Source organism: Amia ocellicauda, chromosome 15 (genome assembly GCF_036373705.1).
Source record: "Amia ocellicauda isolate fAmiCal2 chromosome 15, fAmiCal2.hap1, whole genome shotgun sequence".
NCBI classification, from domain to species: Eukaryota; Metazoa; Chordata; class Actinopteri; order Amiiformes; family Amiidae; genus Amia; species Amia ocellicauda.
This window is the reverse complement of record NC_089864.1, coordinates 7,699,130-7,824,409: the sequence shown is the minus strand read 5'-3', so window position 1 is coordinate 7,824,409 and position 125,280 is coordinate 7,699,130. Positions and strand designations below refer to the sequence as shown.

Here is a 125,280-nt window from a genome sequence, read left to right as displayed (position 1 = left end):
ACTTCACTGAAATACATCAAATACACACATTTGTATTGTTCACATATCAGTAAACAACCTACGACTGCATTTAAATAGACCCATAACAGCACACACACAATTCAAGGCACAGGCTAGTCTGTTATTTCCATTCTGACCCACAGCTATATGTAACAGTTTTGATGGTTATATTTGTATGCAGGGAGGCGGTAAGGCTCAGACACACATCTGGACTAGTGGCTGGTTCTTTTCAAGTGTTTCTAATATGTACTACAATCAATTAAAATTAAATTACCGCTCGGCGAAATGCAACAGAGCTAACATCATGAGTACATGTTTCACTTGAGCACCACAGAAACACAGATGTGGCGGGAAGGTGGCCTTTGTTAAGCAGCTCATGGTGAGAGTTGCATACTGTAGATCACCGAGAAAAACAGCGTTTACTTGTTGTCTCACAGAAAGCCACAGGGAATCCAAACATTCATATTTAACTGCGAACATAAGGAACTGTGCTGTCTTGGACGTCTCAGACATTTAGTCGGGGCTGCCCATGCCTTTATCGGTATACATTCGGAATGAGGACTTTCTAATTGAACTTTAATATGGCTCTTTGTTCCTCTCCACTGTTCATGACTGTTATGATTTCTACATGAGGGATTCAAGGCAATGGCTTTCAAATGCATATATTTATTTATTTAGTATTGTCTAAACTTTAAAGGTAAATTAACAAAGGCTCCTTCATGTATTGCCAGGGAAACACACAGCAGGGGAAGTCAAATGCACCATTGTCCCCAGATAGTTATTTCATTTTGTTATTAAAATGACTAAACTGTGCAGAGAAAAGGTGAATGACTCCATGAATACACCATTAGCATATACTATTATCTGACTTGCAAAATTGGATCTCCTTCAACTGTGGATGATTAAAAGCCCTCCGTGTCACCGGTGCAGACTGAAGCTGGAACCAACGGTCTTGTTTCTGAAAGATGACGAGTCATTTTCAAGCAAATATTTCTCATTCCTTCCCCGCTATCTGTTAAATGCTTTACTTGCTAATCCTTTTTTAAATCCCCGTCCTGCATCACATCCCCATGTGATCCAAACTCTGTTTCTCCCAGATTCTATATATATATATAATTTAAATCAGTCATCGCTAAAAGGATACATTTCTCTTGTATCTAACACATGAGCAAATTGTAGTATAAGAGACATTTTAAACACTAACATATCTAATATTTCTTAAATATATGAATTAATAAAAGTGCATTTCTTTACAGGTTTGAGAGTTACAGTTTTGTTTCTCCCACATTTCATTGATTCTGAAGAGGAGAAGCTTAATGCCATTTTAATGCCAAATCTTGGCTCCATGAAAGTAGTAAATCGAAACTTCCACTTTTGATGAAGGTACTTAATGACTGCTAGTCACCTACAGAGACACCTTGTGGCTGAAGGACTAAGTAACAGGGAATCAAAAATCGCAGTTCTCTTATTTGCTGAAAACGTGTCAGACGCCGGTGCTGGCACCCCTGTTGACTGACTCATATATTAAACATTTTCTGTTTGCAATAAAAGTCTTTGATCACAGAATATTGGCTACCACTTCATTGCTGTCACTTCATATCTCATTTTCTTTCCATCGATGTTGATATTATGAAGCAGCTATTTGGTATCTTTTAATAGCCTTCACAACCCACGGACTTCCACACAATGCAGTGTTTAACCCTGGGTATATGTTAGGACCTTTCAGAGAACAAAGATGAACATGTTGCCATTTTGGCTTTGCACAAATGTTTTGCAGGGTTCTTGTCAGTAGTTAGTAATCTCCCAGATACGAGTCCTTCGAAAGTCAGTGGTTTCTGTTCTCAAAGGTGAAGCTTACTGGATTCTGTTGTCGAGAGGATGAATGATGTTTTAGTGCTTATTCAGTAAATCGGTGACATTGCTCTGCCCCATGTCTGCCTCTACTTTGACTTTCTTCACTGTTGCAATCATTGGCAGTGCTTGTTCTAAAAATCTCAGGTCAGCACAGCTAAATTATAACACATCGCCTTGACGGCTCAACGTAGAACCGTTTTTCTCTCCAGTTGTCGGGTTCAGATGCAGAACTTTAGCTTTTGATTATGAGTGCGAGCATTTTGTCTCATCACATGTTCAAAAGATCAATACATACATGTTATAATTACTTTGAAAATAAATACATTTAAGTAATAACAATGTTTAAGTATTATTTGATTCCCTCACTACATGTAACTAAATGTAAGACTATACATGAATCAATCAATACATAAAATAGTTCCTGTCGAATGATGGGTTGAATATTTATAGGGAACATATTTTTGGTAGATTGAAAGGATCTTAATGCGGCAGGAAACCACATTTTTTATGCATGTTCTCTGCATGCATTTGTATATTTCCTTTTATACAGTGGTTTCTGTCATTAGAAATATCATGACATGTATTATTTTGATTTTATTTAAAAAAATCCAGACCCAACACCAGAGAAACAGTATGCTCTCTTTGGCTTTTCGACCATAAACTCACAGCCTCTTCAATGTGAGTATTTGTGCGTAAACAGACTTGCACAGAAGAATAAATCTATTTCTTTAAGCATTTACAGAACCCGCGATGGTTTATTACTTTCAGTCAGAATGCTAAGTTGATGGATTTGAGCCAAGACAATTTATTAAATCTGATTTAAAGGGAGGCATCAGCAGAAGGCTTCATTACATTTATCTCATGCATATGGATCAATCAAAGGATTTGATGGCAGGCAAAAAAATAAATGCAGTAATCACCTTTCTATTATTCTAAATGATGTAAATCCAAATATTGCACCATGCTACGACTGTGATGCGCTTCAATACATCTCTGAGGGAACCTTGTGCAGCAGAAGAACTTTTTTTAAATCAATATTGCTGTATTAAGTTTGAACTGAAAATAATGTAAAACAACAAAAAACAAAACAATGTCTTATTTGTTATTTTAAAATAATTAGAATATATATACATTTTAAGGACTCTTAATGCAAAAGACAAAGAGCCAGTGAAACATTATAGCTCATGCATCATTATACATAAAAAATGATCAATTCAAAAACTTTATATTTTATTGAAGATACAGTACTGTATAAAAAGATGCAAAAGGCTTATACTTGACAATGATTATTGACTTAATTTATAATATTGTAGTACTTACCACAAATCAAGTGGTTTAATTTTCTCCAGATGAAGCAAAATCTGCCTCTGTGATATTGACATTACAAAACAAAAGCTCAATCAATGCAACACTTTATTTATTTATGTATTTATTTATGTATGTATGTATGTATTTATTTAAGCACAGTCTAATACATTTACTACAGGCAAAAATAAAATCGACCTAAAGAAATCTAAAAACTCAAATCCTGCCGTTTCAATATAAACATACATTTTCCAATCAAAGTAAACACTCACCGCACAAAGTGACCTCCAATCTGCTTCAGAAAACAGATGTGTTCAGGCAGAGGGTAGATAGTACATAAAATATTAGCACATATAAATAAATAAATACAAATCTAATTATTTAATGTTGGTGCAAATTGAATGGTAGAATGAAAGACGCAGTATAAAGTAGCTGACATATTAATTAATTTCATTAATGTCAGTCTCTGGTTCTGTTCTGATGCCTGAGTATAAAGTTGAAGAAGTCAAACAATACTTTAATCATGCAAGTCGTTTCTTATAATATGTTTTTCATTAAATCTGGTGCGAATGAGATGCATTTGAATACACTTATCAGTCAGGCTCTCTCCTCGCTGTCAGCCATCCATTGACGTGAGAATGCGAGGCCTGAATCGCGTTTGGAGAAATGGTTTTCTTTGGTTCCACCGGGCCTTTGCGAAAGATGAAGCTTGTGATCGTCCGGTATCAGAAGGTCAGAGAAACAATTTCAGGAGAACAGCAGGAAATGTCATGATACCTGAGGAAATTATCAGGGAACGCAAAGGCCATCAAAAGCTCCGCTGCAAACCTGACTTGAGAGTGTCTGAGCAGCTGAAAGGAAAACGTCTTGTGGAGTGGATTGGAAATAGATTTTTCATTTGAATTTCCCCTCCTTTATCTTTGCCAGCTGTAATTACTGGTCCTGGAGGCGTGTGAGGTCGCGAGTGCACCTTTTTAATTGTGACACGCCTGCTTGTGTTGCTCTCATCGCCTGATGGACGTTTACATGAGTCACCTTGGCATCGGCACAATAAATAAACCTATACCTGAATAAATCATCTGTAACCTAATCAGATCAACTGGTTATTAAACTTCATAAGGATCGATGTTAAAGCCACATTCTTGTCAGACATTTGTAGTAAGCTGAAATCAGAAACATTGACCTGTTCTTTCTAAATGTACAATATAGCTTGAATTGAAAGAGAAAAAAGGGAGGCAGGGAACAGGAAAGTAAATAGAAAACGTATTCTGGCGCACATCCAGAAATTGCACTTTTTATAGGGAGAACTCTTAGGTCTTAGACATTCAGTTCAGTACATAAAGGCACACCAACACATCGGCCTCACCCAGCATCCCAGCACACACACACACACACACACGCACACACGCACACGCACACAAGCACACAAGCACACAAATGTAAAACACAAATAAGTGAGGAAGCAATGAGCTGTGAAAATGAACTTATTTCTATAATGACCAGATGGCTTCAGATCCCATTACTGTCAGCAGAGCCCTACTGCTGAGACTGAGGTCTGGAAGTTGGGAAATGGAGATATCATGTGTCGGGGCACGCACAGTCCGTCAGAGCAGCGATCACGTACCTTTTGACAAACATGATTTGTTGTCATTTAGTGCACTGTTTACGTGCTTATTGTGTTGATGCTGCAAAGCTGACACACAAGTGCAAAGGTCCATGGCAGCAGATGACAGAATCACCCCATACCTGCGAATGACCGCCATTTTGTATTGGGGGAAATGAATACTCAAAACAATGAATGGAGCACAATGAGTTTAAAGTCAAATGTCATGTACTCATTCCTTTAATCTATACATTGGGTTTTGTTTTTAATTGAGCTATGCTTTCCTACCTTTACAACCACCAGAGCTAGATAGAAAACCCTCAGTCTAGCCTCTTCACTTCATATGTAATAGATTGGGAATGGGGGCTTGAGGGACATCTGGGACAACTTTAACAGTGTCTAAACGTGCAGCCAAAAAAATTGTTCCAGGTCTTTATTCTAACCTTCCCTGTGGGCTGCACAGTAGGTGTACTGCTTTCGAGAAATGCCTGCTGCTGGACTCCTGAACCGAGATGTTTTTCAACAAGTAGAAAATATGAACATAGAGGACCTTTGCTGCCATGATTGAAAAAAAGAAATACAATTACAAACACATTTAAACAGTATCTACACTGGTGCATTGGTCACCTGGCACTAGAATATGCTGCAGCATATTAGGGAATAAATGAGCATGAATATAAAATGAGTTGATAAAGTACATTTTTAAATGGGAGTTATCCAGTTTTTGCGTTTTACGTCTGTATTACCGTTTCTTTATCGCTTGCTGTCCCATACTTTATTGACAGTACTTTATCAGGCTTTATCATTTCTGCGGGTCCCGTGGGACTTTTGTGGAAGCGGAATCGCTGGAACCGTTGAAGAGGCAGCTGATTTGATTGAAACACTCGGATCAATACGCTGGCAGCAACATAACAAGCAACATGGGCAGAAAGGGCTCATACCTTTATGTAACCTTATGTTTTTATTGTATTGCAGGAAGGTTGTTTGAATCCCAGGAACTTAGTCATATCATGGCAGACAAAGGTACTCTTTATTTGACCCTTAGGCTTCACGTTAAGCTCTTTGGTGGGGAATAACTGAATACAGCAAAACCCCCACGTTCCAAGCTTTATATGAAATTAATTAAGAATTGGTGCCCATGATTCTAAAGTGTGGACTATTTCTCATTGTCTGCTTTTTTTAAGAGATTTTTTTTTATTGAATTCACTGCTGTCTGACTGGTAAATTGACTTCTCAGAAATTCAGGTCACATTTTGTACTATAATTATAATTGTAGTCCTATCTTGAAAATGTCTGATGGATTTTAGACTTTCACTTTCCATTTATTTTCTTTTTGTATGCTTTATTGTCAGGAAAAGTATTTATCCTCATTACAGTAATCACTTAAGGAATACACTGATATACGTTTGTATACTTTGGCATATTTCTTTCTATTCTGATATGTTTTTCTGTTGTAGACAAAGAGAATGAGATTGTATACATTTGAATTTTAATTAATCCGTGCATCCTTTTGTTTTTACTTGAAATGAAGATCAGTACAGTAAACCTATTTTTAAAATATTTTGTCACAGAAATGTTTTGTATCTTTAAGTTGAAATTCATACAGAGTTGTACTCTTATGTGATTGACTGAGAAGGAGTTTGTTACTTTTGTCTGTATTCCAGTCCAGCATTTATAACAAGGATATTTACAAGCAATGCAACCCCAGTGTTAAATACAAAAGCTAGTCAAACTGCACTGAATTCAATACTTCTGTATCCAGAGTATACAGGACTTTGTGATGCTGAAGACAGAGTTGGGGTGATGAAACTGACTGCAGAATAACATTTCTTAAACCGGCCTGACAACACAACACATCCCTACTTTAATGTTAGTATGCCGGTGGTTTAGGAGCAGTGTATGGAGATTGACTGTTACTAACACAGCGGGTATCTCTGCGAATCCAGGGGGAGCCATGTCTGAATGTTCTTAAAAGCTGTGAGAAAGGCTTCACAGAGCCCACAAATCTACTGAAGTTGCATTGAACCATTTCCCCTGGTGTTGATGATCAAAATATCCTGTTTTCCTCCCCATCTATTAATTAAGTCAGTAGACTGCAGAGCATTCGATATAATTGAGTTTGTTTTGATAGTAAAAAGCAAAATACTTAAGAAAATTACCACATATTTGTGTCAGCCGCCCTTGGCCTCAACCATTTACAGTCTCACTCGCCTGTGGTCATTGATTGGGGGATTTCATGTGTGCATGCTAAACTGGCTTTGTAAAAGGTGTACTTAACATACGGTCATTATGACCTTGATTCGCCGCTTTTGTCAATCGTCAAGAACTGGAATCTAAATCGACTGCTAGGATTTAACTAATAAGATGAGGGGAATCATTAATAGAAAGCGAATGTTGCCCTTGTGATGCAGACTCGGTAATGAAAGCGCTCCGGCGAAGACGAGGGTCAACAGGAAGAGCAACGTGTGCTTTGTTGTGTCAGTGACAATGGAAAAGTCTTAACACCTTGCTGACTACATGAATAGTCAGTGTGCCGCCATGGTATTGGATAGGACTGCCATGATGCTAATGCAGCTCTGTCTCCATTGTTCATCGAGTTCATCGAGTCCCAGGCAGACGCGACTTTCTGCCCATCACCATGGCCACGCGGTCAAGTCAACAGCGATGGATGAAGAGGCGGCTTAATTTCTCTCCTCTACAGTTGTGCATTGGCTAACTGGCAAAAAAATACTGAGACGCTTCCTAACACTTGCGGTTCCTCATCAGCTGGGTGTATGTATTGTCATTACTGCCATTTGAAACAGGTTTTGTACTCGTCTCTCACCTGTCCACACGGACGATCTTCCAGATTCCAAAGTCACATAAAAAGTGTGGCGTAGTGTATCAGATCGTGCCTGGTGTGCACAACCAATACAAACCCACTCCCAGCTCAGTCGACACCAAAAAAACGTTTTGACTAATTGATTGAGGACATTTCAATCTGAACACCGCTGATAGAAAGGATATTTTCACCACAAGAAGCCCGTCCTTGTGAACGATTGTCCTCAATTTGCTTGATATTTGCCCAAAGCTTACTATGATACAACTCTGCCAGCGATCTCGTGCCTTGCTTTGGGAATATGATTGAGATGTTTTTCTTTCTCTGCGACTCTTTAGTGTGGTTCATACATACTAATGAGTGAATTGCAATGAGTCTTGAAACAGTTGCTGCTGGCTTTCGTTCTTTTTTTAAATTGGAAATAAATATTCAGTAACAGGCATTGTGCTGAAAGGTGAATTTCCCATTCTTATCATGGTGAATACTTTATCCTATTAAATAAAAAAGCTATACAGCGTGGAAAATAAAATGACTTTGTGGTCATTTTTCTAAAGGAATACCAGCACTTTACAAACATTGTGTTTTCAATTAGCTTTATTTTATTTTTTTAACACCATGCATTACAGTTGAAATATAGAGAAAAGCTATTTCCATGAGGGATATATTATGATATTTATGAATACATTGAACATGTATTCGTTCAGTAAAAGCTGTGTTAACATTTTGATGGAGTCTGAATTATGGGGAAAAGGCACAAAGGACAAAAGGAGGACAACATATAACGGTCAATAAGAAATTGAAATACCCGATATGCATCTTTTCAACAGAATTTTCCAGCGTGGTAATTTCATTAGAAATTGCTCCAGTGAAACACACACTTGGAACATCCTTTCTAAGGTGACTTTGACCCTTAGGCGTTTTATTGAACAGTTGCAGGAATGATTCCCCTGACAGGACAAAAAAACTTGTCCCAGCTATCCTAGTCAACTCTGTCATTGTGGTAAAATAAAATACAAAATAATATCATCAGGCACTGAAGAACTAGATTAACCATCAACAACTGACCCGTAGATTTAAGTGATTTTCATGTAAATTTAATTTTCTAATTGTGTGAAGTCTTAAGACTCGGAGCGACACATAACAGTAGTAATGTGCTATAAATCAACAATTTTGCATGATAGTGTGCAAACGAAAAAAAGGCAAGCAATTTACTGTGCATGATTTAGAATAACTTGAAGAAGTTTGGTCTGTCTGTGTGCGTACTTGTGTTGCCATGTGGCATCATTTTGTGACAAACTGTGACAAATCCATTACCCGTGTACATGCGTCAGATTCCCCTTTGCTGTATAATGCCAAATTAAAACAAATATAACCCCAGTTTTGAACAACGGATCCAAAATTCAAAGCACACACATAGCTACACAACTGCGACGGTTCACGCAGATTGCTTTAAAACTGTAGACGAAACCGTTTAAAGAATCGGAGTAGATCAGAATCTACAACAAGAACCCAGACTTAATAAATATCTTTCCAGAGAACAAGACGCTGCATGTCCTCGCATGCAGACTAAAAACAAACAATGACTTCACAGTAATTGGATTTACTGTAGGCTTATTTATTGATAGGGATCCTGGAAGCCGTCCACTACGGTCTTGTGTAATCATGATGCCAACTGAGATTTACTGTCATGTTGTTTTAATGGCTAAAGGTCTTCCACAAAGCCTCATGCAAGAACAGTGTTGAGCAGGAGGGCATCTCTGAAGTATTCACTGGTACTTGGCTGTTTGACCATCAGTGCCAGCTCTCGCTAGAGTCCCCGACTGTGGTGTAATCTGCCATCAAGAACTGAACTGCAAAGCCAACGCACATTGCAGAACTCATGGCTTATACTCCCTCTTGGCTATCACTGCCACAGTCAGGTCTGGTCTCATAAGCAGGTGACTACAAATTTGTTAATCCTCTGTATTCTTCAGAATAGATTATTGTGTCTGCATTTTGTCTGTTGTGTTATGATTTCCTACATTTGGTTGACCGTGGTTTTACTTTGAACCATTTTGTTTCCTGTAATCTCGGTCATCTAGGAAGAAAAAATGTCCTATTATACATGTATTAGACATAGTTCAAGACAAATCTTGAATCCTGACAAGAAAACTACAACAGTTCTCATAAACGACACTTATTGATAGGTGGGGGTTCAGTCACTCAAGCGATAAACAAGTTTATATACACCACTCACACAACCACTCCCTCAAAATATTTGCTTAACGTTCATCTATCTATATAGCACTTCTTGCCTGCTTTAACGATTCACCTGCCATCTGTTCCAGCCTGCGGTTCTGGTTGTTCGTGCCAAGATAGCTGACGGTGGTGGAGAAAAACAAATAAACAAACACACAGACAAACACAATAAACCATCTCTGGTAAGACTGCAACAATTTGTCACTGCATGATGCTCTGTAGTTTCCCGGCCCTATTCTGTAGTGTTTGGCAAAGAGTGTGAATGTATATAGTGATAGACCATCGCCATTCGCCGGCATGTCAGAAACGCTGTGACCGCTCTAAAACTAAACATACAACAACAAAATGACTACTTGAACATCACATACTGTTACAATGACAACTAAGCTAAAGGATAAGTTTATAAAAAGATAATGCTGTCTTTAAATTACAGATATGTGTACGTCTTAGACTTCAAGTCTGTATTTTCTTATTTTGCAAGCTCCAGATCCAGTGTTTACCGACACAAAATCTTGCGCAAAAATATCCAATAATATCGTTCAACATTTTCTATTTTCTGTTCCTGTACCGTTGAACAAGAAAAATGAAATAAAACGGCTGAGATTCAGTCTGAAGCGGGAAAGCTCTTTACTGTTGATAAGAGGAGGATGAAAGTAATTCAGCTCATCCTCCTCTGGCAGTGGTGTGCTTCCAATTTAGACTACAAGACAACGTGTCACCAAGCCATGCAACCGAGACCATTCGAATGGCTTCAAGTCAATCTCTGCCTCCCCCTTAAAATATGCATTATCATCATCATCACCATCATCTCCCCATCACAGTGCCAGTCTGCTGATTCAGAATTAAAACTCTGAAAGATGGTGCCGGGTGTCAAATGATCCTCATTTCTGGGGCTACAAACAGTCAGGAAATCTAAAATGTAAAGGATGGGTTTAGTCACCAGCTCTTTAGATGGGCACCCAACCGGATATTGCGGAGATCAGAGCAGAGCAAAGGGTGCTACCAACAATAAAAGACATGTGGGCTCAGATACACTGATGGCACAAATGTTTCTACAATTAGTAACTGTTCTTAGCTCCAAATTTAAGAGAAATAAACTGCGCATTTCAGCATATACACCCATCAGCCATAACATTATGACCACCTGCCTAATATTGTGTAGGTCCCCATTTTGCCGCTAAAACAGCCCTGACCTGAAGGTGTGCTGTGGTATGGTGTGCTGTGGTATCTGGCACCAAGACGTTAGCAGCAGATCCTTTAAGTCCTGTATGTTGCGAGGTGGGGCCTCCATGGATCGGACTTGTTTGTCCAGCACATCCCACAGATGCTCGATTGGATTGAGATCTGGGGAATTTGGAGGCCAAGTCAACACCTGGAACTCATGATTCATCAGACCAGACCACCTTCTTCCATTGCTCCGTGGTCCAGTTCTGATGCTCACGGGCCCATTGTAGGTGCTTTCGGCAGTGAACAGGGGTCAGCATGGGCACCCTGACTGGTCTGTGTACGCAGTCCCATACGCAACAAACTGCGATGCACTGTGTGTTCTGACACCTTTCTATCAGAACCAGCATTCACTTTTTCAGCAATTTGAGCTACAGTAGCTCCTCTGTTGGATCAGACCACACGGTCCAGCCTTCGCTCCCCACGTGCATCAATGAGCCTTGGCCGCCCATGACCCTGTCGCCGGTTCACCGCTTTTCCTTCCTTGGACCACTTTTGATAGGTACTGACCACTGCAGACCGGGAACACCCCACTAGAGCTGCAGTTTTGGAGATGCTCTGACCCAGTCGTCTAGCCATCACAATTTGGCCCTTGTCAAAGTCGCTCAGATCCTTACGCTTGCCCATTTTTCCTGCTTCTAACACATCAACATCGAGATTATCAGTGTTATTCACTTCACCTGTCAGTGGTCATAATGTTATGGCTGATCGGTGTATGCTACAAACACCAAAGTCCATTGCAAATATCAAGATTTTGCTTCTTCATTAAGAACCTAAGAAGAACATAAGAAAGTGTCCAATCGAGAGGAGGCCATTCACCCCATCGTGCTCATTTGGTGTCCATTAATAACTAAGTGATCCAAGGATCCTATCCAGTCTGTTTTTAAATGTTCCCAAATTGTCTCTTCAGCCACATCGCTGGGGAGTTTGTTCAGATTGTGACGCCTCTCTGTGTAAAGAAGTGTCTCCTGTTTTCTGTCTTGAATGCCTTGAAGCCTAATTTCCATTTGTGTCCCCGGGTCCGTGTGTCCCTGCTGATCTGGAAAAGCTCCTCTGGTTTGATGTGGTCGATGCCTTTCATGATTTTGAAGACTTGAATCAAGTCCCCACGTAGTCTCCTCTGTTCCAGGGTGAAAAGGTTCAGGTCCTCAGTCTCTCAGTAGGACATTCCCTTCAGACCTGGAATAAGTCTGATATTATTAAATATCAGTGCAGTGGAGGCCAGTCGAGGACCTCATTGAAGACGCCATCAGTTCTATGAATTGCCAACTGCTGCTGTCTCATATCTGCAGGCAAAAATGCATCCTGAATAAAGGAAACAGAATGATGCACACACAGTGGGAGGCAATGGACTGTGAAAAAGATTACTTTCTTTCTCTTAAGTTGTATTGCACTGCTGCGAAAGCCTCGTGACGACCGCACAGAGGAGATCGAGGTGTCTCTTCAGAAACACTCATTGCCTTCGGGAGTCTGAGCACTAGTTTCAGGGGCAGTGGGAGAGCTTCCCAGTTCGGTCATGATTATTTACATATTTATGAAGCGCCCAGATTGGAGCTTCAGGAGGTCACAAGGTACATGAGGACTGCAAATATGTTTTGTACGAATACAAAGACAAAGCACATGTTATACAACAAAATTCAAGATAGTCCTTGAATTCTATTAATTAAAAGCCTCAATTAAAACAGTCTCTGAGATTTTTTCTCAAGATGTTTACACTCCGTTTACAAATATATCATCTGCTTCCATTGTTGTGCGGCGCATTGTTCAAGCGCTGTAGCTCACAGATCTGTGAAACCGATACGTGAAGTGAATAAATCATTCATCACGACTGAAACGTGCATGTCGAGAAAGCTGTTTAACAACGTGTACACAAAGTCGCAAAACAGCCTGAAAGCAAAGTCTGATTTGCAATGTTTGGAGAGGAGACGCCTTCCACCGATCATCATCACAGACACACAAATATGAAGCCCAGAAAATGACAATACCACACTCACAGGGTGGAGCAACTTGCAGGTTAACACACACACAAACACACACACACTCTGTATTTAAAATTGCCGAGAGTCACTTGTCATCTCCTGCTGTAAAAAGCCATAGGCCATGATGTCTCTGTGCTGCTTGGCCCAGTAACCCACAGTGAATCAAATTATAGTCTCACACTGTTTACATTTTGCTTCTGCTTCACAGCGAGCAGAAAAGCATTTAGGAATGTAAACAGCTTCCACACATAAAGATGCAATAAACCCTATTAATTAATTGAATGTCCTGTATTGTCCTGAGTCATACCGTCCACAAACAGCACCCCAGGCTTGGGCTACATCCTCTTTCTGACATCCTGCACCGTGTTGTTTGTGTTGAAATCAAAAGACCAAATCGACAAATAAATCTTCCGCATGATTTTTTGAAGGCTGTGTCTGTATTTAATATCTATATGGCTTAAGATTGCGAATATTGAACGGAAAGCGTCTCTCGGCGGCTGCTTAATCAAGACTTATTGGGGAGCCATTGGTTTTCCAGCTCAGGAGTCTGGAGAAATATTTTTAGTGCCGGCCGAGGCTGAAAACACACTGCCAGGGAAGAACGCACCTGGCATGCAAAGGTTTCCATCGCCTCCCTCCATGTGGGATAATCAGCACTAATTCAAACACCTGCTCTTCAATTGCTTCAGCTGAAATGGTAAATTAACTCAATTAATGCCAATTATACTCCAGTGGTCAGAGTTTTAATGTGCGGCATGCAAAAGAATCTGTTACACAAGTCGCTCACGGAATAAACAATATCTACACCCCCTCCCCTGCTCCCCGATCTTCACGCAGATATAACAATAACAAATCTGCTCCGATGGATGTGTTGCTTTGAATCCTGCAATGGTTATCTGAGCACAAAGCCACATTAACCATCTTCCTATTGCCTACCTGCTTAATGGGCCTTTCTGCGCAGTGTCTGGGCGTAGGCGTGCAGGGAGCAGGTCGATGGTTCAGGTCCCCCTCACAGCCAGGCGCTGTGGTTGAGGGCGGGACAGATCCTCCTGTTCACTCCAGGTCGCAGGAGGGGGGGATCATATGTGCTTGCTCTACCTCATTGGGCCGAGAAGACACCTGCTGATTGGACATCTGTCGTGTCCAGGTGGAAACGAGGCACCCTCAGATTCACAGACTTGGATTGAGACGAAAGGAGCCATGGGGGGTGGAGAAGTGGAGGAAGGAAGCTACACCCAGACATTGTTTCTTTTTATTGTATTCTTTATTATTGGTTTGTATTTCCCCGCCACCCCCATGCTATTATCTCTCCTGCAGACTGCCATTTTGTGGTTTTCTTCCTCAAGAGTACAGCCTTCATATAAATCTGGGCACCAGAAAGCTACTGTGCTCCCAAATCCTCCGATGTCAAGGGTAATGCACACACCTCAGCTGTAGCGCGGCTCCGACTCCCGAAAGTGTGAACCCATTCCTCACTGTCAGCAGGCTGCAGCGCAGAGGAGATGTTTTATTTTGCTACACTGCATTTTTGTAAGAAAAATGGTGACAAGTAATAATGTGAGGCCGAGCCACTGAGAAGCGTTCGTATCGTTGCACCGATCGCCGGCCCTAAAGAAATTGCCAAAGCAAGTTCTGCATCTAGTGCTTAAATATGTTTGAGACATTGACTCAACACTGATCTCAACAACTCGACTAATATTATATGATACTAAAAGCGTCAATTTTACTATATTGGAGGGTCGATTACACGTGTTCTTTGTGTGACTTTTTGGCATTTCAGCATGCTGTTGATGTTTGTCTCGGTTGAGTCAGTATTTGTGTTATTTGAAGGCCTCTTTAACTGGTGTTAGTACATGCTAGGGTTTGTGTATGTGCGTTTATTCATGAAACAGGTTGGTGTCTCTTTAAGTTGTTATAAAAAAGGTGGGTTTTTTCCCTATGAGTGCCATCTGTTTGCTTAAGAAGGGAGCTAATAAAAGAAGCTTTTAATGCCTCGGAAACAAAAGTATGAGAACTGAACTGAAAGCTACAGTTACACCGAAGGGGTGATTAAAGTATTCTTTGAACATGCTTAAAATAAAAACGCTGTCATTAAAAGCATGATGACAATGTGAATTTGCTAATGTTAAGTTCTTCAGCAGCATGATTTAGTTCAATTCAGTGTAAATTAAACATTGTGAAAGCGTTAATGACTTACATTATTGCTTTACTAGTTTGCATCGGCAGTGAGGAATTAACAGCCATGGTAGAAGTAAAATAAAAGTGTTTTGTGTTTGTGTGATGTCTTCAACAATAAGATGAGATCAGGATTTTGTATATGCACATAATGACAATGCAAACACAACCACTCTTGCAGTTGTGAGGTATTTGAAAGTGACTTCTGTAAATCTGTAATTAACAACAAAGGCCAGTTTAGATACACAGCGTTCAAAGCTACACTGTGCACAAATACATCAATCTATTGTAAACTTGCACATCGACAGAGAAATCTTAGAGCAAACTAACAAAAATTTGTTTTCCGTTGTTCTCGAAATTGGCCAGTTTGCTATTTTGTGTGCATGTTCAAACCCATTCACCTTGATATATTTGAAAAGCCTCAGCATTGTCTGGCCATGAAAGTTATTCACATTGTGATGTTATTGAATGTTACACTTCAAAGGAGACAGTCACCTTTCATCTAGATTTTAATCTTTCAAATGTATTCTACAAAACTTTCCAAAAGAGAAACACAAATCACGGTATTAATATTTATATGTCTCTTAATAGATACAATATTGCCGGGCCTCTTACGTGCAGAGTATACAGTGTGCTCGGCTAATTAGTAAATAAGAAAGCGGCTCCTGCAATTAAAGTGGGATATGCAAATGATATGGAAATGAGAGTCAGTGGCATCCATTGTTCCATTCCCAAAGAACTAACAAACTATCCACCTAACTCAAAATGTAAATTAATCAATTGGTATTTGTTTCCGAAAACTAATTTAGCATTTTCACAGCAGCTACTCCGGTACACATATAAGCAAAGCCTATTCAAACAGCGCTACATTCAAGCAAGGGATGAACTAATTCCCCTACGCACGAGGAAATACATTCAAATATTAAAATGAATAGTAATAGTAATAATATATGTAACACAAAACTGAGGGTCTGAAATTAAACCTGAAACTCAGCTGCAAGGATTGATATTTACATAATGATCACAATAAGAATTTGGATTATAGTTTTCCACTGCCTTGGGGGGCAGCGTTTGGGTTTGACAGAAGAGGCACTGGGTTCCAGATTCCTCAACTCTTCGCCCCGCAGGTCCCCAGCTTAATCGGTGCTTAAATTCAGTGGCTGCTTTTGGAAATCTGAAGAATTTGAAAATGTGTCGGCTTTAGGCATTATGCCAGTTCCATGCCCAATGAGGCCACTTACCATTAAATCTTTTCCGTACATGGGCAAGTTCACAGATTACACATTTAAGCACCAAAACAATGTCTAAACTACTTTGGTCTGGTTTCAGCTGTACTTTTGCAGTTGCTATGATGGAATTTTTCATATTTTACAATCTATAGGCAATACTTATCAACTTTTCTACAGAATCGTACACCTTAATGGGACATAGACATAAAAGTAAACATGTATTTATATATATACCACTGAGTTTATTCCCTGCATGGAAGAAAGCCACACCTGTGGAATAAATAAATTTCTGCTTCGGGCTCAGCAGGTCCTGAGCGCTGCTGTGTTTGTGTCTTGAGTTTTAAGGGAGAGGGCTGTGGCCTCGAATGCCCTAGAGACTTCCTTATAAATCCTGCAGAGCTCCTTCAGGGAGGCTGTGGGGAAAATGAAGGATTACTGCATCCTTACGGGCATCAGTGCGGATTTGAACCTCACACTCCTGCCGTGGTTCTCAATGACTTTAGTGTCTTTTGCAGAGATGTGGCTGTGTGGGAGGACTGACCTGAACTCTATCTCCATGCCATTAAATATGTCCAGACCACGGAGGGGAGCCATGAGGCGGGCTGCCCTACGTGAGGATCGGTCGTGACGGTTCAGAGTGATAACAACAGTGTGAAGCCAAATTAGCGAGATGAAGACTGCACAGACACAGACCCTGGACTGGAAAGGTTGCTGTGGGAGAGATAGACTAGCCTAGTACTGCCATCGATCACAATGTGGGAGAGAGCATCCCGTATAGGACTGCAGCCGTGACTGAGGCCAAGAGTCAGACTCCGTGCACTGAACAGACTGCCTTTTGCTGTGCTGTCTTTTGCCCCAATACTTTTGCTAATAGCCAGTGCTTATATCTGTAACAGTAATAAGACATCTAGGCACTCCTAGGAGAGTGGAATGAGACGTCTCACACTGGTTGAGGTTTAAACGAGTTCCTTAGCAAAGTCAAAAGCTAACAAGGGCATCTTTGACAAATGCAGCTGCTATCTTTGCATTGGAGATAAAAACCGTTAAGATTTTATTTTCATAGTTTACTGCCATCTAGTGGATAATGTGAGCCACTTTCCCTGCAATACGATTACTTGATACAAATACAATCATGCAAATTATTAAATGATGTTATTATGGTTATTATTATTGGTGTTGTTGTTATTATTAAGCTCAATAGGAAGTGGGGTTCCTGCAGCCAAAAGCATATTACTCAATATCAATATCATACCCAATCTGCTTCCTGGAATGAAAAATCATTTAATCAAATATTAAATTCATATGTTACTGTTTTCATTAGGTTTTCTGTCAGGTAGTCATGCTAAAGATGAGTTTTAAATGCATTACAATCGAATATTAAGTCTAATACTCATTTTCTGATATATCATAAATAATATATTTATATGCTAGACGGTTTATTTGTATGCTGATACTGTCTTGTGTTTCTCTGTCCTACCATATTAGATTTATCTTACTAGGAAAGCAGTGTTAAAAATATGACTGGGTCCATCATTGTACTAAATTATTTAACACATCTGCCACTTGAAATATATGCCATGGTCATATTTGGGTAAATTCCTGCCTCATTTCTCTACACCCCAGCTCTCTTCTTGAGATCTCTTAAAATCCTTTACCTATTGATACAAGCATATGTCATAGCGACTGTTTTGTATTTGTATTGTCTTGTTATAACAACATTCACCTCCAGTATTTTACCGTATATGTTTTATTGATTACCATGCACCTGTAACAGACTTGAACAGGTATATGAATGAGATCCGTGAATGGAGGTGCACAATGATTTCTCAACAGATGGATACTCAGTAACAACAGAGGAGATGTATTGATGTTTTGCACAGTCATTTCCGATGCGGCCCCCAAACAGGAACAATGATTGGAGGATTACGTGTAAAGGATACAGACTGTGTTCTTAAATTATTGATTTATTGATTGAAAGATGTCCACCCGACTAGTAAACATTACATTAATAAATGGCATATATGTCATTCTCGACGTTAGATGAATCCTCCCTCATCTGGAACTAAACCGCGTTCGATATTGTTTACCGAGTTCTAAAAGACGTTCTAAATTCTAAAGCAAACAGCAGACGAATAGTTTTTGTCGAGAACAAGAAAACTGCTAAAAGTATTATGAGAGCCAGAACTGTGTACAGTGAGTTGCCTCTGTAATCTCAAAATGATTCGGCCATCTGGACGTGGGGGAGATGAATACATTGAACTGGTTATTAACTTGCCTGACACTGGAATCCCACTCCAGTTAGACGGGCAATTTCAGCGCATCCCTCTCATTGTGAAGCAATCAACACACAGACACTATAAGACTTCACTCTCAGATTTGTGTTGCTTTACTGCACAGAATAGGATTATTTTTATCCTCTTTACAGACTCAGGATTAACATCTTTTATATGTGGAAATGGAATTTGGGAAAAATATGATCGATTTGTTTAATCAGAAATATTGAGCGTGCCCTTGGTTAGAATTTCCTTTACAAGACAGTTAGTGTCTATTCATAGAACAGGCGTCTCAGGTCTGGGATATAAATGCTATATATAGTCAAATCCAGCGTCATTCGTCATTGTAACAGTCTGTGTATTGGCTACTTTTTTATATGTAACGCAGAACAAACACACGTGTGCTTTCCCGATCCCTGCTGCCGTGTTAATTCCCTTGTCTTGTCTTGACTGATGTCCCTCTCTGTGCTCAGGGAGCCGGCAGTGCTGTAACAGACCCCCACACACTCTCACTGTAGCTCCTGATCTCCACATAACAGATTTCAAATGTCACAATCCTGGGATACTTGATCTTGTGATTTTGACATTACCTATGTTTGTGTGTGTGTGTGTGTGTGTGTGTTTGTTTCATTGAGCGGCAGATGAGGATGTTGCAGCTCAATTGCTATTCTTTCTTCATCTTGCATGAATGTGTGTGTATATTTATAGATTTAGATACATTATCATCTTCATGTCAAAACAATATTCACACATGGGTTTTAAATAGTAAGTTGGAAAGGATTTTATAAAAATAACTTTTGCTAATTACTGGGACTCTAAATCTGAATGACACCTAATCTGAATACCATTGCTAATTTCAATTTCTTTTACTGGCACTGCGGGGTCAGTATTAACCGAAACACATTTTAAACCACTTTACAAAAACATGTGTTTGGGAAAAGGGTACTCCCAGGCAGTGAAGGGCAGTGATGATAAAAATATGCTCCGGGGAAGCTAGATCAGAGCAGAGGTCTCTGTTTCTACAGACACTGCTCAAAGCATGGGGCGAGAAAAGGAATGTAATGATAAAACATTAATAATTCAAATCAAATGTTGTTCCACAGAGGGATTTTAGCGGTACGGAAATCAATCAAATTATTGTTAAAGAAGAATAAAGTATCTCAGCACCTGGTATCTCATAAGGCACAACGTGTCTCCACTTGGCCCACAAGATTTATGGGAGGCCCGGTGCAGGCCGGACAGATCGCTAAACGGTTTGATCAGCACATCCTAGCTCCCGGAGCAGGGAGTCCCTTCACAGCACAGGTCTGTGGAAGACACCATCTTTACATCTCGCCTTTTGAGTGGTTTTCAATCATGAACTCCCCATTAGGCGGCTACTGAAAACGAGTGCATGAGAAAGGCAGATTCAGAAATATATGTGAAACACAAAAAAAGGTCCACGCCAAAGCTTTAATGCACAAAACCAGGTGAACGGTAGTGTGTAGACGATTGTATTTGTGAGTGGAAAAGGAATTAAACAGTTAGCAATCTGCCTCCTATACAGAAATGTTAAATGATATAGAAAATGCAATTCAGGCCTATCTTTATTCTAAGTCCATGCATCTACAATACAAATCCCACTAATAACTTTTGGTCATATGAAAGATTGCTGAGGACTCATGTTTTCATTATTTACACCCTGAGTTCCTCCTCAGGTCCAGCATATTTGAAGTTGGTTAAATGCCAACAAACCAAAATACTTCTTTCACATCCCTGCAATTAACACTTGTGTACTCAGACAGAAAATGTAGTAACAAAACAAAACAAACAAACAAATCAAACATCTGTGATTCCTGGTGGAGCTGATCTTGATAAATAAGACAATTGCCCTTATTAGTTAAAACAAGTGGAATCAGCATTTTGTCCTCAGTATTTGAGAATAATAATGTTATGGTTATATATTATTATAGCCTAATATAGTTATGGTTATGGTTATGGTTAGGGTTAGTAATCCCGACTCTCTCAATTTGTTTTACTGAGTCGGCGAATCCAAGCAGCAAGAGGCCTAAATTGCTGCAATATGTAAGAGCTGTTTTTACAATCAAATGTACATATTGATACATATTTACACAAGTTATTTATGTAGTTCATTATGCAATATAACCGGAGGTACATGACTCAACACATTTATTAAGTTCAGATGGAAGAACTCAGAGTTATAATTGCCAATTGACAGTGTCCACTGGGAAATAAAGTCGCAGACAGATCTTACACACTGAAGGCGTGCTGTGAATTCAGAGCGGCTTCAGTGATGGACAGTGGGAGGCGTTACAGTGAACTCTAGTGGTTGCACATAGATTAAGACAGGCAATTGACATGTAACTTGAAATAGGTTCAAAGATCTCCAGATACATTCTTGCTGGATATCTTGATTATATATTAAAATATCTAATAACAGTTTAGATGGATTTAAATCTGTAGAAATAATGTATCTCATAAGAGATCTAAATATATATGAATAAACACATGCATTTGGAGCAAACATGCTTTGGATATGAATGCTTGTAGCCTGAAAACCAAACTTACACTAATCATATAGTCTCAACGCCTTGTTAACGTGTCCGACTCCTGTGCTGTGTAAAGAGGACCTTTCCCCAACAAGCAAAGCTCAAAATGACTAATTTTATTGGGGACAACTAAAGTGTTTGTAACAAGCTGGTGTTATTTGCACTTCCATGTGTGTTAGGTTTCTCTCATGTTAAATGTTTTAAAACACACTTTTTTTTATGATGGAGGTGATGGTTATTCTTCTTTTTGACATTTACATCCCTAAAACATATATTGATCTTGTGTTTGCTGCTGTTCATTTGGAAATACAAACCAGATCTTCTTAAAGTCCGCTAAATCTGCATCACAGCCGAAGTAGGAGGCTTGTGCACTGGTAATGCCATAGGTTTTTAATTCAAAATGAAGAAACAGAAGTCAGAACCCATTTGCCCAGTTCCTACTCTGTGCATCTACTACGCCAATATGTTTTCATTCAGGATAAATAGTCAGCTGTTATTCTGCACGGCTGCTGCCAGTATTAACTATACTCTGTTAGAGAGGTGCAACAGCACTGGTCATGGGAGTTTGGCCAACAGTGAGCAGCTCTGAGATAATGCAGTGAACTGTTAAAGTTCAAGAGTGCAGCACATGTGTGGTCTTTTCTTTGTGCCTTACAGCAGTTTACATTTCTCCAGAAAATCAGAATTGAAATGGTAATTTTGTATGCGATGCAGAATGTATTTCATTAAAGTGCTTTTTAGTGCAATTAATGGCTAATAGACTCTTTCTTGGAATCAGTAAACACTATTAACGATTATTAAGGGCTAGACTAAAAGCAAGTTGGAAGATGTGGGGAGTTTGCATCACAGAATAGATGTGGGACATTTTTATGCATAGTGTGCGCCTTCTGAAATAACTGCTGCATGAATACATTTACTCATGGATATCAATTTCTTAACCAAGTAATGAGGCTGTAAACTTTGTTGTCGAGTGAAACAGGTCTTTATTCAAAATGCAGCAGCAATTACCCTTCTTTTGTGTCGGTGTCTCGGTGATGTGCATGAGATATAATTACAGAAGAACAAGGCTGTGCCACCTCCACTACAATACAGGCTCTTCCTGGAGTTTGATGCAGATGGATGTGGTGAAAAGAGAGCTCAATGGGGCGGCTTTGTGTTTCACACCACTAGATGGCAATGTGGATTAGATGTTTCCACCATAAAGGGAACGCTAATAAGGGCTTTCTTCAGTAAAGGGTATGTGGAAAAGCATCCTAATAAAGCAGAATACAAAATAGTTTCTCTTCCCTGTAAATAATGTAAAACAAGGGCTTTTCAATAAGTTAGCAGTTCACAAACACTTTCAGAGATTGTATTTAATTATTGAAATCTGCTTAACAAATATCAATGTATATGGTTAATATTTTATGAGTGTTACCACACCTATTCTGCATAATGTAAATAGAAAAAAAAGCATTAGACAGTTAGGAGCCAGTGCTTTTACAGTTGTGTATTGATTTTGTGGAAACAGGAAGCTTTAAATTGCTTTAAGTAATATTTCAAAAGCTTTAAAGATGAAGCATTAGGTTATAATTAAAAACAAACCAGCTCTATACTTGCATGCACTTAAGTTTTATTTATGTATGTCTAGTGCATTGAAGAGCATTTATGTATGCAGCTTGCTTCACTGAATAGTAAGCAGTCTCATTTCAATGTTATCGCAAATCGGTATCTTGCGACTTAATATGTATAACACAGCGGTAGTGACAAGCAGAGATGCAGAATTAATGAATAGATAGAAAGGAAAACGAACAATAGGCACAAGTATTGCACACAGTGGGGAGACGAAGAGTTTAAATGTAAGATTCACAGTTTCAGAGATCAGGATTAACCTATAAAAAACACAGGCATTGCATTAAAATGGGCATCTGAAGTGCTGGTTTGGGGTGTTGACCTCAGGGACCTGTTGCTGTTAAAATGCCTCTTTGGAAAAGCTTAGTGGCTTCATGTTTGAGTCAATAACTCAGGGCCCGTTTCCTGTTCTGAAGTGTATTATTATTATTCTCCTCAGAGATCTCAGGTTTGGCTCTGGCCTCTTCTGCTCAAACACAGAAACAGTTTGCCACTTCACAGCAGCATTGTCATCGTTCAGAAAACCCTTTGTTTGTTCCAGACTTCATAATAGAGGCACATACATTTTAAATAAACATCATTATACATCAATTCCTTCCAGACACAACCTTATTTATTATAAGAAAGTTGTTTTTTATGTATTAACTTCTTGGTCTTGCAACAATAGCTTGAATTGTTTTAAGAGATAGATCAAAGGCTCAGGTATTTTTAGTTGCAGTTTTAACTTTGGTGTATTAAAAACAGATACCGGCAGTCCTGCCATATAAAGATCAAATGCAGTATCTGTCAAGCTAAGAAGGTAATGCATTTCTCCATTACAGACCAGTGCTTCTAACACACCACCAAATCCAAACCACTCGATATGATCTGAAAAGGTGCGTCTCATAATTCTGCTGAGCCTTGTGTGCAGTTATGAATATTGCATGATTGTCCGCATGAAGTACAGACCTTATTGATAAAAAACTACTTTTGTTCGACTAATTTATTCTCAAAATGTGCGGAAAGAAAGATTTACTATTTTCAAGTGCATATACCTCAGTTCCACTTACAATTACAAATGATTCACAGTAAACACATATGCAAATACTGGTTGAAGGCACAACATGTAAATCCGGTCCGTTTACACTTCATGCTAACTTTTTGTTTTTGTTTTCTGTTGCAGGATTTGTTTTCAGATATACCACATCATTAGTTTGACAGCACATTTGCTTGGACACACTTTAAAACAACCCAACGACAACATCAGCAACAAATGATATAATTAAGGCTTAAGGCGGCTCAGGTCAGCCGTGCGATTTCCAAAAGAGGCCAAATAAGAAGTCGAAGCAAAGTTGAATCAGTCAGACTTTAAAAATCACTTCACAACCCACTATTTTAAACACTTTATATTAGCTCTTTGGATGCCCTTCAAATAGCCTTCTTCCGTCAGAGACTGTTTGCATAATTCAGGCAGAATTTGACTTAAGGGGAACCTTTCATTGTATTGAGGTTTGTCAGGTGTTGGCAGGAGTTCAGGTCATTAACCCATGAGGCTGGTTATATTGTTACAGGACTTAGGGAGACTGCTACAGTATAAACAGTGGATTAATCTAGTATAATAGCTAGCTACAGTTATTCTGGACTTGGAAGACAAAGCTAGTTAAACTTTATTAATTAAACTTTCATTCATGTATTTTCTTTTCTTTATTTTCAAGTTCGTTGTGAGGTGAATAGATTTGTTAGTCACTACCCTACATTTGTATCCATAGATTAAACGATTGACCTTCAGCTCTGCCAGTTCTCTATTTAAAGCCCATCAATAAGTCTATTAAGCTTCTGTTCCTTATATTAAATCTTAGATCATGTGATTTTCACACTTAGGAGTGGCTTACCTCATTCATATTATTTAAATAGTTAACATGAATGTCATTCTGCAAGCCGGATGCGATGCTTGTTTATGCATAATGAGAGGGTAAAATTCAGCTTGCATTTTGACAACCACTGCCTATTTTGCATTGCAAAGCAGGGTATTGTAAGAGATTTGTTTAGCAAATATGTACTTTAAGGGAGAGTTTCCCTTGCTTTTGCTTTTCTGATGTCATGTCTTCAGTTCAATTAAAGAAGTTGTTTCTGCTTTGAAAACAAGTGACCGAGACAGAACAAATCTGCCCACTCCATCATGACGCTGACATCATAAAGAAGCCATTACTGTAAACGAATTCTAGACTCGCCTGCAATTATTTCTAAACAAATGGTTTGCAATTCATCCAGCTGTAGCCTGCAATGTCTAATCTAGCTTCACATCACACCTAAGACCTGATCTAATTTCAGTATATATATATATATATATATATATATATATATATACACTCACCTAAAGGATTATTAGGAACACCATACTAATACTGTGTTTGACCCCCTTTCGCCTTCAGAACTGCCTTAATTCTACGTGGCATTGATTCAACAAGGTGCTGAAAGCATTCTTTAGAAATGTTGGCCCATATTGATAGGATAGCATCTTGCAGTTGATGGAGATTTGTGGGATGCACATCCAGGGCACGAAGCTCCCATTCCACCACATCCCAAAGATACTCTATTGGGTTGAGATCTGGAGACTGTGGGGGCCAGTTTAGTACAGTGAACTCATTGTCATGTTCAAGAAACCAATTTGAAATGATTCGACCTTTGTGACATGGTGCATTATCCTGCTGGAAGTAGCCATCCGAGGATGGGTACATGGTGGTCATAAAGGGATAGACATGGTCAGAAACAATGCAAAACATCCCCCACACCATTACACCACCACCACCAGCCTGCACAGTGGTAACAAGGCATGATGGATCCATGTTCTCATTCTGTTTACGCCAAATTCTGACTCTACCATCTGAATGTCTCAACAGAAATCGAGACTCATCAGACCAGGCAACATTTTTCCAGTCTTCAACTGTCCAATTTTGGTGAGCTTGTGCAAATTGTAGCCTCTTTTTCCTATTTGTAGTGGAGATGAGTGGTACCCGGTGGGGTCTTCTGCTGTTGTAGCCCATCCGCCTCAAGGTTGTACGTGTTGTGGCTTCACAAATGCTTTGCTGCATACCTCGGTTGTAACGAGTGGTTATTTCAGTCAAAGTTGCTCTTCTATCAGCTTGAATCAGTCGGCCCATTCTCCTCTGACCTCTAGCATCAACAAGGCATTTTCGCCCACAGGACTGCCGCATACTGGATGTTTTTCCCTTTTCACACCATTCTTTGTAAACCCTAGAAATGGTTGTGCGTGAAAATCCCAGTAACTGAGCAGATTGTGAAATACTCAGACCGGCCCGTCTGGCACCAACAACCATGCCACGCTCAAAATTGCTTAAATCACCTTTCTTTCCCATTCAGACATTCAGTTTGGAGTTCAGGAGATTGTCTTGACCAGGACCACACCCCTAAATGCATTGAAGAAACTGCCATGTGATTGGTTGGTTAGATAATTGCATTAATGGGAAATTGAACAGGTGTTCCTAATAATCCTTTAGGTGAGTGTATATATATATATATATATATATATATATATATATATATATATATATATATATATATATATCATGAGCTACACATGAAACAATATGAGCTGGAAGATGGGCATTGATACGTTAGTGTTCAGCTAGAATTCCCCACATATTTTAATAACGTGAGGGAGACAATTTCCTCATTCTGAACTAAACAATTCTACTGATCGAGAAACGTAAATCATGCTGACCACAACATCCTCGAGTGAAAGCATTTGTGAGTTTCCAATAAATACAAACATAAATACATTGGTAAACTGCACAAAAAACAAATATTCCCATAGCTACATGAATGCAAATAAGCAGATTTATTAACTTTAATATGATATTCAACATCAAATATAACAAAACACCCTGGCAACTTTTGTTAAAATTATATATTATATATATATATATATATATATATATATATATATATATATATAAATAAATAATTTTACTTTGAATTCCCTAAAACAGAACTGTTACTTTTAAACTATGGTAATTTCAAGCTCCTGTGTGGTCCAGAGTTAGTCAATATTGCTTTAGTTTCATATTATCCATTATTAAAGCAGTAATTGAGTGGGAGGCAGGGTTGGTGCCCAGAGATGGGGGCTGTTATATTCTTAGACAGTCGGATATGAGAACTGTGTCAAAGGCAAAACTTCCTAAAAGCTGCTCTTGCCTGCAAGGCTGGAATGGTTTACAGAAGCCAGCGTGCGCACTGAGAAATCAAAGGCTGGACAGATTAAAATGCAGAGCCCTCTGGAGCTGTGCTGATGACCATCTGGAGCAGACTCGATTTCCAGCAGAAAGACAGAGAGGGGCCTAAAATTGAACCAGAGGGGATAGTAATGAAAGTCTAGACTCCCCTGAGAACAATAACTAAATTTGAATGCAAGATCAGAGATATCCTTCACGGGGAAAGGCAGTTTGTGTTGCGTGGAAAGTTAGGCCGATAGAATACTTTCATATACATAATCAAAACCTTTTTAGAAAGTATAGGCTACATATAAAGTGCATGTGTATTCTGCAAAGGCACTATAAACAAGTGTGTAGTTTTAACCCATTATAAATGCACTAGTAGCTAAATATAACCTTCAGTCAAAGACATCATGAGGGAATTGTGCGACACAGACCTCCAGGGAATATGGCGAGAGAAATCAGGCAGAAGAACATACTTATTGTGATGGATGTGCTTCAGCCCGTTAGACTTCAGGCAGAAGACCATGCTTGTGGGAACAAAACAATAGCAAACTGTATGGGGGACTATTTACCCGTCTAAAATATATCCACATCATGTATTCTGTGCCTCCGTTACAAATCGTTCATATATCAAAGTGTACATTGTCCATAACTTGAAGTCTGAATCATAGCTGGCATATTTACTGAACAGTGGGAGATAAGAAATCACTTCTATTTGAGCAAATATTGCATCAGTTAATGTGTGGAATACGTTGGGAAGTATTATTGCTTTAAAGAGATATTGTAAACTACATATCCACACATTAATCGCCTTCCTCAGAAGCGCAGGGACTATTAGCTCTGGGCTCTTCCTTACCACCGAAAGCAGGTCTCTGGGGCGGACGTAAGGAGGAGTTTCCAAGGATTAAATACCTCTCTCACTGCAGGTGGTATTCATGGTCTAGTTCAAGTGTGGGTAACAATCTCTCCAGAGACGACACAGCCCATCTTCCAGCCACTGCGTCGAAGGAATGCATCACACATGCCAACAATACTGTGCATAAAAATGCTAAAAGCGCTGCCACTAAAAAGCACCTGACACAATTCAGCGCAACACAACGGCACTTGCTATGCACAGACAACCACCTTGAGGCCGAGATCCTGATCTCCTCCTCAGAATAGTAAAAACCTTTTCCAGGAAGAACCACTACTGGAGGTTTCTTTTCTCGGTTCCCTTCAGTGGGAATTGATTAATGCAGTGTTGTGAAGTGATGCATTGCTCAGACATACTGAATATCTATATCTGCTGACAGAGAACCATCTCCAGGAAGATAAAGCCTTCTCTATGCATAATTCACAAGCTTGCCGTCTTACTAATTTCACTTCCCTGGTTTGAGTAATTCAGGACAGGAGACATTTTCTATATGTTCCCACTAAGAAGAAACCTAGGAATCTCATGAAATAATGTCATATTTACTAGTGCTAGTTATCTAGGATATCACAGGTTGTGCTAAAAATACTATTTTATTGTATTTAGTATTTTACATTTACATAAAAACAATTCAATTTTTTAATACTTATGATTAAAATCTTTAAAAATCAATTCTTAAAATCACTTAAAAAAATTTAAAATCTTTGTGATTTTAACGAAAAACAAAACAAAACAATTAACTTAAAATAAACATGTGCACAAAACACCAAAACAAACGTGATTAAAGCAAAACTGCTCACCAACATAAAAGTCAAATACATTGAATATAACTGAAAATGCATTGGACAAAATAAAAAAACAATTAAAAAGGTAAAAATAAAAAACAAACAAAAAAGGTCCAATGCATTTAAAATTAAATCCAAGACGGACAATGTATTTGACAAAAGAATATAACAAAACAAAACCAAAAAACCCCTAAAACAATTAGTGATTTAAAAACAACTAAATCTTTAAAAACAATTAAGATTCATTTTTAAAATCGTTTTAAAAACAATCATCCATAAAATAATTAAAAGATCTTGGACTCGGGCTCCAGCAGGGGGAACTGACCGTCCCCGGAGGTGGGTCCCATCATGGGATCCTGAGCTCCCCCAGATCTTGTATGTACCAGTTCTTATAGGCTTCCTCCTTGCCCCTCTTTTAGGTTGTGCTAAAAAGGCGTCGGTTGTATGATTTTAACAAAGTATCATATCTATTATCAACAGCAGCGTCCTGTATAGAGCCACAGCCGAACGAAGGCCTTCCCTAGAGGTTTCCACTTGCTTCGATCCATAGATTTCCTTTTCCATCGCAAGCCTGTAGAGTTTATTATTCAGTACATTGGATACTGAACCTCCTGCACTCCTGGCATCCGTGTGATCAGCGCTGCGGGGCTGTACATTGCCCTGACTGCTGTAAACCTGTACTTAAGGGACGAGATGCTTAATTTCCCAGCTGGCCTTAATTCACAAGCAGTAATTCATGCGCGATACCAACAACAGCCTTAGAAACATGCACTGCAGTCTTCTCAGTCTTTGCTTTGTGAAGGGGTGCACACCATACATCTAATAAACTAATAAAGACATTTGATTATTTAAATAGGGGGATGTATATATACTGCATAGGCCTAGTATAATTAAAATGCTACGAGCCACAGCTTTTATTGTAGCAAGTAATTACTCCTGCTTTGACAACACGGCTCAGTGGTGTAGTTTCCTTCATTTCTACAGACTTGGGTTAAATGTCAATTCACTGAACACCCCCAAGAGCTGGCATGGTAATTTTGACTCATTCTGACAGATAGTTCGTTAATGTCATTACCATACTTTACAGGGTACGGAAACTAACCTACTTACCCACGAGGGGTACAGATAATGAACTCGTAGAGAAGTTCTGTCATTTTAAATAGCAAATCAAATGTATAAAGAGAGACGACTGATTTGGTGCATAGTTTACAATGCCTTTCATGGGGATGCTAGAATAGTTACTCTTAAGACAGTCATTATGAAAAAGCAATCACTGCACAGGATTTCTGAGCACAGAATCGAGGCTCTTTGGGGCTGAGCTCGAGTCACTGCTGCAAAGAAGAGATTGAGTAGCCTATTACTCGAACACAACTGTTCATTTAGCAGGATATAATGAACGACGGAAGAATGCATGACAACTGAGCTGATGGTGCCTATTAAAAGTTATGTTGCTGCTCCTTTGGGGTGTTTATTCTGGCGACATACAAGAGTGCTTTGATTGAGCAGCAACGTAGATACAGATCCACTAATAGCAGAGTCAGTACAAGGCATCTGTAATTAAAGAGGCATAACTGAAGCATCCATGCCAACAGTAGGAGACAAACAGATGTATGTTTACAGAGGAAAAAACAACAAGTTTTAGAAGTAACACTTTGAGTGGATTCAATATGAGCAACATAAAATGTGATGGTGCTACTATGTGCTTTCCTTCCACTTATTTCTCCAGCTAGAAGCTTTCAGTCTTGTGCAAAACTGTTCTGGAACGCAGTGAGATTGGAGGGATCTGGAGCTAGGAAACCATTATTTTTGACTAATTAGGCCTCCAGACATCGGTCTTCCTGGGAAATTTCATGCTATCCATTCATGAAGCATCACCGTCACAGGAATATCTTGCCAACTTCACCGAACAAAATACACACTTGCCATTATGAAGGACAATCACAGATCTGCATCTAGAGCTTTGTAACATTGAACCTTTCCTTAGCTGTACTTTTCCCGTCATTTATTACTTAAGCCAAAAGACCAAGTAGTCGCCAAAGTGATGAGATAAAAAGGAATTAAATTACTTTCACTGATCAAAGACCGGCCCTCATTAGTTTACCCTATATGTGAGCAGACCCCTTCAAAACTATTACTGTCATCATAAAGTAGTGGTTTATGTGGGATTGCAATGAGGTGGATATGACCCTGTAAACCTAATTCAATGTATACAGGCACACTACACAGGCATCGTGAACAACACGGACTCTGGGCGCAATCATTGATTATTGAGGTTCGGATTATACGACATACATTACAGAGACTTACCCCTAAAATAGAATAAATTTTAGTGGTTTGCAAAGCAGTTTATTTGAGGTTTAGAGTATCAGATTGGCTTGAATCCACCTCCTGCACTTACAGTGGTATTTGTGGGAGTGTTTACTTACTTTTTGGGTTTGAGTGGGTTTGTCCCTCCATCGCAGCGTTTGGAGCCGAGCTGCAGGTCACGCAGGTGATCGCCAGTCGGCCACAAGTGCTGCAGGCCCAACTCACACTTACCCCCCGGGCGCTTCCCGCATTCGCTTCCTTTTCCGGCAGCACAACCACTGACCGGCCCTTGCGTTTCATCACCGTCAACACTTGAGAAACAGACTCCTCTCATTAATACCACATCCTCTGCACACACACAAAACAGCTGCCGGGGCTTCTTGCACAACTGCATTACTTCAGTTCCTCTTTCTAGATGCCGTATTATCAGCTCTTTAAAAATTAGCCCAAAAAAGGTTGGATTTTCAAAAAGGAAAAAAGGCTCTTGCTTTGCCCTTTGTTTCTTAATATGACTCTACAGCTCAGACGACCTAAACCTGGATGGAAAAAGGTGCTTGTGGCAGCAGCTGAGCCCAGGGAAGAGGGATTGCCACAGAAACAGGCTTCCCCATTTAACGGTTTCATGTCCGAGATAATCGTTAGCGAGGGGAAGCCCAGCTGTTGCTCCAGAACGCACAGCTGCAACGTCTTCACTGATGACACGACGGAGATATTTCGTTGAGCACAAACCGTGAATGGACAGACTGTGCATTAATTATATTAGCAGGAGGCAGTGGTATACGCTGCATGTATTATAATTCACAGGTTACACTCAAACTGGAACAAGGAATAATCGTACAAAAATGTATTTCCCTTGGAAATCGGGTGAATGGTTTGGAGAGACAAGTGGCTTACAAATTGAAGGAACTGAGCAGAGGAGTGTAGTTCAAATGTTTTAATTGACCACCTGGGGAAAAATAAATGTAACTCCATCAAAAGGAATCCCTCAAAGCGACGCCTGAGTATCTGGGACCGTTTGGCTCAGCCAGTCTGGACAGTGCAGATAGAAACGGGAGCCATCACCAACCTTTTTGGCCGGTGGGGTTGATTTGTGGCTTCTTCACCAGTTAGAGTCCTTAAAGGGGAGTCCCAACGTTTGAATAAGGAGAAGGAAGACAGACCCATTCAGAAGTACACACCTCTCTCGAGTTAAATCTGCTGGAATCCACTTCACTAGACTTGAACATTCTTCACAGCCTCTGAATAGATCTTATTGAAGTACACACTCACCTAAAGGATTATTAGGAACACCATACTAATACTATGTTTGACCCCCTTTCGCCTTCAGAACTGCCTTAATTCTACGTGGCATTGATTCAACAAGGTGCTGAAAGCATTCTTTAGAAATGTTGGCCCATATTGATAGGATAGCATCTTGCAGTTGATGGAGATTTGTGGGATGCACATCCAGGGCACGAAGCTCCCGTTCCACCACATCCCAAAGATGCTCTATTGGGTTGAGATCTTGTGACTGTGGGGGCCAGTTTAGTACAGTGAACTCATTGTCATGTTCAAGAAACCAATTTGAAATGATTCGACCTTTGTGACATGGTGCATTATCCTGCTGGAAGTAGACATCAGAGGATGGGTACATGGTGGTCATAAAGGGATGGACATGGTCAGAAACAATGCTCAGGTAGGCCGTGGCATTTAAACGATGCCCAATTGGCACTAAGGGGCCTAAAGTGTGCCAAGAAAACATCCCCCACACCATTACACCACCACCACCAGCCTGCACAGTGGTAACAAGGCATGATGGATCCATGTTCTCATTCTGTTTACGCCAAATTCTGACTCTACCATCTGAATGTCTCAACAGAAATCGAGACTCATCAGACCAGGCAACATTTTTCCAGTCTTCAACTGTCCAATTTTGGTGAGCTTGTGCAAATTGTAGCCTCTTTTTCCTATTTGTAGTGGAGATGAGTGGTACCCGGTGGGGTCTTCTGATGTTGTTGCCCATCCGCCTCAAGGTTGTACGTGTTGTGGCTTCACAAATGCTTTGCTGCATACCTCGGTTGTAACGAGTGGTTATTTCAGTCAAAGTTGCTCTTCTATCAGCTTGAATCAGTCGGCCCATTCTCCTCTGACCTCTAGCATCAACAAGGCATTTTCGCCCACAGGACTGCCGCATACTGGATGTTTTTCCCTTTTCACACCATTCTTTGTAAACCCTAGAAATGGTTGTGCGTGAAAATCCCAGTAACTGAGCAGATTGTGAAATACTCAGAGCGGCCCGTCTGGCACCAACAACCATGCCACGCTCAAAATTGCTTAAATCACCTTTCTTTCCCATTCAGACATTCAGTTTGGAGTTCAGGAGATTGTCTTGACCAGGACCACACCCCTAAATGCATTGAAGCAACTGCCATGTGATTGGTTGGTTAGATAATTGCATTAATGAGAAATTGAATAGGTGTTCCTAATAATCCTTTAGGTGAGTGTAGTTTAAATTACTAATAAAACTAAATCAGGCACTATAATTCTTTTGACTACTACTATACATATTTTCTATAGTTGGTTTTTCCAGTGGCATGCCATTTCCCACAGCTCATATAAATATTAATGTCACTTCATACCTTTACACACACACACATTCCAGCCTAGAGATGTCCAGCAGACGCAATGGAAATCCCCGTTCAGTGTTTTTGTGCCGGGCATTGTTCTATTTGTGGTGACAACTCCAAAGTACCGTCATATCCCGCTCATGCGTGGAAAATTCATCAAACTATCACCCGGCAAGATGACGACTATGAAAAGAGAAAGGAAAAAAATAACACCCATTGACTTAATTTGGAAATAATGTCCTTGGTAAGCATGACGGGTGGAAACGTGCTGTGGGAGTTTTGACTCGAGTCAGCTGCCCAGCGTCTCTAATCTCCTCCATAATGAAAGGAAGCGATAAAAATAAAAGACATTTCTATTTTCACCAAGACTAAGATTGAATCGCTACACCTTTGACATCTACACTAGGACATCTGTTCATCGCACTTCTAGCTCAGGCTGTCGTAGAGCAGTCGGGAGATGCAGAGAATATCCACTTCTGTACTGCCAGGAGTGGGGGGTGACTTGTGGCTGGAACAAATGGTCATCATTCCCACCCACCCCCGATATAATCAATGGTGAAACCACAGAACAGAATGGTACAGATTATAAATTGACAATGTATGCAACACAGAGAAGAAAAACAACTCATCCTTTGACATAATTCAAAGAAAAAGAAAGTGAATGGCATTTGGAAAGCTCTAAAACCCCACAGCTTTCACTGTCACCGGAAGCTCTAAAACCTAAAGGATTTATGAAGGATGACATTATAGGTTAAGAGTGTCAAAAGACATGATGACATGAAAAGCAGGATTTCAGGATTTTTATTAACTTGCTCAGGGTTATCTAGAAGTACAGGTTAAATCGAGAACCCCCTGCTGATTGGGGGAGTTTTCCTCGGTGTAGTTCAATCTATACACATTTTAAAATCCGTCACACAGGGCTGGCCGCCGACACCGCCACTCCATCCCAAAAAACCGACCAACAAGGCTGTGAAACATTCCTTTATGATCATTTGTAAGTTCAAAAAAGAAAATTAAAATATTCCACAAGCAAAGGCACATATAGAATCTGTGATTTTGTAAATAAACATTGCGTTTTATCGGATCGTACAACCATTTCTGGAGTAAAAATGAAATTAGAGTAGATCATAAAGCTAATTAAAATCATGCACATTAACAGTACATTACATCTCATCGACAAAACATTGTCTTTAAAATCCAATACGCCACAGCACTGTGCTAACTGACGTGTGGTAGGATACCACAGTTTCACCAGACAGATGGGTCTCTTACTCTTCTCCTGTACAAAACATGGAATGTGTTTCTCATCAGAATGGATGACATTTGTGGCTGTTTTTCTTTTTAAAACAAGGTCACAAATACCTTTATTTAAATGATGCCTTCCACGAGGGCATGGTTTAGGTATACACAAGATGGACGCAGGCTCCATCGTCAACCAAGAAGAAATGACCACTAGATTCTTTAAAATAAAAATACAATTTTATATTCAAATTTGAGTCACTTGCCAACCAGTTAAAAATCGCCCACATTGTCAATGTCTTTACCGTTTCTGTAGTTTTAAAAGCCTCTAAAACAGGATCACAAACCTGTGCACGGAGACGTTTTGAGGCCTCGCTGAATATACTGGAGTTTTAAAAGTGAGTCAACACGAAATCTCAAAACATAATCAATTCAGTCAAACTGAGCCATAGGGAGATCGGGGGAAATGCTGGGAAGGAATGTGAAAACAAAGTCATATTAAACATGAAACTTTACACTTGTGTGGGAACAGCTGAGCAGGCAAACAAAAGCATTTAACAGGGACAGTAAAAGGCATGCGAAGGCACAGAAGCCTAAAAACTGGATACCACTCGAACCCTTTTTCGACGACTGGGGGAAACTTTTTTCCACAAAAGGAAAGCCTTCTTTGACAAGAGGCAAAAAAGCAAAAAAAAAAAAAAAAATTCAAATATCCTTCAAAAAAAATGACCTTTTTGTGAAAAACAGTTGCTGCAACAGTTACAATTATACATACAATCTAGACAAATGTTTCCTAAATTCTATTTTAAAATATTCCAAGACAAAAACATAAATAAAGCTCTTAAAACTGGCAAATAGTACAGTACTGGTCCATCATTGAAATTTTCCACATTTTGGGCCTATTCTCCGCCACAAATGCGTGTGTTGAGCCGGGTCATTATCTTCCAATCTGCACAAAACAAAACACACATTTCTGTCAAATACACGCCGTAAAAAGTTATCTAAATCCAAAATATGCAATTATAATTTCAAATAAGCAGCGATTAAAATCACCAGCACAGGACATTAACAAACAGCACAGCATCACACAATTTCTCATGCTAGATCAAGACATTAAATACACAAACAGCTTTATCTTTTCATCGTATAAGCCCGGTGCAGTCAAACCTTGCATGAGGGCAACACATGCCTTCTACAGACCAAAGAGCACCAAGACCTTTCCACAGTGGCTCGGAGATAACTTTGGTGAACTGGAATTAGTGGCTTTTGGGAAAACGGACAAGAACTAAAGTGCCTCGGACATGAAATAGTACCAGAGCGTGTAACCAGCGCTGGTCAACTCCGAGACAAAAAATAAAAGTGCCGAGGCATGCACGGACAATACAGCAAGACCCGACACGTGCATCCTAAAATCACACGTCATACGCTTCTGAATATACTACGGAGGGAGGGCAGTGTATTGCGAATTAAACAGAACATTTATATTGCATCTAATCACTTCTGACCTACTGTTCGGTACACTGTGCAGCGGCCGACTATTTTCTCCATCTGTACTAATAAGCGTGGATAGAAAATCACCACAACTTCTCTTTTCTCTGCAGAGCAATTTAGATTTAGATTATCATTTCGTCACAACGGCAGTGAACGATGACCCCACTGCGAAAATGGGAATCAAAACAAACCGATCTGAAACTAAAATCAAGTTTACAGCCTTCATGTGTCGGGATGCACTGTAACCGAGTCGTCAACTATAAAAACTAAGCCTGAAACACGCGAGGAACGCCTCACGCACCACAAAGCAAAGCTGGGACTGAAAAGGAGAAAGCGCTCCCAGATGAATGGAAATTACTTCAGTGCTAATAATTGCGGTGAACGCAGTTGCCTCATGCAGTGGGAGACTTGTTTCAACTGGCCTGTGCTGGTGAACAGATTTCCATCAGAGCATATTGTTCTCTCCACGCAGGGCCGCGGTTCCAGCCCGCAGGTTTTAAAACTAATATAAAGACAAGGCTACATCTCGGCAGCATTATCTTCTGAACCGAATGCGTTAGAGGCGTAATCCATCACCGATTTTTAGATTACTTATTTTAAACTGTGAATAACACATACGCCTGCATCTGTAGAATTAAATTATAATTAAATTACGCTATCCGATAAGGAGAGGAGGGGAAAGCTGTCAGATAAAAGCTGCTCTGTTGAAGGAAACTGTGGTTTCTGTCCCCATCATCCTGTTTCAAGTCCGGCGAGATAAATGCCGTCTTCAAATTTACTCACCAAGGTCCGGGAGCTTTAAAATAGGCCGCAGTCCTTCAGGTTGTTCTTGATGATGACATCCGTGACGGCATCGAAGACGAACTGTACATTCTTGGTGTCCGTGGCACAGGTGAAGTGGGTGTAGATCTCCTTGGTGTCTTTCCGTTTGTTCAGGTCCTCAAACTGACACTGGATGTAGGCGGCCGCTTCCTCGTACGTGTTGGATCCTTCGGGAGGGAGAGAGAGAGAGATGCTTTCTAAGGTGGGGGAGGAGGGACTTTACTGGGAATGAAGAACAGTTTATCGATGTCTAGTTTGTTTTCTTCATAAATATTACGATTTACTATGATATATATATTACTTCTATATATTGAAATGTACCTAATCATACTAGTTTCAATGATTATCTTTATTTATTAATCATTTTAAATGTTTAATTGATGGATTTATTTTTGTTAATGTTTTGTTTTACATTATTTTCTATAAATCTTTATTTTCCTGTTTATATGCATCAATCACATGCTTTGGCAATACTTGTATACAAATGTCATGCCAATAAAGCTTACAATGAATTGAAAGAGAAGAGAGAGTTGTAGGATAATTAAAATTACTTAAGACACACAGCCTTGTAGGTCTTTGTAATTGAATCATTCATGGTTAGAAATGTAGAATAAGACTCCCTAAATTTCCATTCATAGGATTCATCTGGCTCTAGTGCTTCTCCCATTAATCTCTACACGACAAAACAAATATTTGCCATTAACCATGGAGGCTGACACTGTGTATCCGGGAAACAACTCTCCTTCCTTCAGGACGGCTGCCAGCGTTATCAAGCTCACAGCTTCACCACAACACGCAGCCTTTGTTATCAACGGTTTAGTTAAGCGAACTTAGAAAGACTGTTCTGCTTCAGCCTGGCGATGAAGAAACAAACCGCAGAGAAGCACCTAACCTTGTCTCACGAGTTCAAGAGTCACGTGATCATTACCAAACTCGATCGGACGGAAGGTTTACCTGCATACTCAGGGTAGCAGATGGTCAGAGGGCTCTTTTTAATCTTCTCCTCGAACAGATCCTTCTTGTTGAGGAAGAGGATGATGGAGGTGTCAGTGAACCACTTGTTATTGCAGATACTGTCGAACAGTTTCATGCTTTCGTGCATCCGGTTCTGAAAAATAAAACACTGGGTTGCTGAAGGAACAAACCCGCAACGGGAGAGTAAAATCAGGTCTTTACACAAACACAGGGGATGTCCCTATCTGGGAATCAAATCAAACGCAAATGCTTGGTAACTCTGTAAGATGATCTTAGGAATTATGCAGAACACAAAAAAACAAAAACATTACATTGAAATTAGAGGACTACGGCTCTGGAGTTTTGCCTTTTGGATTTGGGATCCTAATCTTAATTTAAGCAAATACTCTAGTTTAAACTCAACGCAGAGGAAGAAATCCGGGATTTGACAGCTACACCATTCCCCGTCTGACCCACTTAATACAATTTGCATTCAGGTTTCCTCACGTTTAGCAAAATAAAAACGGGCTAAACCAGGAAGAACTCCAGCAATCGCCAACAGCACTGCCCTGTCGGACGCCGGTGCGCGAGTGTGACATCAAATACAAACACGCCGACTGACACGGAAAAAAACCCGTTAAACACTCGAGCACACTCCGACGTCACTTACCATTTCCTCATCTTCAGCCAAGACAAGGTCATAATCACTGAGGGCCACACAGAAGATGATGGCCGTGACTCCCTCGAAGCAGTGGATCCACTTCTTTCTCTCCGATCTCTGACCGCCCACGTCAAACATCCTGAAAGACACAAAGACCAACACAGATCCAGCCAGTGCATTTCGCAGGAGAGCGCAAGTAACGCGGTGGGCAGATACAAGTATTAATAGGGCGACATGTTGCTACAGAGTAAATCTATTACTACATACATCTACAATATTCTGGAATCTTTCTACTGTTAAATGCATAATAATAATAATAATAAATCATAAACTCCGAGGTGCTAGGGCACAGCTCTACACAGCTGGGTAGACAACCCGGCCTTTGCAATTCTTTGTTTACTCTATTCATACCGAGTCAAGGTCATAAGAAAGTCAAATTAAGTCGCCGTTTAAAAGCACATTTATTTTCCGGTTTGCTCCACCACACAGGAAAAGTGGTCAAGCTGGGGTGATGCCACAAGAAGCTGACATTTTGCGGAAATCCCCACATATATCTGTGAGGTCCACTTGCTTGGCCTGACATTTCTACGGATAATCGGATCGCCTGCACTATTGATTTGACTAGCAAATGCGAAGGAAAATACAAGTCAGACAAATGAAGTTAATTACAGAAACATACACAAATGTGTCCTCTGAAAAACTAGAGGAGCATAGAACACAAAATAGACATTTGGCATAACGTAAATAAAATACAAATAAATGGAATAGATACAAAAGCTACTTGAAGACAATTAAGAACAAAAACATCTACTTGTTTTGTTAATCAGATACTAGCTATTTGAACTAATAGGATTAAATTCACAATTTAAACAATTGCATAACCTCGGTTACAAGAACGGTGAGAAAAGTTCAGTTCGTGGCCGACATACCCAAAGCTGGCCTGCTCTATTGACAGCTACACCCAGGCGGGTGGTAAAAAACAGGATGTGGGCAGTTTATAAGGCTTAAAGATGGCGCACGGCCAGGCGGCGTTCTCCGTGAAGAGAGCACATCTGCACTCACTTGAAATGCAGGTCCTTGAATGTGAAATGCGTCTCCACGATTCCAGTCGTCTTAACTCGGGTGCGGAGGACGTCCTGCTGGGTGGGGATGTAGGTGTTCTGTGCTATCCTGTCCAAGTCATTCAGGTAGCTGCAAGAGACAGGGCGTCAAAGTTTATAATGGCATAAACTCAAAAACCAAGACCAAACAAACAGATCGATACACTTTTTTCTGTATGCAAATCTTCGTTTAGAAAGCATTATCCGCTTGAATATGGATTATGTACATGCATTTTTACTACAAAAATGTGTCCGTTCAGAAAATGCCCTCGGGGATGCTTTACAACACCATGAATGGTGGTAATGTTTTCCCACAAAAACACTCAAAAGAATAGACAGACATTGAGGGTGATATCTCGAGCGGAGATTAGATACTGAGATTTGCAGGAAAAAAGGTCAATAGGAATCCCTGTTCTCATTAAAGTACTTTACTGTTCTAAGAAGGAACATTTTCTTCATCTACCATGAGAATATTTAATCATGGAGGGCTGGACGAAGATTGGAGAATACCAGAGTATCAGCCACCGGCTCCATCTCTGCACTTCCTCTTGCTTAAGACCGTACAACACAAAAAGGGTCTTGCATAACCATTTTCTTACAGTAAATTAAAAATATTCTTCACCTCAGTCACATTTTTCCATCTCCTCCCAGTAACATGTCCATACCAGCACTTGTACCGACACCTCTGTGGGAAAAGCCCCCCATTCAGACTAAAGGTCACTATCATCCAGGAGTAATTTGGCGATTTGAAACTCAGGAGGTTTCTATGAACGTGTGACATGTCTATGTACCAGAGAACGGTTCCTATGTAGGCCTTCACTTCCAGCTTTAAACCGTAAATGAAGAATCATGGTGACATTTGTCATTTTACCACAAAACACTGAAATTAACACAGTTGAAACCACTGGTTACAGACAGAAAAATGACCATTACTGTAGCACAGCCCCGCAGACACCCAGCAAGCACAGACCTGCATGGCGTACAAACAGGAGTTTCGCATGGTGGTCTAAACCCTTTCAGACATCCTTGGGATTCAGAGCACGAAATTTAAGTTGTACTGCGACAGTTTTTACTAAACGATGCTCTTCGTATTAATCGCACGTCAGAGATGTACAAAAGAACGGGTTAAATGCTAAACGCACATGGCAGGAAATACAAAAACATTCATTAATATTTAACGGACAACCTCCGTTAGTAATTCTTTCCATCCTATGAATAAACAGAAGAAGCTTTGCATATTTTGCTATAAATCCAGTGTGTAAATCTTTGCTATAAAAAGCAAACAAGATTTACACAACCATAAAATGGCAATGCAGTACAAGGCAAATACACAAATTACTTTCCAAACTTCGACACATCTGTGGCAGGAAAACTACATTTATTGACAAACATTGCAAGCTATTCAGGGTAACAACGCAACTTAATACGCCGCAGGTCCACTTTGTTACAGGCATACAGGTTGTGTGAAACATCAGATCATATCAAAGCCGCTTTATTCCGATACGATTCTGTGGTTTGGTGTGGTGTTTTCTTCGGTTTGATTAATTTAAATTACTCGATAACTACTAAATCTCCGTAAACTCTGCAAATCACACATTGTAGGCACCTGCTGAGTTTAAAGATAATCTGGTCTCTGCACAGAGCAGCTGGGCCCATGGCCTGGGCACCCGGCCAAGCGGCCAGCGATGACAGGTCCCAAACACATAAAACAAACAAGAGGTAGGACTGGAAGGTTAAATAAAATGCAAAGAATACAAATACTCAAATCACGACTGGAAGACTTTCAATCAAATGCAAGTATAGAGTATAGATTGTAGCAAAATGGTGTCATTAATTAAACAATCAGGAGAACCAGCCACATTCAAAAGGCATAAATTAGTCAGTTGATGCAGTATTTGAGAGAAGAAAAGCCATTCAATTGAATAGAAATTAAACTTAAGCTGCTTACTATGCAGCAGAGTCGTTCAGCTGGTATTCTCTGGAGCGGTTGAAGCAGGCCTGGACGCCGCCATCTTTCCACAATCTCTTGATGACCCCAGCGAGCTCCGAGGTCATGAAGCCCTCTTCTGCAGACCCTGCCAGTACGAACAGCTGACGTGCATCATCCTACAGGGGACGGCATTAAACAATGTAACAGGACCTCAAAAACCAGGGTTAGACATGCAAAGTACGCAACAAATCCAACAAAAAAAGGCAGGTTTACTTCTAAGAAAACTACAATCAAAATGCGTCAACAGAACCCCAGAAATGGAAACAAAGTTATGGGTTTATATTGTAGTGAAGACTCCTCCCAATACTATTCAAGCCAAAATTATCATTTACATACGACGAACATCAACATGCTCACTTTCAGTTTGAGAATCCTGTAATTAACTCTGAGAGCAAGTAGCATCGCATACATCGGCCAGAGCTGCTTTGTAATTACCATTTAAAATTGAAAGCAGTGCGAAGGGAATGCGGAGAGCGTTACCCGGACAGGAATTAACGGAACACAAATGCATTCTTCATTAGGGCCGAACTTGCAATGGGAAATTATTCATTCCAAGTGGTGTTTCTGCTTAAAATAGAGTTCTCTTTGAACACCAAATCCCGAGGCATTTATCAGTGTTCTCTCGGCGCTTGTGTAATCCGAAGGAAGAGAGAATTATGTAAAAGGATTGCACTGATAATTGCTTGAGTCGCATTTTGTAAAGCACTGTTTTACCTCCATACAATACAGCACAAAAAAGCAAATTAAAAAGAGGATTCTTGTAAAGTATTGGTAATCCCTGGCCCCTGTTTCAGTAGAAACTGTTAATCATGTTGGATTAAAGAAAATCCTTTATAGAAACTATGGTCACTGACTGCAAGATTGCTTTTCAAGCCTTAAGCATCGTCTTCAGAAGAAAAGCGAAGCTAGGTGTGCAAGGAAACGCCACATAAGGGGAACTGGTGAGTCAAACACAGATGTCAGGTACTCTATGGGTCGTCTATGCTTTATACATGGTTAAACTGTATTTACAAAGTAAGCCTAGTTTTAGATTGTTTTTGTTTGGAAAATAAGGTACATTATTTGTTTCAAGATTGTTCAGAAATGATCCTGCAAAAAAAGGTGAAACGTAACTACTGTGGTCTGCGTTATGAAGTTATTTTTAGACAATTTGTGTGTGTGTTCTAAAACCACAATCTAGAACGGTGTTCCAGACTCCAGTGTTCTACACCAAAGCACTCCGTTCTATTCTTAGTTGAAGGAAAACTCACCGCTCTGGCTGAGTCACCGAAGTCTATCTTCAATCTCCCCATGGCTCTGATGATCGCAATTATAGACTGAATGGTGTTGCTGTAAACAACAGCTTTGTATTGTTTACATTCCTCTTCTGAATAGCCAGCTTCGTGGATGATTCTAAACGAGGAGAATATTAATTATGTAGAAAACCACGGTAAAAAACACTTGTTGCATCAGATGACTGAATTCTCCAAAAAGGGAAAAGCAGTCGCCTACTTACTTCATCTGTTTCACAATCGTGCTTTTCCCCGACTCCCCAGCACCTACAAAATAAGAAAAATAAATCAGAGTAGCAAAAAAAGAACACCAATTTTTATTGTATTGTTTATTATTTTTTATTTTATTTTTTTAAGACAACACATAGTTAACATTTGCTGCTGGTAAATTGGTTTTTCTGATTTAATCAAAATACACAAAGAAAACCAGCTCTCTCTCTAGAACTTAATTCTGAAGGAGACTGAAATTGGGAGTTCTAGAAACATCTGAAATACAACACTGACCGCAGGTGTTATATGTGTTGGTTTAATGGCAGGATATCTGGTCAAAATCACCTTCCACATAAAAACATTTACAAAGGTGAGACATACGGATAAAATGCGTCACCTTGGTATTATTACTATTCAGGCAACAATCAATCATAATATAACGAACCTGATAGGAGGAATCGCACTCTTACCACACTCAAGTCTGACCCATCTTTGGTTTAACAAGCTACAGGGTACCAAGCCAGTAAGCAAACTGCTCGATATTTTAGTACCACATGTATGTCTTTGGAAATGAAAGCAAAATAAGGGAACACAAAACACTGTACTCCTACAACAGCCCATATCTTGCAAAGCCTGGAACAGCAGACCACATTTACACAATGGGATCCTTGTTTCCAGCGCCGAGTTACTGATGCAATGTCTAATGATGGTGAAGTGCCGGAGCTTTAATTTCAACACGACTGCAGCGATTTCATCAGTCTGGATGGATTTAGCATTTTCTGTTCGTGGCCGATCCCCATCCACACGGGACGATCGACTGTATTTTGACGCAATTAAATTTGTCTTGCGAAATATACCTATTCGATTACAGATTATATACAGTCGTTGATGTGTAACATATTCGGTGCATCCATTATACTGAACACAATACTACCAATGGCAAAAACACTCAGACGAACCACCACCGAAATCGAGCCTGCTACAGAAAGTGGCCGTGCTGTCACAGTTCATTGCTCATTTCATAATGGTTTTGGTTACCATGTCTGCTCTCTTGGTACTTCTCATGCACCGGATGGAGCCACTGTCAATTTGCATACAATTCCAGGACTTAAAGACCCGACTGTGGAGCAGGGCTTTCTAGTACAGAACTGTCTGCTCATTTGCAAACGGGGCAAAAAAACAACAAAACTGCATCCCTACACATATAAATATACAGAAGAACAAGTCCCATACAAACATACTAGGCTACAGCAAGAACAAGATTTTAAATTACGTATTCGAGAGAAGATTCGGCTATTGATGCATTAAAAAAATACAAGTCACATTAATTACAAGCAAGGAAATCAGGGATTATGGCACAAAAATATGGTATCATCTGGTTTTGCAATTGACAGCAACCTGGGATTAATATATTCATCTGTGTATTCATCATATATTCTCCAATGTAGCTTATTCCAAGAAGGAAGTGGAATGCAGTCTGAGTGGATTGTGTGTGAAATATCAATGTCGTTATAAACCTGGCCTATTCCTATGCCTGCACATGTCTGAGATTCTAGGGAAATCCTCACGTGCATTTATTTCTGCTCCACGTTAAATGGAGAGATTATTAGAACAGTGCAGCTGGTGGTCTTGGACTGAACAAGAACAGAAAATATGTATATATGCACAGCTTTCATGACAAGTAAAGATGATGTAATGATGGCTAATCCAAGTCAACATTTAACAATGTTCTGATCTGCTTTAATAACATGGATGAGAAGCATTGCTTGGGTCTGATAACAAGACTCATTATTTCCTGCAATTTTAGCTAACTTCTTTTGGAAGAAAAGTAGGATATTATAGTAAGAATACTAATATTAAATTCAACCTCCATATCAATGCATTATTCAGAACAGGTTGCAGAACTAATTTGTACTCATTAAGCATTACATCCAAGTGCGGCACAGAGACAGATCATTAGAAAAACGTCTATAGGTTGACAACATAGGTGAAACATGTTAAACAGTGCCTTAATTCCCTAAAGAGGGCATGGCAGGTTATTAGGGAACCACTGTTGTTAAGGAGGAGCATATATTGCACAGGACTTGACAGACAAATGTTTAGGGCTCTGCTCAATGGTGTAAAGATCTGGATGCATTTGTGAGAAGGTAGCTCTGAACTTTGTTTTGCTTTTTGGAATCCACTCAAAAACGGATATTGCCAACCATAAAACTGCTCTTGCCTACTAAGCGACTTAAAATCAATGTAAGTTTAGCTCTCATCTATATAAACTGAAAATAATAATAAAAAAAGCAGCAGACATTAAAACGTCAATAAAAGTCTCACAGGTTTGTTTTGTTTATTATGTCTGACACATTGGCTATTTATAACCAATTCATGTTTTGTATATGAACATAAGCCGGATTAAAAGTTACCCAGCCTCATGCACAAAGGCCACCCTGATAATCACCAGCTCAGTGTCACCCTCCACCCTTCCCCCGGAAACAGGCTCATTTTTTTTCACGGTGCACAGCCTTCGTACATCGGTCGAGTCTGTCTGGGGAGGCTGCCACAATGCTGCCGGAGCCCTGGGTTTGTTTGCTATAAATACCAAGCCGAGGAAACCAAAACAAAATGCGTCAAACCTAAAAATATCAGTCGTCTGCCATCTTGTAACCTGGACTTTGGAGAGACGTGCACTAGAGAACATTACAAAACAAGAAGAAACCACACTGCTTTGTGAAGGTTTTGTATACGATGTTTACTGTACATCACAGTGAATCCCATGTACCCAGAGGGATGCATGCCAGACAAACTGACAGCAGGGCTCAAGCCAAACTATCCCAGATCCAATCGGTCTTTGAGATAAGCTCATTACAGGCACTGACTGCGGCCGCAATACAAAACCTGCGTGAGATTTGATTTTAATGCTGCAAAGCCGTGTGGGTGCCACTGCTTTAGTGCGAGCCGCAGCCTCCAAGATCAAAGATGTGTAGGGATGACTGTTCAACACTTGACTGAAGAATGCAGATACAATGCAAAGGCACAATGCTGCTCCAGTAGGTTACATTTGCCTAGCCCTGAAGTCTGCACGTGCAATGAAAAAATACAGTAAGAGAGTCCGGTAATAACCAACACAAGTGCCTAACCTTAGAAAAGGATTGTGCTATGCAAGTTTCAGTTTCCATCAAGAAAGTAAAAATGTACACAAATATTTGACACTGCTGTTGAGCCAAATTGCTTGAATAAAGAAGCTATACGTTATGATTTCTTCAGAGTATTGCTACACAACGCCACTTGTCTTCTCTGACCTCCAGCGTAATTGAAATGCAGCACGATCTGAAATGAATGAGTGGCCTGGCATTTCGGAGCGAACAGAACAGACCCGGGCCCTATAGCTCCGCTCGGTGAGAGAGACAGCTTTTACTGAGGCAGCCGACCAATCAGAACCAAAGTCAACACTCTTGACCCAGATCAAAACAGAGATCTGTGGGATGTAGGGGATAAGAAATAAATTAATTCTGCAAGAACACCGCGGGCATTATTGGTGCATCTGGCGTAGTAGTGTAGTGCATCTATTATACTACAGCAATAAAACTATTATTTTCAAGGTTAAAACTCAACTGTGATGAGAGATGAAAGCAGCTGCTTGAATGCAGACGGGGCACACAGATCATGCAGGTTTCCTAATGCCGAAAAACTGGTGGCAGTGCATATTTTAAGTTGAGGCACAAATATGACTCTTGGGAGTCTTGGAGAAGCCAAGATAGAAGGCATTAACTTACTGGCACATTTGTCCACATACAATAACAGCATACAATAAAATGTATACAAGCACACAGGTGAGAATTTAAGAAGGAACAACATGCTTTGGAAATAATGTTGAATCTTCAAGAGAAGATGATTTTAAAGCAAACTATTAAAACATCCATTACTATTCCATCTTAAAGGCTCTTCTTTTCAGGACTCACAAACAGTGTCAGCTTTCTGAAGGATTTTAGAATCGCCTAACGAAAAATAAAGCCTTTTTGACGGATCTGACTTCAATTAAGATGAATGAAATCCAGAAACGCACCGGGCCCTCCAGAACCGCAGGTGCTCAACACTGGTCAAAGCAGCACTCATATCTAGACCGCTTTTGGAGAACATTTGAATCCCATGTCAAAGCTATCTGTGCTCATTAAAGGTACTGCAGGACGTTTCAGGCATTCTGGCCCAATTCCCAATTGGATCCTCTTGGTCTGGCCTGGTACGGGTCGAGCTATAGTTCACAGGTGAAGTCATTTCTCAGGTCTGATGTCTTGCAGTTTCTTGTATTGTACACGTCACTGCAACTTTCTATAACCTTTGAAGCAAACAGATTCACTGACAGGCGATGGTTGGCAGGTTTCATAAAGGGAGCAATCTAGGAGGACTATGCAATATCAAGTTGATGTAAGATCTGATCTTATGATGCTGGTTGGAGGGGTTAGAAGTCACCTCGGCAAACGCCAGCGGAGGTGCATTTCCTGCCGAACAGCTCATAGTCCGTTTCCTCTGTGACGGGCTGCCCTCCTCGATAAAAGAGGAAGCAACGGGCTTCCTGTTGAGGAGAGGCAAAGAGGAGTGCCAGAGAGATGGGCGTTTTTCATGTGTCTGTATTGGTTATTTGTGTGGAGAGGGACCCGTTTAAATGTGTAGTTAGGCTCGAGATGAGTGAGGGTTTTGTTTTGGTTCAGGATGTCTGTTTGTTTTGATCACCCACACACTGTATTTATATAATAAATCATTCCATTGCACCACAACACGTGCCTGTTGCTTCCTGAGCAACACCTTTTGAGACCCAGATGCCGTGTGCAACTCCACACGGGGTCACATCTCCACAGTGATGTTAGGTTGTGCGTTTCTATCCTAGAGCGCTGACTTTGTGTGCAGAGCGGAATTAACTCATCTTTTAATTCCAATGCCTATCTGGCTCACCTCTTGGGACACCATTCAATTCAATTCCCATTAATTTCAAGGTATCACTGCAACACCACACACTATGAAGACCAGCTTTTAAATCAAGTCTGAAAGAAAGTTCTGGAAAAGCACCAGTCAGAGTTGGCCTATAAAGAAATATCCCAAATATCCGGAGCAGTTAAGAGCAGTAAAAAAAAAAAAAAAAACTGAGAGCAGGTTGTCCATCGAAACTGAGCGATCGGGGAAGGAGGTCAGTGGTCAGAGAAGCAACCAAGATGTCAATATTAACTGTTAACAATATTAACAATATAAGGAGAAACTGTCCATGTGTAATTTCTGTCACTATTATCCAGGTGCTCCATAAAGCTCAGCTATATGGAAGCGTGGCACGGAAAACACCATTACTGACACAAATCTGTCCTGTTTGGATTTTGCCATTGAGCACCTGGAAGACACAATCAAGATGTGGAAAAGGTTCCCTGGTCAGACGAGACCAGAATTGAACTCTTTGGCCTAAATGAAAAACATAGCTGTGCAAGACAAAAGCCCAAACCGTTCAGCTCGCGGAGAGCCCTAACCCCACGGTACAGCATGGCGGTGGCAGCATCATGTTATGGGGATGTTTTTCCATCTGCAGGACTGAGGGCAAGATGGATGGAGCCAAATCTAGGAAAAGCCAAGAGGAAAACCTGCTTCAGTCGGCAAGAGCCCTTGGACTGTGTTCACCTCACCTCAGCCTAAACTACAGGTGTTGTGCATGTGGTTTTAATCAAAGGGAAAAAAATCCCAATTTAATCAATTTCCATTTCAGATTGTTACAATCTTTGTTACAATTTGTTACAAAGTCTGGCAGATGAATACTTATGCAATCCACTTTATACTTTATATTAGCTTTATAATTCCAATGTGTTTACATTTTAATCATGACCTACGCTTCTCCTTCAGTGTCATACTTTGATGTACAGCAGATGTTATCGTTCAGCTCTACACACGTTCTTGAAGATGAGTCGGGAAATAAAAGGAAGCTCATAAGAGCACACACTTCGCTCCTGGTAGTTAGCCTATGCCCACCAGCGTGGTACGAGAACGCTCTTCTGCTTTTCAAAAGTCTGGAAACCGATCAAGCGGCGCAGGTGGGGGGGGGGCAGTGATTCACTGGATGCATCGCGTCCCCAGTAAGGGCTGACGGCTGTTGTGCGAGCGTGTACGTCAGGCTGCCATGGCTACCATCAATGTTACTTGGAAGATGTCTCCTCTAGGTCTTTTGGTGCTAAATGAGCTGGAGAAAGCTTCAGCACAGCGAATGTCAGACAAACATACAAAAAGTGTGTGTGTGTGTGTGTGTGTGTGTGTGTGTGTGTGTGTGTGTGGGGGGGGGGGGGGTGGGGGGGGTTACACCTGCCTTCTTTGAGAGCAGTTAATCCCTTGCATTTTCCTGACCAGGTAAGGTAATGTTTCTCTTCAAATCCAGTAAACTATTTGTAGAAACAGATGCAGAGCTGGGAGTAGTGTGTGGCTCTCTTCTGCAATACACTCTTCATACTCAATACAATCTGAGGTCATCGTTTTCTTGCACAAACAAAAAAAAAAAGTTATGGTTTACAGCTGTCATTATGTAGCAAGTACAAAACTTAATACCAAATGGATTATACATTTTAGGAGTCAAATGTTACTTCTAGAAATTATGCATTAATTTATCTAAAAATACTTTAAGAAATGTATTGTATGACATTTTTGAATGCATTCCAACAGCTCTATTAGACCGTTACAGTTTGGGAAGGCATCATTATGGCCAATACTTAATGTTTTCCATAGCTTTCTTGTGAGATAGCGATTAGGCAGTAAGCATCCCCACTTAACACTTTAATGCAATCAGTCTGGCTCCTGTGCACCACAGATTTAATGATTCTTTAAAGGGATCATTCGAGTTTCCCTGAAGGCATTTCTTCGTGTCAAACCTCCACCCACAGCCCAAAAGCAAATTGCACAAAACACTGAAGTCACCGGAAGAACAGACAGGAAGAACACGTAAGTCAGCCTTGGTGAACATCTTGCACTTAATTCTCACCACACACCGTCTGTTTGGGTAGCTCTGAAACTGTACCAGTAAACTCAGTTACTATCAAAATCAGATCATTAAAGGCCCTGGTTTGCAATCCAACCGAGGCGCTACAAAGAACGGTTTGTAGGGCAAAGTGCTTAATCAGGATTCTACACAGCCAGGCAGCTTAGACTGCGAAATCCGCTGACAATCCTTTTATTTACCGCACACACCGTCAGCCCCAACTCTGACATGCCCCCACACAATCCTCAGTGAAGTATAATGGCCCTCACACTCAGTTGCCATGTGTCTGCGTGTTTGTTCAACAGGCAAAAATGTTTTTTTTTTTTAGGCGATGGTAATGACCTACAAATGCAAAATACATGGAAAACAATCAGGCCCGGCCTTCGGGTTTCCCTTGTTGAAGCCCTGATCTGACAAGGCTTTGCAGAACAGTTAGGGACAAAACAGATTAATTCAAATGGGGAATGTGGAGTATTTTAGCACAGATTTGCTAAAAGCACATGTAAACCTAATCAACTCCTTTAAAAACACTGAATGTTTCCACGACAGGTGCTCTATTTGTGTAGGAGAGAAAATTTCGTATTTGCTTCAATGCCAAAAATGACATACTGTAGTTCAGACTACTTTAAGAAAAGGCAAATTAATTCTGATTCACAAGCAAATGCCCCACAGTGCTCTTTCCTTTTTACCTACAATAAAATACATCTACCTAACACTAGTGTGCCACAAACTCAAACATTGCTTTAGATTCAACACATTGACAATTTTGTATGTTTTTAAGGGGGAATTGGCATATCACTGTCAGTCCTATATGTGCTGATCTGTTGATACCCCTGTCTTCCATGGAAATCTGTTAATTGTTTAAGCTAACTTCATTAAAAGATACCGCTTAAGAAGATTGCACCGCTCACACCATGATAGGATTACGGCTGCAGTTGGAATTAAACCAGCATATGGAATTATCACAAACCAAGCCGTACATGAGGGATACCCAGCAGAACAGAAACGCCAGGCATTATAAAACCTTACGTACGTGGGAACAAAAAGAAGAAATTAGGAAAAGCACTCGACTAGTGTTGCATTACTGCCAGGTGTGAGGAGCATTGTATTCAGGGGAACGCCACATAATGGACAATGGAGGGAAATGCATGATTTGAATTGCATTCACACTGCATGCAAATCACTCCCAAACAGAGTCTACCCCACTTAGTAACACAAATCAGTCTTCCACGTCAAGTCAAGATAAAGGAATATCCATGTAAAAACACTGCACTTTAACACAGGGAATGAAATTACATTCCTTTAGACATTACATTTATACACAACATTAGTGTCTGAAAAAAAACAAATTTGTTTATATTCAAGGAACACCCCCCCCACCCAGTGCTTTCCTCCCGTCAGAGAATGAAAAAAAGCATGACAACATATCCCCATATCTGTCATCAAAGTTAACGCCTTTGAAAAGGGCATCACCAGACAGCAGCGCATCTAAACCAATTATACGACACCTAGGCCTGAACGGCTTGAGGTTACTCTGGCAGCACAAGACACACACACACCTATGCATCATCGCCACAGCAGTTAAACTCCAAGGCACAACATCAGATCATCTATTCCAATTTTAGATTGTACACAACAAACACCGAAAGTGAGAAAACTAAACCCTTAAGGAGTTTACAAGGCATCAAGGGTACAAAAGGCTGAAATTCCCGACTTCCAACACACGTTCTACAATGATGTGGCAATTTCGCCAACACAAAAACAAAACTCGGGTCACGTCTCTCGTCTGGTCTCTGTCCTACGCCAAGTTTACACTTTTCTACATTCTGGGTGCAAAAATAAAACCTTTTAAATTGTTAATGCAAGCAACTGACTGCTCTCGGTTTACTTTAGCCTCATTTGTTTGGTGTGGACGATTCTGGGCTGTAATTTGAACTGGCTATCTGTGTTACCTGGAAACACAAATGCATGTGAGCGACAACTGCACGCAGATCTCAGATCTCAAGGTGAATTGCTCATGCAACATTACATTTCAAAGCTCGGCCATATGGCTCTTTCCAGAATACAATACAGCACTTAAACGTACCAGATGTGTTTAAAAAGAAGAACTAAAACTAATAAAAATAGAGGATTCATACTTCTATTAAAAAAAAGGGTTCAAGTGTTAAAAAGTAACAAGACACATTAAGAGCTTTGCAGATTGTACTGCTTCAAGGTATAATAACAGGACTAGGGTACATGATAAACACTGGGAAGGTGTACAGCAGCATCAGCTCATTGTATATAGACAAAATGGTATAGCAACCCTATTATTTGCTACAGCAGAAGTATGCACGTTGTAGAATACAAACTAACCAGAGTAAATCTTCATTGATACCATTTAAATAGAAAACACATTTAACCCAAGAAACCGGCCATATGTAACCCACAATGGAAAAAGCACAGAGCTGAGATTATTCACATTCTTTGACACAGCTAGTTTTCCATTCATTTTGAACACAGTTCATTCAACTAGACTTATTTATTTAGGCTATATGTTTGGTCTGTTTTATCAGTCTGTTGAGCACTGATCCAGCATAAAGAAAACTAAAGACCACAGCAGATTTTAGGGACTTTTGCATGCCACCCCACTGATTTCTAGAAACTACACTCTACACACCCCTGTGTTAACTCAGTTGAGTCCACTGCAAACTCTGACAAACTGATATTTATAATATAACAAACAAATACATGTTTCCCCTGCATTTGCAACTGATTCGTTGATATTGAGGTTAACAAGTCCCAATGCATTACAAACATCTCAAGAAGGAATCAAGTCCTTTTTTTTTATTGTTTATACGTATGCGGGCCTAGCATCCAGATCGCTTAGATTTCAGACTTGTTTTTTCCCCCTCCCTGTTGTTGTCAAAATGGTTATCTTTGATGTAAACCACAGTGAGGTGCAGGTACCTTGTGCTTTCGTTTGCTTTGCGTTTGGGCACAAATACACTGAAGAAGACGGGGTGCGAGTCGGGCCTAATGCCCTGCAAACTCGCCAAGACGCAGCAACTTTATCCACGGCGTTTGCAGGGAAACTTTGTAGCAACTACTTGTAGATGCAACACCGATTCACAGCATCTAACATGCCATCCCTCCCCGTTTGGGTTAAAGCTGGTGTTCACCTCACCAATGCAAACAGCGCGAACATGCTGATTGCATTACAATTGATGCAACCGAGCACTGAATTGAATTACGGTGCGTTAAATATGAGCGACGTGGTTTACAAATAATGCAACGTGAAGAGCATGGATTTAAGTGAGCGATTGCTCTGGAGGCAGAGATGAGAAAGAAAATCAACAGGTCAGCTCCCACATTAGCAACAACCCCTGTCAATATCACTGCTACCCCATGCACATGTGTCGGCCTCTCTGGAGCCGCCGCGCTGTGCACCCCGCATCACCCAGACGGACACATGCAGCCATGATGTTTTGGGCACCGCTGTCGTGACGCAAGGAAATGTAACAAATGCACTCAAGAAACCGTGCTCTCTAGCTCTAGTTGTGGCCATTTTTGTTCCCACCCCCCCCCCCCCCACTTATCCGGATTCAACTTGGGAAAAAAAAAAACAGTTTCCTTTGCAAACCCGAGGGGTGGGTTTCAGTGAGTGCTGCGCTACCAATGCCAGGACCCCAAACAACCAGCCATTTCTAAAAACAAAAAAAGAGGGTCGTGTGGGGGATGTTGTCATCTGAATCAGACCAACATCTTTCTGGGATGCGGGCTGGTGCACAGCCATTGCCCAACTGGGTCGGTCAACATTTTGGAATTAAGTTTTGCAATTAGCGGATCGTACACTTAAACCAGCTAGGCAGCGCTTGCAACTCTTGCCTTGGCCTAGGAAAGAAAAGTACCGCTCCCCCCTCCCTCCCCCAGGTGTTTTTAAGTGTTTAAACACGCAGCCCCTACCGAGCAGCAGCAGCTTGACCTCCCTGGCCGCTTTCTCCCCGTCGTCCCGCAGGTTCCGGTCGATCATTTTGCTGCGCTCCGCCGCCGCCTTGTCCTCCGTGCTCAACGTGCACCCCATCCTCAAGCCGATCCCCGAGCAAAAGTTACCAAATGAAATGTGTATCAGTCGTGCATGCACGGTCACAAAAAGAGAGAGAGAGAGAGAGAGAGAGAGAGAGGAAAAGAAGAAGAAAAGAGACCCAGGCACGCACGCCCGCCCTAGTCTCTCCGCCACAAAATGGAACACTCGACGCCAATTCTCGAACGACTTTCAAAAGCTTCCAGAACGCTCCGATTCGAACGCCGATGTCCGTCCTCGATCGTTTCCCCACGAACAGAGGGTGTGTTGGATGCCGCTTCGGGGGGCAAAACGACAGCGAAAAGAAAAAAAACCCACACACGACCCACTCCAGACGCTCCCACTCTCCGTCTCCGCACAGACTGACTGGCCGCCGCTTCCTGTTCACAGACACTGGCGCTCGCTGGTGCGCATGCGCCCCTCTCGGCAGCTGCACGTCTGGCTGCACTGCGCTGCACCGCTGTCGCCTTTCGGGCTCACGATACATTTGTGGTTCATTTGGTATTTAAATAATAATAATAAGACGGGGCGACGCCTTTTTTAAAGCGACCCCTATGTCGCACAGCGCTGAGGTTTAGAGCATCCTCGTATAGAAATGATTGACTTAAACTGCCACCAGACTTTTCACGCACAATGTCAGTTTTGTCTCAGTCCACGTCATTTGGTAAAAGTAAATAAGTTCATGGGCTGGGAGATCCGAAGAAGGCTCTGAGAAATAAGCCCGCAATTAAAGCCGTAGTGATGTCTTTGACCTGAAGGGTTTGCAGAATGGGTATGTCAGATAATTTGGGTGAAAATAACCGATTCCTTAAGCTTCATAATCATAATATATGCAGTGATTCAACACCATACACAATAGGTTGCTTGTTCTGTTCTTTTGTTTACATACAGCACAATGTATAGTGCAGTACAGTACTTTAATTATAATAGTCTTTTGTACAATACAATATAGTAGATTACAGTAGTCAGTCATCACAATGCAGTGCATATAGCATATCAGTACAATACCCTGCATTGCAGTACAGTATAGTAAAAGACTATGATTGTACAGTAGGCTACAGTGTATTACACACGAGTCCATGAGTCCTCGGGTAGGACCAGGAGGTATGTGGCGGGGGGTCCATGTAAAATTAAATATGTAATTAAAGGTAGCATCCAAATTACATACTTTACAATCACAAATCCAGGTGTCCCAAAGGTTCTGACATCTGAGAGCTCACATGGAGTTTCCACAGGTGTTTTTTTTTTTGCAAATCTGTTGCTCCACTGAGTTTGATTTGGCCTTGCAAGATTCTGAAAAGAACCATTCTGAGTACAAAATAACCAAATAGCCAAAGGGTCTGTAACAACTCTCAAGTTTTAAGTTTTAATACCAGGTCTTTCAAAAAATAACCACAGTACAGCATAGGGAATGCATCATTTTTTATAATAATATTGAAGTAAACGGATCTCCTAGAGGCCGTGGAATCGTGGTTCTGCTGCGTGCACCATGATTTTTTCCTTACAGCTCCACAACCGTGTTACACTGTGACGATCCATATGTATGCCATGTTGGAAGTAGCCACATGTGTGCCTACAGCATGATAACAGGCTCTGTGAGAACAATACCTTGGTTATGTCTTAAATGCATGCAATGTAATTTGATTTCACCCTTCACAGCGTTTCCACAGTGCGCTTCACACATTCAGCACTGTATTTTTGCACTTTGTTTGCACTTATGTTGTAAGTCGCCCTGGATAAGGGTGTCTGCCAAGAAATAAAAATAATAATAATAATGATGAATACCATTCTGATGCTGGAGTAGATCCATATGGAGAAAGGAGAAAATGCACTTTGTTGTGTAATGCATTTTTATGAAATTATAATTGCCATAACAGAGAAAACTGCTTTCTACTGTATGATTTCTATCTATCATACAGTACAGGTAAGAAATGTTTAGACTCATCTTATGCAGGCCTTCTTAGTTGGTAAATTAGTACTTGAATCTTATTCCACCATAATTAGATTACTGCGGTACTGCAGGCTGGTGTGGATATTTGTCACAATCGCATGAGTGACTATAATATGATACCTACTGAACAGGCTGGACTGTAATATTTTTGCATTCCTTTCTTTGCCAAATGTACTAATGGTATAGTCAGGAGTGATACTTTATCCATGGCACTCGTATAGAAATCCTTTCAAGAGAACCACACTTTAATACTTTCAAGCACATTACATATATTATTGACATAAAGTAGCATATGCGAGTCACAGAAGGGTCAGTAGTTGGGACAACCCCCTGCAGAGGTAGGTTGAAGCAAGCAGTGATTGAAGTAATGGAGTGTTTTTGGCCTAAACCTGCTTGACTGCGGGAACGACCATTACAACCCCTGCTGCTGCGAGGGCAGAGACCGAGGAGGCGGAGGGATGCTGTTCTTACTGCTTTAAGCAAGAGAGAGTGTGGTTGTGTGGCGCTGTGTGAAGCAAAGCTACTGACACAGAGGAAGAACATGTGTGTTCTTGATGGTGTGTCTGATTGGTTGTGCCTGGAGCAGGACTCGTGATGCGAGTATGGGGGGGTTGTCCTCCTCTCCAACTTTAGATTCAAACTCCATGAAGGGAAAATTATCAGTGGCAGGAAGAGAGAGTATATTTAAAAAACCACCACGATATTTGCTTATGATGGCATTGTCTGAGGCACGCTCTTTCCGAAACTTGAACATTACCACTGTCTCACAGTCCTGGTCCTGTGTTTCTGCCATAACTCGTTTATGAATAAGTGGTCGGCAGAAAAAGGATTTGTGAATTCCTGCCACTGAGCATGGCTTGCTGCTGCAGTGCATTTGATTAAACCACTAATCATTTGTGTGTCCGGTATTTGAAATTAAAGTGGCGAAGCACTAATTTTCTATCACTGTAGTTCTATCAGTTCCCATTGTCTGTGACTTCATTTCTCGTTCCTTTTTATATTAGCTGTGGTACTGTCTCATTATATTTTATTAGTTGTTTTTTTTTAGTTAGATATAGTGCTTTCCACGGACACACCATAAAGATCTATCCCTAACCTAAGAAGGAAGACATCCACTTTTTAACCACCCTTAGTTAAAATAACAGCTTGAATTGTGAGTTGCTTGCTGTTTGTTTAGTTCTCTAATTAGCCATTTTTAAAGAAATAAACTTTGCTTAGTTCTTAAAGTTTCATGTTAAACTCTTTCAATATTCCCAATCAGATTATCAATTACATTTTAGCACTGCCAACATTATCAGTTTTCTATTTTCTGCATCGTAAGTAGCTTCTAAGGAGTGTCCTTTTCAAACTCCTCTCAAGTTCCTCTTGAGACACATCCTCCTCTCTGTGAACACTTCTCCAAATGTAATCTGTCTGCAGAATCTGTATCTTCTACAGCTTCTGCTTTTCAGTATACATGTAAGGCCACATGCACTGGTACGAAGTTATTAAAATCTACTGTTGTCATTCGTAGTGGTTTTCAGAGTCAAATATTGTTGTTCATAATAACTCAAGACACTTAATCAGTTCGATTTTATCTTTACAATTATTACTTTATTAAGGCATTTGTAAACTCATCTTTACAGTCAGATATTGACTTAAAGACAATATAGATAAAGACTTAAAAAAAACAACAACAACAACAACAACAACAACAAATTAAAGAAAACAAAACCTCTATCTCCTCAGCTGCTTTAGGGTGTCACTTCATCTTTGGTATAAAATAGGCCATCCATAGGCTGCATTTGATCGACAACTATGAAAGACTACAGAAATTGTCAACAATTTCTTCTATCTATTGCTTTTGCACTAATTGGTTTAACCATAAGCTCCTATCTATTTAGTTTTGCACTGCTATTTTTTTTTTTTTTTTTGCAATGTGACAAGCAAAGCGGACTAAAAACGTCTTAAAGCTCATAAAAAAGGTAGCAGATAAAAAGCACTAATGCAGTCAATAGTTTATATGTTCTCAGTCTCCTGGCACAACAAAGTGGACTGCCTTTAATGTTTGAGTAGAAACACCCTGCTTTAATATCCAAATATCAATGTTATCACCTCCATTAATCAATATGTGTTCACATGTATGCACACATACTATATATTCAAATATATTTGAATAAAAGCATACTGTATGAATGCATTACAGATATTAACAAGAGACATTTTGCTTGAACAGATGTCTAGAGGACACAACAAAAGCAGCTGACACCAAGTATGTGAATAACTGATTACAAATGCGACGGACACAGAGAATATACATTCAGTTTCTGAGGAAAGGGAGCACAGCAGCCTCCTGCGACTGGCATAACGTGGCATCAGACTCTCACTTCCACTTTCACAACTCAGAGGAAATTTCTCCAGGAACTTTCATCTTGTTTTTTAATGTTCTTCTTCTTATGTTTTCCTAATCGTTCATCTCTGTTTCAATATTAACAACATGTTTTAACTGAGTCCTGTTGCTCACATAGAGTACTTTTTTTTCTATATGGAATAATATGCCTTACAAAGTTTGAGTGTTAAGCTGCTGAAAACATTGTTAAATGTATGATATGATATTGTTTTTATTTAAAAGATGACTGTACATATTTGCTATACTGTTTTACTTTTGGAGAGACATTTGCAGTCTGTTATATTCTGGGTTTGGCAATTGTTCTAATTATTTCATTGTTAAATACAACTGACTGAGTATTCACAACTGAACCACAAATTAATGTAGATTTCTGGGCATTTGTGGTTCTTTTTTAATGCATTTAACTGTTATTTTCAATTGATTTTTGCGTGGGATCTGTAATCAATGAACCAAATGTAAAGTGTGATGAAAATTGAAACGTTTTGTAGCACTAATTCAGATTGAGAGGGTCTTTTAATTTGGTGGTATTTTATTGAAAAGCCCCTTGAAAATCTTACTCTTTACACTTTATCTTTAGAATCAATTAATTAAGTTGCCACACTTCTATGACATGGGTTCATTAAGCAGCTACAAGCTAACATGCCAGTTTTACATTTCTAATGCAAACACTTTTCAGGATAAAGTGATTAATCTGTATCACTGTCAAAATGTAATCTCCTTCTCTGTTAACTCGGTTATTTCTGATTCTGCCTTAAACCGAGCAAAGCCAGACACAGCCGACAGGTGCGCACTAATCTCATGTCAACATCTGCCCTGCTGGAGATGCGATATGTGCGTAACCTTTTTCTCCATCAGCTCAGAGACATACACGGAGCACCATATCCCTTCAAAATAACACACATTTAAAAAAGGAAAGGAAAATGTTGTGAAAATACTGCCTCGTATCAACGTGTCAGGGGCCCAGTAAATGTTTTAATGGCGTTGGTGACTTCACAAATACTATAACAATGCTCAGTGTTATGCCAGCTTTAAGAGGATAAAAGACATTTCCACTGTAATTGACTTGTAACCATTAACTGGTACTAAATGAGAAAAACATTTATACAGTTTAATGAGGGTTTTGCTTATTGCTGTTTTGCTGAGTCTTGAGGCTTCTTGAGTCCCCTAAGAAAGTCTCCATATTTATTTTAGATGGAAACACAATATTATTTCCTTCGGAGAATCAGATAATAAACTCGGGTGTGTTTCCAATCTGCGACCTCCTTGCTATAAGCCCCATTTCCACACTCGATACAAGTTCAACAAATTAAAAAGTTCTGAACAGATACCCTGATACCTTTTGATGAAGCTTGGTGACCTGAGATTATAAATAATGTTGGTTGTTGCCTATCTAAGGAAGACAGGGAGCAATATTTCACTTTGGTACTTAATTCAAATCATGTGAAGTGATTATTATTGCTGAAAGAGGATTTAGGATTGATGCATACAGTTGTGTGAAAGTTGTATTGTGCGTGTGTGTCTCAAAGTTAGGATCTTGGTCTTTAATTTCAGTGAGTCATTATCTCCATGGAGAGCAGACCACTCTGTTTGCTGTCCTTATTGTGGTCATGTTTACAGTCTTTGTGCTTAAAGAGCCAGTGCTGTTATTTAACTTTCATTTCTTTTGACTTTTGTTGTATTTGGAAATGTGTTTACTTTATGGGGAATTTCACTCAGTATGTTGGTTTTTCAGCTTCAGTCTTGTTATCTTTTGGATGTATCTGATGGAGGAACCTGAGAAGACCAGAAGCCTTGTTAACCCTTTCTGGATTTTAACTAAAGTGTGTTAATACTCAGGTATATACAATTGTTAATTAAACTGATCATGAAACAACAACAGTCAAACAGACACACACACACACACACACACATCCTAATATTCCAGTTAATAAAACCACATCACTGCTACGCTCTTCAGTATATAATTCAAAAGGCAAAAAATCACAATTTTTCAAAGCATAACACAGAGTTCTCATGAATACTACGAAAAACCATTTGCATATGTATAAAGCAGTGGAGCATGTGAAAAAAACAATCAGCTCAAAATGTACTCTCCACGTGTTACACCCTCGAGTAAAGCCTGTAATGAACTCGCGACACTATCCAGATTAATATTGATTTGAATGCAAAATACCAAGTTTAATTTTAATAAAATCAACGGGCCACATCAATACTCTGTACTCGTGCCCACAAGACGATGAAATACTGAATGACAAGGACTCTCAACCCGGACAAAAAATAATTCTGGCTTTTCAATTTCATTTAATCGAATCCCTTCCCTTACTTTTTTCAATTTAGATCCATGTCACCTCCATAGAAGAGTGTGGGGGGATGTGAGAGTCAGTGAATCAGTAGTAGTTTGAGCCCCATTAATGTATTCATATTCCTTCATCCTAGTGATGTGCTTCTATACATGCAGGACTGGGCTATAACTTTCTGGGTGACATGCAATTGGAGAACAGCAATTAAGCCTGCACTATGAGTGATACATTCCCCTGGATGGTAAATCAAAATGAAAGGACATTTCAGATTGTTTAGCCTGTTGAGATATACCCTCTTTAGATGCCTTTTGATTAATCCGCATATTCAGTCATTAGTCTGTTTCACACTGGAGTCGTTATCAGAAGCTCAATAGTTTACACGGCCAAACTGCCAAGAACTGGCCTGTTCATCTGTCAAGTACGGCCTAGGACAACGATGTGAGTGTTAAGAATGCCCGTTTAAATTATTGTTATAATAAATTATGATTATTAATATTATTATTTTCAGAAAACAAACTTATTATTACTTTTAATCTGGTTTTCCAGTCTCAAACACAAACAAGACCAAAGACACATAGAGGAGGTTGGGGTTTCTCCACACACAATTAAAACATGCTGTCTTCTAAGGTGGGCTGTTACGGAGATGTTGTGGTCACTGACGGGTGTAGTAGTTAATCCTTGTATGAAGTAGTCGATGGAATACTAATGATAAAACTATTTTTTTTTTTCACAACTTAGGTCTATATGCCACATATTGTGCCCATGGGAATTTACAGGAATAAAAATAACATTGCCATTGTTGTGCAATAATCTGCCTAAAAAGCCTGATCTTGTGCACAAACCCAGTTGTGTTTACCTTCTCACAAGTGAATCTTCAGTATAATCAGTATAATAGTATAATAAGGGGGAGATGTTATCAGCAAGCTTTAAGTTTCAGAAGTGAAAATGCAAAATAAACAAAGTTAGGAGAAAAAATCCCAAATGTTACAGACAAAATGCAAACATTGTACTCATGAGACTTATGAGAATAGGTGTGTCAGATTTGTTTAACTTCACATTGGAATAAGTACGGCAGTAGTACACTTCATGACCTGGTATCAATCTATAATGTGCCACAAAGGAATAACAGATAAATATATGTCACCTTTTGTGTCTGACACATGAGGTATTCAAGAAAACTGTCTCACCAGTACGATCATGAACTATTGTATACATGAAATTATATTTGTTTTGGTAAACATATAAAAAATTCAAAGTCAGCTTTGTTTATAACAAAATGCATTGTCAACAGATATTTTCCATTCTATTATTTTACATAACATTTCCATTTAAAATAGAGAACTCAGGAAGAGTATGCAAACCATATGTATGTAATATCTAATTCTCCCTTGTGAAGAGATTTCCCTATGTGACCGAAGGGCACAGGTGCAGGGGTAGAGTATTTTCCACAATTTTAAAGCAACATTAAAATGACTCAGCAGGCATATATGTATCGATATCTATATCTATATTTATACAAACAAATTGTGAACAAAATTATATATTGCAAATACATAATGGAAATATCATAATTGGGAGTGTTGATGGACAGCCATCATCAAGTCATGCCACAAATTGTCAATTGGATTGAGGTCAGGGCTCTGAATGGGCCACTCAAGGATATTTACCTTTTTGTTCCTTAGCCACTCCAGTGTGGTTTTGTCTGTGTGCTTCGGGTCATTGTCCTGCTGAAAGGTGAACTTCCATCCCAGTTTCAGCTTTCTTACAATGGGCAGCAGGTTTTCCTCAAAGACCTTTCAGTATTATGCTCCATTCATTTTCCCTTCTATCCTGACAAGTGTCCTAGTCCGTACTGATGAGACACATCCCCATAACAAGATTTCTTGAGTTCCATACAGGCCAGATTTGTGGAGTGCTTGGGACATTGTTGTCACATGCACCGTCTTGGCAATGAAAGCCTGTAGCTCTTGCCAAGAAAGCCATTAGTCTCATTTATAAGTATTTACATTTCTAACATAAATACTGAAATAAATGCTAAATCTCCATTTTGAAAAAGAAATATTTGCTGTTTCACAACATATTTTACTGAATCTATAATCTGTAAATCTAAATGTAGATGCTAAATGTAAATGTTAAGCCTAAATCTAAACATTTCACCTAAATCTAAATGTTAAATCTGGAGTTTGCAGAATAAATATTTAGCTAACATGCAAATATCTAATTTATATTTGTAGGTGCAATATGTGCTGCATGTATTAACATTAAACGTGGATCCCAGAGGCCTGGATGCACAAGTGAAACACAAGAACTACCCATAACTCAAACAGATACACTTCTTAAAGGCATCTCTTAGTGTTCCTGTGAGTAGAAATACAGCATTTGATTAATCATTCCACAGCTGCAATCAGGAGCAAACTAACATTAAACTTGCCTTCCGGAGGCCCTCGATGTGCCCATAAACTGACCCTGTCCATGTATCAGTTTACACGCATCTCGAATCGGCTCTGCCATGACACAAAATCGCACATCTTACTTTGATTATTGCACAGCACAGTGTTCACCAGCGAGTCGCAGACACAGTGAGAACACAATCTGGCCCCCGATCTCAAAATGGCTTAGCAATGTGCTGAATGGACTCAACTGCAATCACGAGTTAGTTGTTCAGCAGAGATAACGCTCACTTTGATTGGAGTTTGTGGGCTCCGCTCTTGTCCGCTGACAGACAGGGACAAAGCGTGAATGAGATGGACTTCATGTACTGTACTGCAGCACTGAAATGTGGAGGACAGCCAATATAGCCATTATTCCTTGTCTGCCCCTCCTTTTCCAGGAGATTCCTGTGAAGATCTGTCATTTGGCCTTTTAAGGAAAGTGTGAAATTAAAATCAAAACTATCAACAAAAGAGGGGATTTACATGGTATCCAATCGAAAGCACAAAAGCAATATTCCAGACAGGTCATTTACTTTTTTCAGATGCGAAAAGATGATACACAAAAGTCTTTATATGGGCTCTTTTCACGCGCTTCAGCTGAAATCCGTTTGAAAGAAAAAATGTACACTATAACTCAGCTTTTGTTGAACCCTTGAGGGGGATGGAGTTGAAACTCATTAGTCAAATGCTGAATATGTCCTAATTATTTATGTTTTTCCTACTTACAAGGAAATATCCCCATATTGGCAGGGGTTATATTTAATTTACTTACTATTTCCTTAAATTGAAAATTGTATTGATCCTATTAATATTCACTGCAAGATTGTAATAAGGAATATTCTGGATACTTCACCCAACTTCAGCTTACCTTAATTTGAATGTGTAGCTATTGTACAAAACATGTTACAACAAACATAATTAGAATGACAGAAATTAGAGGGAACTGTCGATTTTGTTGCTACTTTCTTTTTGACCCAAACATATTGTGTTCTAAATTGGTTGCTATACAATGTGGAATGGCATTTTTAAATCTCTCTGTAAATATGCTGCTACTCAATAACATAACTGATGTGTATTTTCCTTCCTTCCTTCCATAATCCCTCGACTGAGTCTATATAGCCGCCCCCCTGCAAGATTTTATTGAGTAGATTTTTCTTGTTTCTATGGTTGGTTGCACTGTTGCAGTATGAATTGCGTTGCCTTCACCTTCAGGGTATCAGGGAATAAACTATTTTTAGACGAATCAAGTGAAAAACACCCATAGGAGAAACAGCTAATGGCGAAAAGGGAATCCACACTTCACTGAGGTCCAAAACCATAAAATAACACGACATCTTTATAGTACATAATAGTCTGAGAAACAATAGAATGAAATAAATAAAAATCCCAATGTCATAATTCATTTTTCATCCTTTATTCACTGGAAATGAAGACAAGCAGTGCCTTTAGCATACAAGAGCAATTATGATGTGGAATTCATGATGTGCTCCAGTGCCTAAAGAGTCTAAATTATTACAGAAAGAAAAACAGTTAATGCAAAGCTCTCTGTGCTTAGCTATCTCCATTCCTGTTCACATATAGATGTTTTTTGGGGGAAGGCTCCCTAGTTCTAAATGTCTGATGTGTGAAGAAGAGGCAGTGGAAGCATTTTACAGCTGCACATCAAAACGATCTTATTAGGAAAGTCAAAAGCTCCTGCTAAGCACTCAACAGGCTTGTGGTTAACCTACCGTGCACAGAAGAGTGCGCAACACATTGATTATGATGTTCTGCCTATTTATGAGTGCTATATTTAGACCGTACAGGAAGACAGGAGCGTGGCAATGTTCCCTCCTCACAGGAAAATGCACCACGTTGTATTGAGGTCTGTCTTCAGAGGGCTTTTAATTGATACTTTATATTCTCAATGTCCTTGAATTCATGTGTTATTGCAAGGGGCCTAAAAAGATTTGATGAGGAGTTTTCCAGTGCAATGTATTCCGTTTTTTTAGAATTTGTAGATGGCAGGCTATGCTGAGCGTGGAAACGCCGTTATTATCAGTGTGATCACTTCCAAATTTGTAAAGTTTAAAGTGATATTTTATTCATAGGACATGAATTACTGCTGCCCGCTTTGCCTCATTTAGCTTGACTTACTATTAAAACAAATTCTACATGCCCACAAAGAAAAGTGAAGATGTATATGGTATAATTAGTCTTCCACAGAAACAGCAGCAGCTCAGTCCAGATTGGTTTGCATTTCATTGAAATATCCTGTCAAAAAATGTAACATAACACTGAAAACCAGTGTCTTGCAATAAAAAGCTTCTTCTGAGTTCAAGGAGGAGTCGGAGAAGAAGAAGCTTTTGTTCAGTGTTCTAGCTTTGGCAGAAGAGAAACGCCAGGAAATAAATGCCACCATTAGCGCTCTTGTTTGTTAACACAGATCTCCGGGGTACAGCTGTTTGCTGATGCGTGCTGCCTGAACATGGCAAATTGCTGTGACAGACCACAAGAGGATGAGCAGGCATCCACAAGAGGCCTATAGCAGAAGCTTGTTATGTAGCTTTACATTCCCCAGTGCTGGTCCTCAGCGCCGTTTACCATTCCCAGTGTTGCACGAATCCTCACAGCAGAAAATTAATAAAGCCTCGGCGTTAGGTGGCTGTTATTCACAATTTCACCAGTGACTTCACAAAGGATTCCTGTGGCATCCGTTTCAATTTGATCTTTTTGTTCTTTCAATCTTATCTCGGTGTTATTATTCTTTAAAGATATATTAAAGGCAGCTGACATTTTTATATTCACATCGCCCTAAACCTTAGCAGCGTGTCTGAGTTTAAGAGAGCAAACACTCAAGCACGGACCAAGAACGCTTTCTCTCACTGTATGGTCTCCAAAAGCACAGATTGTATTGCATCATGTGAAAGTCACTCGAGAACGTCCCATCAATTAGGTCATGAGCAAAACAAAACAAGAGCCGTTTTCATAGCGAAATGGGAAACGTGCCTCAATTGCAATGGCTAATAAACACTAATTGTTAGCTTATATTCACGGACAACGCGGTGGCCTCACGGGATTCATTGTTATACAGCCATCTCGGCCAACTCAAACCCCCATTATGCACTGGTCCTGGATAGCCTCATAATTGTATAGGTGTTTGGATTAATTAGATCCATGCTAATCTTGACTAATAATGTGCTTAATTAAATTACTGACATGAAAACAAGAAGACAAGCTCTCCATGGCACAGAGGGGGGGTCCCTGCCTGGTCTGTATATTCCACTAATAAAGGTCAGGGCTTTACAAACCTATAGTTGACTTTAGTGTGCTTGCAAAACGCTAACAAATATTTGTAAGACATACGGTAAAATGACATAAACCATAGTTGTTTACTCTGCTCTACGATCGGATCTGGGTCATTGTGATATTGGGCTGGCTTCAGAAGAGTCAACAATCTTTACGGATTTAGGCGATAATGAGGTTTGACACTGCATCAGATACAAACCTCTTGTTTTGAGCTATATTGGTAGAGCCTACCAATGTTTCTACTTTCTTTTCTAAGGGGAAATGGATTTAAATAGTATTTTTAGAAAGCAAAACAAATAATAAATGTTAAATAATAATAAATATAGCTTCACATATGCTAACATATAATAGATGTGGAGCATTTTAGGAAAGGAGCTGTCTGTGGACTCGGCTCTAGTGGGTTAATATAATATCTGTCACTTAGTGCTTAAGAGAACAATGGTGGCCACAGAGGTTGCAGATGCTGCTGAACAGGTGAAGGATGTCCTGTATACAGCTCTGGAAAAAATGGAGACCGCTTAACATTGATTTCTGAACTTGGAGTGGTCTCTTAATTTTTTCCGGAGCTGTGTCTGCATATATCTGTGAATCCATTACAACACATGGGCTTCAGGGGAAGAAAAGTCTTCTCTATAAAAGACAGAAAATTGACCACCTCCCAAGTTTCATTAGGTTATTCAGTTGATGTGTTTTAATATGGATTACATTTATTTCAGCACTAGATGGCAGCATCATGCTTGATAATCAGCATCCCACCCTCCATATTAACTCTCCTCTAAGGAATTCATCAAAAGCAAAGCTGTATTTCCATTCTTTATTAAGTTATAAAAACAAGTACAGAACGAAATTCTGCTGCGACCTTAAACAGATGTTTGTCAAATAACACATTGAAATCTGCCAGATGTCAGACAGTGTTTCCGAAGCAGGCCATTGATTTTATAAATCAATACTCCTTGCTGTATTAGTCACTGGTGATGTCTTACTCCATTTACAAACAACATTGATTTTGTTGTGTGGTAAAAGCAGTTAGCAGCACTGAGAAAAATAGTGCGCTTGAAGGCACACTTTACTTGTTTCACATTCAGGCACTAGGACAAGATAAGGCAGACATTATTGCCAAATTGGGTTGCAAATAGCATAAGTTTGCTGTGGCGTTGATAACATAGTAATTGTAAACAACAGCGACAACAATAATAATAACTACATGCCTAATGCATTATTACATTTCTTAGCAAACGCCCTTATCCAGGGCAACTTACAATTGCTACAATATATCACATTATCTTTACATACAAATACCCGATTACACAGCTGGGTTTTTCCTGAATCTAAGTAAAGCACCTTTCTCAAGACTGAACCCACAATCCTCTGCTCCCGAGTCCAGAGTCCTGACCTCTGCTCCACACTGCTGTCCTACTCATGCATAATCACAAAGAGCAAAACTACAGGGCTGATGTATGTATGTATGTACCTTGCCAAGACCAAATGCCCGTGACATTTAACTCCCTGCCTGGAAGCTAACACAGAATATTTCGATCAATGAAAATCTGGAATAGTATTTGAAAAGCGGATATAATGTGACAGTGTGTTTCAGGGTTGAGCTCTGCTGATAGTCAGAGCCTCTCTCCGCACGCTTGGATTCCTGGGGCATTCCTCGGATGCTTTTGTGAGCCCTGCCAGCTCATGTCTCACAGCAGCCCCTTCCAATCACACGGCCAGGAACTATCACCGGCTCTAAACTGATTGGTTTATACAGCTCTGGAAAAAATGAAGAGACCGCTCCAAGTTCAGAAATCAATGTTAAGTGGTCTCTTCATTTTTTCCAGAGCTGTATGTATGAGTGTATCAGTACCTGCGGTTTTTCTGTTCCATTCTATCATTTTAATAACTTAAAAAACTAAAATAAAGTGTCACCTTCAGCAGAAATATGGCTGCTGTAAACACCCCAAAGTAGAGGTGTTTCAGGGTGAAAAATGATCACACCTGCAATTATATCAGAAAGTGTGTTAAGGAGGTGTGTACTATGGAGGTGTGTAGTGGGTCAATCAGGCACAATTTTCAATATTACAGCTGGTGTTTATAATTATAATGCATTAATTCTTAACTAGACATAAATAGCGATTTTATTGTTTTAATAACAGCAGACAAATAAAGGAGACATATCTGCATGTGTTATGAGCCTTTATATCAGGGATTTATTGCAATGCAATTGAATATGTGTAAATAAGGTCTGATTAGTTTAACATCTTTCCAAGGCAACGTTAAAATCCCATCAGGTCTCAAAGTATTTTATTGTTATCTGTTTTGTTTCTTCTAAATTTCTAGGACAGGATCAAACATTTGCTTCTAGACATGACTAACTGTAGTTTCCTAACCAAAGTGTAGATGTAGAGGTTTGGATCAGAATACTGTAGCATTGCAGGGAAATCCCTAAATAATACATTCATTTAGCTACTCGAAGGTTTGTGTAAATAGCAACTGAGGACTAAATGAGAGCAGAATCTGCACTTAAATGCTATATATTTTAAGTTAAAAATACACTTCTGGCAGTATGGGCTATTTTTTTTAAACCACTACTTGATTATCTTTTTGACATTCTCTGTTTTTATCTACTTCTAATATAGTTTATAACTAAAACACCTCCCTCTAGTGGTAGAAACTCAGATCTATTTGCAGCAATTAGATCAAAAACTAAAAACAATTCAAACGAAAAGCAATAAACAATACAAACACGTACTGAGGTAGATTATGAGAAGCAAAATGAATACAATTCTAAACTGGCAAAACTTTGCAATATTATGATTTATTTAATATTATAAATAATATCCCCTCAGACATATCTATTCTATTGATAGCAAATTGTGTCTGATTATCTCTGTATGTAAAAACTATTTACTAGTGAGTCTAACCTTTTCAATAGGCTTCAGGAAAAGAAAAGGAACCCATGCATACAGAGTTTTACATTGAGGCCAGCTTAAGTGATAATTAAATGATTATTTTGTATGTTTCCCATAAAAAAAGCTTTTAATCGTGCTTCAAAGGGTTCAAATTAAATGCTCTGGCTGTTACGTAACACCTGTCCCATGTACAGATCTTATAATCCTGTAAAAGACCTGAGTCAGTTGTTGTTAAATATATGCCAAATCAGATTTTGAAAACTGTCCAACTGAACTTTGAAACAAATCGAAGGAACAATAAAACTGATTGTCCAGGCTGCGGTCGTCTCTTTGCTATAGTCTTTATGTGTGTTTCTTCTCAAAGCACGCTAGCTGTTGGGCAACTCGGCATCAGATGTTTTTCACACCCCTTTTGTTTTTATATGGCTTCCATGCACAAAGTAATACAATTGCTGGATTAATATTTTGTAAATCCCAGAAAGAAAGTCTCAAGCAGCGTGTGCAGAGAGTGATTAGGCATGATCACAGTGCAGTCAAACAACTCTGTGACCTTTTCACGAGCATTGGAGCTATATTATTAAAAGCTTTAATGTAAGTCACTTAAAGACTACAACCCATATGTTGGAGCATCTGGGGTTACATTTTAATACGCAACAATGTGCTGAATTTCCAGTTTCGAAGATGTGTATCTAATCCTCCGAAAAGGCAAAGCTGCAGTAGGAGAAGTCACAGTTGTACATCCAGCTGGGTATGTGAAGCAGTTCCTGAACTTTCCACCCTGTATGAGTCTTGAACACAAAGGCTTGGTGCCAAAGCGAAGGCCTGCACCTGGATGGCAGCCCGGAGACAATTCCCCGGCACAAACAACAGTAAATTATCCTGACGAGGTGGAAAGCAGCATGATTGCAGTGTACTTGCTTCATTTGCTTTAACTCCAGATAATTAAACCTCTACAAACTATATATACATATACAGTTTGTTCTGTTTTATCGTTATTCAGATACAAATCTATAATAATAACTTTAATCTATGTGTATTGTTCTAGGTATGGCCAGATTAGAAAGTTCTAGCGATTCATATTTGGATGATAGCATTGTTTATTGGTTAATAGAAAGTGCTAGACTCTTCTTTAGTTAGTTGAGGGGAGGATCCTCAGGTTAGCTATATAAACCGAGACGCAGCCCAGTGTGTAGAGAGATGGAGGGAGTTTTGGTTGCAGAATTGCTGAAATGATGGGAATGAAGGGAATTTGGAGCTTCAAAAGCATCAGTTGATAGCAGCAAAGTTAATATTTTAGTTATTACTTTCATTTTGGGCTACCAAACTAGGTTTTAGTATAAACTGAATAAACGTTCCTCTTATCTGATTTTTACATAGAGTCCTCTGTTCATTTCTTGTCTCAGTCCAATCCTAGTTGAGTGTGAAGTGTCCACGTAACACTATTTATTTGTATAGGTTTTTTCAGAAACAGCGACACTGGTGTTACCCTCCGATAGAATGAGAAATCACAAACATATTCATCTTTTGCCAGAACAATTCTAGCTGTGAATTAAAGCAAGAAAGCGTGAAATTCTAGCTAAGAAAACTGGAGAAAGCGTGTCAAGAATATTGCAGACGTCGTGGGAAATGGTTGAGCTTCTAATGTAAAAGTGGGGCTTTAAAATACCATGGTTATTTTTTAATGAAATATTTTGGACATGAGGCAACAAATAGGAGGAAGAAAACAACATTCAAAGTGTGCTGGCAAATTCTGTGTGGAGATGAAAACATTTGTTTTATTTTATTTAATTTCAGGCTTGATTTAACTGGTGAAGTAATTCTTTCGGACAAGAGTATTGTGCTACTTTCATACCGAGTCTGCATCAATCTCGTCTGCTGCAGAATATTGCCTCTTAGCAAGTCTCCTTTTTAAGACCACTTTCTTTGAGTCTGACCACAAATACAAGGGCCTGGTTTAAAACTGTATGTAAACAATTTTCTCATGCTTATTTCCCTGTGGACACAAGCATAATTACTTATCATGATGCCTACTTCAGTTCATTAAGGTCTATTTCAAGTCAGTAAATCAGCAGAACCGGTATTTAATACATTTGTGTGACAAGTGATTGTGAATGACAGCTCTCACCACCGAGGCTATGCAGTAGGGCTCGTTCTTGCACTTGCATTTTTATAATCTGTCCATGATTGTAATATTTATTCCAAATCTGCTTTACAGTGGATGGTTATTGTATTTTATATAAATATGTTTACATGTCTAATCATCTTTTATCTTCACACATAATTTATTGTGGCATGTGGTGCTTTAAAGAGATTTACCGAAGGGAAGTAAGCCGTGTGTCAAATTCACATTTTTTATTACTTCTTCTGCTACTGATACAGCTTGTTTCAAATTAATCCATCATCAAACAGTTATTGTAGTGGGAAAGGCTGTAATTCTCTCCTGATAGACATATAGGCGGGGTCTACAACCAGTTCCAGAGCACAATCTGTAAGCAAAGTCCAAGTCCAAACACACTTACCAGGGTCTGCTCCTGCTCGTACTCCTACACTACCAAACGGAGGCCACGAATCAAGAGCCATTACCACAACTACATTTAGGATTATCATCTCCACAAAGGTAAACTGGAATGATTAGATATGAAACGCTTGGCAGAATATCTTGCATTAAGGATTGTACTCCATCACAAATAAATTATATGTGCTGTTTATTATTATAATTTAAAAGTCATGGTGCTAAAGCAAGACAAATCCCAACAACAATGTGTCCGACAAAACCAAGTTCTCAGAGTTCTTAATTAACTCTAACTGGGATGGAATCCATTGTGTGCTTGAGGCTTAGAACCTGCTGATGTAACCCATTGTAATTCATAATAATTAAATAAATAAATGTGATGTTATTTCCTGCACGTTGCTTAACGCTGTGTCATTCCGATATACATTGGAATCAGCTACAGCCCATCATTATCAATCAATCAACCAATCAATCATTTTTTATTTCTATAGCGCCCTTCGCAGGGTATCCGCAGAGCACTTTACAGACTGGTAATCATACAGCAAATGTACAATAAAATAAAATGCATAAATACAATAAAGTAAAATAAAAATAGACCTGTAAACAGTTTACATGATCTAAAATAAAGTAAGTGAACAATTAAATAGATAAACCATTTAGGCACAGAGGAGAGAAAAATAAAAAACTCCTATGGATGGCATGTAGGAGAAAATGAATCTCTGGGGGTCCACGGCTTAGGGTCTAGGCCTAATGGTTGCCACCTCTCCAGGCAGTATAGTTATTACAGCAGCATGGAGATCAGAAAGTTCATTATCAGACAGAAGTAATTCGATTTATTGCATTACTATCAGATTTGTGCCCGATGTCTCAAAGTCCAAAGTCACCTGATGTCTTCTGACCAGCACCTGTTTTGCGGTGTGAAAAAGCACATAGGTAAACATCTGGTTGGATTGCAAATATTTGATTGTTTTCCTCCTTGCTCCCTTTCCCGTAGCCCTCGTCTGTAACCCTACATCTTGACAGCACTTAGCTTTCACCGTCCAGGATGTAGGGAGTCTCTTACTGTACTTGTGTAAATTGTAATTGGAATTTGTAAAATGTATTATTTTGAATTGCTATATTTTAGCTAAGTTGAATTCGTAATGACTTGTACTTCTCTGTATTTTTGCACTTATGTTGTAAGTCGCCCTGGATAAGGGCGTCTGCCAAGAAATAAAAATAATAATAATAATAAAAAAGAAAGAGATTTGCATAGAAAGTTACCAAAGATAGTAAGTACCTAACCGCCACTGAGATATCCTCTCCAATCAGTGGGTCTAATCTGTTCTTTATCATCTACGGTCAGATGTGGATGACAGTGCAATAACACAATCAGTACAAAATACAATAAACATCCCACTACAATGAGGTAACAAGTGCAGACATAATACAGTTAAGTCCTAGGGATGTCATCATATATAAGTACATAGGAGCATGCTGTGGAAAGACACTTAACATGTAGTGTGGAAACAAACTCCCCTTGTTATTCCCTGATGGGTTGGTTTGTCTACTGTGTGTTCATGCTGATGCTCTCCAACGTCTTGCTTCCATATGTGTTGCACAGTTCCCCCAGTTTGAATGGTAGAAAGGTACTTTGTAATATGCCGTGCAAGTCATTTGCGGCATAGTCCAGCAAGTTCAAGAGTCCTTCCAGTTCCGCACTAATCTGGAGCGTTTAAACCCTAATCGGTTGACAGATAGCGTGCTTTCTTTCATGCAAAACAGCATGTCATCTGTTTATGTATTTACAACCTTTACCCATTGAGTACAGGTATATGACAATCAGAAACACACCCAACGCCCTCCTTTTTCTGCAGAGGTTCTCTGCCACACACATGGACTAAGCAGCCAAGGCAGAAAACCAAGGATGTGTAAGAAGAGATCCTGTCTGATTGCAGGGGCCGTGGTCAGTGGATTGGTAGCCATCCTCGGAGGGATCCTAATTCCCATTGGGGACTCCATTATCGAGGGCACAGTAAGAAAGGTATGTTCCTAATTTCTCTTCTGCACCTGAGCTCCTATGTGGAGATGTTCGAGTTCAGAAGTTCATGCTACTGGTTATTACCACAATAGTGTCTGAATTTGTGTGTGTATTTGATTTTGAAATAATTTAGTGCATACACTAATTATACACCAAACTTTCTCTTCTTGAGTACTTGATCTACTTCTGAGAGTCCTCCTCAATGGTACAATAATATTTATTCAATAGTAAGTGCTGGTGTTCATATTGAGAATGACTTTGACCTGGGCTGGTCCTGAAACTGTAAGGATGTGTCCACATTGTCCTGCTATCACAGAACTGGTATGCATATTTATCTTATTGTCTTATTTTTTCTTCAAAGGAAGTTGTTATTGAAAATGGAACCATTGCATACGAGACTTGGGCAGGAACAGTCGGCTCGGTGTACCGGCAGTTTTGGGTGTTTGATGTGCAAAATCCGGAGGAAATAATAAAGAATGGATCAAAGCCCATTGTTGTTGAAAAGGGACCATATACATATAGGTAGAATTATATTGATTATATTTATGTATTGACTAATCTAGTCTATAGCAATAAAATACTGTAATGTAAATGTTGCAATTTAACCAATGATCAGCTGATCAAATCAAATCGCAAAGCACATTTTTTAGTTTTACAATTGCGGTTAATATCTCATCTTCACAAGCACAAGAAAGGTATTTATATATTGGACTGGAAGGGTACATTCATTATTATTTATTTTTTATTTATGGCAACATGCTTTTCTATCACACATCTTTAAAAATCAATCCTGTTTTCCAGTGCATTTGTAACAGTTCACTACAAAACAACAATTTCAGTTCAATCATGCTTTTGTTTTGGCAGGTCCAATGTTCTGCATGAATCCAATGCATCTCATTACTATACAACTACACCTCATATAAGGTGTTTTAAATAACAATTTGCTTTTGGTTCATTGTTAATAAATCCTAGTTTTTCTGTGTCACCAGGACCCGGTACTTGCCAAAAGCAAATATAACAGAAAACAACAATAATACAATCTCCTTCCTCCTGCCAAACGGGGCTATTTTTGAGCCGAGCCTGTCCATAGGATCTGAAGATGACAAAATCATGTCTCTTAATCTCGGCCTTGCAGTAAGTTCCAAATTACGGTATTAAACATAGTTATAATAAAGATTAAATTTGTATTGCTGCCTTGCCACAAACAATTTTTCCGTGTTATCAAATCAGATAGATATTTATTTTTTATTATATAGAAAAAACTAAATGAGAGGCTAGTTGCAACGGTAAATCCAGAGTGAAAGAAGTTAGAATAATCTCACATTGTGCTAAACTAAACATTAAACACTCCCTTTTTCTGACAGCAGATTGCTCAATGTATGAATTTCATGAGTAACTTACTTAAAGGCAAAATCGGATCCTTAGAATGATGTCTGTATTCCCAAACTGAGACACTGATGAACACTTTAAATCATATTTAATTAATCAGTTGCTTTTTATCCATTGTGTGGTATATGAATGATAAATTTAGTATAGGATTCACCCTTTTCCCCAAAAGATATAGGCTATTTGATGTGATGTACAGTTTTACAATAGTTTGTTAAAGAATGATGCATTGTAGAGTGGCACTTGCAGAATTCAAATTTGCATTTGGAGATATTGAAACATTTTGATTTTGTTTTACAGGGTGCTTATTCTCTCATCAAGCCCTCAGAGCATTTTGTTCTGAACATTCTAATTAAAAATACAAACTCTTCACTATTCCAGCACAGGAGTGTAAAAGAGATCCTCTGGGGGTATAAAGATCCCTTGTTGTTGAATTCTACTACAGGTCTTTTTGTACCAGTAAGTATAAACTAATTATTTATCCATTTTAAAACCAATAATCAGATTTCTGTAATTTAAGACAGATTACTGGTTTTGTGTGATTCGTTTATAAATATAATTGTTTTTTGATTGGTGTTTTTACACTGTTCACTTAAGAGTAGTCAAAACTTGGCTGTGTTTTCTTTTTAGTATAATGGCACATTTGATGGATATTATAATGTTTTCACTGGAAAAGATGACATCAGCAAAACAGCAATAATTGACAAATGGAGAGGAGAAAGGTATGTCCGTGCATAAAATCACAAAATATATCACTGTATCGGGGGTCAAATTAAGTCATTAGTATATGAAGATATAAATATGAAGTATATAAATGTGTGGACACAATTTATTAACGGAAATCATAGCTTATCTTCCAAGCACCATATCTACCAACTTTCAAATAAACATTGTGTACAGTAAGACTGATATGGTGACACAGAACCGCTGCTTCCTGGGACCAGTCCTTTGGCAGAGCAGGGCTGTCGCTCATGTGGGGCTGTGTGGTCTGATGTCTAATGACACTGATGGTACACAATGTTTCGCTTTGCCCCAGGCTTTACATTCAGCTTTAAACATTTGTTTTATATTTTAAAGTAACTGAGATCTGATTTGTGCATTGCAGCCATGTGTCCTTCTGGAATAACACCTACTGTAACATGATTAATGGCACAGGTGAGTAAAGCTTTCATGCCTTTAACATCTAAAGACTAAAATGAAAAGACAATCTAAATTGCACTTTACTTTATATTCATATACCTGTGGTACTTCTTTTCTGGGGCATGCATCATACATTAATGTGTTTGGGAGATAAAAAAAGAGCCCAGTGTTCTTCAGACATTCAGGAATTCGACATTTTATCATCGATAATTCAGTTAAATTATTATGAGATCACTGAACATGTCTACCATTAATACAATTCTGCAGATGGAGCCTCGTTCCCACCTTTTCTAGACAAGAAGACGCCATTATACTTCTTTTCGTCTGACATTTGTAGGTAAGGAAGGAAGAAAGACGACAACAATAGAACAACAGAATGTAATAGAATAATTTTGCTGTGTAAATGTCACACTACTTTGTTGTGCTAAATTCATTTCAATTTCTTCATTTCAGCAATAAATACAGTTTTACTCACTTTTGTCAGCTTCAAAAGCATGATGTGGCATTCGTAGTAGTGAATAGTTTTTCAAATTATTTGTTTGTATAGAAAAGTGTGAAATGGGTTGTTATTCTCTAGTGGAATAAATAAATAATAAACTCTGATTCAAACCGTCCTCTCAACCCACGCACATCCAGGTCGGTGTCAGCCGAGTATGAAGGCACCAAAGACTTGAAGGGGATAACGGTCTATCGCTTTATGCTTCCATCCAAAACCTTTGCGTCGCCTACGGTCAACGCGGACAACAGATGCTACTGCAGCAACGACTCCCCCGTCGACAAGAACTGCACGTTGGCCGGTGTCCTTAATGTCAGTCCATGCAGAGACGGTGAGTCTGTAAAGCAGGGAACTAGTTCAACAATGCAACCAAGGTAATAGGGCTCACCATTTAAAATACGGTTTGGTCCTTAGGCACTCAAAGCCAAGTGTGATTCCCCAAGACATTAATATTCCTTGTTATTATTTTTCCCTGCTAGGTATGCCAGTTTTTATCTCCCTTCCACATTTCCTGTACGGTAGTAAGTCCCTTAGCGAAGCAATAGATGGAATCAGCCCAGATGAGGATCATCATTCGACCTTTCTTGATGTGGAGCCGGTGAGTATCATAATACAACATTTCGACCCTCTACAGAAGTTTAGGGTTTAGGAACAATAAGAAATCTAGAAGTTTCCAAGGATCAAATCTGTGAATTTCTCAACATTATGGTTTAAAAGGCTTCTGAAATGACTAGTGCTGAGCCATTGCTTTTCACTAAAAGAAGCCAATCAAAACAAATCTCCATTTGATACTTTTGCAGGGATAATTGACCACTGATGACCTTTGTTTGTATGTGGATTAATGTATTTTGTGGGGACCGCTTAGCATGCTGGTATGAATGTATTGTTTATGTACAAGGCTGACATTACAAAACATCAAAAAACACATTAGTCATTTTGGATATAGTTCAGGGAAGATAGCCTTCCAACAGGCATCAGATTGCTACAGACAGCTTTGGTGGCTCAGAGGAACAGTGGCTATCCTACACATCTGTCAACAGAACAAACAGGAGCAAAATGCCACCGAAAATAGCATGTGCGGTCATCCTAGTAGTCATGTGTTGTGTGTGTGTTAAAATGTGAAGAACTGAAATGCAAAACCTGAGACAGAATGGTGTGCTTTGTATTTTCCTTTGACACACCTGTTATATTTCGTATATGGCAGCATCGTAGTCAGTAACAGACGAGTTCAGATAAGCAGCAGTCATGTCACTGTCAAATGTGCATCATCCTAAATTGCAGAAACATGCACCAGCATTTCCAACCTCCTTATTAGAGACGGAGAGAAAAGTCTGGTCTTAATCCGCAATTAGGATGGTGATTTAAGCACGGTTATAAACTCTATGTGTTTTACGGCCTGACATGAATTTTAAATAATATCCCGATGATGTTGTTTCATGTCTGGTTTGTTTTTCAGATCACCGGCTTTTCCATGAGGTTTGCCAAAAGACTGCAAGTCAATTTAGCATATGGACCTTCAAAGACTATTGAGTACGTTGTGAAACATTTCTTTGACCGACATTCTTTCTCCTTGACATTGTGCTTCTGCTTTCTTTTAAAGACCCTTAGTCATTGTGGATTTCCTAAAATGTAATAAATGGACAATCTAATCCCTCAGGACGGGCGCTAATGCCTCAATGTTTCAGATTGTCAATGGGTTTAAGAATCTCAGAGGGAATAACTTCCTGAAAGCAGTTTTAGCTACTTTTGGTACAATAGTTTGATACTGTGGCAGACACCACCTACCAACACAGAGAAACACACAGCTATAAAAGGAATTATTATCTGACAGATCATAAAGGTAAAAAACATATCCCTTAACTAAATATTGTCTTTCTTTCTAGTGTGCTGAAAAACATCAAAGAGCATATTGTGTTCCCCGTGGTCTGGCTTAACGAGGTGAGAGTCCATGCGTGGGCGATTCAATTAAAACAAGATAAAAATAATTGGATCAGTTATAAACTCCTGTTTCAGTAGCGGACAACAAGGAAAGCTCACAGTTTGGGGTTTTCAGAATTTATGGACAGGCATGCCTCTCAAGACATGCATAAAACAAGAGCTTATTCGCCACATCTGTGCAAATTACAACCCACTTCTCTGTGCACAATAACAGACAGCAGCTCTCGACGATGCCTCGGCCGAGGAATTCAAGGCATCTTTGACGTCTCGGGTGGAGATGCTGGAAAACGTGCAGATGAGTTTAATTGGCATTGGATGTGTGCTCTTCCTGGGTTTCGCAATTTCACTGTGCGTGCTTAGCAGATCAGGTGAGAAAATGTTCTTATACAAAGTAAGTATGTAAGAACAATAAAATGAAGCTATTGAACCATTTTGTGTAATGGATCCACAAAATAATCCAATATCATAGACAGGAAAAGCATCTCTAAATTCAGAGTCATGTCAATCAAATACTGACAATTTAAGTTATGGTGAGTATTAATTATTGATACTGGTTTGGGTTTGGAGTGTGCCTGCAAAGTTTTTTCCTTTTTCTAACTGAAGCTTGAAATAATTCATTTTCAAAGCCAGACACATTCCTGCCTTCACATGCTGCAGAAGTTTAATTAAGGACCCACATATGTTATGTTTAATTCCTTGCAGTTTTCCCCATAAGTTATATTTCTTAATGCGAAAATGTTTCACAGCTGTGTGGAACAATATGACTTTAAATACAGACATTTGGGTAGGCGGGGAAGCATGTGATAAACTGTTGATCACCTACAGCAGGCATTGCACACATTAACCGGACGCCCATGTAACTCAGCACAGCGTCCTCTGATGCCAACCTGGATGTCGGTAGCTGTGTAACCCTGTGCCACAAAAACTTTGGCAAGCAGACGTTCATTTTCTTGTGGAGGAATGAAACGGGATACCCAGCCCTTCATTCACAGAGTCGGTCAGGCAGTTGGTCTATTAATAGGTTCGCACTTTAGGGCCCTAATTACGACATCCTTGCACAATTTTCCAATACTATTCCATCTTCATTTGAGGCCGTCCCCCAGTAAGGGCAAGTATTGATGATCAGTCTTAATTTTCCAAACAGGCTCCCATAAGTTGCAGGCAATTACAGTAACATATGGTACAGAGTTTCACCACCATCAATAACTTGGGGCATCAAATGTGGTTGGTATTGTTCCAGCAGGTTTTTAAAGGGCAGATTTGTTTCTATACACAAATACATTGTGTTTTTTTACTCCTTTTTACTGCAAAATATGATGTGCTCTGCATTGCATACATTCCAGATCAGTTTTATTCACATATTCTGCGATATGAATAGTGTTGGATAAATTACTGCTTCAATTTAGCTGGTCCTACATGTCATATTAAGTTTAAAACCTCTAGATGGCAGCAAATATACTTTCCCAAAATATTTTTCTCTTACCTGCAGTATTAAAATGTTTCTGTCTCTCCATTTCAGCTGGGCTCAAATATGATTAATATGATTGCCTATTGCATTACATAAATTATTTAAAATTGATTTTACAGGAAAATGTGAACATAGTTTACATAGTTTCTATAATTTGTTCCCTCTTAAAAGACAAACATTGAAGGGACCTATTTATCATATTTGTGTTGATGATTTAACACAGTTCATGCTAAATACGTGTATTAGAAATATTTAGTTCTCCTGATACAACACATGATCGGAGAGACTGTACGCAAAAATCAAACCGCAGCTGCTGCCAGGAGAAAGTGCAGTTACATCAGCAGTTTGTCTCTCGGATACATCCCCCTGGACGTATTAAAAGTAAATGCAAGCACACAAGCAGTGCAGAAACAAAACAGTTTCTGAAACGTGGCGATGGCGTGTATTTTAATGGATGAGTCTGGCAGTGAAACAATATTCTGAAAGGCATTCTGGGTAAATAAGAGGTCTATCTGAAGGCTAGAAAATACACAGCAGAGGGAAATAGTATGGAAACCAACGATCATATGTATGTTAAGTTCTTGGATGGATAAATGTCGTTCAGTGATTACAACATATCTCAAATGTTTCTTCTTTCTTTTTTCTCTTTCTTTAGATGGTTTTAAGGCATGAAGCTTTTGAACTGAAGGACATAATCCAGGAACAATCCACTACAGATATCTGCAATCACAACAGGCAGAAAAACAATAAAGTACAGTGCCAAGAAAGAAGAACTTTTAAGAATGATCTGAAAGATGATTATTGTGATGTTCACAGTGACTTCACATACAGTGTTGTACCTCGAAACTGATCACAGAGAGTTGGTGAAACTATGAGAAAGAATCATATTCTGGAACTGTGGTTAAAATATCAGCCAAGACCTACTTGACAGTTGCTCTGCAAAGATTAAATCCCTCTCAACGAATAAAACTCAGAAAGAATGCTGCCACATCTGATTTCGCCATTAGTGTCTTTTCATGAAGGAAAACGTTGTTGAACAGATAACATTTCCAGACCCTCTCCTGTCTTTATGGGCCATCAAACACTGTCACTGAAACTCTTCTTTCGCTTCACATTCTCCCATTCTTTCATGCTGCTACTCAACAGCACATAAAAGACAGGCTCGGTTTTAAGTATAAATTCAAGATTTGTACGTTCCCATCTTTGGACCATAACGGTCAATATTGGGGAAATCCACTCACTGATTTATTCGTACATGTAGCTGATTTAATTGCTTACAAACCACTGAGTTGCAAATGTTGAAGTGTATTAAAACCACACACACAAAAAAATGCAGTTGACGTACCCATGACACACATGACACACTATTAGTGAAAGTGCAAGAACAGGAAATGCTCAAAGCCTTAAGCCATACATCAGCAAATTAGTTAATGGATGCAGTGGAGACAGAAATACCCTGGTGATTAATATCTTAATTAAGGGCTAATACCATTAAAGTAGATTCCTGCTTATTATCATTGATGCAAGAAGAAGCAGTCCTATGGAAGACATTTTGGAAACTGTTAGGAAAAAATCCTTTACATGTGGTTATTGTGTTCTTTGCAACAATGAACATTAAAGCAGAGAGAGATGATCACACATTACAATACTGGGGACCGATTGATGAATTAATGAATGAATGAATCTGCACTTAGCATAGGAATAACACTCAAAGTCCGAATGCACTTCCTCTCAGTTCTGATGGGAGCTCACACGTATGGCAGGTAAGGTTAAGGTTAGGATCATGGTCAGGGGCAGGGTTATAGACTAGGGTTTGGGTTAGGGCTTCAAGATGTGACCTATATCAGAGCTGAGGTGAAGGGCATGAGATATGCACGTGTTATGCATTTGGTATTCATACATTTATTCATCAAGAACTGTGCTTTTAATTGTCAAGTCTTCCCTGGAAGTTATTGCCGACTTTCATTGCAATCTAGCTGCAAAAATCTCTTCCTGAGCTTTTAAGGTGTTTCTTGTGTCATCTATAACTCAGAAAAGACCAGAAATAAGAACATCTAAACCCAAGAACTACATAGCCACAGACTCTTGTATAAACTTCATGAGCAACCTCAATACTTTCTTCTGTTGCAATAGACATTTCCATTCTGTGCTTTGAAATAAAACTTTCTCCCTAATGTAAACAGATTATTTGGAAAAAAACACACACAAATATTTCTGTGGTTTGATGTGGCAGGAAAGTCTTTTCCATGTTTTTTTACAAAAGCAGAATTTAAAGCAGTCTTCTTTCCAAAAGGTTTTCTTTTCATTTTTGGAGATCTACAAATTGCTCAGCAATGCACGAGGTACTTTGATATGTATTACTACACATTTAAAATGTGTGGTCATGAGTGGATCTCAGAAAGGCAGGTTAATATAGGAGAAAGCTAGCTTTCATGACAAACTTGTCATTTTATCTGTAATACAAATAATGAATAGATGAGCCTATAGATTAATTTCGTAACAGCATGTTATGCTATGCCTGTCTGTTTCGCCATCTCATCTGAGATCACTTCACTTACGTGCTTAAACATACTGTTGTACTGGATTCAGTTTGAGATCTTGATGCCAGAGAGGAAGATAATGCTGGACACATTATATTAACAATGGCCTAAACAGACACAGACACCATATGAACTCAAACTGTACATCAGTTAAATACTTGCACTGAAGGAAAGATCTTTTATTACAAGGTAGAGAAAATGTACTGTGTTCACCAATGGAGAGGATGAGTAATGACATTGCTGCACTGCTTAATTACATATATATAGCATTTTTCAGCAAACGATTCATCTGTGTGAGGATCAGGGTTTTCCGGTGGTGGCATGTATAAATAGATGAGGGTGTTGAGTCAGTGTTCGCCGGCCTCTCCCTTGTTAAACGATTCTTTTTATTTAGTCTTTCCAGTTATCATTTGCCGAGCATACTTGACCCAGGCTAAATGCTGGTGCTGACAGTCAGATTCCTGTACAAGATGAATGGGAGTCATGTGGCCGTGCTTTTAATGAGCGAGGGGCTGGAGCCTGAGTTATAAAACTGCTGCGAGCGGAGTGTGTCTCTCAGCGCAGGGAGGGCGCTTGGAGTCTCGCCTGAAAGAGAGTTTGCCACTGGTCTCCCTCGTGTAACATCACTCATAACTCCACCTCCGCCTTCATCCTTCATAGACTGAGATTGTAGTCTTTTGTTTCTCTACTACTTCACTAGCAGTAAAATAGATTTAAAATGTTTTGAGAAGGGCAGATTTGCATTTGAGTCAGATAAATACATTAGCCACAGGGTGTTGTTAAGTATTTATTGATTGATTTAATCAGGAAACTGCTATTTTACATTTTTTAAATTAAAATACCGTTTTTGAATTCACTTCAGCTGAAAAGAACTACGAAAAGGACACAAACAAACAAAAATGACATTCACTGTGAAGGCAGTTTCATCACGATAGCAAGTTCGTAGCTTAAATATGAATCTCATGTCTGAATTGCAAAGGTGCCCGTCTTGAAAACAATACAATAAACAAGCAACAAAATTAAACTTTACAAATTAAAAAGGGCAGTGTATGCCAACATTCAAAATACAACTCCCCTGCAATTTGCAGATCCAAGTCTAGGCTGATTCAAAAATAATGCACTAAATTATATACACTATTTATTTTCACAACTTGTACAAAAGGTTTTAAATAGCACATCCTACGAACAGCACATATATTACTACTAATATTATTTGGATAATACAAATCGCAAACAGGAAATAAAACACAAATCACAATTGTACCTCTGATTTCAGAAAAAAAACAGACAGGGCCCGCCAGACAATATAAAACTGTATACAAAAATGAAAGGTGATAAAAATGAAATAAAATTGAAAGCAGCATTTTAATACCCCCCATACACACACACACACACACACACACACACACACACACACACATGCACGCACACACACAATCACATACTCTCAATAAACAACAATGGTATCCTGATTAATGTCTCAATATTTTGCCTTGATTCTCTGCAATTTCAAATAAACTGCAAACTGAAATTTTGTTCCAAACGACACTACGATTTTAAACGCCCTTTCGGGAGCTTTCTCTGAGTCCTAATAAGACTTTTCTGGATGGAGTGTAACTCTGTGTTTAGATTTGGCTTGAACTCTCTTGGCTGAGGGAGCGATGGCCTGGCTAACCAGGGAGACGGTGTTTGGGCAGAATAAACGCTTAGTACGTTTTGCTTGAGCCCCATACTTATCTGTGCGGTGGGCAGGATTAAGGTTTGACCTCTCTCCCGAAACGCCAATAAATAATACCTTGAGCGTGAATATCTCTTCAAACCCACTTTTGTGAAAAAACCCTGAAATTATAAGATTCAAGTCCATGTGGTTAATATTCCTAAAAATGCCGTTACATAATGAATGTTTTTTGTTTTTATATGAACTTCAATTATGTTTAATTATGGTTAAGGTTATTTAGGAGACAATATGGCTATCCAGATAATGACTGGCTGTCAAGAGGTTTTATAAAAATAGTATTAATACCAATGGGAATAACTATATCACTCAACATACAAACTGGAATTAAAATAATACATACATACATACAAAGGAAATATTTAAAAATATACACACAAGAGAATGGTATGCAGAAGCAAAGAATACCACCAAGTTGTTACGTACAAGTTCATATATACCTTTTGATCTGATACACATGCTGGACAGCTGGACATTACAGATTTAGTCATTTAATACATGTTGCTTTGTTCAGTTCTTTTGTAGATATACAGTATGTCGAGTCTGAACTAGACAGGTATGGCACCTTGTCTTACATTAGTGTTTATGTTGTGTAGTATCTGATGCCCTGCATTTGTGTTCAATATTTAATGTGAATTAAATAATGTTTAAATGAAAGTTATACTCTGTAAAGAATTCAATAATGTGGGTTAAAAATAAAATAGAATAAAAAAAGCCCTGCAGTTTAAGGGGCACACGTCCAATCTCCATTATTTACCTACAAGAGCCGTGGAAAGGAACAAGCATGCTGAATATGTGCCAAACATTTCAGGATCCGTATTAAAGGATCAGTAATTAATGTGTCTATAGAAATAAGAAATAAATTACAAATTATAAAATGGTATACCAGTCTATTTTAATAAAGCATGCCAGTAAGACACTGTAAAATTCTAATACCTACGCCAAAACAAAACATTTTCCACTGAAGCACAAGTATGAAGAATATGTTTATTTGTCATTATAAACAAACTGTTACTCCTTTGCCTCTACTTGTGTTCTGAAAATCTCTTGTTCCTGGTCTCACAGGAGAAAACCCCTGACAGAGCCGTGTTTAACTGAGCCACAAGTATTTTAATAGTGTCTGTCTACCACAACCCAAGTTCGGTATCCTCATTTGCAGCACACCACTGTGATTCCCTTCGTCAGAATTAAACTCCGCTCTACGTTGCATTCCCTTCAATCGAATGTGTGTGCTGTCGGGTATCGCCCCAAGTGGACATCTGTAAAGACTTCCGAAGGAAACTAAACTCTATGTGACATTAAAAGTTGTACATTTGGACTTTTCTCACACAGTCACCTGGTCAAGGTACCTCATGCACGTAAGACTGGAAAAGTACAAGTTGCTTTCAAATCCTTTTCTTCGGCTGTTGTCGTCATGTTGTTTTTCTGAACCCCTGCAGACTGGCTGCTCCGCGGGCCCGTCTCTGTGATGAGCCCGGTCTACGACTCGGGGAGGTGATTCCTCCGGTTTCTGCTCTTCCTTCGGTCCATGAGGGGCTTCAGTTTGGCCAGGTCCCCCCTCAGCGTTTCCATTCTCTCCCGCTGCCTGTTCTCCTTGCAGTACTGGTTAATGGTTTGCATTTCAGCGTGGCTAAACATCCCGATAAAGTCCTTGGAATGGAGTTGATAGCCACTCAGAGAACTGGCCCAAGACCAGGGGTGCTTTTTGTCCGTCACGGAGGACACCAGCTCAGTGCTGATCACCTTCAGCTTTATTTTGGCCACAGTTTGTTTGAAGCTGTTCTCGGTGGCTAGGCAGTAGTACAGGCCTTGGTCGGAGTCCCGTACGTATCTCAGCAGCAGCCCGTGCTCTGTCAATAAGACTCTGTCGTTTAACTTGACCTGGGAACCCAACAACAGGGATGATATTAGAAACTGAAATCTTATTTAGTTATCATGACTCAGGCCCTGTGTCACGATTAGAATAAATGGTAGATACATTTTTACAGAAAGTCAATCTGATAGAAGGCAACTTACGATGCTTCAATTTAATATGACGATATAGTGACAAATAATGTGCTGCTTGAAAACAACCTTCTTCATATTATTACCTTTGTAATATGTTACAGCATTGATCTCATGAATATTCAATATTATATGTAAATGAGATCATTGCTGTTTTTTTATGGTATTTCTTGTTGACAAATAATGTGTTCCTACTACAACATTAAGACAGTTCAACAACTGATGTACACATTATAATAAATAATATAGAATAAGACATATTGGTAATAAAGGAATACCTGTCTCTTTAAATACATGTGTCAATGTGCCTTAATAAAAACACAAATTGAGATGCTTAAGGGAATTGTGAGATTATTAATCATTAAATGGTTAAATTAAGAAGACTATATGGCCACCTTGCCTGGGGGACAAATGAAGTTCAGCTTTAGAAAGCAGGTCTTAATTACCCCCAACATGCCTTAGATGTGATTTTCCGTATTACATCATGCTTTAAAATCAGTTAATTTGTAACTGGGGGGCCATATCCATATTAAAGTCAAAGCAGATCCATTGACAAGAATTATTGTTAAAAACAAAGACCTTCGTCTGATGTGTGTAAATGATACATTGCCAAGATTTCATTTTGGCAGTGAAATACAAAACTCAACGAGCCAAAGTGCTGACATTCTCTATCATTGTGGAATATCTAAAAATATATGGTTAATATATGGTGTATTGCTGATTAGGTCATTCTCAAAGTAGACAGTTCAAAACCAAGCGAAGACCCTCAAGCCCTTGTGCAAGATGTGCTGAAACCACAGCCTCTCTTTGACAAACTATTTCCTGGTATAAACATATTTGTTCAAAGCAGAGCAAGTTTCCCAGATATGATTGTGTTTTTGCCAAGTCATTAATCAGTTATTAAAGACCTGACTCGTTCAAAGTGATGGCTGAGGTTTTAATGCGATGAAATGCCAGAAAATGTATCCTTAATCTGGATGCTGGTTGATTCTTGGACAAACCCACCTCTTTCCTCCTGTCGTTTTCCCTCTGAATTAGCCATTTCACAGATGCTTGCGGAGACTTCGGCAAACACTCCAGAAACGTGGTGTTGTTCTTCACCGCATATTGCACCATCTCGGCCGCATTTCTGTACACTAAAACAGAAGTGCATTTAAAGTCTTTGCGGTCCAATAAAAAAGAAATAAGAAAATCTCCTTAACATTTTAATTGAAGACAAATGTCCCTTTTGTATCTGAATAAAGTTGAAATTAGTACAATAACACATCTCGGAGGAGGGAAGTGAGTCGAGGATTTTTCCTAGTCAGGGCTGTACCTGTCTGAATCTACTGGCATTTTATAGTTTAATTAATTGTCAAATCAGGATCAACTGTCATAACAGTGCAACATAACTCGTTATTCTACCATTAATAAAATAAATAAATACATACATAAATACAGTGGCTAAAGGGAGAATTCACCCCCTTGGACTATCACACTTTGTTTGTGTTACAGCGTGAAGTTTTCATTGCATTTAAATTGATTTTGTTTTCCTTTGATTTAAACAACCTACTCAACACTTTGAAGAGGCAAAGTCATTTGTATTCTGAAACAACAGTTTATGGCCTGTACTGATTCTGGGTGATGCCGTATCCACTTCTTAATGATCGACTTGACTGCTCCAAGGGATATTCAGTGGCTTTGAAATCTTTTTACACCGCTCCCCATCTTCTGATCAACTTTATCCCGGAGTCGTTTTGAAAGCTCCTTGGTGGTATATCTTTGCTTTGCATGCACTACCCAACTGTGCTGCAGGTGCATTTAATCTGAAATCATGTGACCCGCTTTTATTGCACACAGATGGGCTCTGATGGACTGAATTCTGAAGGCAATTGGTTGCACCTGAGCTTATTTAGGCGTGGCATAGCAGAGGGGGTTAACAGTTTCTATAGACACTGTAAACACATACATGCAGTACTTACCTTTCAGATTGAATCCCCTGCACTGTGTCAAGGGGTTTCCATGTATTATATCCTGCCTTCGGCTTCTCCTGTATTAAGAGACACATTTCAGTTTTGTTCAATTCAGGGACACTTCAAAAACTCTTCTGAAAAATCCATCAATGAGGCTTTTTTCCCACAAATAAGTTTAACAGAGTGGAGTGAGAGGTAATTGAAGTTAGGAGATATTTTCCAATGCCTAAATAGGCCACGTGGTGTATTAATATTCCCGTTGTTAATATCAGAAGGTACGGAAATATTTGATTTTCCAAACCAGTTTTACTTCAGTGTTTTTCAAGTCTCTGCCCTGAATGAAAAGCAGACTGTGTCAATAAGGAAGTGGAAGGGCTTTATCTTGGACAACTGCAGATGTGTATTTAACATTACATGGTGTTATTCTCCAGAAAGGTACAGCGCAAAGCCAAAACCTTCGGAGTCTTTAGAGGACTCGGTTTAAAGAGAAGCTTTAGTTTTAATTCTTCAACAGCATTTCGAAGTCATTCTGAAGGTTCATTGCGTCGTTGTCTGACGTACCTCTTCCCGGTGGGATAGAACCTGGAGCAGGTCATGCCGTCCCAGGCGCAGTAGGGGTCTCTGGCCAAGCAGCAGTCAGCACAGGCCGAGCCGTAGGCCTGGCAGCGGTGCAGGGAGATCTGCGTCAGCCCGAACTCGGAGCTCACATACAGCTGTTGCTGGAACACACAGACACACAGGGCAAGGCGTTACTACACATCATAGATCTGAACCACTGACACAGGCACGGCTTCAAGCACCTAATCCCCCCCAAGACGAGTGAAACACACTAAACGGCTCGTCTCCTGAGGTTCAGGGTTCGGACGCTCTTCCAAGGAGTGACGTCACAATAATAGACTCATATATAACACATGCACAAACATATCTGACCAGTTATTCATTTAAGTGATACCAATTTGTCTTGTTTTATTGTGTGACATTCCAGCGACTCTCCACCCATTATTAAATTGATTGATCTTCTGGGCTTACAATCAATTGTTAAGTATTCTGGTAATGTGTGCTATTAGATCACTATATTTAATGATGAATGTACGAACTGGAGATGAATGAGATCAATTAAGAATCAGAACGAGGATATTAAGAGCAATTCGACAGAATCAAATGGCATGTAAAAGAGTTTGAGAGATGGCCAAGCTGGAATGGGAAGAGAATTAAACCCTGACACTGCTATAATTCAGATCACAATGAGGATGTTCATTTACAGGGTTGCGCGTAATAACATTATATTTACTAATCCACATGATCACCACTACTAGTATTAGTACACTTGGGCCAAGTATGAAATGTGATTCTCTTGACTGTTGTTAAGAAAGGATATCGCAGAAAATGTCATGACATTAAATCATGACTCATCATGTATAATATTGCACAACTTGTGTTTCAATCTAAATCAGACATTTCCCTGGTATTTAAAGGGGGAAGGAGGGAAGTACTGTATCTTCTGCACCATTCCTTTCGTGTTATTTTTTTTAGAGATTGCATATCACTGTTGCTAAGTGTTGTTCTTCATAACTCTCTGTTTTGTTTTCTCCTACAAGTGCCATTTCCCATGCTAGCAAATCTGCATCAATGGGAAACACGGAAGGACACATCAATATGAAAACTTTGGACAGAGTTGAAAAGGAGCCTCTTCCAGATCTCTAAAAACTAAACATTGCGATGTTTAATCTCACCCCACACAGTTCATGTTTTGTATTTTACTACAAACGTTTTCTCAAGCCAAAGTTGTCCCGAAAACACTTCTGCTTGTGAAAATCAACATCCTAAGGTTGTTCTTTTCGCTTTTTCTTTTTTTTTAACTATGTGAGATCATGACTTCTCCCGTTTTATAGTTCCTGGAAATCAGCTTGTGTTTGCCGAAGCCAAATTAATTAATAAGCAACCAGCGAGAAATTAAATTCTGTGATTTTCATTTGATTCGACACCACTGTTAAGTGGTTTCTGTTAGAACTTCTTTTGACTCTCATCTCTCTGTCTGCACATTTGAGTTCATGACATCCATTAAAATGAGCACAAGGCTGATGATATTCACTAACTGTGTCTAACTAACTCCCTGCTTGTGCCACGTCTTTATCCTGCTGTGATTTCATACAGCTGAAGGCTTTTTCTTTCACATCAATCAAAATCAGTTCAACGTGAGAGCTAATATTTTTGTTTACCTTTTTGGATGAAATTTTCATTGTGGTCACAGGAACATGATTCTGAAACAAATGTAAATTAAAATGAATACGCAATGCACTGCATCAAATCAATGGAAAATAAATATTTGCTTTCATCACGGACAGGTGCAAGTGCTATGTGTGCAAGTGTGTAATGAAGTGAGTTTTGTTTTCACAGGGGAAATTGATACTCTTAAGTAGACATCTGTGGAAAACAGGAAAGGAAACAGAAAGGAAACAGAAGCAGAAAAACTGAAAAAGCCACTTAAATATCAGTGTCTGATCATGATATAATATTGTGACAGTTTATTTATATTAATAAAACATTTTCCAACTCCTGTCATTAAAGATTTCAGAGGACCTAACGAGGTCACCTAATTGCCTGTATTTCGGTTACCACAAGGGGGAAATAATTCATGCCATATTTCAGTTTCAATCCTTTTCTGTAAATAGCCAGTAAGGACATCAACAAGCATGTCACATTCCACACAAACTCCAAATGTTTCCCACATGGTGTGAATGATTTTGTCATAATTGTAGTCTTGTGTTGGCTGGCTCTTCTGTAACCCCTTCTTATGGATTCAGTACCTGTGTTTGGTCTTTAAATACCGAGTGTGTCATGCCTTTGTAATTCTGCCAATATTTAAAAGCTTTGATCTGTGTGGTGCCCTTGTAAAAACAGATGAGCAAAGCAAACCTTAAACACTTCCAGCTCCTCTAAGATAAGCTCCGTATCTTGCGATCTGTTAGTGGGAAGCACAATCATTTTCTGCACAGTCCCTTTATCTGAAATGTAACGACAGTGTTAATAAATGTTACCTGAGTAATTTTCACAAACAAACTCACAAACAAAAATACTGTAATAGAACACACAAACACAATGAATGCATACATTAATCAATATCCTTCCATTCCTGCTGAACAAATATAAATCAGAACTTCCTACATTATCATAAACTGAATTTCTAACTAAAGGTAGCAGCAAGTAAATGAATAAAAACCAGGCTGGCAAAGAGGTGCAAGGGCTGCAACAGAGGAAAGCATTCAATGTATGAATGTTTTTGCAAAAGCTGCTGAAAATCGCCAAGAGGAAATAAAAACGTTGTTCGGCAGTCAGACGAGTCAGACGTCCCTGGCGTTGTGTCAACAATGCTGTAAATATGTGAGCATGATAAACATAACCAGATGTGAATTGACATCCTATTGACTTTAACCCCCGACTTTAAAGGGTGTCCTGGGTGTAGATTGAGAGTAAACTTGCAGTGTATTACCTCGCTGCTCTGACTGTATATTCACTTAGCATTATTATTCCTGCATAATGCCAAATTAGTCTGCTGTGTGAAGTGTAACACACTCTGCTCTTGGACTACAAAGGCAGGACCTACCACGCACAATACAAGGTACACAATATAAAGCCCAGACAGAAACTGCACACTTTGTCAAATGCCACTGTCCGTGGCTGCCAGAAAATACAATTTGACTATGTTCTCATTTCCAACCAATGGAACGGAAAAACTGTGTGTGAGTCAGAAAAATTACTTTTCACCAAAAAATAAATAACATAAAACACTAAACAATGGAAATTGGGATCTGAGTGGTACTTCAGAAGCATGCGTGTGCATTTTAAATATTTTGCTTAATGTAATGAGAGTGCAGAGTAAAGAAGAATTGCACACATGGGCAAAAAGTAATACAATTTATGAGCTGACACTGGGGCAGGACAGAGGATAAGTCAGCACTTTGGTTTGCCTGAAGTTACCAATTAGATAATTAATTGTGATAGCTGAGCAAACGGTTGGGCTTACATTAACATTTTAGTGTTATCCAGCAGTATGTAAATTGTGATATGAAATCTGGTTTTGTTAGGTCTTCAATATTTGTAGTTCAATACCATAGACTAAATGCTGCATCTTTTACACATGTGCCAATATACTTATACATTGACAGAGCAAGCAAAATATCACCGACCTCAGCCTTGGTCCAACAGAAATGCCCGTTAATGGAGATCCACACCAATATACCACAGAGAAATCGTCTACGACCTCATGATAGATATTTGGCATTTATACATGCAGTGTACTTTGTCCCTACAGAAGTGTCACACACGGTTATAAAGTTATTTTCCTTACCTGTGCCCAGAAACAAGACATGGTATTTTCCATCTGCGGCAATGACTTGATCAACTGCTATCGCTGTGTATTTATAGTCAGCGTGAGCTCTCACAACGAGCGGTCTCTTATTTATTGGGTAGATGGGATTGTACATGACAGGGTGGTTCCTAATGAAAGTAACTACATCGTCTGGGAAATCCTTGGTCGTCAATAGGTTCGGAGTGAAGGCTCCTCCGGGGCACTGTTAACGGCAAATGGTGGTGGGGAGGTCAAGAATGAATCCCAAAGTAGGTAAACATGTCAGAGGGTATTTAAGAAGTCAACTTGGATTTTAATTCTTTAAAAATATAGCTATATACATGATTGTATTCCTTGAATAGATTTTCCTGTCAACCACTAAAATGTTTCATGTTCTTTTCATGATTAAAGCTACATCGTGGACTATAAAGTAGATCACTAGATGATTAATAATTGACGATTACTAACATGTAGTGTAATTCCTTATTCACTGAAACAGAACATCGGGGACCTGACCGACGTCATTAAACATACCATGTCTACCACCGGCGTGAAGAGGAAAGATCTGTCTTAAAAGGGGATAGCTGCCATCTTTGTTCCTTACAACTTAACTTAGAAATACCTCTGACGGGCAAAACCAACTTAGGGTTTGTCTCACTCCACTTCAGTCCTTCAGGTAATCTTTTTATTATCAACCCTATAGACTTCCACGTGGCCCAAGTAGCCTATTGTAGACAGCTGAAAGAAATCACCATTTCACAGTTCTCCCAGTAAACATGGCTGATACTTAGCAGACACCTTTATACATCTAATTAGGACATTTTATTTTGCACTCTTTTGTTAGACACACAGAAATCGAAGCAGAAATGCGTCAATACTTACTGTACCAGGTCTGGGGTAAGGAATTCTGCCTTGGTATGCAACCCACTGGTGGTTTGGGCCTTCCTTGTGGGCAAATGGGCCATTAAACACAGTTAGGATATCTGCCATATTGTAAACACACACTGCTGAGCCCTTGAACACTGAACTGTAGATATAAAAATGTCATATTAAATATATAGTAACACAAGGTCACATCACATCTCTTGTACTGTACAAACATCACCACATCAATATAAAAGTCATTCATATAACAGGGAAAGTGAAGGTTATTTTCCTGCCGGACATGTGCGGGAATTTGAATGCATGGTAAGCTGAGACAAATGCACAATGTCTAAGTCTGAGATGGGCTATAGTTTTACTACAACAACATAATGTATCGCAATCGCATACAAATCTGTGGTGATCTTGGCCATGGCCCTTTCAAATGAAAAGTTTACTTATACTTAACAACCAGACAAAATATTGGGAGAACTGGACCAAGTGTTTTTGGTTGATCCAAGTTATACAATACTGGGAGATTTAAGGGTATTTGACTCCACAGGCCTTTTCACCCGTTTCCTAAAAGGAATATGTGGTTTGGCCAATCACAGTGTGCTGCACTCAACTCAAACAGAAAACCTTTGTTCGTTAGAAAACTGGTTAAAGAGTAAAAGGAAGAGACATATTGTATGAATAACATTGTGCGGGAGTGCAAAGCTCCTTATGTTTGGGTTGGCTAAAATGTGCATACTTTTCAGAACAAGAGCCTAACCTTGTTCCATAGATATCATGATGGAAGTGGAACAGTCAGGCAGGGTCAGCTAACACTGATTCCCAAAGTCACTTCTGATGTGTCTTTTGTGGCGCCCATATCATGACCACTTCTATAGTCACTATGTCCCTCATTACAATACAGAAGAGCAAACTGAACTCCTGAAGATAGGATCAGTCTTTATATGGTTAAATATTGATTGATAGCACCAGTTATGGTATGTGCAATGAGAGATTATGGCATATCAAGCAATACTGTGTCAAAGCTGTAGGTGCATCCTTTACTCAATAGAAGATGCAACAACAACACACTGCAATATTGAGAAGGTTCCTTTAATAAACTGTTGAAATGTTTAAAGACGTTAATTCACACAAATGTATGTATATATACACTCACCTAAAGGATTATTAGGAACACCATACTAATACTGTGTTTGACCCCCTTTCGCCTTCAGAACTGCCTTAATTCTACGTGGCATTGATTCAACAAGGTGCTGAAAGCATTCTTTAGAAATGTTGGCCCATATTGATAGGATAGCATCTTGCAGTTGATGGAGATTTGTGGGATGCACATCCAGGGCACGAAGCTCCCGTTCCACCACATCCCAAAGATGCTCTATTGGGTTGAGATCTGGTGACTGTGGGGGCCAGTTTAGTACAGTGAACTCATTGTCATGTTCAAGAAACCAATTTGAAATGATTCGACCTTTGTGACATGGTGCATTATCCTGCTGGAAGTAGCCATCAGAGGATGGGTACATGGTGGTCATAAAGGGATGGACATGGTCAGAAACAATGCTCAGGTAGGCCATGGCATTTAAACGATGCCCAGTTGGCACTAAGGGGCCTAAAGTGTGCCAAGAAAACATCCCCCACACCATTACACCACCACCACCACCAGCCTGCACAGTGGTAACAAGGCATGATGGATCCATGTTCTCATTCTGTTTACGCCAAATTCTGACTCTACCATCTGAATGTCTCAACAGAAATCGAGACTCATCAGACCAGGCAACATTTTTCCAGTCTTCAACTGTCCAATTTTGGTGAGCTTGTGCAAATTGTAGCCTCTTTTTCCTATTTGTAGTGGAGATGAGTGGTACCCGGTGGGGTCTTCTGCTGTTGTAGCCCATCCGCCTCAAGGTTGTACGTGTTGTGGCTTCACAAATGCTTTGCTGAATACCTCGGTTGTAACGAGTGGTTATTTCAGTCAAAGTTGCTCTTCTATCAGCTTGAATCAGTCGGCCCATTCTCCTCTGACCTCTAGCATCAACAAGGCATTTTCGCCCACAGGACTGCCGCATACTGGATGTTTTTCCCTTTTCACACCATTCTTTGTAAACCCTAGAAATGGTTGTGCGTGAAAATCCCAGTAACTGAGCAGATTGTGAAATACTCAGACCAGCCCGTCTGGCACCAACAACCATGCCACGCTCAAAATTGCTTAAATCACCTTTCTTTCCCATTCAGACATTCAGTTTGGAGTTCAGGAGATTGTCTTGACCAAGACCACACCCCTAAATGCATTGAAGCAACTGCCATGTGATTGGTTGGTTAGAAAATTGCATTAATGAGAAATTGAACAGGTGTTCCTAATAATCCTTTAGGTGAGTGTATATATATATATATATATATATATATATATATATATATATATATATATATATATATATATATATATATATATGTATTTCTAGGTGTTGGAGGTTTGGCTTGTTTGATAGCTATTCTGCCAGCTCAGTCAATTCCTCGGTTTGGCTTACCTTGAGGATGTGAAAATCCCAAACACTAAAAGGTTCTTGGGCTGTTCTGTTTCCAGCAAAAATATATCCTCTGGAAGGAAAACACAAATGTGTGCTACAGGTCATGAAACAGCATTTGTTGAGATGAAGTAAATCGCTATTTTTAAGCATATTACAGAAAGCAAAATGAAAAGGTCAGGAATGAAATTAATCACGAGGAATTGGGAGTTCTCCAGGGGCTCATCTGGTGAACGCCTGTACCTGGACCGGACAGAGGTTTTCCCTCGGATTTAGGCTTTGAATCCTGGTGCTGCCTGTTACAGAGGTCTAACAATACTCTACTGATACAAATTTTGCCTGGATTACACTCCTTGAAGAAGGATCCATATCTTGTTGACTGACTGAAGATTTAGATATTGCAGAACTAAATGCAGACACTTTGAGACGTTTGTATAGCGTGTCCATTTTGTGCTTACCTAGCTCATCAAAGTGTGTCTCCGTGCCGTCCCCCTCTACCACTGAGCACACGAGTCTTGCTTTGAGGAACGTTGTCCACTTATTCACCAGACTCCTCTGACCACCAATGTCATTCTGGAAACACAGAAACATCGTTTGAAAATGACTATAATTGTAGAAAAATCATATAGTTATCCAAGTAATTGCATGAAAATAAGCCTGACAGAACTGGCACATTATGTGGCTGGGTACATTTATTTAAACAAGCATGCGGCCAATATACATTTTCTTTGGCGTGGGAAGGTGTTGACTTGTATAGGGTAATGAACGACGGCGTTCTTACTGGGCATATCCTAGCCACCATGGTGTGGATGTGCTTGGTGTTGCCACTGTTGTCTGTCATCCTCTCTCTGAAGAAAAAGTATAGTTTGGCATCATTGGGGTCTGAGCCATCGGGAATCAGCTGGGCATCAATGAAGATGGGTTCTAGAAAACACAGAGAATGACATGCTTTAATTATGTTCTCAAAAGAGAAAAAAGATCCTGTATGCAGGACAGGTATTTTGCTTTGTAACTGATGGATACAACTAAGCAAAATTCCATGGACTGGAATCCAAATCAACGCCCTGTGACCTCATAGGTGACTGGGAAATAGGTGTATATATCTGTAAATTCATACCACTCAGCCACTTTGAGTTGTGTTGGTCCGTTCTGATTGCGTTTCTCCTCGTCACGCTTCTAAAAATGGCAGCGTCCGTCCCCATGAAGTCAATGTACATGCCTGAAAACAGCTCTTCATCTGGACAGGACGACAGGAACACATCCCAGCACGGTGTTAAAAGAAACGAATGCCACTTCCAAATTATCACAGGTCGACTGACAATTGGAAGTATGCAAATGCCAATGCGTTTGTTAAGCATGTCAGTCGGGCATGTGACATCACAGCTAAGGTCACAGCTCAAAATGACTGTCAGCGAACTGGAAACCCTAACAATACATGGCCTCTATCTTTACAGTAAGAATGTACGGCATCATGTCAGTACTTCCCTCAGATTTACTCAAATAATAAGAGCGGATAGGCCTGATCGATGTGGGGAAGTCTTTCTGTGCGTGAGGTTTGTGTGTTGAGGGTAGGGGTTCAGGTGTGTGTGTGTTGGGGGTAGGTGTCAGACGTGTGTATGCTCTCCATGCCTGTCCTTATTTACTAAATTACTATTTCTCAGTTTCATAATTGGACTGCGCTCCGTTCAGAATTCAATTTCAGGCTGTTGGCTGCAGTTCAAGGCTCCAGGCTCTATCCAGCAACACGATAGAGCCGAATGTAGTCTCGCACACTTAATATGGACATCTTTTTCAAAAAAATGTTATACCTGCCCCTGAATCACTGTATTCATAACCTGACATAGCAAGGGCATGAGTCTGGGATTGTATATTAAATAAAGCAATGAAGTTAACTCTATTTGGCCTGGTAACAGCCAGCGAGAGGAGCAGTGCTGGAAGGCTTTCTAAATGAAATGCTGGCTCGGGTGACTGTAAACCGAGCTGTGCGTGCGACACCGTACGCTGACTGTGTCAACACGAACCCGACACTGCTGAACCCTGAAGACTTCAAAGACCGGCACTGACTGACAGGGTACAGAGTGTGAAAGTGAGGTTAGGCGGGGGATCTATCGGTGCACAGGAAGGGAAGGCAAGAGCAAAAAAATCAGTTTGGCTTCTTTACTTACTGATCATAACTGACACTGTGTTAACACTGGGATTAAAGGAGCACCTTCCCTTTCCAGATTCAGCCTTGGAGTCGATATAAAACACTTGTTCCTACAGGGGATAAAATCAGGAATATAAAAAGTACTGCATGATTCTGGTATTTTAGGAATTCAATTTCAGGCCCTCCACCCACCGAGATACTAATGGAAATACAGAAGTATTGGAATAGCCTGTTATGCAGAAGGAATGTGCTGGTATGGAGCCACGCGCAAGCCTTGTTGTTCAAACGCAAGAAACAATCTCAGAGGACTCGCATTCACAGCCTAAACTGGAACATTAAATCTCGATGTCATTATTCAGAGGAAACTCTACATTGCTGTATTTCTATGTCAGCATATTGGCTTTCTAACTCTTAGTGTCAAAGATATACTGGCTTTAAAGTTATATAACGATGGTTCTGCAGAAACACAGTATATTTAGCATGAACATCTTAAATTTGGAGTTTCGCTTGTGCAGCTTCAGTATATTTATTTAGGAAATTGTAGTTTTGTTTCCAGTAACAATAATATGCACTGTACATTCATATACATTTCATATATTCACATATTTGTACTCTTTGGCAGCTGAAAATATACATAAACATTAACGTCTGTTTATGAATTAATGACACTTACTTCTGACCTTCGACCTCTGTTGATATAGGCACACACCGGACTGAAGGCTCCGCTGCCACATATAAATAAGTGTGTGCGATTGTACGGCTGGATCACACGCACAAAATTGCCACAGCCATGCTAGAAAAAAGGAGAAAACTACATAGGTGTATATATCTATACAGTGAGCATAGATCTGGGATTATTCAACAACACTGATGTTTTCTTCAGTGCATTTAATAACATTATAAAAACGTACTACGTATTATATGAAAGAATGCCAGATTTTAAACAAAAAAAAGAAGGTTTGTGAATCAGCAGCTGTATCTACTCACCCCCAGGACACTGTCCAGAAACGAGATGTGAAATGTTCTCTCCCAAATAACAACACACCCATTTGTTATGCCAAATTGATTAACAGTATCAAAATATTCCAGAGTTTTCAATGGAGAGATGGGACATTTAGAAGGCAATGAGAAGTTGAAAAGGATCACAGTGCGTTTTTTATTCGTCAATCTGTCATATTGACATTTAGAAAAGCTTTGAACCTCTGATAAATGCAGCGGTCCAGTCCATTAATGTACACGAGAATCGTCTGGGAACTATGTTACCAGAGATCCTATCTTGAAAAGTAATTATATCGAATGTTCATGTCGAAGGGGAAACAATAACAAAAGCAAGACCAAAGCTAATGCTAATGTAATGGTATATGTGTGTGTGTGTGTGTGTGTGTGTGTGTGGGTGTGTGTGTGTATATATATCTATATACACACACACACAGACATCATATATTACAGTTTTCAAACAAAACATTCTGTCTCGGTTCCGAAAATAAGATCAAAGAAGGAGTTAGGACCGTGAAGCACCAATGGGCAGGTCTTTGTGGAGACTGCTTAGACAAATATTTTTAAGTTACATCCACTCAGTTTAGCTAGCTAATCAAAGCAAGGAAAACCGAGCGACTGAAGGGAATTGCTCCGCAAGTTTGTTTGGCTTTTGTTTTACAGTAAGCTGCTTCGACAGCTTCTACTTTAAGCACTAATGTTTAAACATGTGAGCATACCAACCACAAAAACAGAGATCAGATTGGAAAATATTTTACAGAAAGTCTTCTACAAATTTCCTATTATGGCATATGTATGTAATATAATATAATATATAATTTATATTTAGTGGCACAGCGCTGGGCAGGGTACAAACTGGCCTCCCTGAAGGGCACTACATCCCTCAGAAACCTTGGGGGGTGACTCACTCTGGGAGAAATGCCTGGGGTGCCATGATTTGCCACAGCTGGCACACCCTTATTATTGTGGGGTGCAGGAGAGAGAGAAGAGAGACGAAAAGATCAAAGGCCGAAATACCGAAAGAACGAAAGAACGAAAGACCAAAAGACCAAAAGACCACATGGGATGCCTGGGGCAGAGGAGCTGAGTCCAGTGAGTGTGTTGCATCTGACCTCATGGTAAATGCCCTCTGGCTTATGGACTTTGACTTTGGATATTGGATCTTGATTTGGACTGGTTCTTACATGTGTTTGTCTGTTAGTTTTCATGTCTAGACAGGGACCGGGGGCACAAGTTTAGATAGTCTCACCAAGAGCTAGGTTTTCCTTTGGTTTCTGTATCTGGTCTCTTTCTTTGGATTGACCCCTGCACTTTTAAACACAAATTTGCACCATATTCCCTCTCCTGTGTGTGCCTGTTTCCATAAACCCCTGCCTTATCGTGCCACAGCATCGTGCCCATCCCAACACGGTGCTGCGATTTATATATTATTATAAATATATATAAAATTTTTATTGAACCAGGACAAATATATGAATTATGAATGTCAACAGTTCAGCTTGGGTACTTGGCACAGTTTAGATGGGTCTGACTTAGTTATAAGTCATTGTGGCTCCTTGCTGTGTCCATGCGTTGCCCTTTTCCTGGTGTATTATGCAAACGGACAGGAATCGTCACAGTTCGGGCAAGACAATGCATGTGAACGGAGGGCTGGAATACAACTTACCATCGGATCTTTGCCAGCCATTCTGCACTCATCAATTTTGCTGCTGGAGGCTGGCCAAAACACCTGTTTAACAACGACACCGGGAAAGCAGCATCAGCTCACTGGAGCAAATCTGTGTCCTGCAGTTCCATAGAAACGGAAAACTTAACATCTATACGGTGATGCAAACCTATTGTAATAGTCGTGATTACAAGGTATAGGCTTTTTTGCTGCAGCTATTATAAATCCATGCAAAAAATTGTGCTGCAGAAAAAAAAAAACACACACACACTGAAATGTGAATGCATTGTGTACTGAACCGTTCACCTACTTCAGATACATTAGTCAGAATAAACGGGAGGCATAGTTTAAACCTTTAAACTCTATCCCAAAAAAACTTTAATGTTTTGTTTTTCTAAATAGGCAGAATCTTTTGTGTTTACTTCAATGATAGACAAAGCAAAGATATATATTCTTTGGATTTGATTAGCATGACTGATTCCAAAATACTGAACGTGATGTATTATTTAAGTAGAATAGTAAAGTATATGCTTAAAACTGACTAGTCTTGTGTTTATAATAATTATGATCATGATCATAATATACTTAAAAAAAAGAGGACTGTGACATTAAAGTGTGAGACAATGAAAGCAGTAGATACTGAACCTTGCATAGAATTACATGGATATCTATGAAGATGGGTGCTAGGGTTGATATGTTACAGGAACAATGCATATAGATTATTACCTTTAAAGGCCCCCGGGTAATGTTATTGATGCTCATGGACAACACGTGATCTTTGCAGCCCAGATACATGCGATCTTGGTCCTCGTCCATCAGGAGGATGCGGTAGTCCATGGGGAACTCGGACAGGCTGTAGTGCTCGAATGACTGTGTGTCCTGCAGTTCTGAAACATAAGCAATGCACAGTATGTCAAATGATATGTTTCATTAAGGCAGTACTCTGCATGCAGAATGCATACACAAACACACACACACACACACACATAGAAATTATGATAATAAGCCCATTTTCCCAGTAGCGAATCATTCTGCACAGTTCTGGGAAGAGGATGTTACTATGATGAAATAAACAATAAACAATACCAACAACAAAACCTAACAAAGAAAACAAAAACACGACTATGCAGACACTGACTCACAATACATCTCCAGCAGTGCACTGCTCATCTGGAGTTAGGAGAAGTGTTATCCAGATACTTTTGGGATCGTTTCCAAGAGACTGGTAATGTTATTAGACACAGAGTACCAGGCGGCTCAAAGAAGAGGAACAGTGTGTTTAGCATTTGGATCTCATAAAACAAACAATCAGGAATAGTTCGTACAATTATGGACTTTGGGCCAGATGACTGGCGTCGTGTGTTTTCTTCAGCTGGAGCACCGCAGGAGTGAGTCATCGACACTTCTAGACTAAATCCGTCAACCCCGACATTTGGGGATGTGTCAAAAACTGCACTTGCAAGAGGACTCTCCCAAAAACCACCACGCTACAATGGCGATGCGCAGTTTGATGTTGTTTTCCAGTAGAGGGGAAGAGAGGTTCAGTCCCGAAACTCAGACGTATTTAGGACCTCTTTGAGAGATCCGGCAATGCCTAATTTGAAACAAGTGTTTAACTGCCACATGTTTCTGTGCCACCTTTATCTGGTGGTGCACCTATAACTGATTGTATATGTGTCTAGTGTGGTTTTTACTGGGGATATGACCTTACAATCCACAAGTGATCGAGCACCACACATGGCTTGAGATTCACAAAGAAGTGTCAGCAGGAATGAGTGGAGGGATGTGTGCCGTGAGCTCACGACAGAGACCACAGTCGTGCCACCTTGCGTGATTTCCTGAGCACAATTTTACTTTTGTCTTCCAGCAAAAGCCCCCTCTGAGTCACCTATGAGGCACCTTGACCCCAACCGTGGAAGCCCAATGAGGCACAACCCACCCCAGAGGCACCCCACCATGGAGGCCTAACAGGGCACCCACACCCTAAGGTCTGACGAGCCATCGCCACCCAAGCGCTGTTGATGTTACACCCCCCAAGGGCCATCGAGAGGCCCCCACCAGAGGGAAGACCACAGCCAGCAGCAATGACTAAGAATTTTCTGATCTTCTAATGGTTTATTTTATGTTGGTTTACTTTATTTAAACTGTTCAAGGTATTTATTTAATTATTTATTTGAAGTTTGTTCATCACTCTGTCAATCGTTCTTTGGCTACCCTGCGAAGGGTGATATACAAATAAAAATGTATTTATATTATTATTATTATTATTATTATTATTATTATTATTATTATTATTATTATTATTATTATTATTGTGTTGTATGTGCTTCTTTTGCAGTGTCTTTTGCATTGCTTTCACAGCAGCTTTACACTCAAAGCAACTATGCATCCTCTATATGGAATTCTAATGAATAGCAAGAAGACAAAGCATATCCACAAGTGGCTTACCCATGAACACACACACACACAAACCCCCATTTAATTGAAATAAAATCACCGATGAAGCTGTTCTCCAGTGAAAAGCCTAACTTGGCATTCATAGCGAGGCCTGATCTGGGCGAGAGCCACTCGAGGGTACTCTGAAAAAGGCAGCTTCTTTCAGGGCCCGATTCTTTGACCTGCAAGAACAGCGGCGCACTATTCTGCTCAGGAGAGATCTGGGGACGTGCGGCCCTCGAGTCGCTCTAGAAATGCTCCTAAACAAATTGAGACACAGGAAGGAATCTCATCGATGTATAGCATCACAGGGGAACGCACAACATCACACAGTGTGTCTCCAGAGAATGATTGTTTTTTGGTGTCGTGAAACTGAACCAAACTCGGGGTCTAAATAAACTAAAACAAAGGTATCGCCAGGTTCTTCTAAAAAAGAACGTTTGCTGAAAGAAAAGAAAACATCAACAACAAAACACTAATATCATAAGCTTTTTATCACACATCATTACACAAGTGTCAACTTTCACAGGTAAAATCTGATAAAGGTAAATCTGCTTACCTAATGCAAAGGACCACAAACAGACTAGAGAATCATTATGCCAGATTGAACATTGTCTCCCTCTTACAAAAAAATAACCTTCTTTTGAAACCCATCCACGTGCTCACTTTTCATTAAAGGTAGACTGAAAGAAAATAAAAATAACATTGCTGTAGCCATTGAAGATCCAGTACAGAGAGAACAGCTTGCTTGCCAATTCAGTTCTCATGGTATCAAAGTTGGCACGGAGGAAGAGCGGCAGAAAGGAGAACAGGACATTTAGGATAGTTTCATAAGGCTCAGAGCATTTCGACACTTGTTTGGACTTACCGAGGTTACCTTATTGAATGTGAACAATGTTATTTATAATGTAATTGTATGCCTGCTGTAAATATAGTTTATCAATGTGATTAAATCAACTGTTATTTAAAAACAAAGAAGAGAATCATTGACATTGCTAGATCATCAAAGTCATGTTTTAATTAAGAATTTGATTGATTTATTTCCAGTTTTTTTTGTTTTTGTTTTGCAGTGTTGCCTGGTGCACATTCTTTAGGATATATGCATTTAAATATAAACATATACTCTGTTTTTCCCCTCCCAAAATACGAGTTGAAAGCACACATTCCTGGTACAGTTTTGATTTCCATTTCTTGTTTGTTCCATTTGCATTTATTCAATAGGTAAATTTGTCATTGTCCAAAGAGAACCAGGATTTCACGAGCTGAATACGCTAATTAAAGAAGGAATCATAAAACTAAACAACGTTGCAATCCTTAGCAGGGTGTTTACAAATCGAGTGGGGCCTTTAAATATCAGTTTAATTAAATGAAGATGTCTCGACTGCCTCGGGCCAGTTTGCAAGCAGACTTTACCTAATCATGATCACGGGTTTGACAATCATGGGGAAAATAATCATTTCTATTTATTTTTGCTAACAATCTTCAATTGAGTTTTTCCTACACCCAGGAATAATTACCAGATATTCTTCAAAACGTTCTCCGTCTACAACGTTTTAACCCCTTGTTTTATTCTAAGCAGAAAATGTTTGTTACTGAGCAAACAAAACAACTTACAATAATGCTCTTGCCTGGACTGATTCAGAAATGAATTTGCTTTATGCGAATCTTGTCAAACATGTATCTCTCTCTTTCTCTCTCTCTCTGGAAATTGGGCATAAGAAATATAAGACCATAAGAAAGTGTCCAATCGAGAGGAGGCCATTCGACCCATTGTGCTCGTTTGGTGTCCATTAATAACTAAGTGATCCAAGGATCCTATCCAGTCTGTTTTTAAATGTTCCCACATTGTCTCTTCAGCCACATCGCTGGGGAGTTTGTTCAGATTGTGACGCCTCTCTGTGTGAAGAAGTGTCTCCTGTTTTCTGTCTTGAATGCCTTGTAGCCCAATTTCCATTTGTGTCCCCAGGTGCGTGTGTCCCTGCAGATCTGGAAAAGCTCCTCTGGTTTGATGTGGTCGATGCCCTTCATGATTTTGAAGACTTGAATCAAGTCCCAATGTAGTCTTCTATATGGGTCCTGTGACCAACACAACATTGGATCCACAGTGAAGGATTCATTTTGGCACCAATAAGTGGTGTAAGACACATACGTGCACTATGAAAATGTACAGAATAATGCGTTGTTTGTATTTGTAGGACGCTTCTCCTGGTATGAGGTCAGCTGCAACGCATGTCTTTGTTTAATATTCCAGTTCAACAAAATACTTTTCTAAGGATGTTACATACTAGCTTAATGAATAACCTATGAGCTGTACCACCAAGGGTAGCTGTGTCATGAATACACTAAAGCCATTGAGTTCAACCAAAAAAAAAAGCATAAGTATTAATTTTCCAAAGTAGCTGATCCATAGATTCAAAACATTTATTTGGTAACACAATTCTCCTTGTCTTCTATACAACCAGCTTATTTGTTACAATGTATGGAATGCACTATAACACTTGAGAGCCCAGTTGTAAAGTGTAAACCAGATTTTATTTGATTTTGAAGGTTACTGATCTGAAATTAAACGATTCTGGCCTCTCCCAGTGCGCATACCACGACTGATACAAAGTGTGCGGCATGTGTATCAATGGGGCACTTGTTTTACAGCCGAAACGTTTGTGGCCTTAATCCTTTGTTGTGTGTGTAAAAACGTCTAACCTGCAGCTCGGCTAAGAGCCCTGGGGTAGAGGCAGTGGGGAGCCGTCGAAAGCCCTTTCCGAGTCGTGGACCAACGGTGCTTAAACCCAGCGCCAGTCAGACATACTACTGTATCATATATCCATACACGCTGGCTAAAGCCGATTTAACATTAATCAAACATCCTGAGAGTTTACCAGGCCCACCGGCAGCCCCTACACTAAATACCGGCATTCAAACATTTTATATTCAATCAGGCACAAAACTGTTCACGGCATCAGTCACGGACCCAGCATGGTTTTTATCAGAGACTATGGGTGGGATTAAATCAAAACTTTGACTCACCCGCTAATAGAAAACTACAGAACTGTACTCAGTTGCGGCTTAATTTTCAGTAAGATGCCACTTTCTTCTAATCAGAAATGTAACCACTATGATGTACAGGTTCGTAGTTTGCTATTAGCGTGTTGGTCACAGTTTTGATTTAATCCGGCCCTAAGACTAGTCCTAATTGCGGCCTGTGAAACCAGTCAATAAAGTCTCATATCCACGAGGTAGCCTTCTGCCACCGTCAACACGTAGGCCCCTGTGATAATACGCAATGACTAAACCAGTGTGTTCAACCAACACAAAATGCACATTTAGGTATCTGTGTGGTTTAATTTCACCCTAATTAGTAAACGAGACGCTTTAACTAGGGCTCCCATTTCTCTTTTAACCCAATCAAAGTGACGACTTTATGGGAGAATCCATAGCTTTATATCATTTCCTTACCGAATTGATTGTATTGTTATCTGGCAAATGATGCAAATCAATTCTAAGAGCACTGTCTTAATGGAGTATCGCACGCAATGAAAATGCATTATAGAGAAAGATAATGAAATTGCTCGCTGCTTTCACTTTACCCCCCCCCGCTCAACGTGTTAGCATGCAGCTCTCACAGATAGTGCTACTCTGCTACCCACGATGGTTTTTAGCTTTTATGAAATCTGGAGATTAGTGTAATTATAGCTCGACAACCTAGTTCTGTTTTTGCGGCTCGAATCTTCAAGTGAAAGACGCAGGATGTCTATTTTATTTTTTTGGCTGCAGACAGCTACCATTTCAGCACATGCCGTCTTGCTGTCAACAGCACACGTGAGAGTCAATTTAACCACAGCTTCCCAGGGTTAAGTTTGAACAAGCGCAGTGATTAATGTTTCAGAGTTAATCGCTCGTACCTCAACCGACTCGTCTGGGCCTTTATGGAATATACAAACTGTTAAGAGCAACAAGCTTGACCTCAGTTATGTTTTATTTTTAATAATAACTGTTTATTAAGGAATGCACATTGGATATTGCTCAATGTCAGAAGTAATGCTGCTGTACAGAGGTTGTTTGAAATGTTACCGCTGTGACACAACAATTACAGTGCTGTGAATCGTTAGTGATGAGCAAAACTCTGATTTGTAAATAGTATTTGTCTGGTACTGTTATGAGAAATGTTGGAACTAACATTTTGAGAGCTTTGAGAAATGGCAGGGTAATTTCCGAGTTGCTTGAGAGTTTCGCCGTGCTTTTTCTACACTTCACTGTGGAATTACCAAGGTTTACAGCAGTTAACTTTTATAATCTGAGTGGGATCACCATTCTTTGTCAATCCTATGAAACCCTCAACACTGAAATCAGCTTTATCGCAACTCTTAAAGTTGTTCAGTCAATCAAGCTTAGAGTCATAAGGTCTCTGGAGTGAACATGTCATCTCTATTTCGTTCAGCCCCTGTGTGTCTTGGTGTGTCAGGGCAGCGCAGAGCACTCTTCTCATTCGCCTTACATTGGATTTGGGATGGAATAGTCAAGTTATTAAAAAAAAAAGAAAATAAATCATTCTGTAAATCATTTAAAAATAAGTAAATTGTTCTGGACTGACGTTGAAACGTGAGTAATTTAGTTTTTGCTCTTTGGTGTTAGTACATCGATTCAGGAGGTTACAAGACTCCTCCAGCACATGCACTATATTAGTCATGGGTTTGGTTGCATTCTTTGTCATTGAAATCATATTCAAATCCGAGTGGAAAACAGAAGGGCAGGAAATGTTTATTTACGTGACATGTTATTATAACTAGCTTTAAAAAGTAAGTCTTTTTGATTGTTAGTGCTGTGAGTGTTGTTCTGATGGTTGTCCCTAGATGACTGATGTGTGAATAAATATATATATAACACGCTTTACATGTTGAAACATACTCTGTTGATGCACGAGCCTCCTGTGTGGCGATGTAGGTTTTATTATTGTTGTGTTTATTATTCTGATAAAAGTAGAAAAATATAATTTCCACTGCCTTGCATGCGAAGCTGTTTAATACCAATACCATGTCATGAATTACTCGTTATGTTTTTAATAAAATAATTAACTCTATTGTCCATCGTATTGGGACAACAGACACATTCCACAAGACAGCTGTTCACAATGCATTTAACAGACTGTAACCCACTCTTGGCCTACATGTCAGTTGCAATTGTTTAAATAGATGTCCAGAAGAAAACAGTCTCAAGTACAACAAATGAAATTGGCCTTTGTTGTGTCTGCTGAATGTGCTGTTGTACTTCATCCCAGAGGTGTTTCCTGGGATTAAGGTCGGGACTCTGAGCAGACGGGGAGATGTGTTTATCCTTGAAATCTATCTCATTTGGAACTTTTTTGTGTGTTTGTTTTTTGTTTATGAGTCCACATATTCATATCCATTTCCCTCTATACAGTTCACTTTCAGTGTTGAATTATTCCCATCTATGTGCAGCACAGTCCAAAACCACAGCAAATCTGAAGTATAAATACAGACATAAAGTCCTTCATAAATACAGGAATGATGAAAAGCAATTCAGTTTATTGGATAGTTGCAGAAGGGAATGTTTTAATATAAGTCTGAGGCAAAATCACTGTCATTGTAGAAGAAGATACTGCCCAATGAAACTAGCAGCCAGTATAATTTATACCAGATGATGTATTCAAGATAGCACCTCAATACATCCAAATCATTTTTTCTTTTTTTTTCAAAAGCAAAAGTGCACGTGTTTTCTACATAATTTCTACTTCAAGTCTGCAACATAAGTATTTATTTTATGACTGCAGACTGAGTAATCATCATCATTTTAAAATAAATATTTTTTTAAGGGATTCAATTAAACTAAGTTAATGCTGTATGTAAAATAAATTCAGCCTCACACTTTTTACTTTAGAAAATCAGAGATGAGATATCAAATCAAATACAGCATATTGTTCTTTTCTTTGGTTTATTTTTAATGTTTTACTTTTCTAATTCAGACAATGATTTCTGACCTCATTAAAACCTTAAGTAAACAAGAAAGCTGGGCTGAGGCCCCCAGAGTGCCTGACTTCCTACATTATTTACACAAGACGCCTGACACTGTATTTCACAGCGTGTCTTGCAGCAGGACGCCTCTGCTGACTTTAATTGTAGCCAGTCATCCATGGATGAGAGCTCCACATGTGCCTTCAAACCCTTGTTAGCCGTCACAGGTGACTGCTCCCAAAGACTGGAACGAACAGCGTCTTTGAAGTACCTCACATTCGGTGCTCGGGGGACCAGGACAAAAAAAAGAAGCAAAAACTCGACACCGATGTTCAAAACATGCCGTTTCCTTTTTATTATTAAAAACCGGAGGGGGTTTTGGTATTTAAAATAGGCACACTGTACAGATAGAGTGCGGGGGCACAGCGTGGAGACCCCCGGTGTTAAGAACATATCTGTACAAACACCAGCCACACAAAGCTGGTGCTTCAGGTCTCCGTTTAACCAGGAAAGAAAGGTTATACAGGGGTTTCACCAAATGAAAGACTTGAGATGGGATTTTGAATAATCCTAGTGCTGTGAAGGAACACCTCTAAGGCTGGAGAGAACAAAACCCATATGTCAAGCTAATTTAAACAAAAAGAAGTACATCTAATTCCTTTATTAGGTTTATTCAGGGGTTAAAGTTATTACTTATGAAGGCTTTTCTTGATTAAATATGTCAAATGCAAATAATTTGTTATCTTTCATGTTGGAAGCACTGGTCAATGTGATGTGTCACAGCACAAGGGCAACTGGATGCTCCTTGGCAGCAATTGAGGCGGCGCGTCGCCAGCTCTGGCTGTCATAGGCAAGACGGGTGCCTGTCACAGACAGGACCCACCTCATAGATGTGCCCACATCGCCGGGCTTTACTTTCGGCCCCTCCATGGAGGAGATGCTGCGCACTCCCCAGGAGAGGGAACAGTCCCTGCAGTGAGCCAACGTTTACCCTGTTACACCCTCGGCCCAGCCTCGCAGGCGGCCTTCAGGAGCTCGACGTCTCCCGACCTCGGCTCCCGGACAGCAGCCCAGGCAGCAGTCCCGTCCCCCTGCTGATCTTTGAATGGCCTTATGTCGTGGCCCCCGGCGGTACGGCATGGCATGTGTCAGAAGGATGGCTGGTGGACCTCCGCCCCCTTCCCCTCCTGCGCATCGACCCTGCGAAATTCCTGTACACCTCATAGCAACTCCAAACTATAACAGCTCCCTGTAGTTTCAGGCCCAGGTGAGTGAGGGGCCCGTTGCAGTGTGGGACACTTTGCATCAAAATCGACGTTCTCCTGGAGAAGCAAGCAATTTGCAAAGTGACCCCTCCGCGGTTCAGCGCGCTCAACCTGCACACAATGTCCCAGGCCATCAGGCTCAGCGACTGGTTCATTATTGCACTGGTACACAGGAAGTTCCTCTGCTTCGCCAACGAGGGCCGAGCGTTCGAGTTTGCTGTTCCCCCTTCAGCCTGTCGCTACCTTGTGTAGACTGGAGCTCACTGCCGCTGTTCCCAGCTGATGGCCTTGCTTTTGTAAGCAGAGGGTGTAAAGAGTTTACCTCTGTAGCCCCGCTTTTTATATGCTGATTGCAGATAGTTCCCAGTCTCGCTCCTGGACGGCCCAGGTGTGGCCCTATGGTGCCTCTGTGGCCCATGTCTGGAATTGTGTTGCCGAGGTCCCCTAGCGGTACACCTTGGGGCAGGCTCCCTTATCAGCTCACTGCCTCCTCCCTTGCAACGGTTTTGTTATACAGTAACCCTCCCCCTTGGGCAGTGCTTCCGACTTGAAAGATAACGATCGGTTGCAAGGTCGCGTGGGAGTCCTGGCTCCTGGCAAAACAGGACGAACCTGCGCTAACGAGAACAGGAAGTGGGAAGGGACCTGTTCTGAGTGACGAGCGCAGGGGTCAATGGCAGCTTTGATAGAGTGACATTTCGATCGGGTTCCTACGGAAGTGCTCAGAAACCCCTCCCCCTTGGGCAGTGCTTCCTTTTTCAGATAACCGGGGTTGCATTCTCAACCTATTGCTTTTTTACTTTTAAATGATTTTGATATATATACACAGCCAATCAAATACAATAGCTCTAAAAAACACATCAGCAGCATTCAAGAAGAAAAGGCTTTTTTTTCTGAGAAATGAAAATGTTCCTTTCAAGGGTAAATTAATGAATTGCATCCAAAATATGTGGCGTTGATCCTTACAACTATACCAACACTGCTCCAGCAAATATATAAATAACTTTAAAAAAAACTGAAACCGTAATAGTAGAAATATGCAACCTTGTAGCCATAAAATTGCAGAGAATGACTCAGTTCAGCTGCAGAACAGATTTGCTCAGTTAAATTCCAAGTATTTGGAAGTTAAATAAAACTTAATGCATTATTTTTTTTCCAGATTAAAGATCCGTTACAGTAACTGCATCTCTCATCTTGAGGTAAACAACACAGGGGATTTTCGGTGACCCAAACTGATCATATTACAGAACTGTATCAGATTACAGGGTCATGAAACCGACTAACAGCCACTGGAAACTGGGCAGTATTCATGAGCAACACTGCTGTTCGCTCCAGTCTCAGCCGCAGCCGGATCAAGTTCATCGACGCGGTGCCAGGCGTCTCAGCTGCAGGCTGTCCTTCAGGCCGGAGGCTACTAGGATGATATCACAGCAAAGTGTTGACACCCAGCCCTCTCCACGGGCAGCTGCTGAGGAGATGACACTATGTGCACATGTCATGACCCGATAAGCACCAGATACCTTCTCCAGAAGCCGTGCCTCTGCTGAGAACCTGGCAGTTATTAAGATCACAGGAAAAAGACCCCAATCTCTTATAGGAAGGGAGCAAAAGTTAGAATCATGTCACCCCCGCAGGTTGGACGTGTACAGAAGACAAACAGCAACTTTTTCTGAGTATTGTGTGATCTGCAATCGTACAAGCAAGTGACCGGGCACGTAAAGCCTGGCAAAGGACCCTGCACTTGCCGCAAACGTCCCGGCTCTTTTTAGGCTTTGATTCACTGCAACTGCTCTTCTGGGCACATCTGAAAAAGGGCAGCATGAATACATTAAGAGGATGCAAATGAGACAAGCCTTCTCTCGCATGAGTAAGTCCGTACCCCCGTCGTCAGGGGGAACTGCAGCGTGGGCTCAGACAGAGCATCACAAATAAATATTTAAGAGCCTGGTTGGTGTGTTTCGCTTTGATATTATCCGAACAGGTATATAATAAAGACTTAAAATATTCGTTTTCAGCTTAAACTGGAGTGGTAAATATAGTACAGACTACTATGCAGACTAACTTTAAAATATATTGTCTAGGTTTCCACATGAGAGTATTTCAATTCATGTTTTATTTTGCAGATCATTAACTCATCAATAAATGCTGGATTCCTGACAACTTTCTATTTGATAAAGAAACGCCGTGATTACTGGTTGTCAAGCCATAATTCGGTCCTGTCAGATGAACCTGCCAGACTATTTAGAGATTACATTTGTACTGAGCTTGTTTGGCTCCTGGCCGAGGCTTCAAGGACCACCCAAAGATGACTCGCGAAGTTGGCTGACGGGGGAAGCAAAGAAGCTGTCTAATGGTTTTTCCTATCGTGCCTCGCCTACCGGGAAGGAGGGAGCAAAAATAAAACAAAAAAACAGGTATGCAAGCTGAATGGCTTAATCTCAGAGATGCATTGACTGATAAGCAAGACGAAACTTGAGAGCAGTGGCACTGAACAAGCACTTCCCTGATCCTTTCAATCAAATTGTGCTCCGTATTCCCTGTGCTAATTGGACCAGTGTAAAGATCATGTGGCCCAGTATGAGAGGCCTTCTGTGACCTTTACTCTCACTGGTGTTTTACACTGCCTGTGCCATGATGGTGTCTAACTGCTGTATTCAAATTGTCCTTTAGATGCGGTTCTGTAAATATGATGCTCTTGACATGAACACATTTATTTGTGTATTTATGCTTTCAGATGACATGACTTACGGTCAGCCCAAGAGGAGAAAGTGTCTGCAGTGTTTAATTAAATAAAATAAATACTTCACAATGGTACCTTTTCATGCAACCCCCCACAAAATGTCAAGTCTGTCAAAAGAAGTACAAGAACGCATTTGTTTTCTCTTATCTAATCTACAGGGAGGTGCTGAAAGGTTTGTTTTCCTGTGCACAGCTAGAGATGAATGCCTCATTTCAAGTGTGTTTTGAAGGTGCCCATTATGGTTGTGCCATATCCATAGAAAGGTCTCCCAACCATGTCACGGTGTCATTGGCTTTGAACGCTATTGCACAGTTGTGGTTGAGTTGGGGAGCCTAGAGGTCACCCGATGAGCACAAGCACAACATTATGTCTTACGCGGTTCAGCTGGTGCAAGCCGTTCTGTTCATGAAAAATATAAACACATGGTTGGCAATTCTGAAAACCGTTTGAATTCTGGGGCTCATATAAATCTTTGATTCTGCTTTCATGTCTGCTTTCAAGTATTGTTGTAAAACCACAACGGGTCACTTCAATTACACATCGAACCCTATTACTTTCCTACTAAACTGTTATGACAAAGATGAAAGGTGAGGCTGCGTTTCATCAACGTTTTATTTTCTTTAGCCGTTAGAGATAAATTCACATTCCTAAAGGGCTGTTTGTTTCACTGTTTATGGTACAATTTCACATTTTACTGAATCATGTCTAGAGAAAGAGGTATGCAGAATGATTATATTAATATATATGCAATGTTATTATTCAAGGAGGAAAAATGCCATCATATGTGTTTTTACTTCTGTATTGTGTGAAGAATTTTATCAGAGATCTCACAGAAATCTTAAATTGTATGTATTGAGCAATTTACTTTTTAGTCCAGACACATTTTTATTTATTTAAAAGAATGACAATATTTCAATAAATGATTGTGTATAGAGATGGGTAGTAATCCCTTGATAGAGTGATCCCTGGCACAGAATTTATGGTAGTTCGGGGAAAATTACAGTTTCAATACATTTTTGTCTAGATTTCACACGCTCAAGCAGCTGAAAACAAACTGGAAAAGTTAATCAATTTTAAGTAGGAATTTGTTATTCGCAAGTTATTGTTAATGTATGTAACTGTACAAAATGAATTTATCTGCAACAATGTAAAATGTCAAAAATCTACCATGACCAAAGTGTTGGCTTGTAAAGTGGAAAGTTTTTTTTTTTACTATTCCTCAAGATTATTTGTTTCCAAATTAGTCATGCAGCTTCGACCTGGTATTTAAATCATCCTCAATACAGTTTCAATACAGACTGTAATAACAAGGATTTCTGAGCGGAAAATAATTAGATTTATACTCAGTAATGTGATTCGGCTGGCAGAATGCATAAGCCCTTCCTCAGCAAGGACATTTTTCAGCACAGTCCCGGATTAAATCAAAACTTTTCACTCTCCTACCATCACAGTTGCAATACTCGATACTGCCTCTTTGTGTGGGATAGTTTTCCTAAACCTGACGCAAACGCACTATTGAGTGTTTAATTAGTGATTGACAGGTGGATTGAAGTTTTGGTTTATTCTTGGCCTTTATGTAAATACTATAGATGTATCACTAGCAATGAAAATAAATCATTCAATACTGGAAGGACAGTAAACAGAAATATATTGTCATTTTATTTCTAGATGTAGACAACTAGAGAAAGGGCACTTTGTCAGCCGGTGCCAGCAGGGGTGTGCAAAGCAAACTCAAATCATATGAAAACTTCTGGCAACTATAATCCAGGGATAAACATGAATAAATAAAAATACATTCTTTAGTAAATGACTTAATATTACAGAAGGCCTGACTACAGTGGGTTATTGTAGGGGCATAGCATGCTTTGGTGTAGGGAAAAAGCTGACCTTAATACAGAATTGTGTCGATTTTCCTGGAAATACTAAAACACATTGTGCAATATCTATAAGCTAGGGGTGCCTATATAATAAGTCTCATTGTGTCATGTAAACTACAACATACCTGAGTTATATTAAACTCTATTTAGGTTACAGGCTGACTTGTTTGTTTGATAAAGGCTGAACAAATTATTTTAAAGAGATGTCACATTTGCCTGGCCAACCAATTTATAATCTGTAAGCCAATTATACTATAAAGCATCCAGAAAATGTACTTTGGCTACATTTCTCTTGCACTAAATTGATCCTAGAGGTTTCACTGTAAATATGTAAGGTTATTAATGTGATTACAATCTAATGTTATTAGACCAAAAGCTTTCAAAGAAATCGGAAGACTTAAAAGGGTTTTATCCAGACCATGTTTTTTGGAGCAAACGCTGGCTGACCGAGGCACCCGAACTCACTGTAGCTTTCGATTGGTCTTGAATGATTTAGCAGGACATGCAATGTTGTTGATTAAACATTTGTCTCCAGTCAAGGAGATGTCTGCACTTTTATCTCAATGTGTTTTTACTAGACGCAGAACGTTGTGTTTATTTAAATCTGCTGCGCTGAGCTTGCCATCAAGAAAACAGTAAAAAAAAATGACAATGCAATGAGGCCATGTGGCTTAGACTTTCCCTTTCCCTTGAACGCGAGAGAGGGTTCGACTCTGGGTGAAGTCTGACACGCACTACACATAGAAATAACTTATCTTATTCAACAGTGAGCAATATCTTTGTCATAGTTTCATAACAACATTTTTACAGATTGGAAGCATTGCACCTGTTAAACAAAAACATTTCACAAACTACACTAATTAGTGTCATTTAGTCATGTGTGAGTCAACCCCCAACGCCTCCCTTTCACTTAGAATCAATTAATCACCTCCTACCCTTTACCTTTCCAGAATGCAGTATTATCTATATTTAAGGTCAAGTGTACTTATCCCTTTGGTCTGGAACAATCTTATTTTAATGCATTCGGAGCTGTGGTTTGAATAAATATTGTACAAAACAGACGTGAATAACACTGTTTTGCTTTTGCATCACTCCTTTAAGATGCATCCACAAATATCAAGGAAATATACACATTGATAAAGCTTGTTCTGCTAAAGGGACATTATTTTTCTCAGGATAATTGGGTTCCTTCATGCCTTTATTAGCTTAAAATTATAGGTTGCGGATTTCAGTGATATAAATAGATAATAGCATAAACTGAATAGATGGTAAACAATGCATATTGATTATTTAATTACCTCTAATTTAATTTAGACCAGGAAGCATCCATTTTGAAATTATACTGTGCTGTAACCACATGGCAGTTCTCCATTTAATTACTTGGCAAGAAGCAAGCAGAACTGTAGAGCAAATATTTAATGGTGAGTAAAAACATTTTTAATATATAATGTTATGTACCTTATTAAAGACTTTTTCGGTATCTTAAAAATGTAGGAGAGTGAAACAGACTCTCTAATGATCTAAGGCTTTTCAATTGTGAGTGATAACACATTTCGTGTTTGATTTAAGATGATTCAGCTGAGTTTCTGCCACTGTATACAGACTGTGGGAGAGCCCTTGTTCAAAAGTGATTCCAAACACTTGCTACGTCTGTGAAAATACAGAGAAAAGAATAACAACTACAAAGACCAAGTCCAATGCTCATTTGAGATGTTACTTCGTCATTCCCTTTCAATTCAGTAGCTAAAAGCCTCATAAAATGTTTTTACGAATGCAGAGTAAAAGGAGTTGTGTTGATTTTACAAGGAGTATAACACAATAGATAGCTGCACTTTTCTCTATTATTCCAGCTGTGCTTTGGTTTGGGATACTCAGATTAAGAAATGGTTACTTAGTAGCCATAGTAGCATGTTTATATATGGGCCGTAGTAAAGCGTGGAAGCTAATAGACTAATATCTTAGACCTTCGTATCTTTGTGTATTGCAGGAATACTTTGACAATGCAGGACAGTGTAGATGCATCATCACCTTCTGCACCATTATGCAGTAGCCCGATAATTACTCTCAATTTAATTTAGGAAATTCAGTTAAGTCTCATTTAAGATGTGCATTCGGATTGAAGCTGCTGAGAGGTCTCTGACTGTATTTATTTTTTAATTTGTCTTTGAGCAGAATGGTTAATGCATTGTTTTGTAATGCAGGAAAGAAAGCATCTACATTTAGCTACCAATGTCAGTTTGAATTTGTTTTTAATGATATCTCATAGTTTAAGTTAAGTTTAAGGAACATTTGTCACAAGCTAAGATTACCAAGATTCAGCATGAGGGGATAGTTCACACTTATAAAACTTCAATTCAAATAAACTCTAACCAGATGTGGCTTCAGTAAACTCTAAACTCTGGCGGTGTCCGTTTATTGAGCTCAATGTGATACTAATACTTTTACAGGAACGTTTATTATTGCGTGTTGTATGCATTACGACGGTTTCTATTATTACACATTAAAGAAGACAAAAAAAATTAGAAAGAATGTCGGTGGAAGGTGGCAACACACCGAGTAACTGATATTAATAATATAACAGATGTGAAAAATACCAGAAAGTGCAACCATCTGTAAATTGAATAAAAATATCATTGGCCACCAACTGTTGTTTTACTGCAAAACATCGGCCTTTTTAAACAGATATTACACAAAACAATACAAATTACACAGCAGATAACAAACAGCTTCATCCTTCCCTTGACATGAAACCAGATTCAATATTAATCAGGCAGATGAGTTCCCATTTGGACCCAAAATGCTTAAGGTAGGAAAGAGAGTCTTTCTGCACTGGCATTCGATTAATAAACCATGTCCACTGACCTGTTTGATACGAAAAGGCCTTGATATCCCAGCTATATGGCTATACACTTTCATAACCTAAGGACTATCTCTAGTACACTCATTTGGGCCCAGACTACTTAGAGTACAACTCTGATGGTGCATTAATACTCTGTATCTACTGTTGTGAAACATGGAGCTACAAAATACCAATTGTTACAATATTCTTTTATCTGGGTTATTATGCAGCACGCATGGAAAACCACACATAAAACAAAGTAAATATGCATGCTTGATGTGCTGTTTAACAGTTAAATAGTGTATGGCACTTAAATTTTTTAAATAACTCCATTGCAATTTAAGCATCCAGCCATTTAAAATATGTTAATCACATTAAAATATTTTATATGGAAGAGTAAATGTTGCAGTTCCGTTTCTAACCCTATTAATTGATTTCCCCAGCTTAATCTACAGCAGATCTTTGCATTGCAGTCTTTCCACAAACTGGCACCCTTGCGTTTTCTTTGCACAGCTGTGCAGCATAATATAAACGTGTCATATAACAAGCATGTCTGATTGCACACATGAACTCCTTAGCTGCAAAAACATACAAATCTGATGATTTCCTTGTACAAACTCATTTGCTAATGCAAACCAATTTGTACCCATCCATGGAGGGATGTATCTGAAATCAGTCACATCGTTCTTTGAAACATAAGTCACATTCGATTTTAATTGAGTCATCACCGACAACCTTTTATAAGGGAAAGACCAGGCCAAGTGAAAAACTGGGAACCGCCAAACACCAATCACAACTTACTTGTTGGCAGCTTCCTTCTTGCCAATGCAAACCCATCATCAAGTGCTGTTTTTTAATTATCCTTTGGCGTGTGGGTTGAAGCTAGATTTGGTCTGGGCCAAAGTCAGAAATAAAAAAAAAAAGATCTCGCCTTCTCAAAACAAACAAACAGGAATTTATTTTGAACTTCAGACTAATTCATTTTCTTTGTTTTCAAGGAAGCCAAATTAATGTTCAAACTGTGCTCTGGAAAGCAATAGCAGTGTTGAAAGTGTTTTTTTTCCTAAACACATATGTGGGAAATGTGGCTTTAAACCCTCTCCAAATGGATGCTTTATTAATACTTCATGCACTTTTTGATGTTGTTTTTTTAACAAAAAGAACAAGAACGGGCCCACATCCATTATTTCACTTCTACAATGCCCAGAAGGTAATGTGCAAGAGGCACAGCAACTTCAATATTAATTTGGGAATTAAAATTTAATGGTGACAAGACTTCCTAAAGAGTATTCAGTCCCAGAAAGGTATAGCAGCATTTTTTGGCAGGCGTACAGGTTTATGAGCTGAATACTTGTTAAGAACACACCAGAAGACCAACGTGTGTAATACAGGTTATTTAAAGAACAGTGGGGTGTTTGTAATAAAAAGGGGGAAAAAAAGTTAGGGCAGTAGGCAGGACCTCCTTTGACTAAAACTGCCAAATGTAGATTGTATAAAATACCACAATACCGCTTAACATTACAAACTTATTTGAAACAAACTGTTGGAAACAATCCATGTCATAAGAAGTAGAGCAATGTATTCAGTTTCATTGCATCCAAACCCCAATTCAGCTGTTTTGTTTGGAAATATATGATAGTGGTTTTATGTTCATCATAAAAATACTAGTGACAAAACTGCAACCAATTAAGCTCCAACACAGTGCACTCAATGTATTAATGAATGACCTAATCCATTATACATTCAAAAGAGCCATCAATGTTGCCAATAAATAAATAAATAACTTGATAGAGCCACCAGCTGAACGGATCTGCCCAAGACAGGACATGTTGGATGGAAATAGTAGGAGCCCTGTGTACCAGAAGGAGCAACAGGATGTGAAGAATAAGAAGCGGGGCAAAAGCAAATCTGAACAAGCCCATAGAACATATGTAACACAAAAATAATTGACATAATAATACTCCCACACATAAACAGGAAGTGAACTTCATTTTACCTTCAAACGTCAAATAGATTCTTGGCATGGGCTGGGTGAAGCACAAGACGCAGCTGGAGAGAACCAGGGCTGGGACCATCACCTGAAACAACGCAAGCCCTGCCATGACTCCTGGATTTTGCAGCAGCATCCACTCCTCCAACTCCTTCGGGAGAAAGGGAGAGAAGGGCACAGAGATATTCAGTCTTTTTAATTTACGAATGGCTGTGGTGTAAAAAAAAAGGTTTATGTTTATTGTCAAGCACGCTCTGCGATGTGTTTCAAACTTTGCAGAACCAGATTTTTATTGCACGGCTCTGGCACGTCCCTGCAAGAGTTTTCATCTTGCACTCTTGCCCTAGACGGCGTAGATGTGTTCAATTAGTTTTCCATCAAATGCTGATTTCATTACTTTCAACAGCACAGGCAAACTGTGCCGAGACCCCACATTCCCCTAGTGCTGCTCACTGACCTCCAGCGACAGGGGAAGAGGTTTAGAGTTTCACCGCCTCAATATGAGAAAATCACGTCGAGGAGAAGATCGTAATAGACATATTGTCCAATATATGTGGTCAGAGAGGAAGAACTGAGGCACTTGACACCAAAACAACAACAGAAATAATCATACAATCATCGTCAAGTTCCAGGAATTTCAGTAACTATTTGGAAATCATACTGTTGTAATTAAATATCAATGACAGAATATACTGCTGACAAAAACAAGCACTGGACAATAGTGAATGGTCCTGGGTGATGCCCTCTGTCACGGCCCTGGGCACTCGATGGCTTTGGCTCGAGGTCAGGTGGCAATGTCAGAAATGCAACAAAACATAAAGTAATTCCAGCAATGGCCCACGGCAAGTGTCGGGGGGATGTCTCCATTTAGGCAAATGTTTACTGCGGACAGTGTTTTTCATTTTTCTCTAAAGTTTATTTTTCTCCTGCAAAGGGGCAACAAAGGTAATTCTACACACACACACACACACACATTGACACAAACACACGCCTACATGCACTTTTATAACGGCTTGCCTGTGGTATTACCCAGGTACGGCTTAATGTGTCACATGTAAGTGGAGAAAGCGATAGAAAGGCGATTCCACTACAGTATTCATTTTACTCTTGATTACCTCACTGATCAGGAGAAAAGGGTAAGAAATGCACTGATAGTCTTTGGATGTATTCATTTATACACTTAATTTAATGAAAGCACATCAGTGAAGACATTTATTATGCTAATTCAATCTACAGGAATCATGAGGCTGGTGATGAGAAAAAATTGTGGATTGGAATTGAATACATTCATATTTTATTAGGCCTATGCTGGTTGTTTTCCAAAATGTTTCCAATTTGTAGCTGTACTCCACATCACTGTCCAGTCCTGTTGTTTTTGAAAAGTTGCCACGATATGGTCTGTTATTTTGCATGTGGTTTCATTTGGAAAACGTAGACAATATGGCTTATGAGCACAAGTTTATCTATTAAGATCTATTCCTGGGGAAGACGGGCTCTCGGGGATCAGACAGTCTGAATTTGTAAACTTGATAATCTACTAACTTCTCTATCTGCATGTTACAAGTACATTCACTATAGCACTATCTATTTCACTCTCTCTCTCTCTCTCTCTCACATATATACAATTAGGTCCATAAATATTTGGACAGTGACACAATTGTCATCATCATCTGAGTCCTATTGAGCAGCATTTCACTTGCTGACGGCAAAATGCCCCAAGAACAAGCAGGGACTAAAGACAGCTGCAGTACAGGCCTGGCAGAGCATCACCAGGGAAGAAACCCAGCATCTGCTGATGTCTATGGGTTCCAGACTTCAGGCAGTCATTGACTGCAAAGGATTTTCCACCAAGTATTGAAACTCACAATTTAATTCATGATTATGTTAGTTTGTCCAAATACTTTTGAGCCCCTAAAATTGGGGGGACCACCTATAAAAATGGGTGTAATTCCTACTCGTTCACCCAATTTGGATGCAACTAACTTCAAATAAAAGATGAAAGTCTACACTTAAAGCACATTGTTTCCTTTCAAATCCATTGTGGTGGCGTACAGAGACAAAATGATGACAATTGTGTCACTGTCTAGATATTTATGGACCTAATTGTACATATACGTGTGTATATATCTAGTTAGATAAGCAGAGAAGCATGAAACACCCATAATAATAACATAAATTCAGTAATAAATTAAACATATAGAAGAAGAATATATTTCAAAGTTATGTCTCCCAAATATTCATAACAGTTTCCAGGTTGTGCTGAGGTGAGGCAGTAAGTAATACAATCCACAGACCTACATTTCTCCTCCATACTCCCCACCCCTCTGTACTCAAAGCCTTCTGTATCCACATTGATCACATCCTCTTAATTGCAAAGCTTAATATTTAAACATTGGATCAGATTTATCCCATATGGGACATGTTAGGAGGTCTGGGACTCGGCCAGAAATGTCATTGTCTTGTTAGGGAAGGGATCTAGAATGAGGTAAAACCATTTGAAATTGACCAGGCTTAATTATTTAGAAATACATCAGTGTTTAACAACATGTTATTAGTAAACATTGTAATGATTGTTTAGCTAGTGTGCATTTTGTTTAATAAAGTTGTTTTATTAACTGGATGGATTCAGAGTACAATTTCAAGAAGCTACACAATTTAGAGAGATGTAAGCTGTCTACCAATATATTAAAATATTACATGTAATATTATTATTATTAATGAAAATGTTGAATACATTATTGGATGACTAGAACAGCAAATTAAAATAGCCACTAACGTATTTAGATAAGATATATATGTTATATATAATATATATATATATATATATATATATATATATATCTTCACAGAATCATAAACACAAAGTAAAGGTTTATATCATACATAATAATATTTAGATATAGAGAATATGAGCGCACGTCCACTGTGGTTGAGATGCCATGGTCTAAATCTCTGGGTACACAATATATTTTAGGGGAGAGTCTTTCCTTATATAAACTACAGACCTCAAGCAACTGTGGGAAAAGTATTTTGAAAAACTACAGAATACTGAACATGTGTTATAATAATAATAATAATAATAATAATAATAATAATAATTATTATTATTATTATTATTATTATTATTATTATTATTATTATTATTATTACCTAGTCTCTAAACTGTCAAAATCCACCACTGTATCTGTATTCAAGCAGAAGTGTCTCCAGTTTCTCAGAAGACGCGCAAATGCATCTGCACCTGTTAAACTGCACAAACCTCTGACTTCCAGCCGAGCAAAACTCATCTCTATCAACCCGGACACCAAACCAGCTAAAACCACGGACTCACCCTTACAGATGAGTCGACCTCCTCCTCGGGGTGTGAAAACTGAATTGCTCTGTCCTGCGGATCAGATCCTAAAGGTCCCCAGATCTGTTATCCCTTCAGCTCTCACTCCAGCTCACTGATCCCAGAAAGTTGCTGGGAAGCGCAGACAGACACAGCCCGCCGCTCCGCGTCCAGCCGTGCTTTCTGCGGCAGCGCAGGGACTGACATGCGGAGGGGAGGTCTCTGCGGCTCCTATTACACTCCCTGCACCGCTTGCGCTCAGCCCCTGCTAATGAGACAGCACACAGATATCCCGGGCCTAACACACAGGATGCACCACAGACACTGGTATATATAACACCACACACACCTATTTCAAGAGTTTTGGGAAGTTTTTTTTTTGTTTCTTTCTCAATTAAAGTTTTTTATTTTCTTCTTTTTGTATGTTTTTAGTTTCTTGGCTTTGCAGGTAAGCACACATCTCAGATTCAGACTGCAATTGAAATGAGTCATTGTTTTACTGTGTGTCATCTCTCTGGCTGTCACACACACACACACACACACACACACACATAGAACTTTACATGTTCAAATATAAAAAGCATCGTTTTAACACGTGTTGTCGGATCAAACAGATCAATATAAAACACATTTGCAATGCAGGATATACTGAATGCATTTAAAGTAATACACTGTAATATGTGAGATGCTATTCAAGGATAATAACTGCTCATCTGTGGCTTTTAATATGATAATGCCTGCTCACACGTAGGCTCTGCAATCAGACTGCCAATTCAGATTTGAAACAAATATGCTTATTCACCCAGTAAGTGTTTGAAGCCATTTGCATGATTATTAAGGCTTCAACAGCAGTCATATAACATCAGTTGTGGGGAAGGAGCACAATGCTAGGGCATAGGGAAATGATTAATCCCTTTTTCTCCCAGAGCAACTGATTTACGGATTGGCCATCAAAATGTCAGATTTTGTGTGGGACTTAGATGTTTTAATGGGTTGTAAAATGTGCTACAGATGACAAAGGAAATTGTTCCTTTTGTCCAGGAACAAACGCATGCCTGTAAAAGACTGCAGCGAGGAAACTGCACGGTGTATTGTTTCTAGCTGCCACTGGTATTCATACAAGGCCTTGATGTGTCACACAAAGTGTAAAGGTGTTAAGTGGAACAGGGAGCATTAAAATCATCTACAAGACCTGCTTTCTTGTCCCTGGGGAAGGTTGTGTGGTTTTATTTAGTATTTTTCTGTCGTTTTACCAGAATAATACGCAAAAGATTACACAGCCTTCTAAAGCAACAGAATGTAGGTGATTTATTATCGCTCTTGTATATCAAAATCATGCAAACTGAATGTCTGAATGGGAAAGAAAGGTGATTT

General features: G+C 39.5%; 3 protein-coding genes across 3 annotated transcripts; 1 reads left to right on the top strand and 2 right to left on the bottom strand.

Annotated features, from left to right (window-relative positions):
* Nucleotides 1-34,465: 34,465 nt before the first annotated feature.
* Nucleotides 34,466-54,847, bottom strand: LOC136711151 (guanine nucleotide-binding protein G(i) subunit alpha-1). Its single transcript, XM_066687202.1, has 9 exons — nt 54,349-54,847; nt 43,433-43,475; nt 43,188-43,329; nt 41,896-42,053; nt 39,910-40,038; nt 38,857-38,986; nt 38,187-38,340; nt 37,194-37,399; nt 34,466-35,868 (listed from the first exon to the last, which is right to left on the bottom strand). The coding sequence occupies exons 1-8, from the start codon at nt 54,464-54,466 to the stop codon at nt 37,209-37,211; spliced, it is 1,065 nt and encodes a 354-aa protein (XP_066543299.1). The 5' UTR covers nt 54,467-54,847; the 3' UTR covers nt 34,466-35,868; nt 37,194-37,208.
* A 17,414-nt stretch (nt 54,848-72,261) lies between these two features.
* Nucleotides 72,262-81,673, top strand: cd36 (CD36 molecule (CD36 blood group)). The gene is made up of 14 exons (XM_066724468.1): nt 72,262-72,340; nt 74,092-74,258; nt 74,617-74,777; nt 75,245-75,389; nt 75,942-76,100; nt 76,272-76,363; nt 76,747-76,796; nt 77,049-77,118; nt 77,418-77,608; nt 77,757-77,875; nt 78,734-78,807; nt 79,161-79,215; nt 79,430-79,583; nt 81,339-81,673. The coding sequence occupies exons 2-14, from the start codon at nt 74,142-74,144 to the stop codon at nt 81,353-81,355; spliced, it is 1,404 nt and encodes a 467-aa protein (XP_066580565.1). The 5' UTR covers nt 72,262-72,340; nt 74,092-74,141; the 3' UTR covers nt 81,356-81,673.
* A 2,324-nt stretch (nt 81,674-83,997) lies between these two features.
* Nucleotides 83,998-124,116, bottom strand: sema3c (sema domain, immunoglobulin domain (Ig), short basic domain, secreted, (semaphorin) 3C). The gene is made up of 18 exons (XM_066723808.1): nt 123,907-124,116; nt 120,582-120,726; nt 102,189-102,349; nt 101,463-101,525; nt 99,474-99,593; nt 98,820-98,910; nt 97,772-97,891; nt 97,436-97,578; nt 97,113-97,227; nt 96,658-96,727; nt 94,145-94,289; nt 93,263-93,485; nt 91,831-91,919; nt 91,134-91,175; nt 89,476-89,633; nt 88,924-88,991; nt 87,968-88,098; nt 83,998-86,839 (listed from the first exon to the last, which is right to left on the bottom strand). Exons 2-18 carry the CDS (start codon nt 120,709-120,711, stop codon nt 86,438-86,440), a joined length of 2,271 nt encoding a protein of 756 aa, XP_066579905.1. The 5' UTR covers nt 120,712-120,726; nt 123,907-124,116; the 3' UTR covers nt 83,998-86,437.
* Between the last annotated feature and the right edge of the window lie 1,164 nt (nt 124,117-125,280).

Bases quoted from the DNA above. Each gene is read 5' to 3' on its own strand.
- sema3c (XM_066723808.1), bottom strand. From the start codon at position 120,711: ATGCTGCTGCAAAATCCAGGAGTCATGGCAGGGCTTGCGTTGTTTCAG. The intron at 93,486-94,144 runs GTAAGTATTGAC...TGCCGTTAACAG, and splicing joins CTTACCCCAGACCTGGTACA to TGCCCCGGAGGAGCCTTCAC. The intron at 86,840-87,967 runs GTGGGTTTGTCC...TTGGGTTCCCAG, and splicing joins AAAACGACAGGAGGAAAGAG to GTCAAGTTAAACGACAGAGT.
- cd36 (XM_066724468.1), top strand. From the start codon at position 74,142: ATGTGTAAGAAGAGATCCTGTCTGATTGCAGGGGCCGTGGTCAGTGGA. The intron at 74,778-75,244 runs GTAGAATTATAT...CTGTGTCACCAG, and splicing joins AAGGGACCATATACATATAG to GACCCGGTACTTGCCAAAAG. The intron at 78,808-79,160 runs GTACGTTGTGAA...CTTTCTTTCTAG, and splicing joins GGACCTTCAAAGACTATTGA to TGTGCTGAAAAACATCAAAG.
- LOC136711151 (XM_066687202.1), bottom strand. From the start codon at position 54,466: ATGGGGTGCACGTTGAGCACGGAGGACAAGGCGGCGGCGGAGCGCAGC. The intron at 43,330-43,432 runs GTAAGTAGGCGA...CTCCTCGTTTAG, and splicing joins ACGATTGTGAAACAGATGAA to AATCATCCACGAAGCTGGCT. The intron at 38,341-38,856 runs GTAAGTGACGTC...TTTATTTTTCAG, and splicing joins TGGCTGAAGATGAGGAAATG to AACCGGATGCACGAAAGCAT.